Below are 144,179 nucleotides of genomic sequence, written 5' to 3' on the forward strand. Positions count from 1 at the left end.
GTGACGCGCGACGGCAGTGCGACAAGTGTTGATCTTTTCCGTACGCTCCAAATTGAAGAAAATATGGTGAAATCTGTTATGTTGGATTTAATTTTCGAAATGAACTAAATTTTTGAATTCTAGGAAAACTATGTAGCCAGTTTCAAACTATGCTTGCTCTTTGATGCTAATCTGAAGTAGTTTTCATTAATGTTTATTTGAGTTATTATGTGCCTAATACTTTTAATTAACTGGCCATTAATTAAATGATTTTAGTCTTGTGATTTGCTATCGAAATGGGGGATTATAGGATAGATCTTGGATAATTCAGCGTAGGTAAATATAGAGATTGAAAGACTTGTATGAACCTACGTAGCATTAAAAATCGAGGGTCTTACTGCGTTCTTGCGTTATTAATTTGCATACTCTTATGTTAAATAATAAACAAGAATAAGTTCTGATTGACTATCGAAAGAGGCTTTTGGAAAAATTGGTGATTTGCTAACAAATAAAGAAAACGAAGTTAAATTAGCTAAATGAGTAAAGCATAGTGAGAAACTAGGTGAAATCGGTTTCCTAGAAGTTTTCACCATCATCAATTTGACACGCGGTATCCAGTTTTAAATTCTCCTGAATAGATTATTTAAAGTAGCTTTGTTTAAATTTTGCAGTCTAAAATTGTTAATTTTTCTAAATAAAATCAAGGTTAGTAAAATTTTGGTACTTGGTAAAATTAAGACATCAATCCCTGAGGACAATACTTTACACATCACTATATTATAAAACTACGATACTGTGCACTTGCAGTTTGCACCGGTCACATATTTACCAGCGAAAGTTCTTGAGGATAGGGAAGATTACATGCCCATACATGTACCTTCCCTCTGCTCTGATACCGTTTGTAACTTTCCCCTTTTTATTGAGGTGAGGCTACAATTGATACTTATCAGATCACTCACCTTTCTTAGTAAGCCCTCGTGCGGAGAGTTTTACTTTGCCCTAGTTATTTAAGCATTTAAATCTAGGTACATAAGCTCACACACAATCAACACTAACATATCCCAGAATCTACATATACAATGCCACAACACATCCACACAGGATACCACAAATTCACACAGGATACTACACACTTCATTCACACCCACACAAAATCCATATCCACAAAGGATTCAGACCACACAAGTTGCTACACACTTCATTCACACCCACACAGGGTCCGTATCCACATTGGATTCTCAACCACACATGTTACCATTCCACACGCGCACAACTCTATTCATAGCAAATCGGTAAAACAAATTCCTCATTCCACTGCCAACGTTTTACCCCCTTCATATAAATGACCATATAATAACCTCCTCATATCACTGCCAACGTTATATGGTAATTTATATTAGGTACGATATAACGACCTCCTCATACCACTACCAACACTATATCGCAATTTACATGAACCACAATACACATCAATGACATAATCAATCATCTAGGAACATCAACACATTCATCACAGTATTCACAACCAACCAAGTAGTGTTCTCAATCAAGCAGTATCCACAAACAAGCAGTATTCACAAACAAATAGTTTTCATAAGCAGACAGTATTCCCAACTGAACAGTGTTCATAATCATTTAATTATAAGGGTTATTCTCATGCCACACACTTTTTCCAAATATAAATTATATTCAAAACCATCATTTTTCAAATGCCTAAACCGTTCAAATATCATACTTACATATATACGGCTTTTATACTCGAAACTAATTAGTTCAAAATTAATAAAAACTTATATAACTTACTCCCCTTACCTATTTTTCTAAAAATGACCTGAAAGGAATGGAAAAATTGAAACCCTAGCCCCTCAAATTTGCCGAGGATTGATGACCTACGCGCCGAGAAGAGGAAGAATGGGACGTGGAGCACCCGGGAGCTACCAAGAGGCTTAAAGGAGAGAGTGAGATTTGAGGCTGAGAGAGAGAAATAAATTTCCTAAAAAAATTACCTAAGATCTATTTATAAGTAGGTTGTTCTTGCAGAAAACCGTCGATGATTTTTCTGGCTACCCTGAAACTGTCAACAAAAAACTTGAGCTACAGAATCCCGAGAGCCTTTTTGGAGGAAACCGTCGACGGTTTTGTCTTGTCCTTCACTGATTTTTTTTTCATTTCCTTTATTTATTTCCCTTTTCTTTTACTTATTTTTCTTTTATTTTTTGGATTTGGGTTATTACATTCTCCCCTTCGTACAAAATTTTGTCCTTGAAATTTGCTAACAAATATACTCTAACATGTGAACATTTTCATCACTTAAAATCAAATGAAACTTATTATTTATTCCAAACATAAACACGTTACCTGTGCCTCTAGCAATGTTTGTCTTAGCTCAGGCAAGCGTGTAGACACGCTCCAGTCCGCCGCGAGGCACTGGATTGTTCCTCTGGGTCTGATCTGGAGTGGGTGCGTTGTTTGGCGGTCCCCAAAACTCCTAGGCTATATGGTCGTATCTACTGCACCTATTGCACACAACACCTCTACCCCGGCATTCACCCCAATGCCTCTGATTGCACCAAGGACAATAGGGGCATGAAAAATAGCCCTGACATCCTTGTTCTTCCCTATCTAGCCTCTGACTTGCAGTATCTATATCTCCCCTCCAGAAATCATGTCTGATATATGTATGGAAACTAGGAGGCATAGGTCTTTTCCTCTGCTCTGATGTTTCTACACCTCTCCGTAGGCTCAACTCCTCTACGGTGGCTTTACCCACCAACTCTGAGTAGTCATGTATCTGCAAAACTACTACATGCTCTTGGAACCTCTGGTTCAAACCCCTTTCAAACCTTCTCGCCTTTTGATATTCATCTGGAACCATGAAAGGAACGAAGCGAGAAAGCTCCATGAATCTAGCAGCATTTGTACTCTGACGTGTCCCTAAGTCAGGTTGAAAAATTCATCCGCCTTCGCATTCCTAGTGGTGGCGGGGAAATACTGGTCATAGAAGACCTCCTTGAAACGTCCCCAGGTCATTACCATGGGTACTACTCACTACTCTTCTAGTAGCTTCACCGCTTGCCACCATCGCTCTGCCTCTCCTGTCAACTTGAAGGTGGAGAAGAGAACCTTCTACTCATCAATGCAATTTAGCATTTCTAGTATTTTGTCCATCTCCTGCACCCATGTCTCGACCATGATTGGGTCATTGTGACCCGAAAAAGCAGAGGGTTTCAAGAGGGTGAATTGATCGATCGAACAGCCCTAGTTCACAGGTGGGTAGTTTGATCCTTCAGGGTCCCACCTTATCTCTTCCTGTCAAGCTATACCTCGCAGTGGTCTGGAGGTCTCAATCTCATCTCTGCTAGAAGCCTCTAACTCGTTCTCCCCTCCAATATCTACACCTTTACCTCGGGGATCCATCCTGAAGATATAACAAAGGCAAGTTTAAAATCTCCACATTTTAACATAACTGGCATAGTTATAAAACAAGAAACCAGATTAATATTCAAATCCTTAATTAAACATCCCACACCCAATTAACCACAATCATCAAATTACAACACTTTAATTATCAAAATTCCCTTTTAGAGGCTTATCCTCATAAATCAACCCTCCTAACCTTCAAGTTCTAATTTCAATTTCCAGTCTCTCCGCTTGGAAACATCACCGTCGATGGATTTACCGTAGTTTTCTAAAGCCAGCAACTGCTTCAGAAAAACACAAAAGACCATTAAGAGATTTCTGCCCCCAAGCTTACGAAACAAAGACTCGAAAGTCCTAACATTATCCAGATCTACCCGTTCCTATCCTCATCTTAACTCAAACCTATACTCTGGTATTAATCCATCCTAGAGTATGCGAAATCTATAACATAAATCTCTAATACCACCTTGTCACGCCCCGAACCTACCAAGTGGGGCCTGGGGTGTGATGAGACCATTCATCCGTCTCTGATACCATTCATGCAGTGGAAAATAATAACCAACATCAAATAAAATACCAGAATACTATATACAACCCAAAAAGGAGTATAACAAATTCTGCATATTACATCACCAGAGAAATATAAAAACATAAATTGTACATATGACTGTTCTTACAACCACCCAAAATTTCCAAAGTTCTCAACCTTACCCTAGAGCTTTCTAAGCTCGATCACCTGAAGAAATTGAAAAGTTTAATAATAGATCGGGGTGAGACACCTCTCAATAAGGAAGAAGTAAACTATAATAGTGTGTGGCAGATGAGTTTTTAGTAAACATAAAATACAATCATTTATTAATCAACTGCAACTAACAACAGACATGTAGACTGTATATAAGATATAGTTTAATCCACCACAATAGAGAATACACATGCATATCCACGCATACAAACATAAATATTTATCGACAAAAGTTCCCAAGGATAGGGAAGATTACATGCCCATACATGTACCTTCCCTCTGCTCTGATACCATTTGTAACTTTTCCCTTTTTATTGAGGTGAGGATAAAATTGATACTTATCAAAGCACTCACCTTTCTCAGTAAGCCCTCGAGCAGAGAGTGTTACTTGGCCCTAATTATTTAAGCATTTAAATTCAGGTACATAAGCTCACACACAATCAACACTAACATATCCCAGAATCTACATATATAATGCCACAACACATTCACATAGGATAACACATATCCACACAGGATATGACACATTTCATTCATACCCACATAGGATCCATATCCACAAAGGATTCATGACGACACAAGTTTCCACACACATCATTCACACCCACACAGGGTCCATATCCACATAGGATTCACAACCACACAGGTTACTACACAAGCTTCACAACCACACAAGATACCATTCCACACACACAACCCTGTTCATAGTAAATCGGTAAAACGAACTCTTCATTCCACTGCTAACGTTTTAACCCCTTTATATAAATGACCATATAACGGCCTCCTCATGCCACTGCCAATGTTATATGGTAATTTATATTAGGTACGATATAATGACCTCCCCATACCACTGCCAATGTTATATCACAATTGTCGCGACATGTTGCCGGGGATGGAAAGGATGAGGGAGATGGCTGCTGCGGCTGCTACTTGTGGAGCTGGAGATGTCTCGTGGTTGTTGTGGATGCTGGCCATGATAGAGGGAGGCTGGAAATAGGTGGCCAGAGGTAAGGCCGTAAGGGGGCTGCCGGGGCTGTGCAGAGAAGCAGCAGCGCTACGTCAAGGAGAAGGAAGGTGATGGAGATAAGAGAAGCTGGGGAGATAGAAAAGAAAGAGAGATTGTTGACCTTATAGGTCACGTCTGGTTTTGATAATAACAAATATTCATGTATTTAATGAATATCTAGTTCATGTGCAGGTCTATATTAGCAGATACATTGACGACACGTGAAAGCTTAAGGCTAGAAGACCAGTTCATGATTTTCAGTTGTAATATATTCAGTGGTGAATTTGGTCTGTAATAGTAATTAGGATATTTGGTTGGTAATAAGCACACCCAACACATGCATGGTTTATTATGTAAGCTCAAACCAAATACAAACTAAAAATGACCGTAGAAAGACCTTAGGGTCTACCCTTCGGTCGACCGACACTGGACTTTTTCAGTGTCTTCATATTTGAACATAAATGTTAGCTTTACCGTGATCCCAAGAGGGGGGGGTGAATTGGTATTTTAAAATTTTACCTTCTAAGTATTCCTCCTAGCAGCAGTATGTTCACAAGCCTAGGGTCAATTTAGTGCAAATGATGTAAATGTGCCAGAGATCAGATGAAGCAGTTTAAACAATCACACAAGTATCAGAAAGCAGTAAAGAGAAGATGACACGCGGATATGTTATCGAGGTTCGGCCAACCGCCTACGTCCCCGCCTTGGCTAACCAGCACAAGGATTATCACAATACCTTGCTCACTTAAACGGGTGGAGCGTCACCTATACAAACCAGGTCAAATTACCACAGGGCTTACCTCAACCTTAACCAGGTCAATTAGCGGGGCTGACCTCAACCTTTACACCAATCCTTACCGGGCTGGATTACCGCCCCCTCAGGCCACGCCTGGAATCTCTCAGATATACAATCAAAGGTACAATACAATTGTGCTTTCAAGTAAAGCAGATATGTACCACAAATGCGCACAAACACAAACACCACAAGTGATTTAAAATGTAAGCTCTGTGTGGTCTAAAATGTCACTCTCTCAACTATGTTTTCTATCAGTGTAACACGTACGTGAGAGTGTGAATAATAATCTGTGCACTTCAAAATATTCAGTCAAAAGTGTTCACACAGAATACCAAGCAAGCCTCAATATTATCAATCAATAGAATGCGTATGTGCTTGTATTGCAAAGTAGATAATCTTTGTTTTCGGTAAATGATATATATTTATAAGACTTGTACAAACAATACCACAAAGATTTATATATCACACACACACGAATATCCTTTCCCAAATATATCAATATGAACACCACAAGATATTCAAATATGTTTGAAAGTATTTTTGCAATCTCCAAACAAAAATGAACTTCCTAAGATATTGCAACTAGAGTGCAATACTTGGGATGTCACAAAGAGTCTTTCTTAGGGCAGGCTTATTGGCAAAGCCTCCTAAGAAAACTTAGGTTATGCTCTCAAAAATCGATTCAAATACACAGCAATATGAAGAGCTAACCAAAAATAAAAGACTCAATACACTTACAAATGATTTGGATAGATGAAGAGTGTAAGCTTGAGTAGGTTTTCAAAGTAATGTAAGTAGTAGGAGGCAAATATGAGTATTTGGCTTGAGAGAAAATTTTTCTTAATTTATTTGCTAATCCGTGCTTAATCCACCAAATGAAGGAGTATATATAGACATACCAAGAATTTTTGACCGTTGGGGACTTATTAGGAATTTTCAGAAAAGATTAATGACACTTAAGAAAATTTAACCCTGTTTAAAAAATTTAATCGCGGTAAAAAAATCAGGGCAACCCGAGAGGTCCGGTCGACCAAAAGTAGCTCGGTCGACCGGGACTCAAGTAGCTCGGTCGACCGAGGGCATTTTGAACTAAGGGGTCGGTCGACCGGGTAAGGGCGATTTTTGAAATCTCCGAGTTTCGGTCGACCGAGGCCTTTTTGAACTGCACGGCTCGGTCGACCGAGTTGTTGGGAATTCTCCCGAGGCGCTTCGGTCGACCGAGTTGTTGGAGTACAAAAGTGGTCGGTCGACCGGGGGGTCAAATTGTTGACTCCCAGGTGGTTCGGTCGACCAAGGTCAAATGACCTGTAAGGGGTCGGTCGACCGGGACCGGGTCAAATAGTTGACCCGGACCGGTTTCGGTCAACCGGGCCAATTTGAACTGTTTGGCTCGGTCGACCGAAAGTGCACCAAGTGTGCATTTCGGTCCCTTCTTGCAACATAAAAACCTTATTCAAGTGCCTATTACATACAAGTGCAAAGGTGAGTGTCCTAAGGTCACTTGGGGTCCAATTTCGGTCGGTCGACCGAAGGTACATCCTAAGGTCTTTCTATGGTTCGGTTTGAGCTTACAAAGTAAATCATTCATGTGATGTGTGTGAGCTTATTACAAACCAGTACCCTAATTACTATTACAGACAGCCTAATTACTATTACAGACAAAATTCACTTAGAGATATTACAATTGGGAATATGAAATTGTCTTCAAGCTTTCACGTGCCCTTGAATGTATGTTAGTATAAACCTGCACATGAACTGGATATTTATTAAATACAATTGAGTTTGTCATTATCAAAACCAGGGTGTGACCTATAAGGTCAACAATAAATAACCCTAGGACACACACATTTGCACCTATGTTTGATTGGCACTTGATTAGGGTTTGTGTGATGCATAACAGGACCGAAATGCAAACATTGTGCACTTTTGGTCGACCGACCAAGGCAGTTCATTTTGCCTTGCTTGAACGAAACAGGCCTGGGTTAACAGTTGACCAAGGCCCTGGTCGACCGAACCAATGCAGTTCAAAACCCCCCGATCGATTGAAACACCCTGAGGTCAACATATTGACCATTTGGTCGACCGAACAAAAATTGTACTCCAACTACCTAGTCGACCGAGGGTCCTCGGGAAAAATCCCAGCGATTTGGTCGACCGAACAACCCAGTTCAAAATGGCCCGGTCGACCGAATCTCGGTAAATTGGAAAATTGCCTTTAGAAAGCCACTTTCGGTCGACCAACCATTCAGTTCAAAAATGCCCTGGTCGACCGAACAATATGAGAACTGGTCGACCGAAACCTTTTTGGTCGACCGGACCTCTTGGGCTGCCCCTCATTTTTTACCGCAGTTAATATTTTTAAACAAGGTTAAAATGTTTAAAATGTCATTAAACTTTTCTAATAATTCCTAATAGGTCCCCAACGGTTAAAAATCATAGGGTGTATACCCCTTCATTTGGGAAAATTAGTAAATTGATTAGCAAAAACAAAAATCCAAATTTCTCTCTCAAGCAAAATATTTCCCATTGCTTATACTCTTTCCAAATCCACTCAAACTTACCTTCTTCACTTCTTTGTATCATTTGTAAGTGTTTGAGTGTTTTTATTTAGAGGTTTGCTCTCTCATTTCGTGAGTGATTGAATCGATTTTTACGAGAGCATAACCTAAGTATTCTTAGGAGGCTTTTCTGATAAGCCTTTCCTAAGAAGACTTGTGTTGAACTTCCGAGTGTTGCATTCTCATTGCAATATCTTAGGAAGTTTGTATTTGTTTTTGGCTTGCAAAAATATTTTCAAACTTACTCAAATATATTGTGGAATTCATATTGACATTTTTGTGGAAAGATATTTGTGTTTGATATACTAATCTTTGTAGCAATATTTATTCAAGTTTATATTATTTGCTGAATACAAAGATTGCATATCCTTTGCAAACCAAGCATATACACTAGTTGAAGTGATTGATATATTCTACTATTTGAAATATTTGAAACTTGTATGATATCTTTGTTTGAGCATCTTGATTGAGAACATATTGAAATACAAAGATTGCTTGTTGACACTCTCACGTACGCATTACACTGATAGAAAATACCTTTGAGAGTTGAACTATCTAGACCACACTGAGCTTACATTTTGAATCATCTGTGGTGTATGTGATTGAACGTATTTGAGTACAAATCTGCTTTACATGAAAGCACTTTTATATTGTACCATTTGATTGTATATCTGAGTGATTCCAAGCGTAGCCTGAGGGGGCGGTAATGCAGCCCGATAAGGATTGGTGTAAATGTTGAGGTCAGCCCTGTGATAATTGACCTGGTTTGTATAGATGTCCACTCCACCCGTTTAAGTGAGCAAGTTATTCTGGTAATCCTTGTGCTGGTTTGCCAAGGTGAGGACGTAGGCAGTTGGCCGAACCTCGATAACATATCTGCGTGTCACCCTCTTTTATTACTTTCTGGTGCTTGTGTGATTGATTAAACTGCTTGATTTAATTTCTGATATATTTATATTATTTGCGCTAGATTGACCATAGGGTTGTGAACATACTGCTATTAGGAGGAATACCTAGGGGTTAAACATTAAAAATACCAATTCACCCCCCCCCCCCCTCTTGGGATCACGGTAAAGCTAACAGAGATGGTGGGATGTGCATGCAAGGTTAGGTTTTTTTTTTTTTTTCTTTGAATCTGCTTCCACCCCCCTTGTGTGCTCGCCCCCCTCTCCTTTTATAAAAATATTTCAAAACCCTAGCATGTGCTGCCCCCTTTTTATTTTTATTTTGCACTTTTTTTGTAATAATAATAATAATAATAATAATAATAATAATAATAATAATAATAATAATAATAATAATGTAATATTTAAAAACAATGATAATACTAGTAATAGAAATAGAAGAAATAATAATAGTAAAGTAATAATAATATAAAAATGATAAAGATGATAAAAATAATAAAAATAATAATAGTAAAGTAATAATAATATAGAAATAATAAAAATGATAAAAATAATAAAAATAATAATAGTAAAGTAATAATAATAATAATAATAATAACAATAATGATGATGATGATGATGATGATGATGATGATGATAATAATAAAAATTCTAAAAATAATAATAATGATAAAGGAATAATAATAATAATAATAATAATAATAATAATAATAATAATAACAATAATAATAATAATAATAATAATCTTATTTGGCTCGAGCAAAAATAGGGTGTCTACAACTGCTCCTCTTTATAGGCTTCGTTGCTTCAAGGTAATAGTAGAAGCTCTTCTACGTTACCTTTGGCAACAAGCCTATAAAGATAAAAGACATATTTTAGCTAGGCCACACAATTGCCTAGGGCTTTTCAATCAGGTACTGTTCACTTCTACCAAGCATGAATAACAAAGCAATCTAGGAATGTTTAGCGTGATTCTCTGGAAGATAACTTCTTGAACGAACAAGGTAATCCAACTGATATTTTTTAAAAGGTCAATAGAAACTAAAGAGGATGAATTGCATCAGGTTTGAGAACCCAAATGCCGAAGTATATGATGATGACTTGCACTGGGTGTGAGAACCCGAGTGCCAAAGTATATAATGATGACATGCACCGGGTGTGAGAACCCAAGTGCCAAAGTATATGATTATGACTTGCACCGGGTGTGAGAATCTGAGTGCTGAAGTATATGATGATGACTTGCACCGAGTGTGAGAACCCGAGTGCCGAATTATATGATGATGACTTGCACCGGGTGTGAGAACTCGAGTGCCAAAGTACATGAGAATAACTTGCACTGGGTTTGAGAACCCAAGTGCCAGAGCACACAATAATGACTTGCACTAGGTTTGAGAACCTGAGAGCCAAAGTACATGAGAATAACTTGCGCTGGGTTTGAAAACCTAGGCACTGAAGCATACGAGAATGACTTGCACTGGGTGTGAGAACCCAAGCACCTGAGTGCCGAAGTACATGAGAATAATTAGCACTGGATTTGAGAACCCGAGCGCCGAAATACATAAGAATAACTTGCACTGGGTTTGAGAACCCGAGCGCCAAAGCACACGGAAATGACTTGCACTGGGTGTGAGAACCCAAGCATTGAAACACATAAATAATGACTTGCACCAGGTTTGAGGACCCAAGCGCCGAAGTAAACGATAATGAATTGTACTGGGTTTGAGAACCCAAGTACCAAAGCACACAATAATGACTTGCACCATGTTTGAGAACCTAAGCACCAAAGTATATGAGAATAACTTGCACTAGATTTGATAACCCAAGCGCCGAAGCACACGAGAATGACTTGCACTGGGTGTGAGAACCCCAAGCGCCGTAGCACATGAGAACGACTTGCACCAAGTTTGAGAAATTGAGCACCAAAGCATATGAGAATGACTTGCACCAAGTTTGAGAACTCGAGCGCCAAAGCATATGAAAATAACTTGCACTGGGTTTGAGAACCTGAGCACTGAAGCACACAACAATGACTGGACTTGGATTCAGGCCATTTGCCCCAATATTCAAACATTAGTGAAACCAGTTGCTGGGACAATGATAAAAGGAGATGTACAGCAAGAAAAGTATGAATGAATGATGTTATATGATGCATGAATGTTGCTATCGTTGATGCTAGAATTCTAAGGTGCATGCATGTTGTTTGATATGATACCAGAACACGGGGATATGTATGCATGTTGCATGATATGACATGTATGCAATTTTTATTTTTTATTTTTTACTTTCTATTTTTTATTTTTATTTTTGTTATTATTATTATTATTTTTTTGTGCAATGCATGAAATGCATGATGATGCATGAACTTCCTTTTTCTAATGCCTATAATTAACAACTCAATCTCTAATCTTGGCTATGTTGTCTCTGAATTGGTTCCCCTGAAATTTAACCCAAAACCTGCCCCAACTGAATGGATCTATAACTGATATTGGCCCAATTTTCTTAATGGAGGTGGTCGACTTGGCTCAAATGAAACTTAATCACAAAATCTGCCCTAATTGAATGGATCTATAACTGATCTCGGCCCTGCTTTCATATTCCAATCTGATAAGAAGGTGTTTGAATGGGTCCCACTAAAACTCAACTCAGAATTTTCCCCAGTTGAATTTATCTACCATTGATCTCGACCTTGTTGTTAGATTCTTCTTGAATAAGCAGATCTCTGAAACCTGACATGACATTTGCCCCAGTCAGACTACTATTTCTCTACAGGAAACCACCTTTGACTATCCATCCTCCTTTAAAGGATTGAAGGGCAAGGAGTCCTTTTTTTTTTTTCTTTCTGGAAATGATGAATGATTATGCAATTATGACATCAACTTACTAAATCAAAAGGTCACCTACACAAGATAAATGTTTTACCATGTTCCAATGCTATTACAAGGAAAATTCATATCAGTATTCAAAATTCATATGATGTTGATGTTAATGTATCGAACTGAATGACTGATTCTTTCCCCTTACCCACTGCCCCAGTTTTATCAAGGTCCACTTCTCCTCTTTTGTTTTATTCTGCCGTGAAACCACTGGATATCTCTTCAGTTTAGTGAAGTTCAGTCGATGTTTTGATCTCAAAATGGTCTTTAAGACTCGGGGCAAAACATAGGCTTAAGGATATAGGTTTTCATAAGAAAAGGGAAACTAAGGCTAAAAAAAACTCACCCCATAATAACATTATCTGCCCCAGTTTGAGTTAAGACACTTTGCAAGATATCGACCGAACTTGTTATCTGAACAAGCTGCCTGCGTACCTTTTCGAGATCAAGTCATTACGTAGTTCAGACTCAACATTGAGTCTGACAAATCATTTGAGACAACAATATATACCAATCTGGTCAGGACTTTTATTTGGACCGTAATGTAGGCTAGGGGGTATAGGTTAAAGAAGAAAAGGGTTAAATAAGGCTCAAAATTATTGATCTTATCAAGGGTAAATTGGCTAAAGATCACATATGAAGTATGTCCCTTGTTTCTTTCTTTATTTTTCCTTCTTTTTCTCTCCTTTTTTCTATATCTTCCGCTTTTACTGCACTTTCTTCTTTTCCTTTCATGATACTTTTTTAGCATTTTATTTAGACCTCATTTGGGACTGACCTTTTTAAAACTGCCCCAGTGTGGGGTGTGATTCTTTGACTAATTAATCAAGAATTTGAAAAATTTTCCTTTTTTAGACTCAAAATGGCTTGCAAGGGATTTCTTCTTTGCCTTTCTTTTGGATAGAAAAAAAAAATGGCCTGCCATCATTTTGGTAGTAACCATTACCTCAAATGACTTGTCAAACACTAGGAGACCCAAACCCAAGTTGAATTTCTAATGAACTAACTTTTAATAAAAAACTTATTTAACATTCAGGCTCAACTTGGTTAACAAATGGTAAATCAATATTTGGTTCTTTTTAGAGATATTGGTCGACCAAGGATGGTCATCTATCATTTGATCAAAATATGAGTAACAAATTAACATGAAATTCTTAGCACAACATAAATATTTTACTGAATTTCTTCGAGATTCTTTACTTCTTCGCAACATCTGAATTCATAGGGCGAGGGAAATTATTTCATCTTCCTCTACTTCCACCTCCCATGTTTGGTTTTCAAAATTAACATCACTTTCTGGCTCATGAATATTGGTGTTATCATTTTCTTTATCTTTGCACAAAACATCAGCAAACAAATTTTTGGAAACTGAACTCATGACACAAGTGATGTGAGGAAATGCATAATTCATTTTATTGATGAAAGGGAAATTGTCCGAGACAATAGTGTCGACAGACTAAGGGAAGAAAGGGAATTAAAATGACGCCATTACATAAAATAAACTAGATAATCAAAAGCTTGCCCCTTGTGTACTTTTTTGCTCCTACTGTCAAAGAGCAAATCTATCCGTTCAAACTTCTTACTAGAACTCCACGATCCATAACTGATATACTCTTTTTCTTGGCCTTCGCTCCCACATCTTCTTACAACATACTAACCATTTCCTTCCCGGTGATTAGGTAAAGGATCACTCTGGATCCCTGATTGCTTATCATCGAACGCTAACCAACCTGCATCCCTCAATGATTGTACCTTGTGTTTAAACGCCCAGCATCGGTCAACGGTATGACCTGGGGAATTGGCATGATATGCGCACCTAACATTTGGGTCATACCATTGCAGGAGAGGGGTTGGGACAGAAACCCCTTGGATGGTTGAAACCATCATTCTTTCAAGCAATTGAGGGAATAACTCTGAGTACGACATAGGGATAGGATCTATTCTCCTAAAATTCCTTTGGCTACTTCTTTCTTGTGCCTTAGCATTCGGCTAAGCGAACATAGGACCAGGGTGAAGAATCTGGGGCCTTGTGCCTGCGTGTGCTATCTAATGAACAAGGGGTTCAAAATTTCCACTAGGCCCTTGATTTCGACCTCTCTAATAGTAACACCTCTGAATCATTTGGGCTTCTTTCTCCTTCTTCCTATTGGTCTACTTTTTCCCCGGACCAGTTTCTGTGCCACCATCCCTGACCAGACCCACATTGATGTCAGCTTCAATTCTCTCTCCTGCAGCCACAATATCCATGAAATCGTGGGGAGTTGCTTCTCGAAGATGCGTGTGGTAGGGCTCTTTTAGTGTGCTCACGAACAAAGAAATGGCCTCTCAGTCATTTACCGGGGGGTCCACCTAGATTGACATATCCCTCCAACTATAAGCATATTCTCTGAACGTTTTAGTGGATTTTTTCTCCATTTCTTGCAAAGTCATTCGATCAGGTGCCATCTTCATCACATGGCGGTAGTGAGTGACAAAGGCATTGGCCAAGTCCTTACAAGTGCAGACCCGAGCCTTATCTTGCTGAATGTACCAACGGATAGCAGAACCAATCAAACTGCTTTGAAAGCAGTGCATCATTAGCTTTTTGTCATCTGAGTAAGCTATCATCGCTTGACAATACATCACTAAGTGGGTTCAAGGACACTGGGCGTCGAACTTTTCAAAGTCCAGCATCTTGAATTTTTGCGGCAGAGTGACCTTTGGCACCAGGCAAAGATCATTAGGATTAACGGAGTCGAAAGTATTAGACCCTTCCATTGCTTTTAAGCGCTCTTCCAATACGTCACAGAGACGCTCAGCCTCAAAATTGTTTATCCCCATATCAAAAGCTACTAACGGGGAAGTTCCTGCCACTGGGAACCCCTGTGCTGGCATAGTAGGGATGAATGGAGATATATTTGGCATGGGACCCCCCATGACGCCAAGTAGTGGAGTTAATGTTTGTCCATGAACCGGGGTGAACCCCAGAGGATGAGTGGGGTCTACTTCTGTATCAGGATAAACCTACACTGTTTTTCCTTTGTTCATTAGCAGCTCTAGAACCTTACTTATTTTATCATTTATTTCCTCTTGTCCCTGTTCCAGACCCATAACTCTATTTTCCAGTTGTTCGCTCATTTCTCTTGCCTTTCTCCTAGTGTTGTACAGATGCGTAGTGGTCTCAATATTGATTTTGATTACTCAAGAAGCTTCTTTCCTTAAGAGAGCTGCAGATGAAAACTTCCTTTTTTAGAACCACGAATGCATGATTATGTAATGCATGAATGCGTGAGTATTCAATGCATGACCATGGGATGCAATGAGTGTTTATGCATGGATGTAACTAGTGCAAACATACATACAAACAGAGATATGAACATGCATGCGGCCTATCGTGCATGTCTATGCGTGAAATTATGCATGAAGTGCATGAATGCAATGCTACCTAGATAACCACTTTGTCAGAATTCTAGAAAAAAATCCACTAATGAAAGATTTCAATATTAAGACGATCATTGATGGACCACTATTTCAATTTAATTCCTCCCTCAACCATTCCTTTCCTTGATGATGGTCCATGTACCTTAGATCCTACGAAGGGTCAAATTATGATCTGAGTTTGGGCTTGACCCAGGCTAGTCTGTAACGACCTTCTAATTTTTATATATATATATATATATATATATATATATATATATTAAGTTAAACTGCGCTGATAACTCCTCATGGAATAAAACATCAACCTAAGCAGCAAGAAGCTGAAGTCAAGTATCCATAACCATATACATATACAATACAATACCAGAGTGCTAAATACTCCCAAAGTATACATACCTAACTGAGCTAGGGCTACACAAAAATACCTTCTTTTCCAGAAACACTCACCCTACTCGCAGGGTAGCACTATTGCCCCTCTACCTACGAGCTTGATCTACTCGCCTAACTCGATCACCTAAAAAATATCAATTAAATGGGATGAGGCGATGCTCAGTAAGAAGAAACATGCTATTACTAGGGTGTAGCAAGTGAGTCATATACTTGGAAAAAAAAAACTGATTTAAAGCAAGATACTATATATAACAAAACTGAGAAAAACCTGAATACCTATTATCACATAAAACATGCTTATGTAGCATAACATAAACTGATTATTAAGAATGTTCTATTCATAATACGAATAATACTTATAAGTATAACTGTCGTCTGTAAATTTGATCATAATATATATAAATAATAACTGTGAAAAATTCCTTAGATGGATAACTGAAGTCATGAATTAACCCCTCATGATAGAGTTATGTGGCCTGAAGGCGAGACCTAACCTGGCTGGCCGACCAGGGTAAGTCAACGAAACTCCGATAGTCAGATTAGCCCCTCAACCTATATCTGATGGGGAGCCTATCCACAACATAGGCACGATCGACTTCTGAATACCACCTATTATCTGAATAGGGGTTGCACTCTGAACTGAATATAGCTACGGTATCGTGCTCTGCTACTGAATATGGTCCATCAGGGTCTGATACTATATACGTAATTGATATTTCTAAAGTACTGTTTTTACCATGATTATGTAACATTTGAGATAATCATAATATCATATAAATTGCTGAGTAAACTGTAATAATTGAGTTTCTGAGATATCTACTTAACCGCATAACTGAAATTTATGATTTATTTGTATGAACTGAATGTTATGGTTTTGAAATAGATATATCATAATATACTGAAAATACTACAAAATACAAGTTTCTGCACATATGCTGAAAATCATGGTATTCTAAAAATTATGAAAACCTTTTACTGAGCTAATACTAACTCATGCCACATAATTAAATATCAACATTATCAGGCTCTGAAACTACATAAATAATTTGAATAATAATTTTCTAAAAACCTATAATTTATACTAAATCATAATAGGTTTGTCTAGCATAGCATATTTTCCTTGCCTAATTCCTGCTAAAATCCCCTACTGTGACGGGTCCTGCACCCGCAAGGCTCCCCACTCAACACCATGAAAATCATATATCCCAGAACAAAATATCATTATTTCCTCGCATACTACATTTCCTACAACTACTGGAAAGCCAAACTTTGACAAAAGTCCTTACCCTGAATCTGGGATGAAATCTAACTTCGTCCTACCGACAATCCGCTCTAGTAGACTTAGGGAGAACTTCCCCAAGAGTGTCGTGGTGGCCTCAGATCATTGATCTGGGGGTCGACAAAGCTGAAATCGAGGAAAAAGGAAAGAAGAACCATAGCGTAGAGGAGAGAGAGGATTCCAGTAAATTTTCTACATTAAAACTGAGTTTCACACTATTTATAATGCGGCCTTCGTCGATGAGCCAGGTCACCTCGTCGACGAAGTCAAGAAGACAACTCTTCAACGAACTTTCCCCCCTCATTGACGAAATTCAGAGTTACCCAGATATACTCTTGGTATCTACTTATTGACGAGCCTAAAGTTCAATGTTAAATACCATTATTCTTCGAGTCATTACATAGTCAACCCATTGGATTTGTTCAATGCATGCTTGTGGACTTTAATGTGCACTTGGACCTCGAGTATTTCAAAATATGGGCTTCAAGCTATTTTATGATGGGATTGGACCTCAGTTTAAAAAGAGTTGGGCTTGGATTGCTTAAAAAATGTTGGCCTGTATTTTTAGGGAATAGGGTCGAGGCCCACTTATGAAATCTGGGTTTGACCCTTTTTGAAAATCAAGTCTGCGCCAAGTTTTTGCTTAGAAAAAGGTCTGGCCTAGGTTTGTTTTTTTTTTTTTTTAAAAAAATAGGGCCTGAGTTATTTGAAAAGGGTTGGGCCGACCCATATTTAAAATGCCTAAGCCAAGTGTTTTATTTTTTTTTTTAAAGGATGGACCATGGTCTCATTATTGGGCTTTTTCAGAATAATGGCTAAGTAGTATGTATGTCTAAAATGGATGCAAGAGGCATAACACAACATAAAACATATATACAAAAGATACGGATTAAGTCACATGGAGAAGGATGTGGCTCCTATCCCGACCTAGGGTAGGTATGTATATATGGGGTTCTTCAGGGCTCTATCCTATGGAGGGAATCTTAGAGGTGATCATGTGTGGTTAGGCTCAAACCCTATTGACAAAAGGTTCTCAACCTAAACCCTATCTTCACCCAAAGGGTTTGGACAGAGCTCAAATTGAGCGGAGTGGTTCGCAGGTTCCATCAAGTTCTACCACGAAGGGACTGATGCTATTACACTCCTATCTAATCTTAGCAGAGAAGGCTCGGGTATAGAGCGTAAAAGTGTGTGAATCCAGGTTTAGCCTAATCCCGCTACCCCACATGCATGTCATATGCTTATTCACAATTAATCACATGTTTGTTCAAACAATAAAGGAAATACAGTGTTTACAATCAATCACATGCTTATTCAAAATATGGAAACAAGATATTTACAATTAACACACTTATTCTAAAAAGTTGGAAATAAAATAATTACAAGTAATATTTTTATCTAAAAAATTTTGAAAAAAGATATTTACAATTAGTATTCTTATCTAAAAATTTGGAAAAAAAAATATTTACAATCAGTATTCTTATTTAAAAATTTTGGAAAGAAAATATTTACAATTAATATTCTTATCTAAAAAATTTGGAAAGAAAATATTTACAATCAATATTCTTATCTAAAAAATTTTGGAAAGAAAATATTTTCAATTACTATTCTTATCTAAAAAATTTGGAAAGAAAATATTTACTATTAATATTCTTATCTAAAAAATTTGGAAAGAAAATATTTACAATTACTATTCTTATCTAAAAAATTTGGAAAGAAAATATTTACAATTAATATTCTTATCTAAAAATTTTGGAAAGAAAATATTTACAATTACTATTCTTATCTAAAAATTTGGAAAGAAAATATTTGTAAAAAAAATTTTGGAAATAAAATATTTACAATCAATATGCTTATCAAAAAAAAATTGGAAAGAAAATATTTACAATTAATATTCACAAATGAGGAGCAACTAAAAGATTTATTAAATTTGAACTCGAGATAATTTCTAATTAATTACTAGATCGACTCTCTATAGTCCTCAGTGAAGTTGCCAAGCCTTCGCGACGTGTTGCTAGGGATGGAAAGGATGAGAGAGACGGCTACTGTGGCTGCTGCTTGTGGAGCTGGAGGTGTCTCGTGGTTGTTGTGAATGTTGGTTATGATGGAGGGAGGCTGGAAACAGGTGGCCGGAGGTAAGACTGTGAGGGGGCTACCGGGGCTGTGCAAAGAAGCAGCAGTGCTGCGTCGGGGAGAAGGAAGGTGATGGAGATAAGAGAAGCTGGGGAGACAAAAATGAGAGAGAGAGAGAGAGATGGTCGGCCCTGCGTGCAAGGTTAGGTTTTTTTTTCCTTTGAATCTGCCTCTGGCCCCCTTGTGTACGAGCCTCCCTCTCCTTTTATAAAAATATTTCAAAACCATAGCATGTGCCGCCTCCTTTTTATTTTTATTTTGCACTTTTTTTTTGTAAAAAAATAATAATAATGTAATATTTAAAAACAATGATAATACTAATAATAGAAATAGTAGAAATAATAATAGTAAAGTAATAATAATATAGAAATAATAAAGATGATAAAAATAATAAAGATAATAAAAATAATAATAGTAAAGTAATAATAATATAGAAATAATAAAAATGATAAAAATAATAAAAATAATAATAGTAAAGTAATAATAATAATAATAATAATAATAATAATAATAATAATAATAATCTTATTTGGCCCGGGCAAAAATAGGGTGTCTAAAGCAATTTACATGAACCACAATACACATCAATGATATAACCAATCATCTAGGCACATCAACGCATTCATCACAATATTTACAACCAACCAGATAGTGTTCTCAAACAAGCAGTATCCACAAACAAGCAGTATTCACAAACAAACAGCTCTCATAAGTAAATAGTATTCCCAACAGAATAGTATTCGCAATCATTTAATTATAAAGGGTTATTCTCCTGCCACACCATTTTTCCCAAATATAAATTATATTCAAAGCTATCATTTTTCAAATGCCTAAACTGTTCAAAAGTCATGCTTACGTATAAACGACTTTTATACTCAAAACTAATTGGTTCAAAATTAATAAAAACTTATATAACTTACTCCTCTTACCTGTTTTTCCGAAAATGACCTGGAACGAACAAAAAAACTGAAACCCTTGCCGCTTAAATCTATCGAGGATTGACAACCTATGCGCCGGGAAGAGGAAGAATGGATCGTGGAGCACCCGAGAGCTACCAAGAGGCTTCAAGGAGAGAGAGAAATGAGGGAGATTTAGGGCTGAGAGAGAGAGAGAATATATTTCCTAAAAAAAATGACCTAAGATCTATTTATAATTAGGTTGTCCCCGCAGAAAATCATTGACGATTTTTCTGGCCACCTTGAAACCGTCGACGGAAAACCTAGGCTACAAAATCCCTAGAGCCTTTCTATAGGAAATAGGAAATGGTTTTGTTTGGGGTTCCCCAAACCGTCGATGGTTTTGTCTTGTCCTTCACCGATTTTTTTTTTTTTCCTTTCCTTTATTTATTTCCCTTTTCTTTTATTTATTTTTATTTTATTATCTCGGTTTGGGTTATTACATTAATGTTGTACATTTCTACTTGCATTTATATGTACAAAAATGTTTCATGTTTCGGTTGGGTTTAGCCTATTAATTGAACTGGAGAGTCTCAACCCGGTAAGTGAGATCGGTTGGGTTCAACCCGGTAATTGAACTAGAGAGTCTCCGCCCCGTAAAGGAAACTAGTTGGGCTCAACCTGGTAATTGAGTTAGGTTACCTTGCCCCGTCAGGAGAGGTTGTAATGGCTTCTGTTTCGCCCGTTTAAGTGAGTAAGGATAGTGTAATCCTTGGGGGGTATGCCCAAGGCGGGGACGTAGGCAGTATTGGCCGAATTTTGATAACAAATCTGTGTGTCACTCTCTCTCTATCTTATTTAAATTCATATACTTTAATTTCAACATGTGTATGAATGTTTATTTAATGTTATAATTATTTGCATACACACATTTGATTTAAATAAGATATACTGCACACATGTATGTTTGTTTTCTTTATTAAAATTATTTTACATAAACGTGTGTACATTGAATGAGATATGACTTGTGGTGAATCAGCAAGATGTTTAATTTAGCCAAATATATTAAAATTTCAATTCATCCCCCCTCCCCCCTCTTGGGATTACACCAATTCCAACAATTGGTATCAGAGCCTAATTGCAATAAGGTTAATCGTTATTTGCATAAAGATTGCAACAACTCATATTTCGGTGTGACCCTGATTTGAGGGTAAACCATTAGCAAATCCTCCATTGTTTTCATCACATAGATTTTACTATGTAAAATTTGAAAATGTTTTTGTAAAATCAAATGATTGGAAGATTTGGAAAGTGTTTGTCAAAACTTATCATATCCTATTGAAAATAATGTTAAAAATGCATGTTTCCCAAACCTGAAAATAATTTGAATAGTATGATATAGCTTTAATGCATATCATTTGAGTGTCATGCACATGTTTTTATTGTGTGTTAGTTACTAATGCTTTTAAAATATCATGTTTAGTATTAGTATTAAGGTTCTTGGGAAAATTTGAAAAGTATGGAAAATTTGAGAGAGAGGAGAATGCAACTTCAAGCCTAAACAACTAAGAAGGATTAAAACTTAAAGGTATATCTATCCTTTTTCTAATTTATTGAATAATTCACTTTATGATTCACATGATATGTTTTGTTTTAACTTTTTGTTGTGAATCATATAATAAACCTAGTAAGTATTGCATACCATCTTATGAGATGCTACATAGGAATATTTTATACACTCATAAGATTTTAGGAAATAACATAAAAGGGGTTATAATACTTTAAAATGCTTAAATAGTGTTTTATGTTTAAAATTTTAAATTTTAGTATACACTATTGTTTTATAGAAATGCATGTCAATGTGAGAATTTTAGTGAAATATCCAATCCAAGCTTAATATATATACACATTTTTATGATTGGTAAATATATGGACATATTGGCTATCCCCTGCAAATGGGCAATGATTTTAAATTGTGAAATAATGTTTTATATATGCTGATGTATAAATATCTTAAATATAGCATGATTTGTCCATCACACAAATTTGGGGGTTTTAGGAAATTAATATTCTATATATTTTATTTTCCTAAACTCATCATTGAGCTTAAACGATAAATCATTTTCAAATGATAAATTAAAGGAACTTTTAAACTCTTCCCCATATTTGAAAATATTTGTTATCCTAATTACTATTAATTGAACATATATTTCTTTGGCTACATAATTGAGGGGGAGTAGCAATTTTAAAATTCATCCAATAAGCAATAAATTATATTATACTTATCTTATCATGTTTATGACTTGAATGATAAATGTATATATATCCATCCTCCGCTTAAAGTTCAACTATATTTGATGGACAATTTATTTGAGTTGAATGTCAGTATCCATTGCTTGTAAAAGTGAATATATTGTTTAATGGATAGTTTATTTTTATAAACTATTATTTGAACTACTGAATGCATGTTTGTATTGAATGTCTCCTGCATTACTAATGTAATGATGTGGACTGCATACTGGTCGTGGATATAGGTTCTTGCATGCTTAAACTAAATGGTATATGCATGATGCAGATTATTTTGTATTGTTTTCTTGAACCAATCAGGTATTAGGTACATGGTAAAAAATGGGGAAAATGTTCAATTTACAGACAACATGCTACCGAAATTTCGTTAGAATTTTATTAAAAATTTTCAAAATTTATAAGTCGTGTACTAGAACAAATTATGATAAAATGCATGCTATGTGAAATTTATGATTATTTGTATAATGCATGCAAAATAATTAGATAGTTAACTGGTGCATGTTGAATCTTAAATAATATGAGCTAAACTGAAAAGCATGCACAGTCTTCATAATCGTTTCTTAGGATGCTAGATAACTAAATAGTCTTGTACATGTCAAATCCAAAATGCTACATAAATTAAAAGCATGTACACATTTTATTATCCTAAGAGAGACTAGTTCATGGACACCATTTGGTTCCAATTGTTGGATTGTGAGCTTCATGTAGGACCCAAATAGTCAATAATCATGTTATAAAAATTTAAGTCCATATAAACAGGTCATTTGCATGACTTAGGGGGAGTTTTCATTTCACTCACACTCATTGTGAATTTTGAGTTGTGTCACCTTTTTGGACCCCTATTACATTACCTTTGAGTATAGTCTTGATTGGCTATAGTGTGTTCAATCGAATGCAATATATCATGTCATGTGCTAAATGCTTATTATTTGCTGCATACTAAAATTCTTTGATAGGATGAATATATAAAGAATGGTTTTTAATGACTATCATCCTTGAACTTAATGCAAGTATGTATACATGCAAATATATAGGGAGAGTTTAAGCCCTACTTTTAGGAAAAATAAATAAAATTTTAACGTCTATAATCTCTTGCATACTGAGTTTTGTTATAAAGAATGAACATATGTTGAATGTATTTAAACGAAATTCATCCTTGAACATTAATGCACTTGTGTATGTCTAAGACTATACCGGAGAGTTTATGCCCCATCCTTGAGAAAAGTATTAAAGTCACCTGACCTGTAGACTCACATTATTATTGTTTTTACGTTTTGAGTCTGATGTTTCCTGAAGTACCCTGAACATCGTATCCTACATTTATTGAATCAATATTTGATATGGATTGTTCTTGGGGCATATGAACACCATGAATGACTTAGTGTTTGACTTTTAATGCATGTGTGTTTAGAAATGGTTTTATTGGTGAAATCAAATGGTTTAACTTATATCCAGTAAATTTTTTTTAAGAATGAAAAATTGTACTTATACTGCTTTCTTTCTAAATGACTGTTTTACAATTAAAATCAATATAAGTAGTTGACTAAATCTAAGCTCGAACTCAAATTGATTGGGGGAGCATCTAAAATTAATTGCCCATCTTGTTATGCTCACCAACATTGTAGGCTTAGATCTGTTCTAAATTTTTTTTGTGGCATGTGCTTAAATGTGATGTTTATATTGAATTTTTTTTAATTAAATTCTTGCTTAGCCACAGTTCTTTGTTTTGCCATATGTTCCATAATTTTAAATTTATTTAATATCTCTGGATCTATTTGGTTGAATTTTTCTGGTAATATTATGAATTCTGCACAAATGCTTAACCAAGAAAGTGAGGCTTGCTTGAACTTCATATTAAAGTTTCTTTTTCAGGAAGCATTGCCCATAGTATTTATTGAAAATCATAAGGGGATATATATTTTTATACATACATACATATATATACATACATACATATATATATATATATATATATATATATATACATATTTAAAAGCAAGAATTGAATTTATATAGAATATACTTTATCTCTTGCTTATGTGCGTGTAAGTCTTCATGACTATGCTAGTATTGTATTGAAATATTTATGTCATGAAATTTATTTTTCTTAAGGGTGTTGCTCATTTGGTTCATTGATCTTAAATGACTAGTTAAACTGTTTTGTGTGCGATATTGCCAATTTTTTAAACAGTTTTAAAAAAATTTTTATGCCCAAATCTTATGCCAAAAAGAGAGAATTTTCTAATAAAAATAAATTTAAAAAAAAAAATTGGGGGGGGGGGGGGCGGGGGAGTTCTTTTTGCTAACTATGTTTTAAATACTCATAATACTTTTTGCTTAGTTTAGCCCTTTTTGTTGATGCCAAAAGGGGGAGAATGTTTATGAGCAAAATGATGACCAAAAAGAAAATTTTATAGGCAAATATTATGAGAACTAATATCTTAGCGTATGCTTTAATGCAAAACTAAATGCATAATTTTATTTATTATGTCTTCTTTCATAAATATACTTGAGCTATTATGTTTACTTTTACATTATGCATATTCTTAGGGGAAGCGCTTTCAAGTTGTACTCATTTTGCTCTTGGGTGTTTGTCATTATCAAAAAGAGGGATATTATTGGTTTTTTGAATCCGATCCATGTTTTGATGCTGACAAACCACCAATATTTTATGTGTGCATTTCGTGTGTGAACAAATTTTCATTTCAACATGAACATAAGATACTAGAAATGGAAGCCAATAGAGACATAAAGTTCACACACTCCTGGTGAATTCCATGGAAAATAAAGAGCAAAAGAAGAAGACATTTTGATTGTGGTTGTATTGCATTTAAATTTTATATTTTTAGTCTATAATAATGCATGCATCTGTATGATATGTTTGAAAGCTCAAAACGACCTTAAGCTGACCATAGGGGACCCAACACTTGCACCAAAAACCTTTTTCTAAAAAGTCTAAAATCTTACAAAGTTTTTGGAATAACTTTAGGGTCAAATTAGGGCTTAAACTGAGGAAGTTACTAAGCTCAGTCGATTGACTAGTTTCAGTATTAATCAGCTCACTTGACCGAACCTTGGAAGAGTCAACAGTTTGACTTGCCTTGGTCGACTGACCTATTATGAACTAATCTTCCTTGGTTGACCGATCCATTAAAATTTACTTTTCTAACTACTTAGTCGACCGACCTTATAGTTCAAAATTGCCTCGATCGACTGAACTAACAGGAGTGGTCAACTGACCTTTTACCTTAGTCAACCGAACCCACAAAGGGTTCAGAATCGCCTTGAGATGGTCAACCATCGATCTTCTCTAGTCAACCAAGCTGTTAGAAAAAAATCAAAGTTTACACAGGTTGGTCAATCGGCCTTTGCCCTTGGTTGACCAAACCTATCGGGTTGCCAAATTTTTACGGAGGTTAATTTTAATTAAATTTCATTAATCTTTTTTCAAAATTCCTCCTATGTCCCCAACGGTCATAATTTTCAGAAAATCTATAAATACCCTCTCATAACCTCATATTAGCAACTTTGATTAACTCCAAATTTTTCTCTAATCTTTTGTTAATCAAAGTTCTTCCAAACCAATTTTTATTACTAAAATTACTCTTTTGGGGCAAAATATTTTAAAAAAATTTCTCCAACTCTCTTCTATTTTTTTATTTCAAAAATTTTGTTCAAGAGAGTATATTTATTTTTAGGCATTCATATTGTTAATCTATAGCTTTTACTCTCACATAACTTTTATCTTGAAAATTATTTTTGAGAGTATTGCTTGAGTTTCTCTCGATTATTTTCTTAATAAATATTTTTTGGGAGATATTATTTATTGCATAAATATTTTTCTTGAGCTTAAACTCCAAATTCTCCAAACATTTTTGTCTACAAAAATCTTTGTTGGAGAATATATCTTTATACACACACATGTATTAGTTGTGCAAAAATTATTTGATAAGCACCCTTACTTTACTGAGCATATTTCATATCATCAAAGAGCGTATTTTTAGAGCTTTAATGTTATACATTTCTGCTTGTATTCAGAAGCATATTTATATGTACAAAAATGTTTGAATGTTTCAATTGGGTTTAGCCCATTAATTAAACTGGGGAATCTCAGCCCCGTAAGTGGGACCAGTTAGGTTCAGGCCAATAATTGAAATGGAGTCTTCGCCCCTAAGGGAGACCAGTTGGGCTCAGTTTAGAAATTGAGTTGGGGTTTATCTTGTCCCATAAGGAGAGATTGTAATGGCTTATGCTCCGCCTATTTAAGTGAGCAGGGATAGTGTAATCCTTGGGAAGTATGCCCAAGGCGGAGACGTAGGCAGTATTGGCCGAACCTCGATAACAAATCTGTGTGTCGTTCTCTCTATATCTTATTTAAATTCCTGTACTTTAATTTCAACATGTATATGAATGTTTAATATAAATAAGATATACTGCACTAGTGAATGCTTGCTTTCATTGTTAAAATTATTTTATATACACGTGTGTACATAATGGGATATGACTTGTGGTGAATCGGTAAGATGTTTAATTTAGCTAAATATTTTAAAATTCCAATTCACCCTCTCCTCTCTTAGGATTACACTAATTCTAACAAATCCTCACAGCGTGTTGCTTGGGGCAAGGACGTAGGCTTCTAGCCAAACCTTGAAAAAAATTTGGTCTTCAGCTTTTTTTCCCTAATCTCCTTACTTTATTGAAAGGTTTTAATTTGTGTGTATGTTTATTGAGAACTTGCTGTATATTGGAAATTGTTGAAAAACTAATTTTGATTGTTGCTTGAAATCAAGGAACATATTGGCTATCATTGGTTGGTTTAACAAGTTCAAAATAAATTTGAGTACTTAATTTTTTTAATATCACAACTAAAGTTGATTTTGTTAAATTAATTATTTTATTGAAAGAAAGTTACAAGCTTTATAAAATCAACCTTCTGAAATTATTTTGAAATTGTCACTATTTATTGTTCAAGAAAATTTTGATTCTGAATATTAAACTTCTGAGATTTTTTATCAAGCTGATCTTTAATATCATTCATTCATAAAAGATTGAATTTGGATTGTTTAAAAGATTGTTGACTGAACTTGTAAGGAACGTTGATCAATATTATAGTGTTTTGTGTGATTGTTAAAAATCAATTTGCTGGGTTAATACTTAAACTAAGGAATTTGTGAAACAAAGTTATAAAGAAATTTTAAAAACCCAATTCACCCCCCCCCCCCCTCTTGGGAGTATACATAAATTCTCAACATTCATGACGTGTGCTATTACCATTACACAAATTTGTTATGTCATGAAGTTTATATATATTAAATTTTTTTTTTTGAGTTTTGCATAACTGGTTCATTAATTATATATGAAATGCAGGCGAACTAATTAGATTGGTCTTATGATCAAACCTACACTTGCTGTCATGTGTCGTATGTTTTAAACTCAAATCTTTTACGGGACTTATGTAATGTTTAAATTGTAATGGTTTGAAGATATCTCTGGTCTGACCATGTTTAACATGCCTTTTTAATCTTGTAATGAGCAGTAATAATGTTTTTGTGTGCAAAATTATATGCCTAGTATTTGTATTAAAAAGAGAGTTTTTATAGCTAAGACTTTATTTATACTCAAAAGGTTTTCTACTTAGCTTAACCTTTTTTGCTGATGCCAAAAGGGAGAAAATTTTATAAGCAAAATGATAAATGATTTTATGCCAAAAAGGGGGAATTTTTTTAATAGCCAAAAGGGGAAATTTTTTAATAAGGCAAATAATTTTATATGGGAAAATATCTAAGTTGCGAGCATATGTGCTCCATTAAAAAAATTTTAATGCATGATTTATTTGAAATGTCTTCTGTCTTCTGATATGCCTAAGCTATATTACTTATTTTAAAATTATGCACATTCTTGGGAGGAGCCTTTTTTAGACTTAACCCATTTTGCTTTTATGTATTTGTCATCATCTAAAAGGAGAAAATTATTGACTTTTTGAGTCTGATCCCTATTCTGATGCTAACAAAGCACAAGTATCGTATGTGTGTTTTTAAGTGCTTGAACAGGTTTACATTTCATCACAAACATAAAGGAAAGGAAATGGAAGCCATGAAGGACTTCAAGATTATACACTTGGCGTATTCCATGGAAGTGAAGAGAAAAAGGAAAAGAAGACATGTTTTTTTTTACTTGTAATGCATTTATTTTAGGTTTTAAATTTGTAATAATGCATACCATGCATAATGGGATGGATGCTCAAACAAAGTCAATAGACTGACCTTAGGGAACCCAAAATTTCATGAAAAACCCTTCACTTAAAATGTCTTACTAATACACATAGGGTTAGAATTTTTTAAGGTCAAACTCAGGGCAAAAACTTGGGTTTTCACTGACCTTGATTGACTGAACCTTTCATGCCTAAAATATCCGACCGACTATGCCTTATGGGAAAAACTGTAACTTTGTTCAAGGTCAGTCGACCGGCCCAAAAATGAACATAAATGGATAGTCGACCGACCATATATTTCTCGTAAAATCTAAAGCTCAGTCGACCGGGCTAAATGAACTAAAGTTAGCCTCAACCGATCAACCCTCATGCCCAGCCGACCATTCATAAGGCTCAGTCAACCGAACTATCGTAGCTTTGGAAATCGCCTAGGTCAGTCGACCGGCTACTTACTCAGTTGACCGAAGCCTCAAGCAAATTCAAATTTTTCCCTAGGACAATCAACTGATGCATGCCTCAATCAACCAACCCTCTCGGGTTACCTAATACTTGTGCTAACCGTTATTATTTTTTCAAATAATCTTTTCTAAAATGATGAGCGTGTCCTCAACGGTTATAATTTTTGGGAACTCTATATATAGGCCATTCCAAAGCATGATTAGTGTTGACTTTATAAGTCCTATCCTATTTTCATTATGACAAATCCAAGGTATCTCACTTGTGCACCTAGTACTTGAACAAGTATTTCTCTTAGATGGCACGAAGAGTGGAGGTACTGTCAAAGCCATGGGGAGCTAAAAGACTACTTCATTAAGGATATAGCTTGGCATCATAAAGAGCAAAAAATGAAGAAATTTTATTTGTATTGTAAAATGCATTTATTTGGGTGTGTAATAATGTATTCATGCATCATGGGAATGACAGCTCAAAGATGACCTTTGACTGACCTAAGGTCCCCAAACACTTCATTAATAATCCCTTAAACTAAAATGCTATACTTATACAATCAAGGATAAACTTATAAGGTCATTAATAAGGCATACCTTGATGTTTCAAGGGCTTTGGTCGACCGACCTCTCAGCGTTATAAACATATCAGTCGATCGACCTTTAATAGTTGGGCCGATTAAAAACCCTCGGCCAACCGACCCTAAAATTAACATATTTTCCTCGGTCAACCGACCATTAGGTTTTACCTTTTCAATGTACTCAGCTGATCGACAAAAAATGACTTAAGAATAGCCCCAATCAACAGAACCTACAAAGGTTTGGAAATCGCCTTTGGCTCAGCCGACCGGCCCTTATCTCAGTCGACTGAGCCTCATACATGTTTGAAAATCATAAAGGGCTTAGTCGATCGGTCTTATCCTTGGTTAACCGAACATATTAGGTTTGCACTAATTTTTTGCATGGTCAGCCGACCGACCCTTCGGTTAGTCAACCGACCCTCTTGGGTGGCTGAATTTTTACCATGCTAATCAGGGTTAATTTTCAATTAAATATTTTCTAAAATTCCCTCCGTGTCCCCAACATTTATATTTCTTGGGAATTCTATATATACCCCATCATTACTCTATATTAGCAACTTGATTAGCCAGAAAGATCCTCTAAAAATATTTAATGCTAATCTTCATATACTCTCACATGCAAGTAATTTCATACTCTTTCTCATATTTCGTTGCAAAATTGTTTTAGAACGAGTACATTAGAGTTCATCTTCTTCATTTGCAAAGTCATTGCAACTTGAAGTTAGAGTAAATACTTATTGTTGTAAGCATCATCATTCATATTTGAAAATACATCCTTTAGAGAGTAAGCTTGAGTTTTCTCCCATACAATTTCATTGATAAATACACTTGGGAAAACTCTATTCAGCTTATAAATCTTTGCATCATCATTGCAAGACTCAAAGGTTTATATTGTGTTTATTAGAAAAATACTTTTGGGTAGCAAAACCCTAATATCTACTATGCTTGATGTTTGAAAAATATTTTTGAGATATTTGTTTAGGGTTTCAAAGATTCTTTGATAAAAACATTTAAAGAATATATTATATTGACATCAAAGATCTTACTCTCACACTCATATCCACATATTGTTGAGAGTTGACATATTGTTGACCAACATCTCATTGAGCTTAATCTCCTATCATTTATGAGTGTATTTGTGCTTATTGGTATACATCATTAGCTTTTCATAGAAGCATCATATTTGTACACAAATATTTATTATCGTTGTATTCCCGATGTGTGGTCAGAAGAGGATTGCACTGGTCTGTAAGATGCACCGGATAGTTCAGACCCAGTTAGGAGAACTAGGAGCATCTTTCTAAGGTGCAGTTGTTAAGGTTGGAGTTAGCCTTGTGAATGTGACTTGGGGTATTCCTTGCCTAGTAAGGAAATAACATTGTATTCGATATCGCTCCATCCGTTAAGAGAGCATTAGTGAATCCTCTTGCTTGTGAACTTGAGGTAGGGACGTAGGCATTGTTGGCCAAACCTTGATAACATATTCCGTGTCACCTTTTCTCTGCACTTTTACTTTACAGTATTTGATTGCTTATCTTTACTGTTGACATTATTGCTTAAGAATTTGAATATTAAATTGTGCTTGGTCGGGAATACTGGAACTATATTTACTTGTGCAAATTACCTTACTGAATTCATACTTGTCTAGACAAACCCTAAGTTGCGAAATAATACTGTTATCTGATTTAACCTAGGAAGAAATTTTAAAATCTCCAATTCACCCCCCTTACTAGGATTATACCAATTACATCAATTAGTAACCTAATTAGTTAGAAATTCTCTCTAAAATTTTTGTACTATATTTTTATATACTCTCACATATTCAAACATATATTCAATCTCTTTCTCATATCTACTTGTTTTTATCATTATAGAAAGAGAGCATTTAGTTCATCTTCTTCACTTGCAAAGTCATTGCAACTTGAAGTTAGATTGAATACTCTTCATTGTGAGCATCATATATTTCATTTCTTAATGCTTATACTCTTTCATTCATTCATATTTGTAAATCATTTTTCGGAGAGTGGGCTTGAGTTTTCCCATTCTATTTCATTGATAAATATTGTTGGGAAAACTCTCTATAGCTTACGAATCTTTGCGCACTCATTGTAAGATTCAAAGCTAGTCTTTATTCTTATTGTAAAATAATTTTGAAAAGCTAATCATCATTATCTCCTACAATTTATTGTTGAAAAATATTTTTGGAGATATTATTTGAATCTTAGATCTTTAAAATACACTTAGTGAATATTACATATTTGAATCAAAGATCATTTTTATTATCATCTCTCACATTATTTCACAAAATCATTTTTAAGAGATATTTCATAAACTCTATCGAGCTTAAACTCCCATTATACAGAGTGCGATGAATTTATTGAATGTACACATCCGCTTATTTGAGAAGCATATCTTTGTACGCAAATTTTATCATATCTTTGTATTCTAGGCATGATCTAAAGAGGAATACACCGTCCTATAAGGTATACCGGTTTGACTCTAACCTGGTTAGGTGAGCTGAGAAAACTTCGCCTCGTAAGGAGATTTGGTGTGGTTCCACCCGATAAGTGAACTGAGGAGACTCCCCCTCGTAAGGAGAAACCAGTTTGGCTCAGCCTGGTGAATTGAGCTAAGGTGACTCTGCCTCATAAGGAGAACTGGTTGTAGCTCAGTCCCGTAATTGAGCTGAGGAGATTCCACCTCGTAAGGAGTATTGTAAATGACGTCACTCTACCCAGTTAAGTGAGCAAATCATGGACTCCTCTTGCTGGTTAGCTTGAGGCGAGGACGTAGGCTGGATTGGCCGAATCTCAATAAAAATAACTGTGTTTTTCTTTTTCCTATACTTTTTACTTTCCAACACTTAAATGTCTATATTTAAACTACTGTGTATGATTTAAATATTCGCATATCTCAATATCTGCGGAATTGGTAATTGCTTAGATAGACCCTAGGTTGCGATATACTAATTGTGGGTTTTGATATTTGGGAAAAAGTGACCTAAAATTTTTAAATACCCAATTCACCCCCTACTAGGAATACACCATTCCTTTCAAAAATCATTGTCAGATCTTTACTTACCATTTCGAATTGCTCTGAATCACCCAATATAACTAGATTTGGCAGAAAGAAGGTAGAAAAGCTTGAATGACCCCTATGTTGTCAAGTCACTTGAAACGAAAAAAAATGTTAATGAGGACACTACCCATCTCAAACCAATTTGAGGAAAAGGTGCTTGACGAGAGGGATTGCATGACCCCCTATGTTGTCAAGTCACTTGAAACGAAGAACTGTCCATGGGGACACTACCCATTTCAGACTAGTTTAAGGAAAAAACGCTTAATGAGGGGGGGGGGGGTTGTATGAGCCCTGTGTTGTCAAGTCACTTGGAACAAAGAATTGTCAATGAAGAAACTACCCATCTAGAACCAGTTTAAGGAAGAGTGCTAAACGAGGTGATTGTATAACCCCTATGTTGTTAAGTCACTTGAGGATTGATACAAGGATTGAGTACTCAGAGAAAGCTATTTTGAAAATGAATAGGGCTTACGAGCATCTTGCATGTTGTGGATTGATTAAAAGAATTAAGACTTACATAAACTCGCACGACTTGGAATAATTGATAGGGGACAAGACTTACGTGCATTTTGCACAGCATGGATCAATTGGAGGAAGCAGGATTTACGTGCATCTTGCACACCCTGGATTAATTGTGGACACTACTCATATGCACTTTGCATAGCCTAGATTGTTTGAAAGGAACAGGACTTATGTGAACTTTCATTGCCTGGAACAATTGATAGGAGATAGGACTTACATGTGTTGCATTGGATGGATGATTGAAAGGAGACAGGACTTATGTGCACTTTGCACAGGTTGGGGTGGTTGGAGGGAATAGCACTTACGTGCACCTTGCATAGCTTGGAATAATTGAGAAGGGATAGGACTTACATGCATCTTGCACAGCTTGGAATAATTAAGAGGGGACAGGACTTACGTGCATCTTGTACGGCCTAGATTAATTAAGAGATTTGGCAGCAAGCGAGCAAAAATGCCCAGAATGACAGAGATTTTGTCTTGATTTGTGTGCACAAGGTTAAAATTGATGTCGAACCCCACTTTAATGTTCTAAACTATGCCAAATCACCCTGGATAGTCAAAAAATTTTGGAGGGGGAGGGGGGAGGCAAAAAACACAAGGAAAAAAGCTAGAAAAAGCAAAAGAATTGCCAACCTCTATTTTGGGCATTTGGTTAAAATGTTAATCAACATAAGGGAAGCATTACAACTCTAACATGTTACCAAGTGATTGTGAGGTGGAACAATATTTAAAGAAAAGATAACATAATTTAGCAAAGGTTCAAAGACTAGTCTTAATTAATGTTTAAACAGCCTGAACTTATCATGGTACCATTCGAAAGGATGGATGTGTAGGGGGTTATATTACCTTCCCCTCACATAGCCGAACTCCTGAACACAACTTTAGAATGTAAAATAGAGACTACTAGTTCCTTGGACTGTACGATTAGTTAAAAACCAATTAATCAATAGTAATTAGGTGAACTTAACCACACATAGACAAAAAATGCTAGTGGCAACTTCATGAACCTACAATTGTAAGATAAAGGGCATTTAACACATTTTGGATAGTCATCCTCATCGAGGCATCGGATCCCAGTCTACACATGTTGACCAAAAGAATCTGATATATTTTGCTCAAATGTATCTAGGTTAAGGAGGACTAAGGATAACTATATCAATCATTTTCTCAAGTAGTTTTCTTAGTAGGCATGAAGAATGTCTTGCTGGTAGAATGAATAAGAATCTTCTTTCTCGTTTTAAACTTTTGCACAGACCACCCTTGTGGGCTTCCGACTTAGAAAGTTGCATTCTTATCTTTTCTTTCATAAATTTTCATCATGACTAGGATTGTGACCTTAAGGTGGACTTTTAGACACAAACATAACACATAGGCTTTGGTTAGATAAATAAAGAGAAGAGAAACTAGGCTCAAAATCTTAGTGAGTACCTTTTTACCTGTAGCATGGTTATATCTTTATGATCAATCAAATGTGACTTCAAACCGGGCTTGTTTTAGAACAAGCTACCTACATATCCTTAGTTATCCATCACTAGGGTTCTACATACATATGAAATTTTGATAAAAAGGACAATAAGAACTGCAGAATTATAAACAACGCATACAAGTGCAAATTAGTGGAGTTCAACCTATTATTTTGAAATCACCTTTATCTTTTTTGAAAATTTTGAGTCTTTTTTAGGTTTTTGATAGAATGACAAAGACATCCAAAGAGTAATAATAAACACCTAATGAAATAAAAACATTTTTTTTGGAGGATTTTGTCCTATTAGAAACAATAATCACAATAACAATCACAACAACAACAAGAACAATAATCACAATAATTGTGCATCTACAAATATTTAAATACACATACATATATATATTTGTATTCGTATTCGTATTCGCATTCTTATTCATGCAAACTCACACACACATATGTGCCCACATATGCACATATATATATATATATATATATATATATATATATGCATATTACATATACTCAAGCATGCATAACTATTCTTATTCATGCAAATACACAAATGTTCACACATGGATACATGTTCATACTTATACACATGCTCTTGTATCCATATTCTCGTATGCATATAAAAACACTTATGCATATGGACACACACCTACATACATACACATCATGCACATATAAACTTACAAATGTTTATGCATGCATCTATGTTCATACATACATGCATGCATGTGTCAAACTATTTTTTTAATTCAATAATGAAACCACAATTGTGTTCTCTAACCTCTTCGTAATGCAATCAAGTCAACAAGTGTCTTAAGTATTCATATTATGAAATCCACAAGATTGAAGATTTGTATGTGGTCATAGCATCTCATCATTAATCCAATGGTTTTAACGTTGTGTAACATAACCAAGGAGATTATTCCTTATGTCTAGGTAGAATACCAAATATATGATTAAGAATGCCTTTGATCATTTGTAAAATTTCCTCTTCTTTGCATGCGGTTATGAAGTTCACTGCAAAAAAGAATAAAAGAGAAACCACTCATTACTACATAGTATACTTGTAGAACTCAAATATTAGAGCTACTCAAATCACCAATAAAACTTGCCAATGAATTGCAAATAGTGATTTTGATCTTTGGAGAATGAACAACTCCTAAGTCTTGACATTTGATCTATATATTAAATTGTAACTCTAAATTAGAGCAGAAATGATTAATGTGTAAAATATTGTGTTCACCGACTATTAATTTTTTGTAGCAAAATATCCTTACATGGATATATTCTTTGTATGATATTAAATTAACTTTATGTTTGAACAAGCTAGTAATAATAAAATTAGAATGTGGTTTTCTTTACTTTAATTTACATGATTCCATACATGGTTAGAGATTGATTAGATGGTGTTGCTAGAGTAGACATAAGTGCTATCTTTATCCTTTATATCATTTCACCCATCTTGATATTGTGATAAGCTTGGACTCACCACGATCAAACATGTAGTCTACAAGTTTGAACCCCTTTGTAGCCTTTTGCCCACCCATTTGTTATTTGGGAATTTGGCTAGATACGGCCAAATCAATTCCATAAATGCCCCGCTTTAGGACCCAAAAGCCTCTTTGGGATTACTAAAATGCCATTATTGTAAGCAAGCCTCCAAGTTAGGGCAAATGTGCTCTCAAGCCCTAAACTTTGGCAAAATAACAGTCCATTTTGCAGACAAATACAATTTTGAACTGGGGAGGGGGGCAACAAGGTGTCTACTCATCTATAATGGTTAAAAAACATATCTTACCCATTAGCTATAGTTCCTACCATCCCTAAGACAATAAACTCACATGATAATGCTGGTCATGTCAAGTAGTGGCTTGTTATGAACTATCCAGCCTATATCATGATATCTTTAATGACAAAGTTTTTGTTACATGCAACTCCAATTTAAGCAATTTAAGCAATTCTATAGTATTTTAACCTGGTAATTTTTTGCAATTACAAGATTTGCCAAATTCATTTATGGCTTCACATAATATAAGTATGTTTTTACTAAGCAGTTACTTTACAAGACTGCATATTAGGCACATATGATTGTTCTTTCCCATTTTAAATTTTGTTCTTTGCACAGATTGTCACAATATGAAAATTAAAAGAAAAGGCAAATGGAATTTCGCTAATCTATAAAGGGATATCGAGTAAGAAAACTTTTAACCACTTCACCTAAATACCTGCCACCATAAAGGTAATAAACTCATATTCCATAATGGAGTGAGCTTTAATAATGTCAAGTTTCCAAGAAATTACACCCTAACCAACATTAAACATAACCACTAGAATAGTTCATCTCATTTGAACAAATCATCCAATTTACATCACTGCATCTCTCTAGCATATAGTTAGAAATCCACTATAAATTATACTAAAATTGAGTCTACTGTCATATATAGTCCTCGTTTCCATATTCTCTCTATCTTTGAAACCTAGTTAGAGTCGTTCATTGAAAAAGCTCCAAAGACCAAAAGTAGCCCATTCATACATACAAGTGAACTTCTTGCCACAGAATTTTAAAAGTGAATGTATAAAAAACCAAATTGAAATAAATCTAATGTGGTGGTTCATTTTTTTTTTTTTTAATCTTTGCTTGATCAGCGTTATCAAAGATTGTATCACTGAAAGAAAATATTTAATAAGACCCTCCCCTATTGGATGTCACAATCAAACCAACAAAATATGAAGTCTAAAGGAGGCTTCCCATGTAATGCGAGGGAAGTGAAAATACAAATAATAGAGCTTAAGAATAAAGTACAAAGAATGTCATAATAAAGAAGAAGAAGAAGAAGAAGAAGAAGATAGAAAACAAGTGTTCAAGACTTTTAATAAACATTAGGAATCACTTAAATTTACAACCAAAGGTTGGGGTCCATCAGCAGAAATGATAACCCTGCTGACCCCCTTGAGTTTGATTCAATAAAGATAAACACTAGAAAAGGACGCACAACACATGAAATAGGCAGCGAGGCGGAGTGAGCACTAGACTCCACCAGTGCCGCCCTAATTCCTACCCCACACTACGTCCGCATAATTGTTTTTTGTTTTTCTTTGTTTAATGGTGGCATTCATGATTTTGAAGGCTCTTAATACAGTCGCCGTATTCCTGCACTAGCTGGTGGTAACAAAACTCCAAAGAAAACCTAAAACAAAGTCATCCTAAAAGAAAATTTTAAAATTATCAAATCAGGAGTGATTGAGTTGGGGGGAGAGGATGAATCTAGACAGCTCACATAAGGACAACTTATTGGGTCAATTGGGTATATAAGAATATTCTATTTCCCCCACCTCAACCTTCATAAATAAATAAATAAATAAATCACAAGTGATGTTTTTAAAACTTATTAAATGTTAAAAAATTAATTAATTCAAATAAATAAAAAATTTTTTTTTCCTTTTTTAGTAAAAGAGAGCGGCACCTCCTAACTTTATTAGAAAATCCCTCACTTATGGCGGAGGAAAATCATGATTACAATTTTGAGACTTTGGGACAACAAAAGCAAATTTTAAAACCCTAAAACTAACTTAACCAACATAAACCAAACACCAGCAACCAAAAAACTAAGAAACTAAAATAACACAAAACATCATGAACGCAAAGAAGGAAAACCCAACAAGTCCAATCGAATCATTCCCCTGACTTGCTGAGGAAGATCATCTTGACAACTATATGATGAAAAAATATCAGATTCACCCTGTTTGGTAAAGAAATCTGCACTTTTATTTGCCTCCCTGTAAACATGTTCCACTTTGAACTATATGCCTCTTAATGCTAATATAAGTTCTTCCCACAATTCCCATAAGTTCCAAACCGAGCACTTCCCAAAATTTATCCACTAAACCAACAAAGCAGAGTCACATGCAATCTCCACTTGATCAAATCCGAGATCTTTGCACAGATTAATCCCTAAAATAATCGTTTTCAATTCAGCCATGTTATTTGTTCCATAACCCAATAATGAGGAAAAAACTGCTTTAAATAAACCCTTTTCATCTCTTATCACGCCTCCACCACCACAATTCCCTGAGTTACCTCTACAGCTCCCATCCACATTCAACTTAACACAACCTATCCCAGGTATACACCATCTGACTACACGAGGAAGACGAACCCCCACATTTTTTACTTGAATATCCAAAGCACGAATGACTACAATATCCGTGCAAGAAGCAGGTGCACATTTATTTAACTTGTTTGAAATGGATCTCAGCCAATATTTAATATCAAGCCACACAGTTCTCACCGAATCATGAATTGATTTCATCCTGACTCTACATCTACGAGTCCAGAGTCTCCAAATGATGAGATTAGGTATAAGACCTACCAAAATGCCTAACTGTGAGGCTCGTCTTGCACAACTAAACCAGACATTAACTCTGCCTTTTCAAGTACTCGTTGTCATACAACTAACAACCAACGCCATTGCTGCTTTTTTCCATACCTCTTGAGTAAAAGATCCAGTGCAAAACACATGGTCTAGAGATTCAATCTTGGCATTTGAACAACAATCACATCGAGAGGTCATCTGGACACCTACTTCTTTAATACAAGTATCAACCGAAAGACAAGCGAACCAAGACTTCCACATACAAATTGACACCCTTTTTGGCAACATAGGATGTCAGATCCATTTTACAACTGAGAATTCCTCTTTATGCTCCCTTATAATTTTTCAAACACTTGCTGTGGTAAATTTCCCATCTATTGAAGGTTTCCAAATTACTGTATTTAGACGCTCCTTACAAGAAATAGCAGAGTTCATTACTTCCTCAGTTTGATCTTCACCCAACAGATCCACTAATAAATCAACATTCCACTCATCTCTATCCCAACAATCTTGAGTTCGAAGCTTATGATTACTGATTTTTTGAACCTTAGCACAAAGGGGGCTGGGGGCTAACCAATGATCAAACTAGAAAGAAGTCGACCCTTTTTTAATTCGAACACGGACATGTTCTAAAACTTCAGGAATCACACGAATAATCTATTTCCAAAATCTGGTTCCTTTCAAATAATGGGATTTGACATCACTTTCTAGTATATATATATATATATGGCTAGAGAGTGATAGATATATAAATTTATGCCCTTTTTTTTTTTTATATTCTCCTATTATTATGTGAATTTGTAATGTTATGAATTCGTGATAAAAGATACTTTCTTCCTCTTAAAAATAAAAAATTACTACATATATAGCAATGATGTGTCCATCACTCAACTTCTAACTTTTCTTAAATAAGTAAATTCCTCTCATACAAGTAAGAAACTTAAATAATTATTTAAACATAAAAATAAACTATATTTTATAATTAATTACAAAGTCAAGTTGAATCAAAACGGATTCCAATTGGTCAAACTTAGCTAGCTTTTTTTATACGCGGTTGTAGTTTGAATAAAAGAGGATTTTAGGTTGGGTAAGCCTATGTGCAACCCTATAGAACATAATATATTATTTATTTATACATTGCACCTTTTCCTAGGCGCAATGTACTGTATCAGTCCACGTGAAATGGTAAAAGATAATTCAACTAGCCAATCCTATGTGATGTGACTTACAACATTACTAGTTAATTAGTATATTAAAAATGGACCTCTTGTCCATCCAAGCGAGTCAAACATAGGAAATGAGGGGGAAAAAGAATAAAAGCTTCCTACCAATTGAGAAATTTTTTTATGAGGGCAGATAAATGAAATTTGCAAATACTTGAAAGGATAAATATTATGTCCCTTGTAAAACTCGCAAAACAATATAAAAAGAAAACAAATTAAGAAATTAAAATCTTTATATTTGTGAGAAAAATAAAATAAAATACATATTTAATTAATATTAATTTTTTTTAATTTTTAATTATATTAAAATTAATTTTCGTTTTTAATAAAACAATTTATTAGAAGCACAAGATAGTCAATCAAAAATGTCACGAAATCTTTGGTCGTTTGGGGATTTTTCCTTAGGGCCGAGGAACATGCATTAGGGTGTATGTGCGCCTTGTTCAGATTATAGTATGGGATAAAAGAAAGGAAGCAATTTTCTAATATTAATGATCGGTATTACTATAGAAGAAAATATAAAATAAAAAATAAATTTTCCCTTTATTTTTCTTTTCCTTCAAATAAAATCCTTAATCTAACCAGATGCTATAAGTACTTAACCTATTTTATATTTTCATAAAGGTATAATTAGTTTAAATCACTTTATATTTTTTATAAGACATTCCAATGTTTAAGATGTGACAAGGAATAAGATATGGGAAATGGACAAGTTCTAGTACAAACTCTTTACAAGTCTCTAATGATCCCAAAAAGTAAATAAAATATTTTTAAAAATAATAAATTTAGATTAAACTCTGATAAAATTCTAATATCATTATATAAATAGTAAGCTTAAAATTTTAAAAAATAACATCTTTTTTTATTATGAAATCATAGACCTCAAAGAAGCTTTCAGATTTAAAAGACTTAAATTTGTTTTTAAATTAGAAAAAACTCACTAATTAATAATTAATTGAACAAAAATAATCATAATTGTAAACTAATTGGCGATTTAGCATTTAGTAAATCACAGTGTGACCCGAAAAAGACAGAAATAATTCTTTTATAAAAGCATACCTTTAACATTTTTGGAAATAATTTATTCTTTCTTCTCACATAACACCAACGTGCACACCCACCCACCCACCCTAATATGATGACCCAAGTCAAACCAAACTCCAACAACACCGTCTAGTTAAAAGGTTCAATGTTCCTTAAAAACTATTCTACTTTCAGTTAGAAAGTCATGTAAGGTCCAATTTCTTGAGTCGAGGACTGGCAGTTCAATCCTTTACCATACGCAGAAAGAAAAATAAAACGTAATACAGATGGACATCTATGGCTAGGCTAAGTTGGTTATTGAGCTTGCAGAAGAATTGACCATTCTTCTGTATTTACTTAATAATTTGTTTAATAAAAAGCAAATAGAATCAAATTGACTTTGTAATATAATTTTTAATTCTATACCAGCATACCATATACTGGGTTAATGTTGTGTTAGAAAATGTGAAGTTCAAGCCTCATGATTAAAACTGCACGAGTTAGATGAAAAAGAAGACAAATTTTGCATCGCGCTAGACTAAATTTCATACGATATAAAATCTAAATTTGGGTTGATAGCGAGTTAGGAACAAATTGGCCAAATGTTGATGCCTAAATCAGTCTCCCCTACGACCCCCTCTATTATTTAAGTGATGATCAACACGGTCGGCTAGTTCTCCACTTCATTTTCCATTCCAAGACACTGAGCACATCAAATTCTCTTTGAAATCAGGAAAAAAAAAAAACCAAATCCAATTGATTCTTAACTCCAAAAAACTCTTTAACTTATAATCCCCAATCCCACGTATTCTTAAATGTTTTTCTCCCTCCCCGTTAATGATGCTTAGAACTAACTTCCTTTAAACTTTCTTCTTCATTTACAATATCATCTTGCCTTCCATGAGAACCCAAAATTCATCCCGTAGAATATTTCCTCTATAAAAAATAAACCCTTCTTACGACCATACAAGTGCTAATTTCATGCCTTGAAATAATTTTTCTGATGTTGCAACTTTTCCATCTCCACCAATCAAATCTTGTACTCCATATTATACAATAGTGAAAAGTCCTTGCTCCTTTGCGCTCTTCCAATTTCGTGTTGAACCTTACCTCGTCCTCTAGCCATCCTCCCAATCCAACCTTCAACTATCTTTCAACCATCATTGTTGACAAGAAATTTCCAGTGTCATTCATATGTAATTGGAGGGTAAAAAGACGGTTTTTCGATTGCTCAGGAGGGCAAGCATTAGACCACCATGATTGATCTACTACCAAATGACATATATGATGCTAGTCCATACCAAGGAAATTGGTTTCATCACTTCCACATGTGATTAGCCATCACTTCAAGGATAATTAGCTTCAGAAATGGTATTATTTAGTTTAAGGAACTATCCCACAAAACATGAATTTAAAATTCAGACAATTCAAACAAGGAAAACAAAATTTAAGTAAAAAATTCCTATGGACTCATAATTATTAACATCAGTTATTCAGTCAGAAACTTAAATTAGGGCGTTGGATAATAGCATCATCTTTTTTAACCTCTTAGAAATCAGGAGGTAAAAATATCTACACCCATATGGCCTAATTCTTCAATGTGGAAAGAGATGGATGCCACAGCTCCCATGTGCATGAGGGAACTACGGAATGGCTGGAATTGCAATGAAGTACATTGTACCCGTGCCAATTTTGACAATTCAATGAACAAGTATAATACAAATTGTATCAGGCTGTTGGTAGCTCAGAAATACTGAAATTTGTTGGGGGTTGGACAAATTTACAAGCTATTAATTTACAATATTGCTACTTGACCTAAATGAGTTAAGCTGATAGATTGTGGACCAACAATGTCTATCGAGTCTTAACAGTCTTCTGCACGTGTGCTTCAATTGCTCGTGAAGAGGTAAGCAAGCAATTAAAAACACGGTGGAGAACATGATAATTTTTAATGTTCACCTTTAGCATAATTAATAAATAAATTCCTTCAGCCTTAAAACATACACTGTTATTGTTGATCTAAGGGAAGTTCTTGCCAGCAGCGCAGGTCTACAGTAGAAGTAGTAGCACGAGCAATATTAATGTTGAATCTAATTCACAAGGTAATTTTCTTTGAATATATATCTCATCCTCTTGACTATAGTAGAGTTTTGTTTAATGAAATAATTTTTAACCAATAAAGAAATGAGTTGCATATTAACATTGTGATTTTATAATCAAAATTGGCGTGCATATTTGATTAGTTCCTAGGCTACATACATACAATAATGTAATAAGTATGTGTCAATGATAGTTTAGAATTTCTGAAATTTGGCAGTAATTTGGGGAAAAAATTTGGCATGTTTATAGATATATAAAATGTGCTGCCTAATTCATGTTGGTCATATCAGAATGCTCTAAGTGAAATAGATCCCTACAAATGTAGGAAAATATATATCTAGAAAGCACTCTCAGTAGGCACCTGAAACAGAGATTTCTGAGAAAGAAACTACTGAGAATGATGCACAAAATTCTCCACTAAGAGAAAATAAAAAGGACCTGTTTCATCACATTAACCAAAACGTTTGATTAATGTTCCACTGTATCAAGTGGAAATAGACCTAGACTTGGACAATCAATAAAAGTTATCATAGTATCCCTAGGAGAAAAATTCAATTTATTGGACGGATGTTTATGAACTAGAGAAAAACACCTTCCATAAGACCAAAAGGACACCTTTGCCATTGAAGAACTTTTGGCTTTAGCCCTAGCCTTCCAAAAGAGGATAACTTTTATCAAGCGATATTATAGGCGCACCATCAAAAGTAGAGGGGTATTGGTGTTGTTATGCAGGACAACAAGTGGGACTTAAGGAAATCGATATAGGGTTAGGGCTACAAAGGAACTTGACGAATATATAGAATTAAGGCAAGAAGATTAGGGAGTCAAATCTAGTTTGAGGCCAATTAATTAGAATACTAAAGCTACGAAGAGACATACCTACTAGCCTCAAGCTAATAGGTTCTAGGAACCAATCCTAAGAAGATGAAAACCTTAGACTTTCTCAGGTTTAAAGCAATCAATTTGCAGCAGCATAATAATAATACTTCTTTCAAATTCAGAAGAAAGGTTATACAAACTAGACCACTCTTCCAACTTTAACCTTAATAACATCCTTTTTTATAGAAAAAAAAAAAACAAATGATACTAGAAGAGATAAAGAAGAATAAATGTACATAGAGCGAGGTTACTAAAACCAGGATCCTATTTGCTAGGATGCTTTGCAGGATCGGATCGTAGGACCGGATCAAGGATCATAATATTTTACTAAATACATAAATAAATATGAAAAATGCATTTGTATGTTGTTTTTTTCATGAACTTCTATAATATAAAACCTACAAAATTGGCTAATAAGTGTTGAAGACTCAAATAATTACAAGTATCTATAGTAGGGCCCTCATATTACAAAAAGAAGCAAAAATGAAGAGTTCAAATTGTTGCATTCCTAACTTAGTCAAATCAGCTTACAAATCAGTCAACATAAAACCATACAACAAAAATATCCATTTTTTCCTTTTTCAGAAAAAAGCCATAAACAAACAAAAGCTAAACTATCAAGCTAGCTTCTACCTTAAATGTTAGCATCCAAGCCACCGTTTATCTCATTGGTATCACTACGACTATCATCAAGACTTAATCAAGGCCAGAATTTAAAATCATCACTATCATTATCATTATGCATCAATGTGTTATTTTCCTATCTTCAATCTTAATTTTAAAGTTTGCACCACTTAATAATCACCAATGAACCAAAAAGTAAATGTTTCAGTCATAATTTCGTCAATGTAAAATAAACTAAATCATTTTCTAAGTTGTCCATTCATGTATAGGTTATAAAACAAATGCGCAGCCTATATGAAAAGTATTTTAGTAAAGATTTTAAAAATATGAAAGAATGTAGTGTAATCAGAATGAATGATTCCTGCATTTCTTTAATTAATTATGTACAACCAAAACTCTTTATAAATAATACAAACTGTGTATCAACAAGGAAAGAATTGCCTAAAATAAGAGCATGAAATCTGCCCAAGTATTAGGCTAGAAATCCCCATACAATCTCTAGTATCATTGACCCATTATTATGGGATTTCTAATAATCCTCGAGATTTCTACGCTCCGCTCTAGTTGGATCATAAATGTTGACCATATGCAACTTGTATGTGAAATCATCAAAACCTTGTCGAGGTAGTCCTTTGGCGAAGATGTCGGCTGTTTGCTCTTTGGTAGGAACATAAGTCATGCAAATGGTTCCTTCTTCAACCTTTTCCTTAATAAAGTGTCTGTCCACTTCTACAAGTTTGGTCCTGTCTTGCTAGATTGGATTGAGAGAGATGTTAATGGCTGCTTTGTTATCATAGTAGAGTTTGATAGGGAACTTTACCGTGACATGTAACTCCTCCAAGAGTTTCTGTAACCATAGTCCTTCACATATCCCTTGCGCCACTACTCTAAACTCTGCTTCAGCACTACTTCTGACCACAACGTTCTATTTTTTGCTTCTCCAAGTCACCAAGTTTCCCCATACAAAGGTGCAATACCCAGAAGTAGACCTTCTATCTTCTGCTGATCCTACCCAATCAGCATTTGTGAAGACTTCTATTTCTTTGCTTTCACATTTTGTGAAGAATAGTCCTTTGCCTGGAGATCCCTTGATATATCTAAAAATCATGTACACTACTTCTAGGTGACTTTCCCTTGGTGAATGCATGTGTTGACTCACTACACTTACTGCAAATGCGATGTTGGGCCTAGTGTGTGATAAGTTAATTAGTTTGCCAACATTCTGATACCTTGCTCGTTCAATAGGTTTTCCGATGTCTTCTCTTCTTTTTCCTGCTTCAACGGGGGTATCGCTTGGTTTGCACCTCAGCATGCCAGTTTCAGTTAGAAGGTCTAGGACATACTTCCTCTAAGACACACCAATTCCCTTCTTTGATCTAGCAACTTCTATCCCCAAAAAATACAGCATTTGTCCCAAATCTTTTACCTCAAACTCAGTGGCCAAGACTTTTTTCAACCTATCCATCTCTACTATGTTGTCTCCAATTAGGATGATGTCATCGACATATACAATCAAAATTGCTTTCTTCCCATCTTCAGACTGCCAAAAGAACATAGTATGGTCTGATTGTCCTTGCCGATATCCTTGGTTTCTATTCACCTTTGTAAATTTATCGAACCAAGCTCTTGGAGACTGTTTGAGTCCATATAGGGACTTTTTGAGTTTGCATACTCTGTTTTCTTCACCCCTTTTACAAAGTCTGGTGGTATCGTCACGAAGACTTCTTCTTCTAATTCGCCATTCAGAAAAGCATTCCTGATGTCAAGTTGTTGGAGTGGCCAATCTAGGTTGGCTGCCAAGGCTGGAAGAACTTGGACGGTATTCAGTTTTTCCACGGGTGCAAAAGTCTTTGTGTAGTCAATGCGATAGGTTTGAGTAAACCCTTTTGCAACAAGGCGGGCTTTGTACCATTCCACTATCCCATCAACTTTGTATTTCACAGTAAACACCCATTTGCAGCCCACTGGTTTCTTCCCCCTCAGTAGTATCATCACATGCCACGTTCCATTTTTTTCCAAGGCCCGCATTTCCTCCATAACTGCCTCTCTCCATTCAAGGATCTCAAAGGCTTCCTGAATATTCTTTGGAATTTTTGTCCTGTCAAGATTAGAGGTAAAAGCACGTCATCCTTTAGACAATGTATTGTAAAACATGAATTTGGAAATGGGATGGAGAGTACATAACCGAGTTTGTTTTCTGAGAGCAATTGGTAAATTGAGATCAGCCTGTGCAGGTTTATCAAAGGAGGACTCAAGATTACTTGAAGACATTACCTGATCAAGAGTGGATGAAGACTCATGGTTGCTTGGATCTATCATCGGTTCCTACTCTTTTGGTGCCTCAGGTATGAGATTCTATGTGTCCTTTAATTTTTGGCTTTCTTGAGTAGACAAGTATCTCCTTGTTATATTGTTTTCTTGCAACTCCTCTCGAATTCAAGTTTTCTTCCGTATTTGGCAAATTAGAAGCACTTTTCAAGACAAGCTCAGTGTTTGGGATAGGTTTAGTGTTTGGGACATGCTCCGGTCCAGTAATAAAGGTATTGAAGTCCAAAATTTGAGCTTCTTTACTACTCAAAGTCTCCCCCTGAAGCAAGGGCTTTTGGAAGTAAGGAGTAGTTTCAAAGAAAGTAACATCAAGATTAACCAATACCTTTTTGTGGTAGGATAATAACATTTGTACCCTTTTTGGGTAGGAGAATAGCCAAGAAAGACACACTTGAGGGCACATGGATCCAGTTTATGTCGATGATGTATATGGACAAAAGCAGTACAACCAAACACTTTGAGAGAGAGAGATTTGATCTAAGACGAGAGTTTGGAAAAAATGCCTGGAATTTTTGAAGAGGTGAGGCAAAAGAGAGAACTCGACTAGGCATTCTATTAATGAGATATATAGCTGTGAGAATGGCATCACCCCCAAAACATTTTTGGCATATTGGTAGTAAACAACAATGCACGAGCTACTTCAAGGATATGTCTGTTTTTTCGTTCGGAAACCTCATTTTGTTGGGCGGTGTCGACACAGGAACTTTGATGAATTATTCCATGTTCTTGGAGATAATTTCCCAAAATACGATTAAAATATTCCATGCAATTATCTGTTCGCATAATTTGAATTTTTGTGTGAAATTGTGTTTGAATCATGGATCAATTTTGTCTTTCAACAAGTATACCCAACAAATATGAGTGTGGTTATCAATAAAAGTAACAAACCATTTTGTGCGAGTATGATTGAGAGTGCTAAATGGGCCCCATACATCACTATGAATCATAGTAAACGGTGAGGTTGGTTTGTATTTGGACTTTGGGAAAGAAGTAAATTGATGTTTTGCAATTTCACAAATCTCACATTGAAAATCAAATGATGTTTTATTCGAACAAATGGAAGGAAATAATTGTCTCAAATACTGGAAATTGGGATGACCCATTCTAAAATGCCATAACAACATATCACTATCCTTAGGAACAGCTGCAAAATCACAAATAGCAATTTGACGGTGTTCACTCACATTAGCCTCCTCAAAGTAATAGAGTCTCTCACACTCCCTAGCACTGCCAATCGTCTTCCCTGATGATAGGTCTTGAAAAACACAATGGGAGGAAAGAAATTTAGTAGAACAATTGGATTTCTTAGTTAACTGGCTAATGGATAGTAAGTTGCAGGATAAATTAGGAACATGAAGAACGGACTCCAATGTGATGGAGTCAGAGTCAGATATTCCCTTTGCATGCAACAGATGAAAGTGATCCATTTGCAATTTTAACTTTCAAATTTCCAGCACAAGGTGAATATGATGAGAAAAGATGATAGGCATCGGTCATGTGGTCAAAGGCACCAGAATCAATAATCCAAGGAGTTTTGGATCTAGAGGTTGTACACAAGGCTTGCAAAAAATTACCTCTTTGGGCTAAAGAACCCAAAGAAATATTTGTGGAAGATTGACCCAAGGTCTAAAAGGTAGAGAACATCTTGTAGAGTTGTTCCAACTGCTCAGAGTTAAATGCAACACTTGAATTGGAACTATTACTGCTTTTCTTCCCTTGAGGTCTCTCGGCTTGATTATTAATCGTGGCTTGGTAGCCCCGATTTTTTTTGCCTTGACGTGGCTTCAAGTTAGCCGGCTTCCCCTGTATCTCCCAACACGTCTCCTTAGTGTGGCCATTTTTTCAACAATGTTCACACTAGGGGCGTCCCTTCTGTTGTCTTGAACTAGATCCTGGAAGAGTCCCTCGAGACACCAAGGTAGACATTTCTAGTCTAGTATGGTCAGTAGAGATCGTCTCCATCAGCATCACCTTACGCCTACTTTCTTCTTGACTCACTTCTAAGAAAACTTCACATGTTGATGGTAAAGGACGACGACCCAGAATTCTTCCATGGACATCATCAAGGGCCTGATTTAATCCAACAAGAAACTCAAACACCCATTCATTTTCGAGGCGTTTTTTATATCAGACACTATCCCCCGAGCATTCCCACTTTTCTTCAAAACTCAGATCATGTTCTTGCCAAACAGCAATCATCTCCATAGAGTCATCCATAACATCCCTTTCTCCCTGCTTCATCTACCATAGTCGCATCTTAAGCTCGAAGATTTGGGAGGAGTTCTCGGTGTTGGAGAAGGTCTCGTGGACGGCATCCCAAACTTCCTTTTCCAATTGCAAGAAGAGATAAGTCCTCTCGATTGACGGCTTCATGGAGTTCACTAGCCACATCGTGACCATGGAGTTCTCCAATTTCCATTTCTGAAGGGCAGCAGTTTCGGTTGGGGCAGATCTCCATGTCTCGCCGATAAGAAATCCTAACTTTCACTTGTCATCGATCACAAGTTTGATTGATTATGCCCATTCTCAGAAATTCTTGCCATTCATCTTATCCACCGTGAGCTAGAAGGACAAGTTGTCGAGTCCTGTTGAGCCCATGGTGGAGATAGCTTCATTCTCACCCTCGTGGGATTCAGAGGTCACCAAACCTCTGCTTTGGCCGGCGGTTTCTGCCATTGATAGCTAGGTTTAATCTCCTAGCTCTGATACCATGTAATCAGAATGAATGATTTCTGTATTTCTATAATTAATTCTATACAACCACAACTTTATATAAATAATACAAGCCGTGTATCAACAAGGAAAGAATTGCCTAAAATAAGAGCATGAAATCTGCCCAAGTATTAGGCTAGAAATCCCAATACAATCTCTAGTATCATTGACCCATTATTCTCGAGATTTCTAATAATCCTCGGAATTCTACATGTAGGGTTTTACAATGCTACCACAATCCTACTCCGATCCTACTATGATCCTACTAATTTGCAATACTAGGTAGGATCAGGATCGCTTTAGTAAAGCAGGATTGTAGGGCTGTAGGATTGTACGATCCTACAACATGGATCATGATTTTTACAACCATGACATAGAAAAGGATAAGACATAAATAAATAACACAATCAAGTTAATGAAGCCTGCCAATCTCAATTTGAAAAGCATGTTCCCTTAAAGCACCTTGCTATAAAAGCTTAAAAAGAAGACGTATACCATATCCAGTCCCAAAGCAAATATAAATTCAACCCATATCCAATAAAAATATACACATTATATTCCAACATTATTCCTCACAAAACAGCAAAAACCACACATCTCCACGAATAACCAGCATCTCTACTCCTCCCAAAAGCTCTAAAAGATATATGCTAAAGATGTGCCATCACCTCAGAAAAAACCAAATTCTCTCCAAATAATCCAAACAACCTATATACACACCCCAAGTAAACAAACAATGTACAAAAAGATAAGAAGCAGCCTCTTAACTGTTAAAGCACAAAGTACAATCATCTGAGAGCAATGCCTTAGGTCTCTTACTCTGCAACAAATTGTTGGTGTTAACTCTATTATGACCAACCAAATGAACACTTCGATCTTAGATAGACTTTCGCTTTCCAAATACTATGATGAATTAGAAAAGACAGGATTTAGATATAATCAGCTGATGAGGGAAAGATTTACAAGAAAAAAACTCCTGATATATCTAAATCCCAAACCCGAACATCCGTCCTATTTGAAGGGCAACAAACCTCTTTAAAAGTGAAAACAAAGAAGAGAGTTCCTCCACCTCCCTAACATTTATTTTTTCATTTTTTTACTTTTATTTTTTGAAAATGAAATCTCTAGTGGAAGTACTACAAACAGTGATCAAAAAGGAAAAAAAAAAATGACAGCATTATGGAACATAGAAAGGCAATAAAATGAGGAAAAATAATAGATAAGGTGGAATTGACCAACCAAATATCTTCACAAAACAAATATAAGAGCCACTGCCCAATTTATATTTAGTAAAAAGGATCAATAAATATAATTTGTGAAATAGACTTCCAAGGACTCCCAAAAGAACATCTAATACCCAAATTTGCATCCCAATAACTCACTTGCAAGCCAAGCTTACTTCTTATAACTCAGTGCCACAAGAAGTTCACTTCTGAAGGCAAACTGCCAAAACCATTTACCTGATAGAGTTGTGGATTTAGCCACCAAGTTTCCATTATTAACCCTAATAATAATTAATCTCAACCAACAAAACTAAGCTAGCCATGACCTACGGTAACTCATCAAACAAAATAAAACAAATACTCAAATTCTTAGAGCACTTGCACTATACTTTGTATAGTGTTGTTACTGTCCTACATAGAGTACTTGAACTAAACATTCAAGTCAACTTTGAGGTCAATCATCCACCATCATCGTACCAAAACAAATACTTTGGTTGAAAAATTCACCCTTTCTATTCAATTCCTTTGGTTGCTAAATTTGCTTTGATACCCAATTGATGCTCATAGTATGCCCTAGAAGCCAATCAGTTGGCTAGAACATTTTAATACTTTTCCATATTACAATTAATAAAAGTACGTTTACCATTTATGTCACATAAATATTGTCTTTATTACATGATTAATTTCATAGAATGAGATAAGTTCTTAAGAAGGTTAAAAAGATGAGACTTAATACTTCTTAATGCTTAATTCTTAAACGTGCCTAGTCATAAAACTGTGAATTGTGCACTAACAATTAGAACAGAGTGGCCTATACTGGGTTAGCACTAGCAGGGCACCTAATCTCCTGTCTTTGGCATCGAGACAGAAGACAAATATAGCGGTGCATACTGCGGGTTAAATACAAAGTACACTGAGCATGACCATCTTATGAGTATCTGAATGTAGTTTTACAAGTGACAACCTGCGAATTCAATATTCTCAGTTACAATTATGTGAACTGGCCCTAGAATTAATGCTTGATAGTTGTCATGTAATTGAACTTCAAAACTTTGACCATGCAATGTATTTATACTCACAAAGAAGCATAACATGCATCAATTGGGTTTAATAATTTTTTTCTAGAGACAAATGAGAACATGACATAGCATCTATCACTCTCAGCGAAAAAAAAAAAAAAAGGAATGCCCTATTTGACTTGTTGAGATAGTCCTTGGTCAAGGTGACCATTTAAGGAGCCATATCGCATTGCAATTATACATACATATGACCTAGGAGCTCAACAATAATTCAATATATTATTGGTTTAATTGAGGGATAGTTGTTGGTCGAGGGATCTATGATGTTGGTAGCTGAAGTGCAATATGTTCTCTTCCAATATCTAATTTCGATAGCCATGATATACTACTAGGTGTCACTCAAAAATAATGGAAGTCCTGATATCTAGTTCAATTTAATTAGAAGCTTTAATTGTGACAATAATAGAGACTAATGTCATTATACCCATAACCAAATTAAAATGAACCCAAAGGGTCGTCAAACACAAAAATACAAAGTGATATTAAGATTTATGAATAGAAAGGTTAAATGCATGAGATGCATATAGAGGAATGAAATTGTAATAAAGAGAATATGCAAAACCCTAATTAGGATCAGGATTCAAATAGGGGCCATGAGATGCCCACCCCTGTCAACTCTTAGATTAATCCTCTGCCATCATCCCACCAAACCATCTTAAATCAACATCCATTCCATGATTGTAGGATTTATCCTCAAGTTATAAATTGCACTAGAATTAAGTTTCTTGATTTCTTAGATTGTAGGATTACCACATGATGATAGTGCCAGTTTTGATACCACTACATTCATGTGGGAGGTAGGAATTATTATGCAGCCACTTTACCCAAAATTTTAAGCTACTACATTGTGAGCCAACAATGTATATCAAGCATTAACACTACCCTGCATGTGGAGGTATATATAAACAATGAATAACACCCATTTCTATACACAAAAACAATTTATTAACAAACTTACAATAAACATTGGCAATGAGACTAGAACCCAGGGCCTCCTGACAACCATGGCTCTGATACCATGTTAGATTACCATTTCACCCAAAAGCTTAAGTTGTTAGGTTGTGAACCAACACTGTATACCAAGCCTTAACAGTAACAGTAACACTGAAAAGTGCTTGTCAACTATGCCATGAAACTAGTTGGGGATTACAAAATCAATAGTTGAAATTTGACTATTAGGGACCATTTTCATTATAAGCTGCAAATCATGAACAGTAGCAATAAGTTGATGGACTTTGCTTTCTTGAAATCTTTCAATGACAAAATTATCTTCGGTTGCTCTGGCCTTTTCCTAATCTAGGACAATAAATGTGGCTGGTTTATGAATATATGGCAGAGTATGACCTTGTTAATCATCAAAATTGCTGATTCATTTTTCCCCAACAGTGTACTTAACTTCAGTTTTCTACAGTCGACCGATTGATTTTTTACGAGCACTTCAATATTTTTCTTGAGAGAAACAAATTCTTTTGACTTCAAACTGTTAAGAATCAGTGCCTGGTACAGATGATACAGTGAGCAGTCAACAATCTTCTCATTGATATTTTTCTCACTTCTTAGACATTCCTGCGTGCTGTTTTATTGGCTCTGGCATCCCAACTTGCAGGTTTTGCAACACTATCCTGTCTAGGCTTTTCAACTTGCTGCTTTGCCCCTTCAGGTTGTGTTGGCAGTTGTTCTGGCTGTTTGTGGCTACCAAAAGGTGTTTTATTTTCACCCTATTTCATGAATATTAGGATCGTGGCTACCAAAAGGTGGTTTATTTTCACCCTATTTCATGAATATTTGGAATTTATCTGACAAGACAGCCACTTCAGTAGCATCTTGCAACTCAACTAATTGTGCCTGAGCCATCTACTTTTGAATTTCATATCTGACGCCAAATAAAATCTAGCTATAGTCATTCATTTATCCCCCATTACTCCATGTTTGACAATTAATTCTCAAACTTTTGAGCAAAACCTGTTAGAATACCATTTTACCTAAAAGCTTAAGCTGTTAAATTGGGGGCCAACAATGTATATCAAGCGTTAACATTCCCAAGCATGTGCAGCCTGACAGCACGTGGAGAGAAAAACAAGCAAGAAAGAATGCCCATTATAGGAAATAAGATAATTATTAACAAACAAACAATAAATGTGGGAAACAAGACTAGAATCCAGGACCTGCTAGTAACCAACTTTGATGCCATGTTAGAATACCACTTTACCTAAAAGCTTAAGCCATTAGGTGGTGGACCAACAATGTATATCAAGCCTTAACAAAGTCAATCAATGTTGACTTATGCTCAAAACTGATAGTGTTACCATGCATTAAGTGGTATTATAAATACAGGGGGAGGACTAATCATACTGTAGGTTCTCTAGTGATCAGAAATCCCTTTTCCTATTTTTCTTCTTCAACATGGTGTTAGAGTAACAATTTGAAACCTAAAACCCTAAAAGGCCACCACCACCAAGCTGTCACCAAACCAAATACTTGGAAACAAAAATAGAAAAAAGATGATTACTTGTTAAAAGAACCAAAATATTAATTACAATCATGTTAGTCCATTTATTTTCAACTATATAGGCATAAGGGTGCTCCCTAAAGCTGGAATCTAAATGTAGGAACAAGGACATTTTGGCATTACGGCAGTTTCTAGGGTGGTCTACCAACTTCCTTTTTTAAGCTGAAGTAATAACATTAGAAAGATGCATTAAGAAAAATTATTAATGGAAAATCATTGTGTATAAGATCTTACCCCAAAGAAGAATAGGAAACTCGCACTTCTGTTTAGGCACTGTTATAACGTATGCAACAATCTGCAAAAAGTTGGAATTTTTATGAAGAAAACGAAGTAAAAGAATTTGCCACCCAATATGGAGTCAAAGAGAGGAGGAGGAGGGAAGAAAGAAACAACATGCCAGAATGGATGCAGCAAGAGAACAAGGAGAACAATAAAGAATTGATGTCTCCTCCTTTTCATAAAGAAGATCCATGATGTCCATGCATGCTTCAAATTTCACAAGTTCCCCAACTCTCACAACTTCCCTAAAATCAGAGAGGAAAAAAAAATAAAGATGAAATTAGTTGTCCATAGGAAAAAAAAATTTTATTTTAAATCATCTCTAAATTACCATTCAATGAAGAAACCTATGATCCTAATCCAGTCAAAGAAAGTTACCTAAACTGTGCCAGAAGCTCTTCAAGGAATGTGTAAGCAATGTCTGATGTGCCGATCTCAAAATTCAATACCTTTAAAAAATTCATCCCAATTGAACCAGAATGGTGTGAAAGATCTCTATCAGTGAATTTTTTATCCACAGCAGTTCTATGAAATGTACCTGCATAAAGACCACCTCCTGCAAAATATCCTCACCAACCAGTGTGGAAATGAGAAACTTAAGCTAAAACCCATTTAGTAAACCATTGTAAAGGTTAGCTATCCTACTGCTTCAAGGAAATCTCGAGTTGTAAAATGCTGTTCCTTAATCATTTTGTCACCTAGAGACTTCAAACTCTTAACCGACACTGGAGGAGAATCATGGATCTTCAAAACAACAATATAGTTAGAAACAAGCAAAAGAATGAGAATTATATGGAAAGAACATGATACTTAAGCATGTGGACCCACCTTGCTTGAGATCCATATGGAAACAATGGAAAATAGCTGCAAACTGCTCTCCCTTATTGGTTCCAAAAGCCAATGTCTTGTGTCATTTCCGTTAGTGAACCTTTACAAGTACAAGGTAAACTGGTAATAAGATGCATCTCACTGACACCAATAATTTGAATGAAAAATCAATATTCCATAAACTTATATGTAATTTTGTAGACAGCATGTTCAATCCTAATTAAGAGTCGGAAACCTAATACAAGACTGGTCAATTGTTACATAATTCACCATAGTTTATTTTAATGCTCAAAAACATTGATAAATAATAACAATAATGCCAAAGAGAAACTCAACACAAATCCAAGAAAAGAAGGAAAAACAATAAGGATTTACGTAAACTTTGGAGCATAGGATGGCAATTGACAATTCATTAAAAGCAGTGGTCAAAAAGATGAAAATTTTTTCATAATGTGATAGTTAATTGTAACCGCTGTGTTTAATGCTGCAGCATGCAAGCAAAAGAAAAATTATTTTGCAATTTTTATTGTATATGCTTTTCATTATTTAAAGTATTTTTTATTGGGAAACTATATTCCAAATTCTAGCTTATTACTATTTAGGAAAGCAGAATTTTAATATATTTAGAATTCTAGAATTGTTGCTTTGTTCTCCAAGCATTGTAAGCCTATAAAATAAAAAAATAATAAAAAAATAATACTAAAAAAAGGACCCTACTCAAAGTAGAATAAAAATTGAATATATTGGACATTGATCCCTTCTAAAAGAGCTCAAGACTCGATCAAGTTGAATTATTTTGTAATTAGCAACATTAGTCATTAGTTGCCTAAGTGGAATTTCTCCCAAGCTTGTTGCAATACCTTAAAGCCATACAAGCAACATGTGGTGCCGATAGCATGATTCCCAGGTGCTTTACCAATAAGCAGATCATTGCAAGCTTCTCTAGGCAAGGAAATGAACATTATCCCAGCCCAAACTTAGTGAAACAAGGGAGAAGGAAAACCAGTGGGTCCGCAACAAAAGAAAAATGAAGTTAAGCAGTGAAATAGGAAACACCTCGATGAGTTGAATAGTGAAGCTTCTGAAATAAATAATCAATTAAGTTAAAAATTGTCCTACATCAATTTGGGATTGTGCTTGACGTGGATGTATGAGGTTAAGGTTGAATAAGAAGAAATTATTTGAACTTAAGCTTTTAGCTTGGTTACTAAGCACTCACAAGAAATTCATGGCCTATTTACCACTTCTGCAGCAAAACAAGTCATTAGTTAAGAGTGGAAGTGTACAGTAAGAGAGTAAATGCATGAATACATTATACATGTTTTTGTGCTTAGAAAATCATGCCATACTTGGTGCATTTGAGATGTTATTATGTTAGAAGAGCACCAGGCTAGGTTTCATGATAAAAGCTAAATTGGCAGGTTTTTCTTCACTTGCTTGAGATGATTGAACTTAAAAGTAAGCTTTAAGCTCGGTTGTTGAATAGGTTAGGATTCCCAAATCAACTAGGATTTCTAATTAATGTTATGACTTCCGAATCAATTGGGATTCTATTTAAAGTTATGATTCCTAAATCAATTGGGATTTTAATTTAATGTGTCAGGATTCCCAAATCAATTGGAATTGAGTCCATTAAGGACTTGGATTGGTATATATTACCTTCCTAATGGTAGAGTTCCCCACGCTCTATATATGTAACCCTAAGGGGTTTTTTTATTCAAGCAATAACATAACTCATAGCCTTTGGCTGATTTGGAGGCAAATTCCCTTGAAGTGATCAACCCTATTTTCCCATTCTATTTTTCATTCTTTCAATTTCCCTAATTTCTCTACGATAAAACCACAGGGTCTTATCGATTGGTATCATAGTCCGTGTTCTTGTGGATGTTGTTAACCAGCCGACAAAAGCAAGATCTTGGAATTCTTGATCTTCACTCATATGCAATGGCCTCATAAAATTCAATAGAAGCCCATATGGAAGCTAGGCTAAAGGTTGAACTCAGCAATATGTTTAAGCCTCAATTTGAAGCGATCCAGACATTGCTTTCTAAACTACTCATTACATCTTCCCTAAAAGAAAGAAGATGATGCCTCTAAATCAGCTAATTATAAGGAGCAGTCATACGTGTGCGAAGGAGGTTACCAAGGAGAGCATGATCATGGTCCTTCTTGTATGAAGGTGGAATTTCCTCAATGGGACAATGATGACCCTACTGGTTGGGTTTCTAGGGCTCAAAAATACTCTTTCACTGCACTCAAGAAACATCAAAAGTTGAGATTGCTACTATTAGTCTAGATAGCAATGTTATTCAATGGTATGATGGTTTTGAAGCTTATTATGAAATGCTTTCATGGGAAAAATTTGTTTCGGGATTATTTTATCAATTTGAGAGAATATTGATGGAGAGCTTTCCAAAATACGCCAAAGTAGCATTGTCTTGGAGGTAATACACAATTTGAGCAGCTATCAAACAGGACTAAAGATTGGAATGAAAGCCAACTTGTTGGTACCTTTACTAAAGGTATCCTACCTGGCATTTGGCGTGATGTCAAAGTGCATCGGCCACGAACTATGACCGCTGCAACTTCTTTTGCACAATTAGAAGAAAAGAAGTCTGGAGAAGAATGACGTCACTCCAACAAGACCATTAACAAGCTAGATGTCAGCAGCACTATCACACCGTCTACTCCTCACAATCCTCCTACCAAACAAATGACTCAGGAGGAACTTAAAGAGCAAACGAAAAAGGGTTTGTGCAGGCATTGTGATGAGAAGTGGCATAGAGGGCATTGTCACAAAAAGGGACGACTCTTGATGATTGAACTAGTGGAGGATCCAAAAAAGGTTGAGGATGATTGTGCTGATTCAGATCAAGAAGGTATGGAATCTGATGATTATAATGAATCTATCTGATACAGAACCCCAAGAATGAACGTCCGAAGACCCCAAATCAGATTTATCAAAACCCCAAACCCAAAATAAGATTCAACATGGCAGTGGATCCTTGACCTATTGCTTGACGTGAAGCACAAACCAAGAATATCAAATTAATGGATGAACGCCACAAAGGTAACACCATTGATAAGTTCGGTGAAAGTTCAATGAAGAACTTGAAGAGAAATAAACCTCACTTGTAATTGTATTCAGCCAAAAATAATCATCCTTTAATACAATAGAGAGTTGGCTACTTATAGAAAATAAAAGAAACCCATGACATTAGTTCGGCCAATAAAAATAGGCTATGACATCAATCTGGCCAATAAAATAGCCCCACCTAACCTTAAGCATGCCATGTCATTTAATGAAACATGTGCAAGTCACATGCCATGTGTCATGTCATTTAATGAAACATGTGCAAGTCACATGTCATGCTTAATTGACACAATTGGCCCACTATTTAGTCCATAAAAATTCCGCAAACAGCCCTTATTGGCTTAAGGTTCTAGCTCCACACGTCTTTAGACAATTTACCATCTTAGGCTCTTCAAGAAAGTCCTTTTCTTTAGTGTCCATGGCCCTCATTGACCCTTGCTCAAGCAACTTCTTGATTAGTCCTTGCATAGCCTCCTTGACCTTCTTGACTCTAGCTCTTGTGATAGGTCCGCTTGGCATGTGCAGATCATCGCATGCAATTGGAGCTTGTGGGTTCAATCATTCCCCCTCTCTTCAAAAAGATTCGTCCTCGAATCATCACCTACATCAAAAAAGGATAAATCAGAAACGTTGAAAGTTGCATTGACCTTATACTCACTCGGTAGATCCAACTTCTATGCATTATCGTTGATCTTTTCTACCACTTGAAAAGGTCCATCACCCCTCGTGTGTAGCTTTGTTTTCCTTTTAGTAGGAAACCTCTCTTTTCTCATATGCACCATACCCAATCTCCCGGTTCAAAAGTAACGAACTTGCGCCCCTTATTAGCTTGAGATGAATATTGTCGGTTCTTCTTTTCGATGTGCTGTCATGCTTGTTCATGGATCCTCTTCACCAAGTCAGCCTTGTGTCGTCCGTCTAAGCTAGCTATCTCATTCACAGGTAGCAGCATCAAATCCAATGGAGTCAAAGGATTAAAACCATAAAAAATTTCAAATGGAGAAAAATTAGTAGAAGCGTGCACAGTTCTATTATAAGCAAACTCAATAAGTGGTATGCATTCTTCCCATGATTTTAAATTCCCTTGAATGACTGCACGCAATAAGGTAGCTAAAGTCCAATTAACTACTTCAGTTTGACCATCGGTTTGAGGATTACAAGTAGTAGAAAACAATAGCTTAGTTCCTAACTTTCCCCACAAAACCTTCCAAAAGTAGCTAAGGAATTTAACATCCCTATCACTCAAAATTGTCCTAGGAATGCCATGCAATCGCACAATGTCCCTAAAAAATAAATTGGCTATATTTTTGGCATCATCAGTTTTATGGCAAGGAATAAAATGTGCCATTTTAGAAAATCTATCAACCACCACAAAAATAGAGTCCATACCCCCTTTGGACCAAGGCAAACCTAATATGAAATTCATTGAAATGTCTACCCAAGGTTCACGAGGTACAGGCAAAGGAGGCCATGAGGTACGACGTTTAGACTTAGCTTGTTTACATGCATCTAGAACACACTCTCTCTACATCTCTACGCATGTGGCCAAAAGAAGTGTTCATGCAGAATATCTAAAGTCTTTTGTACCCCAAAATGTCCCATCAAACCCCCGCTATGTGACTCTCGCACAAGCAATTCTCTTAAGGAGTAGTTAGGCACACAAAGTCTATTCTCCCTAAACAAATATCCATCATTCCTATAGAATTTATGAAACGCAACTTTATCACATGCCTCATACGCATTAGCAAAATCAGAATCTTTAGCACATAAATCCTTTATGTACTCAAAACCCAATAGCTTAGTGCTAAGTGTAGTAATTAAGGCATACCTGCGAGAAAGCGCATCAGCCACGACATTTTCTTTCCCCTGCTTGTACTGAATGACATATGGGAAGGTTTCAATGAACTCTACCCATTTGGCGTGGCTGCGATTTAGCTTACCTTGCCCCTTCAAATGCTTTAATGATACATGATCAGAGTGGATCATGAATTCTTTAGGCCACAAGTAGTGTTGCCACGTCTCCAATGCCCTCACCAAGGCATACAGTTCTTTATCATACGTGGAGTAGTTCAATGCTGCCCCATTGAGCTTTTCACTAAAATATGCAATGGGACGCTTATCCTGCATCAAAACAGCTCCAATACCAATCTCGAAGGCATCACATTCAATCTCAAAAGTTTTAGTGAAATCAGGTAAAAGCAACAATGGAGCAGAACATAACCCATCTTTAAGCATTTTAAATGAATGTTCTTGTGCATTACCCCATTTAAACCCCATGTTCTTTTTTATCACTTTAGTTAAAGGTGCAGCAATGGTGCTAAAATCTCTCACAAACCGTCTATAAAAACTAGCCAACCTATGAAAACTACGTACATCAGTCACAGATTTAGGTGTTAGCCAATCTTTTATTGCTTTCACCTTTTCCTCATCCATTTCTACGCCTATAGCACTCACCATATAACCCAAGAAAATAACCTTTTCCATGCAAAAATTACATTTCTTTAGGTTAGCAAACAATTTTTCTTTTTTAAGAACATCCAGTACACCTTTCAAGTGATCCAAGTGATCATCAAGATTCTTGCTATACACTAGGATGTTGTCAAAGTAGACAACAACAAATCTGCCTATAAATGCACGCAACACATGATTCATCAAGCGCATGAAAGTACTAGGTGCATTAGTCAAACCAAAGGGCATAACCATCCATTCATACAAACCGTACTTTGTCTTAAACGCAGTTTTCCATTCATCACCCGGTTTCATTCTTATTTGATGGTAGCCACTTTTTAAATCAATTTTAGAAAAGATGCAAGAGCCATGCAGTTCATCTAACATGTCATCTAGTCTAGGGATAGGATGGCGATACTTTACAGTGATTTTATTGATGGCTCTACACTTGACACACAACCTCCATGATCCATCTTTCTTCGGTACCAGTAGCACAGGTACCGCACACGGACTCATGCTCTCCCTTACATGCCCCTTGGCAAGCAGCTCCTCAACTTGTCTTTGAAGTTCCTTAGTCTTCTCGAGGCTGCTCCTATAGGCTGGACGGTTGGGAATCGTAGCCCCAGGGATGAATTCAATCTGATGCTCAATTCCTCTAATTGGTGGCAAACCATTGGGCACGTCCATAGGAAAGACATCCTTGTATTCCTGCAGCAAAGAAACAACAGCACTAGGCAAGGAAGAGGTGAGTTCGTTAGTGCTCAAATATGCCTCCCTGTACATGAGTACAACTAGAGGTCTTTGTGCATAAAAAGCTTTCATACACTCTTTTTCTTTTGCAAACAAACTCACTTTTTCCTCTCTCGTTGTTTTTCCCTCATTTTTACCACTTTTTTTTTCTAATTTCAATGCTCTATGCCTCTCCTTTTGTTTTATTCACAGCCTCTTTTTTGTTTTTCTCATCATTTGCTCTTTTCAATCTCACTTGATCTTCATACCTTTGCTTAGGAGTCAATGGTACAAGGGTCATACTCCTCCCATCTTTTATAAAGGAATACCTATTCTTGAACCCATCATGAGTGACACGTCGATCATATTGTCATGGCCTGCCCAATAAGATGTGACTAGCATGCATAGGGACCACATCATAAAGAATCTTGTCAGAATATTTTCCAATTGAAAATAGAATCAACACTTGCTTATTCACCCTAACCTCCCCACACTCATTCAACCATTGAAGTTTGTAAGGCCTAGGATGTTTTATGCATTGCAACCCCAACTTCTCTACTAATGTGGTACTAGCTACGTTAGTGCAGCACCCTCCATCGATGATCATGCTACACACCTTATCATGGATGTAACATCGAGTATGAAATATATTCTCACGTTGCTCCTCATTTTCATCTTTCTCCACATGCATGTTTAAAGCTCTCCTAGTTACTAATGCCTCGCCATGGACAGCATACTCAACATCACTAGAATCTTCTAGTGAAGGCAAGGACTCATGATCACTCTCTTCATCATCGGTCTCAATAGTACCATCATCTCTCATAATCATTGCTCTTTTATTTGGGCATTGTGATATAATATGGCCAGTTCCCAAACACCTAAAACACTTGGTATTTCTGTACCTACTACGTTGAGAAGAAGTTATACATTTTTCATGGCCGCCCATTTTGTCTTTGCCTTTCTCCTTCTCTTCCTTGGATTTGGAAACAACCATTTCTTCTTTTGATTTCCCCCAATTCGGTTTCCATGTTGAATGGGAAGCCAAAGTTGTTGTAGCATGCTTGTTTCCACCCTTGTGTTTGAGTTGCCTCTCTACTTTCATTGTCATATGCACCATGTCCTCTAACTCCACATAGTGCTGCAGCTCCACTATGTTAGCAATTTTCCGGTTCAACCCACATAAGAATTGTGCCATTGTAGCTTCTCTATCTTCCTCAATAGTTGCCCGAATCATAGCCATCTCCATCTCCTTGTGGTAGTCCTCCACACTTTTGGTACCTTGGGTAAGGCTTTGAAGACGTTGGTGTAAGTCTCGATAGTAGTGGTTTGGTACAAATCGCTTCCTCATCACCGTCTTCATTTCAGCCCACGTCTCAATAGGTCTTGCCATGTTTCTATGCCTACTAAGAAGAATTTGATCCCACCATACCAGTGCGTAGTCAGTGAACTCCACAGCTGCCAATTTCACCTTCTTTTCTTCGGAGTAGTTATGACACTCAAAAATGAGCTCAACCTTCCTCTCCCATTCAAGGTATACATCCGGGTTATTTTTCCCTTGAAAAGGAGGAATCTTCATTTTGATGCTTCCGATGTTTCTATCGATGTTATCTCGACCCCTTGGCTCCCATCGAGGTTGTCGCTCTTGCCTAGCACCTCGATAAGCAAATCTACCCATACCGTCATGTTCATCATCACTTGCTTCATTGCTACCTATATCATGTTCAAATTCAGCAATCGGAGGAGTATGTGGCCTTCGCCGCCTTTCATTGATTGCCCTCTTCTCAGCCCATCAATTGCAGCGTCTTATCTATCCAATCTATCTTTGAACTCCCCAAAAACCGTATTGAGTCTTTCAAACTTCTGTTGAATGGCTTGCAAGGTGAAGAATGAAACTTGTGGAGGGTTCTCATTCTCGCTACCTTTGCTGGAAGTTTCAGCGCCAACCACCTTTCTACTCATAATTTCAAACCTACAAAAAGGATATTCGAGAGAAAAAAAAAATTCCTCACTCACTCCCTTACTTGTTTACCCTCCAAACAATGACACTCAACGCTCGTGTTTTTGACACAATTTTTTTTTTTTTTTTTGGCTTTTTCCCTCCGATACGCTCACACACTCGTGCCTCTTATCACTCAGGATTTCTCTTTTAGTTCTTTAATAAACTAAACCCAAACAAATCAAACACAACTAAATCAATGAAAACAACTAAATCAAGACACGAAACAACGAAGGAAAGACAAAAAGAAGTCAAGAAAACAATAATGACGCAAACGAAATAAAAAGAAATTCAATGGAACAAAATAACCAACTTGACCAAGGATATATTCAAACACAAATCAAAATAATAAGCTGCCACCTCCTCTTTTTTTTTTTCTTTTTTTTTTTCTTTTTGAATGCAAAATACTGCCTTTTCTCTTTCCTTTTTTTTTTTTGAATGCACAAAATGTTTTTTTTTTTTAATGTGCTATAATCGGCCTTGCTGTATTTCTTGCAATTTCCAGCCACAAAAGATTCAATCTTGATGATGGACGATATTAAAGAGATGGAAAATTTCGAAAACAAGAAAACAAGATAGGTAGATCGGATGATAGAAGAATATAAAATAAGGATAAATGATTATAAGATAAAAGAATTTTCGAAAGCAAACAAGAAAAATAAGATAGATAAAACCTGATTTGAACCAAAGCTCTAATACCCAATGATACGGAACCCCAAGAATGAACGTCTGAAGACCCCAAATCAGATTTATCAAAACCCTAAACCCAAAATAAGATTCAACATGGCAGTGGATCCTTGACCTATTGCTTGACGTGAAGCACAAACCAAGAATATCAAATTAATGGATGAACGCCACAAAGGTAACACCTTTAATAAGTTCGGTGAAAGTTCAATGAAGAACTTGAAGAGAAATAAACCTCACTTGTAATTGTATTCAGCCAAAAATAATCATCCTTTAATACAATAGAGAGTTGGCTACTTATAGAAAATAAAAGAAACCCATGACATCAGTTCGGCCAATAAAAATAGGCTATGACATCAATCTGGCCAATAAAATAGCCCCACCTAACCTTAAGCATGCCATGTCATTTAATGAAACATGTGCAAGTCACATGCCATGTGTCATGTCATTTAATGAAACATGTGCAAATCACATGTCATGCTTAATTGACACAATTGGCCCACTATTTAGTCCATAAAAATTCCGCATACAGCTCTTATTGGCTTAAGGTTCCAGCTTCACACGTCTTTAGACAATTTACCATCTTAGGCTCTGCAAGAAAGTCCTTTTCTTTAGTGTCCATGGCCTTCATTGACTCTTGGTCAAGCAACTTCTTGATTAGTCCTTGCATAGCCTCCTTCACCTTCTTGACTCTAGCTCTTGTGATGGGTCCACTTGGCATGTGCAAATCATCCTGTGCAATTGGAGCTTGTGGGTTCATATCACTATCACTTCTTCAATTAATTCTTTAGTTAAGTATGCTAATTCTCAAACCATGAAAATTAATGGCTTCCTAAAACACCAACCTATTACCACTAATAATTTCATGGACACTAGAATTGCTAAACAGCTAGCCTATCCTATGGAGCAATGTGAAAGCTTTGATATGAAGGTTGCAAATGGAAACCTTGAAATGTCAAAGCAAGTGTTCAAAGGTTAGACTTACTATGCAGAATCATGGGTTATATGTTGATTTCTTTTTGCTACCACTAGAAGACTATGAAGTGGTTTTGGGTATTGAATGGTTAAGGACTTTAGGTGAAATAGCTTGGAATTTTTTCAAACTAGTTATGAAGTTCAATGTGAACAAGCAAAGAGTGACTCTCAAATGCAAACATTGTGTTAATGTCAATATAGTTTCAAGCCATTGTGTGGAGAAGCTCTTTAAAAAGGATCGAATGGCTGCTTGGTTCAACTTCGAGCACCATGCGAGTTACAACTTACAACATCAATCTAGCCAAGATGAAGGGCTAGAATCTCTTCTTTCAAAAATATTCTAACCTATTTGTGAGCCACAAGGATTGCCACCACAGCGGACACATGATCACTGCATTCCTCTATTGCCAAGTCGTGGCTCTACTAATGTCCATCCTTATTGCTATCCTCATCTTTAAAAAGAAAAAATAGAGAAGATAATGAAAGAAATGTTAGATGTTAGGATAATTACACTAAGTGTTAGTCCATATTCTTCCCATATCTTATTGGTGAAGAAGGATGGCTCTTGGTAGATGTATGTTGATTATCGAGCATTGAACAAGAACAATGTGAAAGATAAATATCCTATCCATATTGTGTATGTGTTGTTAGATGAGTTGGTAGGTTCCAAGCACTTCATCAAGACTTGAGAAGAAGCTATCATCATATTCAAGTACATGAGGATGACATTTAGAACACAACATTAAAACTCATGATGGGCATTACGAGTTCTTGGTTATGCCTTTTGGATTAACGAATGTGCCTTCAACCTTCCAAAGCCTCATGAACGACATTTTCTCACCTTATTTACGTAAGTTTGTTCTCATATTTTTTTATGATAGCCCTGATATACAATTCATTTCTTTAAGATTATTTATGTAATTTGAGAACTATACTCACCACTCTTCATGAGCATCATTTGTCTGTCAAGAAATCTAAATACAACTTTGCTCGACTGCATGTGGAATACCTTGGGCATATTGTTTCCCAAGAAGGTTTTTAAGTTGATCCTTCTAAAATACAAGAAATTACATACTAGCCTATTCCACAAGAATTCAAAATGTTGCAACAATTTTTGGGGTTGACTAGTTACTACTGCAAGCTTGTCAAGGATAATGGAAACATTAGCGCTTAACTGACCACTCTACTGAAAAAGGATGCATTCAAATGGAATGAGGAAGCTGAGCAAGCCTTTGTCAAGCTTAAGCACGCAGTGTCTACCACAACAGTTCTAGCCTTGCCAGATTTCAATGAGATGTTCATCATTGAATTTGATGCATTATGAGTTGGCACTGGTGCAATTTTAATGCAAGGCGGATGCCCCATTGCTTTTACCAGTCTCTCTCCGTACTGCATTAGCATGCAAGTTCATGACAAAGAAATGCTAGCCATTGTGTATACAGCTACAAAGTGGAAACCATATTGAATAGATCGGCATTTCCAAATCCGAATTGATCACAAAAGGCTGAAGTATTTTTTAACGAATCTCTTCCATGGAACAAAAGAAGTGTGTCACTAAGTTGTTGGGCCATAACTATGAGATTATTTACAAAAAGGGGCCGAGAATGTGGTGGCAAATGCAATCTTACAACTTCCTAAACAAGTTGAACTTGTAGCGATTTCTATACCTACATATGCTACTCTTGAACAGATCAAGAAGGAATGGTGGCAAAATTCAAAGACTAGAAGTATTATCCAAAAGCTACAAGAAGAGCCAACTTCAGTCCCTCATCACTTTTGGGACTCTTTAAACTTACTATATAAGGGAAGTATATTATTAGTCTCTAATTCAGCCCACAAGCAAACTATACTGCAAGAATTACACGTATCACCGGCTATAGGTCACTCTAGTTTTCTTAGAACGTATGAGCGCATCTTTTAGGAATTTTACTGGAAGGGAATGAAGAGTGAAATCAAAAATTTTGTGGCATAATTTGATGTTTGTCAACAATAGAAAGGGGAGACAGTGGCAAGTCCAGGCCTTCTACAACCTCTTCCTCTTCTAAAAGAAGCTTGGACTAATATCTCCATGGATTTCAATAAGGGACCACCATCTTATTATGGTAAATCTATTAGTTTTGTTGTTGTGAACCATCCCACAAAACATGATCAATTTTGTGCTATAACTCAACCTTATTTTGGTAAGTGTTGCTCGTACTTTTGTTGAGAACATTGTCAAGTTGCATGGAATTCCTCAATCTATTGTCAATGATCATGACAAAGTCTATACTAGCAACTTTTGGAAGGAGCTTTCCCATTTGCAAGAAACACACTTGAATATGAGCACTATATATCATCCATGATCAGAAGGGCAAACTGTAGTTGTTAACAAGTGCTTGGAGCCTTATCTTCTTTGCTTTGCTAGCAACAAGGTGCAATGGCTACAATGGGCTGAATGGTAGTACAATACCACTTATCAATCCTCCATCAAGTTGACTCCATTCAAGGTTGTTTATGGTCAAGCTCCTCCTCTTCTCGCTAGGTATTCAGTTAGATCATCTAGAACTGATCAAGTTGACAAGGAATTACATGATCAAGACAAAGTGTTTCAACTCCATAAGGAAAATCCTGCTACAACTCAAGCTCGTATGAAACAGCAAACTGATAAGCACTATGATGAAAGGGAGTTCTCAATGAGAGATTGGATATTTCTCAAGCTACAATTGTATAGATAGGTATCTATGACTGTTCGTTATTAAAAGTTGTCTCCTCATTTTTGTCGGCCTTATAAGATCCTGGAACATATAGGTCATGTTACTTATCGTCTTGGCTTACAAACATGTTCTAAGGTACATCTAGTTTCATGCCTCTTACCTAAAAAAGAAGATAAGGGAGCAAGTTACTATGCAATGCCACTTGCGCAATATTGCACCTACTGGTGAGGTTCATGCACAACACAAGTAGTTCTAGATTGCCAAGTTATCAAAAATAGAAGTTGAGATATCACAGAAGTTTTGGTTCACTAGTCTCACTTACTAGTTCGAGAGGTAACTTGGGAAACTTATCAATCCTTGGAAGAGAGGTTCCCAGAGTTAATTGTTGCTTGGCCTTGAGGACAAGAATAATTTGGAGGTGGGAATTTTAGGATTCCCAAATCAATTGGAATTTCTAATTAGTGTGTTAGGATTCCCAAATCAATTAGGATTTATAATGAATGTAATGATTCCCAAAACAATTAGGATTTTTAATTAAAATGTATATCAATTGGGATTCTAGTTAATGTTACGATTCCCAAATCAATTGGGATTTTAATTTCATATTTTCAGGATTCCCAGATCAATTGGGATTGAGTCCATTAAGGAATTGGATTGGGATATTTTACATTCCTAATAGGAGCAGGGTTCCATACCCTATATATATGTAACCCTATGGGGCTTTTACGTTCAAGCAATAACATAATTCATAGCCTTTGACTAATTTGGAGGCACATCCCCTTGAAGTGATCAACCTTATTTTCCTTATCTATTTTCTATCCTTTCAATTTCCCCAATTTATTTACAATAAAACCCTAAGGTATTATCAAAACATTCACAAATAAGCAAGTTAAAGCTTATTCAAAATTTTTGTGGTGCAACGAGTCATTAAAGTTGGGTGTTAGTGCCAAATCCCTCCAATGGTTCAAAGACAATCCTAGTTAGAAGCTATTATGACTGTGGAACCCCGACGTCAAACAATCGAACACCAAGTGATTCATCACAAGAACATTGCCAAATAAAGAGTGACGTTCTAAGCAAAAAGAGGCCTATGGAAAGGCTATGTAAGTGTTGCTAACCCAAATGAAATTAAACAATAGAAAAAGAAACTAGTAGATCCATAATACAAGGAAAAAAATAACATAGTGAATGGAAAAACAAGGAAGCACATTAACAATGCGCTAAAATGTATAGTCAAGCATGTGGAAAATAGTCTAGCATTGATGTCACAATATGCTTGGCATAGGTATATGTCAGCCCCTTGATTACTCAACATGGCCGAGGCATATGGACCATTAGGCCATACGCCAAGGCATCATCAAGAGATGGCATGCCATAGGCTATCTCATGGGTTTAGGATTTTAAACTATGTTGCTTAAGAGGGACGGTATATTTGATTCAGTAATTGTAAGCTAGTTTTGGTTATGTTGTCAGACATGGGGCGATTAATCCAATTGTTCAAACAAATCAAATGTTGTGTGGCTATAAGCTCATGTGTGGGAGGTAACATGATTAAAGGGAATCCATGCACAACACAGAGATTTGACCTATAGACTATGTGCTTAAAATCAAAGATGCAAGTAGTTTGGTGGCATATTAACCGATAGTTAATAGGCAGTTTTATCTAATACATGACTTGCATTCCTTTGTCCAGGGGAGTTTCATGGGTGTTCAACATCTTGTCGTTCTAGCCATAAAATACAATTAGAGGGGGTTTGTGCCAAGTTGACACATGCTGGTTGCATCCAACACATCCTAAGCATGGTCTAAAAATGTCCATTAAATAGTTGAAATTTCTATCGAAATTTCCAATTTCCATTATGCTCAAAATCAAAATGGTAGCTGATTTCTATTTCACATAATTTCCATTGAAATTTAAATGAAACATCCGAAATTTATTAACATCTCAAAATTTTAGCAAAACTTGTCTAAATTTTAACTATAGAATGAAAATTCCTTGAAATTCAAATAAAAAATTTAGAAGCAAAGTGGAATTTCTCTCTTAGTTTATTTAATTTTTTTATTGAAATAAAAATATTATTACTAGGGCTTTTGAATTATATTAAAGATAAACTAACAACAACATTTTATGATTTTATCTAACCATTCATGTCAAAATTATCATTATTTGTATAATAAATGATATTAAAATGGTTTAGGAATTTCATTTGTATTAACTAAATATGTTTAGTGCACATTATGTTACAAATATGTTTGAGAAACATATTATACTACAACTTTTCCACCTTATACACAACATGGATGTATTTAACTTGTAATATATTAGTCCTAAACCTTATATTTTTACGTCTATTAACCATTTCTAAAGTTTCATAAACGAATTCCATGTTTCACTATTGATTTCCATTATTTTTTTAAATCGAAATTGACACTAAAATCAAAATTTTGGTCTAAACTTCGGTACTTTTGGAGCTTTCAAAAATTGAGTCAAAATTGAAATTTAAGACCTTCACCCTATGTTGGGGTTGTCAACTATAATACCTTTGACAGTTGAGGGTGTTAATTGCATTAAATGGACATGTTGCATGCCTGAAACACCAAAGAGTTCATGTGTGGGCATTCCTATATGTTGTAGAGTGTATTTTCTTTGTCTAAATGAAAGATTAAAGATTGCACGGTGTTGCTCCCATAAACTATGTGCCTGTGTCCAAGTTGTTTTGTCTATCTATTTTTTACAGGATAATAAGCCAATGAATTTGATCGTCAAAAAATTGGCTGAACCAAGTGGGACTTGGTGCCATCACAGTGGGGAAATTTCATGGGCAATTTAAACACTGTAGAAGTACATTAAATTAAGGTTAAACGTTGGATTAACCGCCTATGTAGCACTAAATGCCCTAACTATCACTACACAAAGTCAGTCCCGACCCAAATAAAGGAGGGTTACATTAGGCAGCGGACAATCAAGATAAAATTTTCCAGATCTTATAATATGAATCCTTACCAAACGTTCACTGAGGAATCCCCTACAAGCGACATGTTGCACTTATACCACTTAAGTGTAGCAAAAAATGGACAAGGATGAGCTAGGCCAAGCCATTCTAGATGGAAGAGGATCAAAAAGGTAGTATAGGAAACAAGGGTTAGGTTAGTAACTTGGAACATAGGAACCTTTATAGGGAAAAGCCTGGAGTTAGTTGTTACAATGATTAGAAGAAAAGTTAACGTAATATTCCTCCAAGAGATTAAGTGTGTAGAGGAGCAATCTATAGAAATTGGAAAATCGGGATTTAACTTTGGCACACTAGAAAATAAAAACATAAAAAAGGGGTGGGAATCATTGTAGATGAAGACCTAAAAAATTATGTCATAGATGTTAAAAAAATAGGGCATATGATCATAAAAATCAAGATAGCTTTAGCCAAGAGATAATAGAAGTTACTAATGTGTATGCTCCCCAACTAGCCTTAACAAAAAACCTGAAAAGACAAGTTTGGGAAGATATTGATAGCATTATGCAAGGGATACTAGGGATGAAAAAACATTCATAGGAGCTTATTTGAATGGACACATTGGAAAGGATAATATAGGTTATAAGAGGACACACGGAGTCTATGGATATGAAGATAAAAATGAGCCCGATGATTTGATTATAAATTTTCCCATGTCACACAATCTTGTTATAAGGAATACATGCTTTGAGAAAAGAGAATAACACCTACTAACCTTCAAGAGTAGAAAAAGTAAAAGAAAAATAAATTTTTTCTTAACTAGGAAGGGAGATTGTTTATCTTGTAAGGATTCTAAAGTTATCTTAGGAGAAAGCTTTACTACGCAACATAGAGTTTTAGCAATTAGATATTTGCACAAAGAACTAAAAGAAAAAGAGCAACATGAATCAATGCAAGAGGATTAGGTGGTGGAGTCTAGAAGGAGAAAATATAATAAAATTTGAAGAAAAAATAATCAAAGAGGGTGATTCGAGAATAGAGGATAAAGTATATGTTAACACTCTGTGGAAAGGAATGGCTAACTCTATTTAAACAATCTAGAGGTAGAGAAAGAAAGTGCAAAGATTTAGGTAATGTAAAATGTATAAAGGATGAGAAAGATAATGTCTTGGTAAAAAAAAGAAGACATAAAAGATATGAGGTGAAATACTTTAATAAGTTGTTTAATAAAAACCAAATTGAAAGCTTAAACCTAGAAGTGACAAATGAAAAAAAGACAAACTCTGAAATTTATTTGCAAAATTAGAGTAAATGAAGTTAAGATGGCTTTAAAAATAGTGAAAAGTGGGAAATCTAGAGGACCTGAAAGCATTCCAATTGAAGTCTAGAAATGTCTAGGAGATAAAGGAAGTATATGGTTAACTAATCTATTCAAACTATTATAAAAATTAAGAAAATGTTGGAGGAATGGAGTAACAGCACATTAATACCTATATATAAAAACAAAGGTGATATTCAAAATAGTAATAATTATCGCAAAATTAAACTTATACGATGAAACTATGCGAAAGGATAATTGAACAAAAATAAGAAACAAAACGAGGGTCTCAAATAATCAATTTGGATTTATGCATAGGAGATTGATAACAGAAACTATTTATCTTCAAAAAATATTAAGGAAAATTTTAGAGAAAAGAAGAAGGCCTTGCATGTGGTTTTTATTGGCTTGTAGAAAACATATAATAGAGTACCTAGGGAAGTTCTACGGTGGGTTTTAGAAAAGAAGGGATTATGCTATAGATATGCTGATGTTATCAAGGATACGTATAATAAAGTAACAACTAGCATTAAGATTGCAGGAGCAGAGTAAATAATTTCTAATCACAATAGGTATACATCAAGGTTCTACTTTAAGCCCTTATTTGTTTGGTTTAGTGATTAATGAACTCGCTAAGAATATCCAGAATGAGATCCCATGGTGTATGTTGTTTACAGATGATACTATTTTAATTGATGAAAGTAGGGTTGGGTAGAATCTAAGTTAGAACTATGGACAACAACTTTATAGTCTAGAAAGTTTAGGATAACTAGAAATGAGACAAAATATATTAAATGATAGAATATATGAAATGTAATTGCAACGATTTCAAGAGGAATATTGAAGATAAAATTAAACTTGTAAAACACGAAATCAACACCATTAGTGGATTTCAATATCTTGGATTTATTATGTTGACAGAAGGAGAAATTGAAAAGGATGTGGTACATAGAGTTAAAAGCAGGTTGGGTGAAATAGAGGAGTGCTTCGTGTGTGTTGTGTGATCATAATACCACTAAAACTAAAAGGAAAGTTCTATGGGGCAGCTATAAGACCGACCATGCTATATGGATTAGAATGTTGGGCAACTAAGAAACAACATATTCAAAAAGTAAAAGTTTCCGATAATTGAATCTTAAGGTAAACGAGTTGTAAACATTAAAGGATAAATTAAGGAATGAATTTATTCGCAATTAATTATGCATAGCCCTAATAGAAGATAAGATAATGAAGGGGCAACTTAGATGGTTCGGGCATTTCAAATGCAAGCCAAGTAGTGCACCTATAAGGAGGAGCTAGCTAGGTATTGTTAATGGTACTAGAAGAGGTAAGGATAGACCTAAAATGATTTGGAATGTGATAGGCAAGAGAGATTTAACAGCTGTTAAGTTAGTTGAGGAAAATGCCCTTGATTAAGCAAAGTGGCAGAAAAATGATTCATATAATCGACCCCACATAGTGGGACTTAAGGCTTCTTCTTGTTGTTGTTGTTGTTAAAAGTTGAATTAAGTTGAGCTTAAGCTATTACCTCTACCATTGAATAGATGTGAGCAAGCTATGGCTTTTTCAGCACTTCTGGGGCGAGGTGAGTCCTTACACCTATTATGCAATAACATGGTATCAATGCAAGTTATGTTGTTGGATCACTGACTTCAGCTGTTTGGCCGAAGCCCATTTTAGTTTGTATAATCAAAGCCCCAACCCCTTCATAACCTCCATGCAGCGCCACGATAACTATACAATCCTCCCCTACTACCTCTTTGAAGCTCCACAACTACACACCAAAGCCCACTGCCTGTCATCACATCCAAAGCAATCAAACAGCTCTCAAACTTTGTCGTCACTGTCGATTGACACAAATAAAAGAAATCATTGTAAACAACTTCATTTCTTTGTTATGTTTTCATCACTACAATTACTTGATCATCATTGTCATTGGAGCCATCACCATTTTATTAACCTTCACCAAAGCAGCCAATCCATTGTAGTTTGCAAAGGTACATATGAAGCTCCTGGCTCCTTTGTCAATTCGCTGCAATGTTGTCATGGTGATATAGGACAAGAAGCCAAACCAGAGGTTCACCCTTATTGGAGATTAATGGAGAAGAGTAGGACAAGGGTTGTTTTGTTTAGTTAATTAGTTAATTATGTGTATTTAGCTTTATTAGTATAGAATTATGTGTATTTGAGTGCAAAATTCCCTTTCCCCAACATTTTAAAAATTGAAATGGAGGCAAATTTCCATCATACAAATTTTTCTATGAAATTTCCACAAATTATCTGAAATTTATCAAAATATTAAAATTTAATAAAAAAAAATCTAGCTATGGAACAAAATTTTCTTGAAAATGAAACTTGAATTTCATAACTCTTCCACATTAGTTCTAATGTAACACCATTTTAAAAAAAAGTATATAAATAAATAAAAGAAAATTTTAGGGATTTGATAATTTTTAAGGAAATTTCAACAAATTCAAGAATTTCATTAAATAAAAATCTCAAGTTAGATGGAATTTTAGATGTTGAACTTTGAACAAAGCAATAAGTATTTGAAAAGACATCCCTGAAAAATGAAGGCCTTTCTTTAAGTTCCAGGTTCTTTGAAGCTTTACGTATTCATTTAAATTACCAATATTGAGTTGTAACTCCATCTATTAATTTGTGCATATATATTTTTTTCAATCTTTGTTCATAATTCTTTCAACGAATAGATTTTTGTTTAGTCTTCTGTTTATTGAAATATTTATAATACTCCTAACCAAAATTATTAACAAAATTGGTAGCAATCTAATCTAAATGGTCGTTGGACTAGGGAAACACTATATAGGAAGAAATTTATGATTATTGCTGTCAACGGAACAGCAAACAGTAAAAGATTTCTTTCCTTATTTCAGCCCACAATTATTTCCTTATTTCTCCATTCATTATTTTGTACAGTTAGCATATATTTAGTTTACATGTATAGGGCTTGACAGATTATAGTTTACATGTATTGGACTAGAATCATGCTAGAACTTATTTACTTTCCATGAATAGCTTTCTTGTAAAGTCTATATATAATATACAGAACTCAAGGCCAAACAATTCGGCCATTCACACAATACATTGACATGGTATCAGAGCCTGCTGACAGCTAATTACTTTTCCCTTCAAATTTTGTTTTTTTTTTGGTTCTGTCTTTCGGTATTTCTGTGGCTGAGTGGCTGTCAGAACAGCTTTCTGTTGCTGTTCTGGTGCTTCTCTGTCCTTGTAATTATTGGAACAGCAGGTTTCTCGGGTTGCAATTTATTTTTAGCGCAGGCAGGTCAATCAGAACAGCTTTTTGTTGCTGTTTCTGGTGCTTCTCTGTCCTTGTGATTCTCCGCACAGCAGGTTTCTTGGTTCAATATTTATTTTTTAGTGCAGGAAGGTTGATCTTGGTTCTTTCTATTGCTGTTTCTGGTGCTTCTCTGTCCTTGTGATTCTCGGCACAGCAGGTTTCTTGGTTCAAGATTTATTTTTTAGTGCAGGCAGGTTGATCTTGGTTTTCTTTGTACCTGCGCTGATTTATTTTTGGGCTTCTCGATTTTCTGGTAGTACTTTTATTTCGGCAGTCTGTTTTTTTTGGGCTTCTCGATTTTTTCCTTTATTTAGCATGGACTCCGCACCTATGTGTGCCAAGGTTATGGGCAACAATTATTCTACGTGGGCTTTTCAATTTGAACTTTTCCTAAAGGGAAAAGATCTTTGGGGTCATATTGATGACACGGATTGTGCACCCAATCCTGATAAATCCAAGGAATCAGCAGCTTGTCCTTTATGGGCTGTGCTTGATGCCAAGGATTTAGCAGCTTGTCCTTCATGGGCTGTGCTTGATGCTCAGATTATGTCTTGGCTTCTTGGCCCAGTTAAGCCACATATTGTCCCCAACTTGTGACCTTATCGCACCGCTCAATCCATGTGGTCGTATTTAAAAATAGTATATCATCAAGATAACGGCGCCCATCGTTTTCAGTTAGAGCATGCGATTGCCATGTTTTAACATGAAAATCATTCCATCCAAAACTATTATTCGGCATTTCTGCCTCTTTGGAACGAATATTCTGATCTAGTTACCGCGGATGTTCCTATTGCCTCCTTTCCCATTATTCAATGTCTTCACAAGACTAATTGTCAAGATCAGTTTCTTATGAAACTCCACCCCGACTATAAATTTGTTCGCTCTTCTCTGCTGAATCTCTCTCCGGTTCCTTCTCTTGATGTTTGTTTTGGTGAGTTACTTCGTGAAGAACAACATCTTAGTACTCAAGTTACCCAGGCACAATCTCATGGTAGTTCAAGGTCTGTCCCTATGGCTTATGCTGCTCAACGACGAGGACTGCCAACGCATTTTAGCGCCTTGCAGTGTTTTTGCTGCAAAGAATTTGGGCATATCGCTGCTAATTGTTCCAAGAAATACTGCTATTATTGCAAGAAGGGTCACATTATCAAATACTGTCGTATCCGCCCGCAAAATTGTTAGGCCTAAGCATTATGGACTTCTGTTATTGTACCCCCTACAATGACTTTTGCGGCCCTTAGCTCTTCTTCGGGTGACTCCTCTGTTCCTGCACCTCCTACAGCGAATTACTGCACACCCAAAATGGTGCAATAGATGCTAATTTCAGCATTATCAACAATGGGGCTCCAAGCTAACAATTCTACTAAACTCTGATATGTGGACTCAGGCGCCTCTAATCACATGACGAATAATCCCACTACTCTGTGTCATGTTTGGCCCTACGCTGGTCAATCTGCTATTCAGACTGGCAATGGCAGTTCTTTGCCAATAGCTGCTGTCGGAGATGCCTCTTCTAAGTTCACTGATGTGTTTCTTGCTCCTCAGCTTTCCACGAATCTTATTTCTGTTGGTCAATTAGTTGATAACAATTGTGCTGTTAATTTTTCTAGTGATGGTTGTGTTGTGCAGAACCATGTAACAATGGAGCCAATCACGAAGGGACCTAAAGTGGGGTGCTTGTTTCCACTATTTTTACCTGTTCCAACACTTTCTCCAATTTCTTCTATTAAGTCTTTTTCTTGTAATGTTTTAGATCTTAGTATGGTGTGGCATTGTTGTTTAGGTCATCCCAATACTCAGATCTTATCTCATGTATTGAACTCTAGTTTACTTGGTAGTAAAGAACGTTCTTCTTTATCTCTTGAGTGTGCTTCTTGCAAACTTGGTAAAAGCAAAACTCATTCCTTCCCTTTGCATGCTAGTATAGCTTCTCAGTGCTTTGATCTTATCCATAGTGATGTTTGGGAACCTTCCTCGGTTACTTCACATGAAAAATTTCAATACTATGTGACTTTCATTGATGATCATAGCAAATTTTCTTGGGTCTACTTTCTTCGCTCTAAATCTGAGGTTTTTCGTACTTTCATTAAGCTTTCAGCATATGTTGACAATCAATTTTCTGCTTCTATTAAGACACTATGCACAGATTCCGGTGGTGAATATTTGTCTACTGAGTTTCAGGCATTTTTGGCTTATAAAGGTATTATTCATCAACGTTCATGTCCCGCTACTCCCCAACAGAATGGAGTAGCAGAATGCAAAAATCATCATCTCCTAGATGTGGTACGTGCTCTCTTGCTGGAATCCTCTGTTCCATCCTTGTTCTAGGTTGAGGCTCTAAAAACTACTACTTGATTAATCGTTTACCTTATCAAGTCCTACTCATGGAGTCTCCCTATTTTAGCTTATTTGCTAAGTAACCTAGTTAAGATAACCTCCGTACCTTTGGTTGTGTATGTTTTGTTCATTTACCTCCTCATGAGCGACATAAATTATCTGCTCAATATGTTCGATGTGCATTCTTGGGATATAATGTGTCAAAAGGGATTTGTTTGCTACGATCCTACATTACATTGTACATGCATTTCTAAGAATGTTATTTTCTTTGAAAATCATCATTTCATTCCTGTGTCTTCTGTACCCTCCTCTTCTATTGTGATTCTCCTCTCCAAGAGCAGTTCTCGGATCCTCATCAAGTCAGTTCTCGTTTTAAACCAAGTACTGTGTATAAGCGATGCTCCTACCCACAGTCTCTTCTGGTGGTTCATCTGATATCTAATTCTACCACGCTCCAGATTCAGTCAGTTGCAGCACCTCTAGAGCCTTTGGTACGTTGCTTTTCTCGAGTTTCTGTACCCCCGAATAGGTATGGGTTTCTCTCTTCCAGTTCTGGCAATTCTATTTCAGCTCTTACTACTACATTGTCCAATTTAGATATTCCCACATCCTACTCACACGCTGCCAAGCATGATTGTTGGTGACAAGCTTGCAGGAAGAAATTGCCGCTCTAAAGGCCAATCACACCTAGGACATTGAGCCTTGTCCTCCCACCATTGTTCCTCTAGGTTGTAAATGGGTTTACTCAGTCAAGGTCCGATCTGATGGAAATCTAGATTGTTACAAAGCTCGCCTTGTTGCACTTGGGAATAATCAGGAATATGGTGTCAATTATGAAGAGAACTTTGCTCTTGTGGCTAAGATGACTACTGTTCGTACGATTCTGGCTATTGCTACTTCCAGTGATTGGCCACTATATCAATTGAATGTCAAGAATGCTTTTCTTCACATGGATCTTAAAAAGTGTATTTATATGAAGCCACCCCCAGGCTTGTTTTCCTTTCCGACTTCACAAGTGTGTAAGCTTTGCCGCTTTCTTTATGGTCTCAAGCAAGCTCCGAGGGCCTGGTTTGATAAATTCCGCACCACTTTATTACAATTTTCATTCAAGCAGAGCAAGTATGACACTTCATTGTTTCTTCCGAAATCAGACATGGGTATTGTTGTTCTTTTGGTTTATGTTGATGACATTGTGATTGCTGGTTCCAATTCTGCTTTACTTGCTCAGCTCAAGACTCATCTCTCAGAGTCCTTTCATGTGAAAGATCTTGGGTCTATGATATATTTTCTTGGTCTTGAGGTGAATCGTAGTCCCTCTGGTATTTCACTCAATCAACATAAGTATGCTAATGACATGGTGGCTACAGCTAGCCTTCAGGAGGGTACTTCTGTTGATACTCCTAGGGAATTAAATGTCAAGCTTTGCAAAGAGGAGGGTGACTTACTCGCTGATCCCAGTTTATACCGGAAGTTGGTGGGTAGTCTTGTCTATCTCACCATTACTAGACCGGATATTTCTTTTTTTGTACAACAAGTCAGCCAATTTCGTCAGACCTCTCGTCATCTTCATTTGGCTACTGTATGTAGGATCATACGCTATGTTCAGGGCACTTTTGCCCATGGTTCTTCCCTGTAGGCAATTCTACTCCCTTCGCTGCTTATAGCGATGCTGATTGGGCTGGTTGTGCGGATACACGTCGCTCCATCACTGGTTGGTGTGTGTTCTTAGGTGATGCATTGATCTCTTGGAAAAGTAAGAAGCAAGACAGAGTTTCTAAGTCATCAATGAAATCTGAATACGGGGCAATGTCTCTTGCTTGTTATGAAATTATTTGGCTTCGAGGTTTGCTTGCTAAGCTAGATTTTTCTGATACCGACGCTACACCTCTACATGTCGATAATATGAGTGCCATCCAAATCACGGCCAATCATGTCTATCATGAGCACACGAAGTATATTGAAGTCGATTGTCACTCTATCTGTGAAGCATTTGAAGCTCTTGTTATCACTCTTCCACTGAATTAGAAATTGTTGATATCTTCACCAAGGCTCTCACTCGTCATCGACATTGCTTCCTAAGTAGCAAATTGATGCTTGTTGATTAACACGGATCAAATTGAGCGGGGCTGTCAACGGAACAGCAAACGGCAAAAGATTTCTTTCCTTATTTCAGCCCACAATTATTTCCTTATTTCTCTATTCATTATTTTGTACAGTTAGCATATATTTAGTTTACATGTATAGGGCTTGATAGATTATAGTTTACATGTATAGGGCTAGAATCATGCTAGAACTTATTTACTTTCCATGCATAGCATTCTTGTAAAGTCTATATATAATATACAGAACTCAAGGCCAAACAATTGGGCCATTCACACAATACTTTGACAATTTCGAATGGTCATTTAGCATTATTAGTATGTGTTAGTGTGAGTTAGTAAGGGTATTTTAGTCATTGGCATGTATTTGACATATATTTATAAATAGAGGGAGAGACCTATCATTGTGATGAGGTCTTCCATTTTACTCAATAATTCAACATGGTATCAGAGCAAGATCCAACCGAAACTTGGATTGCATAACCACCGTTAAATGAAACCCTAAACATCATAATACCATGCAAGCCTGCTACTGTAGAAGGATCATCAGCATCACAGGAGTCCGGGAGCAGGTTCAAGAGTTGCCAAAAAAAACTGCAGTCTCAAGAAAAATCTTGGATTCTACTGTCCTTTTCGAAACCTCAAGAAATACCTCATATTTTTCAAAACTAACGACAAAGCAAGCCACAGAACCAGATGATCTGCCAAGCTGCAACATTTCATAGTTAGAGAAGCCTCCACGTGCTACCACGTGCCAGCTGAAAGCCAGCAGTGCTGATCTCACATGCCACGAGCATGAGAGTCTTTTGAGCAGCCAGTTTGCTCCAATTTACTCCCAAAGGTCTTGACTCCTTCCCTACACCATAATACCATGTTGTCTATCTTTTTTGTCCAAAAGTATCATCTTTTTAGTTGCTCATGTGCAGCATTCCAGGAATTTGTTAGCTAATGCTCAAAACTGTCAGTCAATGTTTATTGCATTCATCGAGGCCTAAAACAGTCAGTGGTATAGTTGTGTTCTTGATTCGTGTTTTATCTTGTTCATTGTGTACTTGTGGTTTGCTCTGGTTGTCAAACATTGTGTGTTGGGATGGAGTTCATGAATTCAAGGAGGATGTTGTTCACTGTATATTTTCGATTCGCTACTATATAGAGGTTGTGTGTTATGGGACGGAGTTCCCAAATCCCAAAAGTATGTTTTCCCTGTCAAGCACTTGTTTGAGTGAACATCATAAAATAACAATTTCAGAGGACGAGTATTCAAGGTTTTTGCAGTACTAGGCATCCCAACAAGCATCTCATCACATTGCATTGTTTTCTCAGAAAAGTCATCCTACAGTTTCAGTATCTCTCCCACTAGTCCATAGGTCATTGACTCTTGCACCACTGACCTTATGACAGGTGTATCCAACTTATTTTATGTCCTCCCATATTATGAAAATTTACCTCAAGTTACCCTTGCTGATGGGTCCACCACTCCAATCAAAGGGATACAATTAGTAAATCCTACTCCCACTATCTCTCTTTCTTTTGTTTTATATATTCCTCAATCTCTTTTCAATCTCATGTTTGCTAGTAAGCTTACAAAGTCACAAAATTGTTCTGTGACTTTCTTTCCTAATTTTGTGGTTATTCAAGATTTGAAAACAAGGAAGACAATTGGCACAGGACATGAGGCTTGTGGACTTCACTACTTTGAGTCGTGCTCTCTTCCTTTTGCTTGCACAATAACTACCACACCAATTCAAATCCAGTGTCACCTTGGTCATCCATCCTCGGACAAGTTCAAATAGCTAATTCCTACTTCAAGTTCTGTGTCTAATCTTGAGTGAGAGTCTTGTCAATGAGTAAAACATCATTGTGTTCCCATTGCTTCCCAAGTCAATAAACAAGTTGTCAATCCTTTCATGTTAGTCCATTGACTCCATTCAGATGTCAAGGGTCCTACTAGTGTCACATCAACATTGGGGTTTCAATGCTTTATTACGTTTGGTGATGACTACTCCAGGATGACTTGGTTGTATTTAATGAAAGATCATTCAAAATTGTTTAATATATTTTGTGCCTTCTGTTCTCAAATTAGGACTTAGTTTTTGATATGCCAATTAGGATACATTGTAGTGATAATGCTAAGGAGTACTTCAGTGACCAATTTACTACCTATATGGCTAATTTTTGTATGATCCATTAGTCGTCTTGTGCCTATACCCCATAACAAAATGGAGTTGCATAGCGGGAAAACAAGCATATTCTTGAAGTTACTTGTACCCTTTTGCATCAAATGAATGTCCCTAAAGTTTTTTGGAGTGATGTCATGCTCACTGATACTGATTCTTCTCTCATTAATAAAATACCGTCCTCTATCCTTGGTGGTAAATTCCCATTTCATTTATCTTCCCTAATGCTCCTTTGTTCCCACTTCCTCCTCGTATATTCAGCTGTGTGTCCTCTGTCCATCAATTAAGCTCAAGAATGGACAAGTTGGATCCTCAAGATATCAAATGTATTTCTCTAGAAATTCATATACTCAGAAGGTTTATCAATGTTATAGGCATACACCACATACATTACATCAATTATTTGTTTCAAGTGATATGGCCTTTTTTAAGTCTACACCTTATAATTATGAGTCCTTGAGTTCTCTCGACCTTGATGAGTCTCTTCCTCTGCCTAGTCTTCCAGATCCTAACCTATTAACTATACTCAATCCTCCTATATCTTCATCCAATTTGAGTCCTTCTCTTTGCTTGGATCATCCCAATTTGTAGGTATACACATGGCAACTCAAGGGAAGAGAGCCTCCTCTAGCTTCTACTTTTGCACCTCGAGTCCCCACACCAAATGATCTTATTGCCCAAAATTTTGATCCTATTATAAACGTTTGGAAAGGTATATGCACTTGACCTAACATCGAATCTCCAACTTTTTTTGCTACAATTTCTTGTTGCTCTTCCAAAATCTATTTCTCAAGCTCTATCCCATTCTAGGTGGACTCCAATGGTTGAAGAGATGTGTGAGCTACATAATAATGATACTTGGGATTTGGTGCCTCTTCCTCCTAATAAGTCTATTGTTAGTTGTCATTGGGTGTATGTCAACACCGAGTTCAGAGAACCCGTTTTACTTGCCAACTTTTGGTGACTTAAATAGACCAAAGTAAGTAAAATGAACCATATTTTGGTTCTTTTACCATTCCTTCTTATTTAAAAAACAGAGTCGTCACTTTATTTTAGTTTTTTAAAAAGATCCCGTTTGGGAGTACCATTTTGAATAGGGAAGGTAGATTTTTAAATCTCTCTAATTTGAGATTTAAAAAGTCTAGCACCCTAAAGCACTCATTTGAAGAATGGTTGCAACACTTACCCTATGTGAGTGTGTGTGTGTGTGTGTGCACCACTTAAAAATTTAAAAATTTGAAAAAAAGTTTTAAAACAGCCCAAAATTAGGCTTGTAGAGGCGGTCAACCGCCCGTAGAGAGTGGGTCGACCGCCTCCTACCAAGTTTTTGCTTTGTTTGTTAGTAGAATTTCAAACTTCCTACCATCCTCCCCATTTGAAAAGGTTTTCACAAAACTCATACAGAAACTTATACCTTATGAGAATCCCACTACTTAAAAGCATCAACAAATTCCTCAAACAAATCATAAAAAAACAAAGAGAAAATAAGAGAAAACAAAGAAAATACCAAGGGTTTTTAGTTGTACCTGAATCTATGAAGGTAGATTGCCTACATATCCTCCAATGGAGGAATCAAGCCACTTTTAGTTCCAAAACATTTACAAAAAGCGCAGTTTTAGAAAACATTTTGGTGATTGTTTTAAGAAAACCCTAGAAAAAATTTGAAAATCCTTGAAAACACTTTAAGTCATGTTGAAAAATCATTATTTCTTGATTAAAAAACTGTTTTTTCAATGAAAAACTCTGCAAAACAAAGATTAAAATCAAGTTAAAACATTGAGAAAATTCCCTTTTTCCACCCGCAAGCCACTTCATGGATGATTTGAAAAAATGGTTTTTCATTGATTATATTGGAAAAAGTTGTGAATTTTTGGTGGAAAAACCACAAACACACCTTGAAATCTATATTTGAGAACTTGGGAAGCATCCAAAAGCCGCTTCATGGATTACGACTCCTAGATAGTTTTGAAAACTTTGCAAAAAGTTGAAAACTTGCTATAAACTTGTATGAATTTGTATTTGAAATGAGAATTTTGATTTTTTATTGAAAAACTATGAACTCAAACCAAATAACAAACACACTCAACCAACTACACTTCAAGTGTAGAGACTCAAAAACACTAGGAATCCTAGAGGAAAACATAATAAAGTGCCAAAATATGTACTCTTGAAATTTGGCAATCAACCATTTGCAGAGAGACGATCGTCCGCCCAACGACTACTTTTACAAAATGGGGGGGTGATCGACCGCATAAATGGACCGGTCAACCACCTATAGACTAATTTCATGAAAACAATGTATTTTTTTATTTTTGAAACATGTTCTTCACACGAAATGGAAGTAAAAAAATCCTAACACCACTAACATGCAAATATTAACATGAAATGATAACAAAAACATACATATTTAATCATAAACATTCAAAAACCTTCATACACCTTGCATGCAACAACTTATGAAAATGAATTAAAACTAATGAAAGATAAGGGTTAGGCCCTGACTTTAATCAAGAATTTACATCTATAGATCAAGTGGAGGCCCCCCTTTTTAAATCACTGCCCAAGTACTCCAAAGTCAAAGATGAATTGTAAGCACCTCTCTTTATTTTCTTCAAACAATCTCCTAATGTAATTCCCTTTAGAACTCTTTAAAAACATCTTTCTTTGGCCCCACTTGGATGTGCCCATTTCTCTCCCCCACATGGTCCTTTTATAGACCTCCAATGGAAGGGAGGTGATGAGTGGCATAAATTGGAATAATTTATCACTTCTTAACTTTAGACTTTGGCCTAATTTTATTTAATTGTTGCCGATTTTAGGTCTCACTACGGTCATTTAATTTTATTGAAGATTTGAAGAAAAGAAAGAAAATTTTTGGAAATTAAATCCGGAATTTAAATATTGGAGAAGTCGTGCACTACACAAGGAGACATCACATGCACTACACGGGTCGTAAGCATAAAGAGGTGCCATGTACATGAGCTGGAATCTGAATCAAGTGTCATGCACGCTCATGTAGGAGAAGCCGTGTACAAGCCATGCATGAAATACAAATGGAGAGTCGTGAACTGTTAAATAATCGCGAGCTTGTGTGTGGTTTTAAAAGAAGAAAACAAATTATAATAATAGTAATAATAAGTCATGAGATTCACATGGGCTGAGCATGCATTACGTGTGGTCCCTTGGAGCAGACCCGTACGTGAGCTGGGCCTGAGGAGAACGAAATTGGAGAGAGTGGCTTTAGGTAGATGGCCTGTGTGTAGGCTTGGAGCAAAATTGAAAACAAAAAAAAGAAAGATAGTCGGGTCTTGATGTGACCTGGCCATGCAAGGCAACAAGAGGGCATTGAGCGTGCATGAGGACAGAGGGCATTTTTGGGACGGAATGGGGGTTGCTTCCTGGGAGCTTTAGGTTTTTTAAAAGGCATTATTTTTATCACAGAGGAGGTCTTCTTTTGGGGAGACAAGCACAGAAGGCCGCACAGGTGGGATTTCTGGGGGTGTGCACTGGGTTGGAAAAGGAGGGAGGAAGGTTTTCTTTTTGGCTTTGGGAGGTGGCAGGATTTCTTTTTGGTGGCTGGTGCGTGTGCGCAGAAGGGAGAAAAAAAAAAGGCTTTCTTTTTGGCTTCAAGGGGCAGCAATTCTGGGTGTTTTCCTTGAAGCACGAACGCAGCACCCGACGACTGGGCTGTGTGTTATTCCTTCTTCCATTCCCATGAGAAAAGAAAATATGGTGAATTCGTTTATGTGGGATTTTATTTTCAGCATGAACTAAATTTCGTATTTCTAGGAAAACAATGTAATCTGATTTCAAACTATGATTGCTTTTCTATGCTAATTTGAGTACTTTTCTTCTAGTTTGTCTGGTTTATTCTGAGCTTATTGCTTTTGATTAACTAACCATTAATTAAATGATTTCAATCCAGTGAATTGCTATCTAAAGAAGGAATTATAGGATAGATCTTGGATATTTCGACATAGGTTAATAAAGAGATTGAGAGACTTGTATGAACCTATGTAGTATTAAAATTGTGGGTCTTATTGCATTCTTACTTTATTAATTTGCATACTCTTGTATTGAATGATAATCAAGAATAGATTCCAATTGACTATCGAAGGAGGCTTTTGGAAGAATTTGAGATTTGCTAACAAACAGAGAAAGTAAATTCATATTAGCTAGATTAGTAAAGCATAATGAGAAACTAGGTGAAATCGATTTCCTAGAAGTTTTCCTTCTCATTCATTTGATACTTGAGCAACCAGTTTTATTTTCCTTTGAATAGTTTCTTTAAAGAGATTTTATTTCAATTGCACTCACAAAAATCTTAATTTCTTTTCTAAATAAAGTCAAGATTAGTATAACTTTGGTACTTGGCAAAAGTAAGTCACCAATCCCTGAGGATGATACTCTTCTCATCACTTTACTATAAAACTACAATACTGTGCACTTGCAATGTTGCACCAATCAGGCGGGAAAACTCCTTTTGAATTTTAATCTTGAAAATTAAAATTCAAAATTAACTACCATTAACTACTAAGCAACAACTGCCAATGTCATTGAGTTTTTTTTATTTTCCTTTTTGCATTTTTGACCGAATTTTTCATATGTTTGGCTCGGTTTATGTCTTATTGAGTAAAAAATGACTACCGACAATGCATAATGTCAAAGTCAATCTAGATGGTTCTATGGCTCAGTTGAAGGTTGCTTTATTGCTAAGGGATATACTCAAGTGTACGGCTTAAATTATTCAAACACATTCTCTCCGATCACCAAACTTGCCTCAATACATTTGCTCATCTCCTTAGCCCCCACTTATCACTAGTCTCTACATCAGTTTGATGTAAAGAACGCTTTGGGTTTGTTGCTCAGGGGGAATAAATTGAGTTTATCAACTCAAGAAATCATTATATCGTTTAAAACAATCTCTCAAAGCATGGTTTGGTCACTTTACTATTGTAGTAAGTAAGTTTGATCTCCAATAGTGTGCAATACATGACTTTGTATTTTATCGTCATACTCCATCTGGCAGGATTCTCCATATTGTGTATGTAAATGATATTGTTATTACCAACAATGATGATCAAGGTATCCAAGGCCTAAATAATTTTATATAGACTAAGTTTAAGAACAAAGATTTGGGTCCATTAAAACCATTAAAGTAATTCTTAGGTATAGAAGTCTCTAATCCCGAATGGGAACCGTTTTGTCGTAGAGGAAATGTGTTCTTGATCTTCTAGATAAGACCAGATTGTTAGGATCCAAGTCTGTTGACGCACCCATGGATCCTAACAATAAGTTAGTGCCAAATATGGTTGATTTGTTGCCTGACCTAGGACGATATCAGAGACTTGTTGGAAAGTTGAATTATCTCACAGTCACTTGACCAAATATATCTTTCGCAATAAGTGTTGTGAGTCAATTTCTTGATTCTCCGAGAACAAGTCATTGGATTGCAGCAATTTGCATCTTAAGATATCTCAAAAGTGCACCAGGAAGAGGTCTCTTATATAAGGATCAAGGTCACACTTATGTCTAGGGATGTATAGATGTAGATTGAACTAGGTCACCTTTTATTCCAAATATTTGTTGGGGGTAATTTGGTTTCTTGGAAGAGTGAAACAAACTGCAATGGCTAGGTCAAGTGTTGAATCAAAGTATAGGGTCATGGCTTACCCTACATGTGAAATTGTTTGGTTAAAGAACATGTTGGAATACTAGGTTTTCGACATTCTCGGCCTATGGAATTGATATGTGATAACCAAGTTGATATTCATATTGCCTCCAACCCAATCTTCCGTGAGCAGACAAAACACATTAAAGTTGATTGTCACCTTGTTCAGGAGAAACTTGTGCAGAACCTTATTATAGCCACTCATGCGTGGTTTGATTTACAGCTAGTGCTAAATTCATTTATAACAAGGTAGGGGCATATGATATCTATGCTCCAACTTGAGGGGGAGTTTTAATGGTCATTTAGCATTATTAGTATGTGTTATTTTTATGCTAGTAAGTGTGAGTGAGTAAGGGTATTTTCGTCATTGACATGTACTCGACATATATTTATAAATTGAGGGAGAGATTGTGATGAGGTCTTCCATTTATTCAACAATTTAACAACTATATCCCACCTTGGTTACACTAACTATGGGGCATTGTCTTATGGATGAAAAGGAGAAGTTAGAACTTGATCAAATTCCTCTACAGGTAAGATTTTACTATATTCTCCCTTTGTACTAGACTCCTATTGGGTTTTGTTATATTGGTACTGTAACGCCCCGAACCCTTAAACCCAGTCTGATGCGTTATTCCTGATTAAATCCTAATATTCCATAAATAAATATATACGCAGCGGAAAACATAACTATGATTCTCATTCATACAAATATATCCGAGTTTACTAATTCTATCTGTATTCCATAATAGCCATTCATCACCTGTATTCCCATATATCCACATATCCCCAAAAATATACAATATTCGCAAACACCAGTATGTTCCACAACCATCCATACCTTAGAAAACTTTAAAACATAAAACATAACTTATTTACATCCCAAATATCAACCTCGAGCTTCTCTAAGCTCATTTACGTGGTGGTCCTGAAAAAGATAAACTCGCAATCGGGTGAGACACATCTCAGTAAAGGAAGAAACTATATATATTAAAACAGCGTGTGGTCAACATGAGAATACAATCAACATTTTAATATCATTTGCAAACCATTAACATGAATTCTTAAAACCATTTTCTAATCCTATTCAAACACATGCAAAGTATTTACCCACGAGACTACCCAAGGATAGGGGTGATTACCTGCCCATACAAATAGCACCCCTTCTACCCTGATACATTAGGCAACCCAAAGATCACAACTGAAGCATACCAGGGCACTCACCTTACTCAGTAAGCCCTCAAGTGATAAATTAATCTCGTACTCACACAATTCATACAAAGTTTACCAGCAAAGGCCCCCAAGAATAAGGAAATCTACCCGCCCATACAAGTAGTTTCCCTCTGCCCTAGTATGTTATGCAGCCTACTGCTACATCTGATACTACTAGCGTACTCGCCTTTCTCAGCAAGCCCTCAAGCGAAGAGTGACATGTTCTACTAGCATAATTACTGATAATACCATAATACATTATTCCGTTTGTCGTTATTCAACCATCCATAACTGTTTATATTCATAACTTTAGCATTTCACTTTACGTAACCTTTCACTTTTTACATCGTTCACATTTCATATTTCATATCCATTTCATCACATTTCCATTTCATTCGTACTACAGCTCCTTTTAGCTATACATCAATTAGTCCACATAGATATGCGCTAGAATCTGCTAACACAACTCCTTTCAACTGTCATCAGTTAGTCTACAGCTCCTTATAGCTGTCATTGTATACATGGTTGCATTATCAAACACAAGCAACATGGTCTTTATAACATTTCATTAACAATGCATTTCTTACATAGTCTGCATCTCATACATATAACATATGTTCAAACAGTATTACTTTCCACTCATGCCACACATTTTAGCAGTAAAATCCATATATTGCCTGTAAAATAAGCCAACCTACATTTAACGTTTATATACTGAAAATACCTTTCATTTTTTACATAATTATCCTGAAAATATTTTCCACTTTCATTAGTTCATTTTCATATATACATAGCTAAATAAGCTGACCTAAGCTCAGAAAACATAATTTACATGGTGGGCATTTTATACCCACATGAAAACATATATACATATATACAACATATTCCATTTCATTTAATTCATGAAAATCTGATTTAATATATAAATTTCCCCCTTACGTGAATCCTTAAACTACACCAACAGGTATCCTAAACCGATGCCTGTGATGCTCACCCAGTCCCTGGTTCAAAAACCCTAATTTAATTAAATAAACCCCAAATAAACTACTATTTCTGCATTTTCTCAACTTAATAACCTTAAATAAACTTTTAAAAGCTTAAAACTGAAAACCCTAACCCTTACCTCAACTTAGAAGCGTTTCCCAAAAAACCCAGTTTAGAAAACTGACCCGCTAAATGTGTAGAGAATCTTCTCTAGAACACCATAGCAACTTCCGATCGTCGATTCAGGCTGGTTCCAGGCCGAATTCTTAGAAAGAAGGGAGAGAGACGCGTTTGGAGAGAGAGAGCTAAAGGAAAAATGTTTTCCTTCGCAAGAAAGTAACCTTAGATTTTTATATACTCGTCCTTGCCACGTGGACTCATCGATGAGAAGATAGGACTCGTCGACGAACCACTAAAGAACACTTGTCGACAAGGCCGTGAGCTCGTCAACGAGTTTCAAAACAGCCAAAACCCTCTCGGTTAATCCTCGCCGACGAGACATACTTACTCGGTGATGGGGCTCACAACATCACTCGTCGACGAGAAAATCCTGCTTGTCGACGAGCACTTGCTTATTATCCCTTTTTAAATTTTTTTTCCCTTTTTCTTCTAAACTTTTCTTTTCCCCTCTTTTCCTTTATTCCTTATTTATCTTTTTCATCTATTATTTTTCCTAATTATTTTATCATTAAAATTTTCCAAGTCATTACAGGTACTTCAGTTGTACTCATTTATATATGGATTCTCATATACGAAGCAAATATAAAACCTATCTTGTGCAAGAAACTGGGTGGAGATGAACATGAATTGATACTGTCCTGATCAAATTGAAGAACTTTTGAAAGAGATTTCATTATGGCATATGTAGAGTTTGCTTTGGAGCATGCAAAATAATCCAAGTTTAAGTGTTTCATGTTTGGCCACTTGTAGTGCAAGAGTAAGAAACTATGGCAAGAAAAAAGGATATCTGTAAAGGATTGTACTATGTCTGAGAAAGAAAAGGTTCAGAATCCTACTATGCCATCTCTAATTCATTTAATATGTTGATTAATGATGATGATGATGATGGAGAGGCAGATAAGGACAGCTTGATGGAAGTTTAGGAGGACAATGTCGTTAAAATGGATTATACTATGAAGGAGAAGTTCAATTCTAATGGGTCGCTCGCAGCTGTTAATTTAGATATTAATGTTGATATAGATTGAACAATTCTAAACAATGTTATGCCTAATGCATTGGCTAAGCATGTTGTTCCTGCCACAGCCCTAATTATGGATTTGCCTAATCCGGCTCTCCTACTGATGATTGTAATGCTTCTAGCCATAAAAATTTACTTGTAAGTCCTAATTCATGTCCTAGCAGAAGACCCACAACTAGAATTGCAAGTTATTCAATGCCCAAAGATGATGATGTCTTAAGCAAATCAGATGTTGTATTGTGGAGGTAAGGAGAAGAAGGGAAAGCCTCCAAAAGTCCAAGTTGAGCTTGAAGAGAATAAAAATTCTACTAATTCCTCAATGATGCAGATGAACATTGAGAATTAGAGCATTAGAGTGCTTAATGCTGCAAGCTAAAAGAGATGAGTAATCTAATCAAATCTAAGGCTCTTAGCATGTTGAGTTTACGTGAAATGAAGGTTAAACAAGAAAGTTCGCAAAAATTACTTCTACTATCAATAAAATTCGGGTTTTCCTTCACAACTACAATATTCGTGCTCCTTATGGAAGAATATGGGTTGGTTATGATCCTTTGCTTTGTAATATCCTAAAGGTATTAACAATTTCTCATTTTATCACTTTAAAAGTGAAGTCAGGTCGTTTTTGTCACAAGAAAAAATCACAAGTGATGTGACATCACATGATTCATTACAATTTATTGAATGAGAAAAAAGTTAATTAATTCTATCTAATAATTAGATGCCTCATCATTATTTTTTCTTGTGATGATTTTCTTGTAATGAATAGCCAAAGTCTTTTCTCACCTATTGGATTACTTTTGTCTATGCCTCAAACCAAGTCAAAGACAAGAAAAGCCTGTGGAAAGGTCTATATACGTTTTGCAAGAAGAATTGAAAGTTATCCTTGGCTTCTTTGGGATTTTTACACAGTAGAGGATATTAAGGCAAGCTCTACTACTATTTCTACTCCAAGCATGGTTGGGATTGAAGATTTCAAAGAGTTTCTCTTTGAAATTGGTTTGGGAGATTCCCCTTTTATTGGCCATTTTTATTCTTGGACTAATAAAAGAGCTGAAGGTTTTACTTTAAGAAAATTAGACAGGGTGTTGATATCCCACACTTCTACTCAGTTTTTCCCTCATCTAGTGGTGGAGTTCATCTCCCCTGGTGTTTCTAGTCACTGACCAGTTCCAGCTTCTTTTGGTTTTGAAATGTTTAAAGGTGGAAATAATCTCCCATTTTTAGAGCTGAATCTTGATCCTCCCCGTTGCGACCAATATATCACCACTATCCAACACTGCCAGCGCCAATCATTAGTCCAGTCATACAACACCAAACCAGCAGATCTTCCCTGCTAGACAACTCGCAAATCATATACCAAAATCTCCTTTCCCTTCAATTGTGGGCCACAACCAGAGCACCATTGTTGTCTAAGCATCACCAGTTATAGTCGCAGCACCACAAGCTGCCTGCTTCGCATTCCCAACATTGCATACTCATGGCTTTTCCGTCTTCCATTTGCATGTGCTATTGAATGCAAGAACTTCCCAAATTCCTAACCCAAAGCCTTGTTTCAATACTTGATGTAGTCATCGTCACCCCACCATCACTCATTCATTCATCATCCTCCATGCCAAATCCTTGCAAATAACCATGAAACCAAGGACCAATGGGAGCCCAAACAGTGAGATGTGATTGAATTTTTTTTTCTTTTTTTGAAATAAGAAAACCTTCATTAAATTACTAAGCTCTTCCCATAGGATGAGCTCCAAAAGCGTTGTCTTAGCATAACAGTAAAGCAAAGGGAGGATCCCTGATGAAGTCACTACTATAGAATTTTGCACATTGGACAATATAATGCACCAACTCATTGCACTCCCTTAAACAGTGCATGAAAAAAAATATAGCTAAACATATTTTCCAGACTTTAGTGTATTCCATGATGGGATTGATTTCCTAATCAAGAGAAACACTAGTCTACAACAACAACCAACCAACCAAGCCCTAAGTCCCACTAGGTGGGGTCGACTACATGAATCCTTGTCCACCAATCTATGCGATCATGGACAATTTCCTTCGGCAAATTCAGGGCTATAAATCCTTACTTACTATCTCATTTCAAGTTATTTTGGGTCTACCCCTACCCTTTTTACTGCCTCTCACAATAAATAACCCACTCTTCCTCACTGTCACACTATGTGGCCTACGTTGCAAGTGCCTAAACCATCTGAGTCGTTCCTCCTTTATCTTATCTTCTGCAAGAGTTACGCCTAACTTTCCACAAATATGTTCATTTCTTAATTTATATTCTAGCATTATACCACTCATCCATGTTAGTATTCTCATCTCTGCAACTTTTTCTTTTTGGATATGCTATTTCTTAGTTGCCCAACATTTGGATCCATATAGCATAGCTAGTCTTACAACCATCTTATAAAACTTCTCTTTTTAATTTTACGGGTATTCTACGATTACCAAACACACTCGAAGCACTTCTCCATTTTATCCAATCAACTTTAACTCTATACATTACATCTTCTTCAATTTCTCCTTCAGCTTGCATAGTAGATCCACGGTATCAAAACCAACTAGTGCTATTGATTTCTTCATCATCAAGTTTAAATTTGCCTCCAATTTCCTCCTAATATGATTGAAATTACATTTCATATATGTTGTATTATTTCTACTTATCCTAAAACTTCTAGATTCTAAAGCTTCTCTCTATAATTCTATCTTAGATTCTACTCCACCCCTAATTTCATCAATGAAGACAATATCATCTGCAAACAACATACACCATGGAACCTCATTTTGGATACTCCTAGTGAGTTCATCCATCACTAAAGCAAAAAGATAAGGGCTCAAAGTAGATCCTTAACGTACACTTATTGTGATTGGAAATTCTCTAGTCTATCTACCTATAATCCTAACACTAGTCATTACTCCATCTTATATATCCTTAATGACATCACTATACCTACTGCATACACCCCTTTTTTCCTAAAACCCACCATAGAACTTCCCTAGGTACATGTTTTCTCTAAGTCAATAAATGTCATATGCAAGATATATAGCTTTTGTTTTAGATCTCCCAAGAATAAAACAAATTGATTTTCTAAGACCTTCATTTCTAGCCTTAATCTTTATTCAACTACCCTTTCCCACAGTTTCATCGTATAACTCATAAGTTTAATTCCACGATAGTTATTAGAATTTTGAATATCTCATTTATTTTTGCATATCGGTATTAAAATGCTTTTCCTCCATTCATCTGACATTTTCTTAGTTTTTATAATTGTGATAAATAAATTAGTTAGCCATATAATTCCGTTATCACCTAGGCATTTCTAAACTTCAATTGGGATGTCATCCGGTCCTATAGCTTTTCCATTATTCATCTTTTTTAGGGCAAACTTATCTTCATTAACTCTATTTTTGCGAATCAATCTTATATTTTTAGCCTTTTCCTCATTTTTCAATTCTAAGTTTAAGCCTTCTACTTGGTTTTCATTTAATAGCTTAACTAAATAACTTTGTCATCTTTCTTTGTAACTTTGTCATCTTTCTTTTATGTCTTCTTCCTAGTTTTCATTGAATACCTTACTAAAGTAACTTCGTCATCTTTCTTTTATGTCTTCTTCCTTAACCAAGACAATATCATCCTCACTTTTTATACATTTTACATTACCTAAGTCCTTACTCTTTCTTTCTCTAACTCTAGCAAATTTAAATATCTCTCTTTCTCCTTCTTTTATATCTAATTTAGCATACAAATTATTAAATGTTCTATGTTTACCTAATGACCTTTTTACATCTTTTCTTGCCTCTTTATACTATTCAAAGTTTCCATGTTTCTAAAATTTTGCCATGTTTTATACCAAATTTTTTTTGTCTTTAAAGCTTTGTGGACATCTTAATCCCACCACCAACTTCTTTCGCTATTCGAGAATCGTCCTCTTGATTCACCCAAAATCTCTTTTTCTATCTTTTTAATAAAGCTAGTTATCTTACTCCAAAATGAAGAGCTCGAACAAGACATTCCATGACAGCCCAAAAAGGACAAATTGGATCTACAATATTACTAGAAGGTAGATATCCATGTCCTTGTAGAAAGGAAAAATATATATCAACAATATTACTAGAAGGAAATCATGGGCGTGAACAATGAACTAACAAAAGTAATGGCCCATTTAGATCTGTGGATAAAAACAGGCTGTAGTTATGACCAAGCAAACTGCTTTATAGTTACTGAACTAAGAAATCAACCAATATTGTTAAAGCTCACAATAAGGTTGACTTAAAAGTGTTTATTGTTCAATGATAAATTAGCCTTCAATGACTTTCTCCATTTGTATTCATACTTACTTTTTGAAACTTATGAATTATATCATTATTTCCAATTTTGCGTCATTTGTCCGTTCATCGCCCTTCAAATATTTCAAATTCTTGGGGCAATTTTTTTCCAAGCTGAGGAGAATGATGGGAAACATCAAGAGGTCACATATGAGCAGGATATAAGCATTTGGAAATGTTCGTGTTTACTGCATGTGTAGGCATAATTTAAAATATCTGGATTTAGTTATGTCATTTTCAGCATTTAGACATTTTCTATTATACTTCATTAATTAGAAATCTGCAATTACTTTCCAAATTATGTTTCCTTAATTATGGATTTGCTATTATTTCTTAAGTATTGTTTCTTTATGGGATTTGATATTATTTCTAGAGATTGTTTCCTTATTTTATATTAGGAAAAAGCCTATCTGAAGGCTTGATGTGTAATTGTGAGAGGCAGATCTGAATATTAAGAACTAAGCCCTAAACTGAGTCTTGCTTTAATTTTCCGTTTTCTCTTTATTTTTTCCCATTTAATTTCAGTTACATTCTTCTTTTCTTCTCCTAATTTCTCATTTTCTTTGCTGATTCTTGCCAATTGAGCCTACATCAATTTGATATCAAAGCCTCTTCTCAATCCCCCTCATTACCATCATCAAACCACCAACTACCTCTGCCAACCTAGCCATCAGACAACCATTAGTCTAATACATAAACCAAAATACATTCAAATCTTTGGGAACCAATACAATACAAGCCCAAGCCCAACCAGTGGGCCCTTATATTAAAACCTAGGCCAAACCTTCTTTCTTCCATAAACTAGTTCATTTTTTTTTTAGGGAAGCCAAATATTTTTTGCAGCCCAACTCAGGTTGTACCCGAACATGATCACTCCAGCCTTGGCATAGTTGCGCCTATTCAGTTTTCGTAAGAGAGAGAGAGAGAGAGAGAGAGAGAGAGAGAGAGAGCACTAAACAACTATCATGATTGTAGAACAATTGTTCAACAAGAAGTGCTTGAATTCAAGGTCTGGAGAAATACCTGTGTCCTTCTAGAACAGATTAATCTAGCTTTACAATGGTGCAATAAGGATGTTGCAGACATGCCCGCTTAGATAAGTTGATAGAAATGAAAAATGAACATGGTACTGGCCCAACAATAGTTACCACCAAGTGAGCTACTTGGTTCATTATCAACCTAAGCAAACAACCAGCTGACAACTGGTTAGATCGAAACAAGGTTAAAGTCTATGGAAATATCTAGGGCATCTGTTTCAAAAGCTGAGTGTTTCCCTATTAGCAACAGGATCTAAGGGGTAAGGGCATAAGGGATGTGCCAAAGTTGACATAAAAGCACAAAGACTCCACAAAGGAGCTTAAGGAGGAAACTGCAAAGATTAAGCCATTTGAGGAAGGTATGTCTATTGAATTCAAGGCTGGATATACAAGTGAGATTGCACAATTAGGTTAAAGCTCAACATTCCCATGTTGTCTGTTGGTTGGCAGTCTTGAACAGATTATCAACTCTTGACAGACTGCAACTCTGGATAAGAGTCAGCACTAATGTATTTTTTGCCAAAGCTATATGGAGGAAAGAGATCATTGTTCTTTGGCTGTGTTGTTGCTAGAACACTCTATGAGAGTCAATGCTGCCTTCAATCCCCCTGCACATTTCACTGATTGGGAAGAACAAATCCTTTGAATCTCCTCATTGAAAAATAATCCTATCGAACCTAATGAAATACTTCATTGTATTTTCTTTGATGTAAAAGGAAGATGCGTTGGTATTGGAAAGTATAGGTACTTTACAACCTAACAACATTTGCTAGCTTCTCTCTATATTTGGTCTTCCCTTTTGTTCTGATTCATTCATTCTTACCTTTTTCCAGGAAAAAAAAAAATTAATGAGGCATTTTTCATTAGGACATATTTAAAATAAATAAATAAAAAACATTCATGGTCCAGGATTATATGAACCATTTAGGTACATCTAACCAGCCAAGAGGAACTTCTGCCCACCAACACTTCAGAACCCAAACAAGGTCAGGTTAGCTCTATATTACTTTTCTAACAACTTAAGTACCACCACATAAGCGTTCAACTATTGATAAGCTTTCAAAAATTTCACATATATAACTGATCTCAAGACAGTTCAAAACTGAGATCTTAAATAGTAGGCGCAATAAACTCACTTTTAAAACTCCTTATTTATTTTTCTTCATTAATCTTTCAACGGAAGTTAACAGCAATAAGGAGATTCAAAATCTATGATGGTCTCCTTGGTGAATAATCTTTATGATGAATAGTAAACAGTACCACATCTGAATCGAATAGAATACTAAAAAATATTCAAATCTATCTGCAATAGTTCACTCAATAAAACTGAGATATTTGATTCTGAAGACGAAAGCAAAAAATGTTGCAAAGACAGATTGCTACCTGGAGAAAGAAGGGTAGAATCGATCGGCGAAGAGGGCTAACGCAGAATACTTGACGATCGGTAAAACTTCAAGTTTCTGTACAGTAAAACCCAAATTAATTGAGCGAGCAAGGGAAAGAAAGAGATCATGAATCGGGGAGAATTGAACCAAAAAGTGATTAAGGAGCGAGTGGTGTTTATTCTTTGTTTTTCAATTTGGATGGAAATGCACCCAGAAATGACTTACACGAGCAGATTGAATGAGGAACTCTAACGCTTGAAGTCGCATATCGCTGGAGCACTTCTCTGCTCTCTATAGAAAACGAACTTTCTCGCGGGAATTTTGAAACGAACACGGGGCCCCTCTTTGACTCTCCGAACTCGAGTTTATATCTATAACTGAAAAAGAAAAAGTTAAGATATTTTTGAGATACAAAATTATATAGTCTCTCTCATCTCTCTCGTGGATCTCTCTCTCTCTCTATGTTTGGAGAGGATTTGAATTTAGATTTGTATTAAAATTGAATAAAATAGAATATAAAATTGTATTAAAATTTGTCCAAATTCACTCAAATCTAAATTCAAAGTCTGAAATCTATACCCGCAAACGTCATGGATTTTGCAAAATCCATAATCAAATCCGCCCTTACCCAAAGAACCCTAAAATAAAATACTCAGGCCCCCCTCTTATTTCCATCTTCATTCCAAAATTTGTCCAAATCCTCCTCCACCTTCCAAACACATGCAAAAAACCCTAAACACAATCGGCATTTGTGGCCACTTACCCCTTCCTCTTCCCCGATTTTCTTCATAAATCATAAAAGCCCACAATGTGACGACCCGAAAATTCTACTATATATATATATATATATATATATTGCATAAAACTTTGATACCATATATATACCACCTGACCCCCAAGTGGGTAACCAGATACAACGGTCCATAAGTTATACTACAACACAGTGGAAGCATAATATACATACATCACATATACAATACCAAAGTACTACCATCTTTGAAATACATCCACAAATCCCAAAACATAATACATCCATAATCCATTCCCAAAAACACAGAATACATCCTTACGCACCTCGGGGTCACACTAGAACTCACCTTGGGCAACACAGTCTATCCCTTCCTTGGGGCACTCAATTCTGGTTTCCTGGATTCCCTAAAATGTTGGAATTTATAGGAGTAAGACACCTCTCAATAAGGAAATAAATTATTATCAGTGTGTGACAAATGAGTTTTAGGGTTCTAGAAACACATTCATTAAATAAATAAATTTAACTAAGAAATCATAATAACTGTGCTCATATCCATATACATATATATACATTTGCAACCATATATTTTTCTCAAAAATATATACTTGTTCAATACGTTTTCCTGGGTTTGAAACCCAACATGTCTGTAAACATAGATTTATCATGTCTGTAATGAGAAACCATCCTGAGGACAAACATACATCACTGTCATGTAATCACCCCACATTACCTGATTGTGCGGCTTGAAAGTAGGACTTAAACAATGGCATGCCTATCAGGCTAAGTTAAAACAATTCTCATTTGTAGTATGATTGGTCCACCGCAGCCTGGTCCGAATCCAGGGGCGGTCAACATCTCTCCGCAGACCCAATCAACTGCCAATACAAACACTCTCCTTGATAACTGTGGTTGCACTGACTCATATCCTAGTAACGGTATCGTGCTTTCATATACATCACTAGTCCATCAGAGTTCTCATTTCCACCATTCCATAATAATTTCATTATAACCATTATCATTTCTGTCATTTATTCCTTAGTATCAAAAATCATGTCTGTATATATATCACATTTCTTAGTATCAAATTATCATATCTATATAAATCACATTTCCAGTATTAAAATATCATATCTGTATTTTCAATATTTCCATAGACTAGTATATATATCACATTTCATCATAAACTAGAATAAATTACATTTTTCATGCCACATAAATTTTAAAAGATATTTTATAAAATAATATTTGCCCTAATAAATACATGATAATTCAACCAGTATTTTCAAATGCCTGATATGTCAGAAAACTATATATACACTATTTTTCATATTCTCATAATTTCAATTAATTGAGTTAATTTTCAAAGTACCTGACATAGTTTATTCCTCTTACGTGATTCCTAAAGATATGCCTACAAGGATCCTAAACAGTGCATGTGGCGTTCGCATAAAATCATGTATCCATATACCCTAATTTAATCAAATCAACCCCAGAATAATAATATCCATTAAATATTTCCTAAGCCCACACACTCTTAACAATTGATTAAACTTTAAAACATCTTACTTACCTTGGTTTTGAAGTGGTGCCTGGGAAGCCTAACTCACAAAATCGCTCTAGTTAAATTGCAGAGAAATGTCACCAGGATCCCAATGTGACTTTTTTCCTTAGATTCGAACTTAAACCAAGCGAAAAATCGAGGACACAGAGAGAGACTACTACAACTAGAGAGAAGGAGAGAGGGGAAGAAGAATAAGTTTCAACCTAAAAAAATGAATTGAAACATATTTATAGGTTTTGGACCTAGGGCAATTTTTAACTAAACCAATTTTTAATGTTTTACCCTTACCAGGCTACGTTAACTCAAAATTGTCGATAGTTGTCTAAGCTCACCCAAAACCATCGATGATTTGACATGTGCCAAACCAAATTCTCCTTTTTCTTACTTTTTTTTTTATTATTATTTTTCAGGTCTCTACATTCTCTCCTCCTTATAAAAATTTCTTCATCAAAATTTGTTACTCATCATTTATAGCACCAAGTGAAAAACAAACCACTGAATCTTTATTAATTACCCTCACTTATGGCGAAGGAATATGTGGTTACATCCAAGGCTTTTGGGAGATTACAATCAATCGCATAAAAAGAAAATTCTCCCAAAAACCATTTATAACCTAAAATCAAAAACACTAAATTATAATCAACTGCCCTATACTATACACATCAAAAATCAAAAACAATTATTTACCTTACCTTTACTAGTTCAATGTTGGATCTCGCTGAGAAGGTGTGGATACCTCTAAGGCATCTTCTCCTTTAACTCCCATGAAACTTCCTCAACTGCGTGGTTGTGTCAGAGTACTTATTGACCTTATGGGTCATATTCCATTTTAATTCTGACAAATACTTTAGTATTTAATGTTTGTCAAGTTTGTGTGCAGGATCATGTTGGGAAAATCATATGGCGACACATATTGACTTGAAGAAAAAGAAGACTCAAAGTGTTTAATTTCTTTGTATTTTTAATTCGGGTCTATAATATTATTTAAATTCCAATGGTCTGCAATAATTGATGCATATCATGTATGTGGGAACTTATAAGCTCAAGACCATTAAATGACCTTACGTTCGGTCGACTGATACCGGACTTTTGGGTTTAGGTAAAAAGACCTTAGAAAGATCCTGGGACCTTGAATAGCCACTTAGAATAAGTCCCCACTATCATGTATGCAATCAAGGGTACAAATTTAACTTAGGTCTTAAAATGATAAATGATTTGGGCGACCGAACCTTGGCGTTGAAAACGCCTCGATTGACTGAACCATTGGAAAGTCAAAATATTGACCTGACTTCGGGCGACCAAACTAAAAAGAACTGACCATTCTTGGTTGACCGAATATATTATTCTGACTTTTCCAACAACTCGGACACCGGAACTCCGCGGTCATTTTGACCTCAGACGACTGAACATGCAAGTTCGGTAGACTGAACTTAAGTCCGAGCGACCGAATCTCAGACATTTTGAAAATCGCCTAATTTATCCTCCCAAACCATTTTTGAGACACCCGAACTTCAAAAATTCCTTTTCTTCATGTCTCTGTTTGGGTGACTGAACCTATGGCTTGGTCAACCAAAACTCTCGGGTTGACCAATTTCTACCACAGATAATTAAGGGTAAAACTAGATTATTTTTCTTAAACATGTTTAAAATTTTTTTAATAATTACCCTTGTGTCCCAACGATAATTTTTTGAGTGTGCCTACATATATATGTGTAACGACCCAAAAAATAGTTCATTTTCATAATATTATTTAAATATCCCTGCTATAGATTCTAGGCCTCAAATAGGCACTGCAGTATTTCTGTAGATAGTGGGCATGTCTATGTAGCGAAAAAACATAAATCACATAACCACATATATACATACCATACTAGAATCCAGTAATTTTCCATATTATATTTACATATACTAGTATTCACCTCCCCAAAACTCACACCTCCCTGTATCAACTTACCTTAAGTACAGAGCAACCAAGGGACTCTCTATCCGCAAGCGTGATCTACTCACCTAATTGGCTCACCTGAAAAATGTTAAAATAATGGGATGAGTTGACGCTCAGTAAGTGGAAATATGTTATTACTAGTGTGTGGCGACCAAGTTGCATGTCAATAACAATAACATAGAAACTGTAAAGCTGGCAAATCAGTAAAAATATCTTTTATGTTTATTGTAACTTAAAATATAACTGCATCATTTGATATTTCTATTCTTCATACTGCTATTATCACATTATATACATCAAATGTTGTAAAAATTGTACATACATACATATATATATATATATATATATATATCTATGCTTTTTCCCTGGAAATCTGTATGTCATGATTTGACCCCTCATGATGGGGTTGTGCGGCTCATAGGCGGGACTTTTATATATATATATATATATATATATATATATATGCTTTTCCCTGGAAATCTGTATGTCATGATTTAACCCCTCATGATAGGGTTGTGCGGCTCATAGGTGGGACTTAATGTTCGTCGACCCTCCAGGTAAGTCACTATACTCTACACTACCTCATTCCGGCCAAACTACATCCACTCCTAAGCATGGAACTGGAACTGCTACCTCGTCAAACCGGCCCCCTCAACCCAACTGGGGAGCATCATCCTCTCTAAGCATGGTTTGATGGTACCCACACACTATCTGAGATATGTGGTTGCACTCTATTCTGTATATAACAACGGTACCGTGCTCTGTAGACTGTATATGTTTGTAATATCTCATTAGGGATTTGATACTATATAAATATATATACTATAATTATCTTTGTTGTTTTTATCATGTTTCCAAAATAACCATAACATTATAATTCTGTACTATAAATATTGTAATATCTAAACAACATGTTTGTAGCATCTTGATGCTATAACTATATATTCTGTCTGTATAAACTATCTGTATAAACTAAGTGTTATGGCATTAGGAAAACATGACATTCTGTAAATACTGTATATACTAATCTAAGTAAACATCTGTGTACATATATATATATTTGTCTATGTAAATATTTGAGTATATACTGATATGAATAAAACTGTAGATGTACAGATGCTCGTATATACTATATAACATGATATTCTGAGAAAAATTGCATAAGATTCTATATAAGATAATATCTACTCAGGCCACACATTCTTTAATACTCTTATTCTATAAAACTGCATAATAACTGGTATACATGCATATAAAATCCCTAATAATATAAGTAAAATCTCCTAGCATAGCATATTTCCCTTACCTAGTTTCTGAAAAGCCTTCACTGAACTCTAACCCTACACCCGTAGGGTTCTTTACTCAACACCCTGAAAGCGACATCCCCCAAAACAAAACATCAGTATTTTCTTACATACAAAATTTCCTATAACCGTAGGGAAAGCAGATTCTGAATAAAACATCTTACCCTGAATTTGGAATGAATTCCAAACTAACTCCACCAACGATCAGCTCCAGCAATCTTGCAGAGAACTTCACCAGGAGCGTCGTGGTGGCCTTGGATTTTTTATCCGGCAAGAAACGGACCCAAAATCGAAGAGAGAAGGGGTGGAAGACGTATTAGAGAGAGAGAGAGAGAGAGAGAGAGAGAGAGAGAGAGGTTTTTTTGTGCTGGAATTCTGTTAAAAATCCGTGTTTTCACTATTTATAGAACCAAATTCGTCGACGAGACACGTCATCTCGTTGACAAGTCTTTAAGGAATTTTGTCAATGAACTTCCTCCTTCATTGACGAATTTCAGACTGCCCCAAAACCTTTCTCGGTATTTTCTCATCGACGAGACATGGTTTCGTCGACGAGGCCTCCTTATGCACTCGTCGACAAACTCCCATGTCTCGTCGACGAGGTCTCCTTATGTGCTCGTCGACGAACTCCCTGTGTTCGTCGACGAGACCCTGTGTAAATCTTCTAAGTTATTACATCCAAGAGTTCATCGATGACGTCTGCTACCTCCTTCTGTTTCTGTTTCCATTTCCCTTCCTATTTATTATTTAAATACCATTATTCTTCGGGTCATTACAATGTGTGTTCATTTTCACAAATTAAGCTATGATTAGGGATTTGATTAGCCAAAATTTCCTCTGAATTTTTGAGAGCCCCTCTTCATACCCAAAGCCAAAAACACTCATCCATTGTCATTCCTTTTGCTAAATCAAAGTATCTTTGAGTGATTTTAAATTGTCCCACTTGCTAAAACTCCCATTGTGTTGATTGTGTATTTGATTTATGATTGAGAGTTTAGCCAAAGTTTTTCCCCCCGGTCTAATTAATAAATCCTTGTGTGGGAAAAACTTTTAGTTAGTGAGTCTTTGTATCGTTATTGCAAGACTCATTAAACTTGTGCTTTGATTGTGCAAAAATTATTTTGACAAGCTTATACTACAAATATCTCTTGTGCTAGATTTTTGAGAAAACCATTTTTGAGATATTTTGATTACACTTGTTGGATATCTTTGAAACCATACTTGTGATTGAGATACTTTGATATATTGTTTCAAAGATAGTTTGAAAATACACTTTTGCAATTAATTGCATGTTGAGATTAGATTGAGTGTTATTACACATCGTTGCACTGAGCTTATAGTCCTTCTCTGTTTGAGGTGCATTGATTATTGCATGTGTGTATTGGTACATATTTGCTTAGTGTAAGAAGAGAGGAAGAGAATGAGAGAGAGAGAAAGAGAAAACAGAGGAAGGGTTTGAGGGAGGAAAGAGATAAGGGAACAAGGGAAAAGAAGAAAAGAGAGCTGAGAGCAGGGAATGGTGCGCAGGGCACAAGAAGCAGGGGAAGAAAAGAAAGGATTATATAAGAGTAAGTACAGAGGCTTGCCCTAGACCCAGATCCAGTTAAGTGACCCGACCCGACTGCATGGGCGGGTCGCATCATAATTTAACTTTATATTTTTTTTTTCTTTTTTTTTTCTTCATTTTTGCTTTCCGCGTTCACAGCCAACTTTGACCTTCCTAGAGCCCGTTTCTCATGAAACTTAAAACACAAAAGTTGTAGATAATCCTTTCCCCTTTCTCCAAAAATTTTAATCGGCTCCATTAGAACTCGGACAAAAAAGTTATGTGCGAATTACAAACAGGTTCCAGTTTTGGTTACTAGGAATTTTTCTGCGATAAAAAAATACCAAAAATTCATAAATCATGCAATAAAACTCAAAAATGATAAATATGGCACTATATTAAAATATGGGACGTAATTGACATTTAATTAAAAATATAAGCCGTAAAGCCCGAGTTAAGGTATCCAATTATGCAGTTTTGGTGTGTAATCAAATACGTCATGGATCATAGATAGTATCGGAGGTAGAGCTAACCTGTATTCAATTGGACCAACTCTTTCCAATATCTCAAATGGTCCAATATACATAGGGTTTAGCTTACTCTTTTTCCTAATCTCATAATTCCTTTCATCGGTGCAACTCTCAAAAACATTTGATCCACTTCATCAAACACCAGCTCTCTCCAGCGTGCGTCTACATAGCTTTTATGTCAACTTTGAGCGGTCTTGATTCTATCGTAGATGAGTCGGATTTTCTTAAAGGTTGTTGTATTATTTTCGGCCCCAAAATCTTCTTTTCACCAATTTCATCCCAATATAATGGGGATCGACACCTCTGACCATATAAGGCCTCATATGGTGCCATCCCAATACTGGTCTAGTAACTGTTATTATATGCAAACTCAACCAGTATATAGGATCCAACTACCACCAAAATCTAATACACAGGTCCGCAACATATCTCCCACTATATGTATAGTCCTCTTTGTCTCTTCATTGATCTAAGGATGAAATGTTGTACTGAATGTCAGCTGAGAACCTAAGGATCCTTGTAAACTCTTTTAGAATTGAGATGTGAATTATGGGTCTTGATAAGAAATGATGGACACTGGCACGCCATGCTGTCTGACTATCTTTTGTATGTACATCTCTGCCAATCTACTCATGGAATAGTTAACTCTACTAGGAAGAAAATGGGCAGTCTTCGTCAGTCGGTCAATGACTACCTAGATGGCGTCCTATCCATGAAGTGACGGTGGTAATCTTGTGACAAAATCCGTAGAGATATGCTCCCATTTCCATTTAGGGATGTGAAGTGGTTGCAATGGTCCCACCGGTCTTTGATGCTTAGCCTTCACCTGCTGGAATGTCAAACACTGCTCTACTTATTTAGCAATTTATTTCTTCATATTGCTCCACTAGAAGGATACCTACAAATCCCTGTACATTTTTGTGCTTCTTGGATGTACTATATGTAGGGAACGATGCGCCTCTTCCAAGATAGTCCTTTTAATTTCAGCATCATCGAATACACACAACCTGCTACAAAACCTCAAAGCTTCGTCATCTTAAATATTAAAATTTGTCTCCAGCCTACTCTAAGCTTTATCTGCAATCTTCACCAATTCTACATCTTTCATCTGAGCAATTTTAATTCTTTCCTGTAAAGTGGTCTGAATTATCAAATTGGCGATAAGTGCCTGGTGATTTCCCTTTACTAACTCCACACCCAACTTCTTTAAATCCATCTTGATCTGATGTGCAGTTACTATTGCTGATACGGATGCGCACCCTGACTTACTGCTTAAGGCATAAACTACTACATTAGCCTCCCCTTGGTGGTAACTGATGGTACAATCGTAATCTTTAATCAACTCGAGCCACCTCCTCTGCCTCATATTAAGCTCCTTCTACATGAAGAAATACTTTAAACTTTTGTGATCGATAATTATCTCACACTTTCTACCATACAAATAATGTCTCCAAATCTTCAATGCATATACCACTGCTGCTAATTCCAGATCATGTGTTGGGTAATTCTTCTCGTACTCCTTGAGCTGTCGAGAAGCATAGGCTACAACTTTCCCCTATTGCATTAGCACACATTTGAACCCCTTCTGAGTTGCATCACTATAGATTACAAAATCCCCTTCTCCCGAAGGGACTATCAGTACCGGTGCAATGATGAGTTTCTGCTTTAATTCCTGGAAGCTTTGTTCACACTTATTTATCCATTTATATATTATATTCTTTCTAGTCAATCTCGTCAAAGGGCGTGACAATTTAGAAAATCCCTCTACAAAGCTACGATAGCATCTTGTTAATCCCAAGACACTCCTAATATCGTGGACATTTTTTTATCTTATCCAGTCCACTACCCTTTATCTTGGTCGGATCCACATAAATACCACCCCTGGATACCCCGTTCTTGAGGAATTTGACCCGTTCTAACCAGAATTCACATTTCTTAAATCTGGCATACAACTTCCTTTATCTAAGCACCTGAAGAACTATTCTTAAGTGATCCTTATGTTCTTCGGGGCTCCTTAAATACACCAGTATGTCATCAATAAATACCATAATGAACTGATCTAGATATTGGTGGAAGATCCTATTCATAAGATCCATGAATGTAGTAGGAGCATTCGTCAGTCTAAACGGCATAACCAAGAACTCATAATGGCCATATCGAGTTTAGAACGCTATTTTTTGGAACATCCTCTGCCTTGACCTTCACTTGATGGTACCCGGATCGAAGATTAATTTTAGAGAAAACTTGTGTTCCCTAGAGCTGGTCAAACAAATCATCAATATAGGGAAAAGGAAACTTATTCTTAATCGTTACTTTATTTATCTCCCTGTAATCAATACACGTCCTCATCGACCCATATTTCTTTTTCACAAAGAGTACTGGTGCTCCCTAGGGTGACACACTAGGCCTAATAAATCCACTATCCAACAAATCTTGTGGCTGTTCTTTTAGTTCTTTCAACTCTGCCGGAGCCATTCTATATGGAGCGTTAGAGATCGGCGCCGTCCTTGGAGGTAGATCTATAGTAAATTCAACTTCACAATCAAGAGGCAACCTCAGAAAATCCTCCAAAAACACATTAGAAAAATTTCTTACTACCAAGATATCTTCCAACTTTAATTCCTTTTTTGGTGTTTCTTTTACACATGTTCGGTACTCCTGGCATCCCTTTGGAAGCAATCTCCTTGCCTGAATAGCGGTTAACATCGGCGGTGAGGGTTGCACACACGTCCCAACATATCGGTACTCCTACTCCCCTGGAGGTCTGAAGACTACCCTTCTTTTATAGAAGTCTATATAGGCATAGTTGGTAGCCAACTAGTCCATTTCCAAGATCACCTCAAACCCATGCATGTCAAGAACTACTAAATTAGCAGGCAGTAGCCTCCCCTAAATATTGATTGGTCAGTCCCTAAATATTCTCTTGCACACCACTATGGCTCCTGTCAGTGTAGCCACTAACAAACCGACATTGATCGGTGCAAAACTGTAAGTGTACAGTATCGTAGTTTTATAATATAATGATGTGTAGAGTATCATCCTTAGGGATTGATGTCTTAATTTTACGAAGTACCGAAATTATAATAACCTTGATTTTATTTAGAAAAATTAATAATTTTAGACTACAAAATTTAAACAAAGCTACTTTAAATAAACTATTGAAGAAAATTTAAAACTGAATTCTGCGTATCAAATTACTGATGGTGAAAACTTCTAGGAAACTGATTTCACCTAATTTCTCACTATGCTTTACTCATTTAGCTAATTCGACTTCATTTTCTCTGTTTGTTAGCAAATCGCCAATTTTTCCAAAAGCCTCTTTCGATAGTCAATCAGAACCTATTCTTGTTTATTATTTAACATAAGAGTATGCAAATTAATAACGCAAGAATGCAATAAGCCCTCAATTTTTTAATGTTACGTAGGTTTATACAAGTCTTTCGATCTCTATATTTACCTATGATGAATTAACCAAGATCTATCCTATAATCCCACCTTTCGGTAGCAAATCACAAGACTAATATCATTTAATTAATGGCTAGTTAATTAAAAGCATTAAGTACAGAATAACTCAGACAAACATAAATGAAAACTACTTCAGATTAGCATCAAAGAGCAAGCATAGTTCGAAACTGGCTACATCGTTTTCCTAGAATACAAAAATTAGTTCATTCCAAAAATTAAATTCAACATAATAGATTTCACCATATTTTCTTCTATTTGGAGTGTACGGGAAAAATCAACACTCGTCGTACTGCTGTCGCGCGTCGCGAACACCTCGAGCACCGCTGTTGTTTGTCGCCTTCCGATTTTGAAAAGATTTTAATTTGCTGCATGCCGCCCCCCTCCTTTGCTGATCGTGTGTGTGTCTATGCTCACCCCCAAAAGAAATCCACCAGCTGGGAAGCTTTTTGATTGCTCCAAGTGAGAGAGATGATCAGCAACTAAATTTTCGTTCCCTTTCTTATTGTGAACCTCCAAGTCAAATTCTTGCAGAAGCGGGATCCAACGAATCAACCTAGGCTTGGTATCCTTCTTGTCAAACAAATAGAGAAGTGCTTCTCAGTTGTTGTATAATTTAATTGAGCTTCATTCAATGTCCGACTTGCATAATATATGGCCCTAAATAGTTTGTCTTGCCTTTGTCCTAGCACTGCTTCAATTGCAAAGTCATTGGCATCACACATGACTTCAAAAGGTTGACTCCAATCAAGTGCAGTCATAACTGGTGCTGAAATTAGTTTCTCCTTGATTAAGTTAAAGGCCTACAAACAAACATCATTAAAGTCAAATGCAAATTTTTTTTGAAGAAGATTACATAAAGGTTTAGAGAGTTTAGAAAAATCCTTTATAAACCGTCTATAAAATCCCGCATGTCCTAGAAAACTTCTGATTCCCTTCACATTCTTTGGAGGTGGTAGTTTTTTTATGATTGCAATTTTGGCTTCAATCAACTTCAATTCCTTTAGATGACACTCAATGGCCAAGCACGATCCCTTCTTGAACCATGAAATGACACTTCTCCCAGTTTAGGACTAGATTTTTATCTTCACATCTCTACAAAAAAAGGGTTAAATTATGCAAACAATGATCAAAAGATGTACCAAAAACTAAAAAATCATCCATGAAAATTTCCATTATCTCTTCCACCATATCAGAAAAGATAGCCATCATGCAACGTTGAAATGTTGTCGGGGTATTGCACAATCCGAAAGGCATCCTCCTAAAAGCAAATGTTCCATAAAGGCACGTGAATGTTGTTTTCTCCTGATCCTCGGGGGCTATGGCAATCTAATTATACCCCAAACAACCATCTAAGAAGCAATAATAGGAATATTCGGCCAATCTATCCAGCATTTGATCAATGAAGGGAAGTGGAAAATGATCCTTCCTTGTTGCTTTATTCAACTTGCGGTAATCCATACATACATGCCACCTCGTGACTGCTTTTGTAGGAATAAACTCATTGTTGTCATTTTTCACCACCATCATTCGACCTTTCTTTGACACAACCTGCACTGGACTTACCCATGAGCTCTCTGAAATAGCATAAATAATTCCAGCATCGAGGAGTTTTAAAATTTTAGCTCTTACAACTTCCTTCATTGCTGGATTTAATCGTCTTTGGTGCTCAATTGACAGTTTGTAAAGTTCCTCCATTAAAATCTTGTGCATGCAAATTGAAGGACTTATACCTTTTATGTTAGAAATAGTCCATCCCAAGGCTGTCCTATGCTCCCTCAACACACGCAGCAGCTTTTCCTCTTCTTCTGATGTGAGTGATGCAGCAAAAATCACTAGAAAGGTGTCATTATTCCCTAAAAATGCATAGTGAAGATACTTAATTAATTGCTTCAGCTTTGGAGTTGTGGTTTGCTGCATATTTTCTTTAAAAATTCCACAATCCGTCTTTGCCACCATAGGTTCTATCCTCCCCACTTCATTGCTAATTGTTGTAACCTGCTGCAAAGCTCCCACAACAAATACATAGTATAGAAATTCCTTACTAGCACAAGGTAAATCAGATTCGCAAACAGCAGAATTTTTAAAATCATAAGCATTAGATGAAGTAGTGATACACCGTTCTAGATGATTGGCTGGTACAACTTCTTGAAAGGCTTCTTCTATACTTTGCTGCATGACATCTACCCGAAAGCAAGTGTTTGAATCTTCTGGGAATCTCATGGCTTGGTAGATGTTGAACATGACCTCTTCCTTGTTTACTCTCAATGTGAGCTCACCTTTTTGAACATCAATTAACGCCCTTCCAATGGCCAAGAATGGTTGGCCAAGAATTAGTGGAACTTCTTGGTCTTCCTCCACATCTAACACCACAAAATCAGCAAGAAAAAATAAATTTATCCACCTTTACCAATATGTCTTCTATGATTCCATGTCGATACTTGATGGATCGGTCTACTAGTTGCAAAGAAATGATTGTTTGTTTCATCTCTCCAAGTCCCAATTTCCTACAAATAGAAAGTGGCATAAGATTAATTCTAACACTAAGATCACATAAAACTTTATCAAAAAATGACTTTCGAATAGTGCAAGGCAAAGTAAAACTCCCTGGATCTTTTAATTTTTGAGGCAATTTCTTTTGGAGAATAGTACTACTCTCCTCGGTAAGCTTCACTGTTTCAAACTCCTCCAACCTTCTTTTCTTTAAAATGATGTCCTTCAAGAATTTGGAATTTGTTCCAAGGCATCTGCAAAAGGAATATTTATGTAAATTTTCTTAAAAATATCCAAAAACTTAGAAAATTGCTTATCTAATTTTTTTTTTTTTTGAAAGCATTGAGGATAAGGAAGTGGAGTAGAGAGAATAAGAGGATTGTCAAGAAATAAAATTGCTGGTGATATGTCACTCTCTCGTAGTGTGTCATTCACCATCTCGTCTTCTTCCACTTTATTCTTGCCTTGGCCATTATTTTTAGCTGTAGGTGTGGACATTATTTCCTTTGATGGTGACTTCTCAATTTCTCTTCCACTCCTAAGTGTGATGGTCTTGCATTGTTCCTTAGGATTCACTTCTATGTTACTAGGAAAAGTTCCTCTTTGTTGGGAATTTATAGTCGTGGCCGGTTGCCCAATTTTCATTTCAAGATTCTTCATAGTGGCTTCCATATTGTTGCAATGAGTCTCGATGTTGTCCAACTGTGAATTAGTCTTTTTAAACCTTGCTTTTGTCTCTTCAAAAAATGCTATCATGGCATCCTCAAGTGACATATTCTTCTCACCTTGATGACTATCAAGTCCTGGAGAAGGTTGCAGCACATTCCTTGTATTTCCATAAGACAAATTCTCATGATTTCAAAACCCTAGATGGTAATATTGTGGCACCGGATTACCCCTATAGTTGTAGTTCCGATTGTTGATGTATTGAACCTGTTCATGACTCGCTTCATTGCTTGGATCTGTCATACTTGTAGCTGCCGCATATTTTGCACCTTGTGGTATCCTCTGGGTGGTTAAAGCTGAAATCTGATGCGACAGAGAAGCAGCTTGACTGAAAGTGCAGAAAACGACTCCAATTCATAAATTCCAACAACTTTCTTAGCCACAGTTCTTTCAGTTGGCCATTGATAGTTATTTGAGGCCATTTATTCAAAAAGAGTAGTAGCACCCTCAGGTGTCTTTGACATCAAAGTTCCCCTAGATGTAGCATCAACTAAAGTCTGCATTTGCCATTTAATCCATTATAGAACATCTGAATTTGCACCCAATCCGGGAATCCATGTTGTGGGCTGCGTCGAATCAAATCCTTATACCTTTCCTATGCTTCATAGAGTGATTGAAAATCATGTTGCTTGAATTGACCAATCTCACTCCTGAGTTGAGCTATTTTTGTAGGTAGGAAGAATTTGGCTAGAAATTTTTTTGCCATGTCCTGCCAACTCGTGATACTCCCTGGTTGTAAAGACTGTAGCCAACCTCTAGCTTTGTCCCTAAAAGAAAAAGGGAATAATCTCAGTCTAATGGTGTCTTCAGTAACACCATTGATCTTCACTGTAATGACTCGAAAAATAATAGTATTTAAATAATAAAGAGAGAGGGAAATGGAAACAGGGATAGAAGGAGGCAGTAGGCTTCATCGACGAACGCGACATTGCACTTTGAAGATAATAACTCAGAAGATTTTTCCATAGGGCTCGTCGACGAACATAGGGAGTTCGTCGACGAGTGCATAAGGGGACCTTGTTGACGAGTGCATAAGGGGACCTCGTTGACGAAGTCATGACTCATCAACGAGAAGATACCGAGAAGGGTTTTTTGGGACAGTCTAAAATTCGTTGACGAGGGAGAAAGTTCGTCGTCGAAATTATTAAAGGACTCGTCGACGAGGTGACGTGTCTCGTCAACGAATCCGGCTCTATAAATAGTGAAAACCCAAATTTTTTATGAAAAATGAGCACAAGAAATTCCTTCTCTCTCTTTCTAAAACATCTTCCACCCCTTCTCTCTTCAATTTCGGGCCCGTTTTACGCCGGATTGATGATTTGAAGCCACCACAACGCTCTTGGTGAAGTTCTCTACAAGTCTGCTGGAGCTGATCGTTAGCGGAGTTGGGTTGGATTTCGTCCCAATCTCAGGGTAAGGTATTTTATTCAGTATTTGTCTTTCCCTCAGTTATAAGAAATACAATATACGAAGAAATACTGATGTTTTGTTTTGGGGGATTTGATTTTCAGGGTGTTGAGTGGAGAACTCTGCGGGTATAGGGCCAGAATTTAGTGGCGGCTTTTTAGAGCTAAGGTAAGGGAAATATGTTAAGTTAGGAATTTTTATAATGTTATCAGAGATTTTATACATATGTATATACCAATTTATTACCCAGTTTTATAGAGTATAAGTTTTAAATGCTTGTGTGGCCTCCGTAGATATTAACGTGATGAAGAACTAATATAGTTTTTACAGTATATCATACTATACTGATTACACAGATATAGACAGAATATTATAGATATTTTATCCATAACAGTATATTACAATTTTACTTAGATCAACATGTTATAGTTTTATACAGATCAGTATATCACAGATATTTATCTAGAATAATATATTACAGTTTTACTCAGATCAGTATATATTATAGCTTTATATAGAACAGTATATACAATATTTATAATTTACCATGTTTCCTATTACCATAACATATAGAGCATGCAGACAGAGCATATAGATAGAGTATACAGACAAACATATAGAGATAACATCAAGATGCTATAGATACAGTATACAGAGATTATAGTATTTACAGTATAAAAAGATAACGTTATGGTAATTTTGGAAACATGAAGAAAACAGTAAAAGAGTATATATGTATATATATGGTATCAGATCCTTGAGGAAAGATTACAGACAGATACAGTATAGATACAGAATACAGAGCACGATATCGTTGTTAGATACAGATAGAGTGCAACCACATATCTCAGATAGTGTGTGTGTATTATCGACTGTGCTTGGAGAGTATGTAGCTCCCTAGTTCGTTGGGTGGAGGGGGCCGGTTTGACAAGGTAGCAGCCAATCTCGAGCTTAGGAGTGGATGCAGTTTGGTTGAGCTGAGGTAATGTAGAGCATATTGACTTATCTGGAGGGCCGACCAGATTAAGTCCCGCTTACAGGCCACACAACCTTGTCATGAGGGGTTAAATCATGACATACAAAATTCCAGGGATAAAGCACAGTTATGTATATGTATACAGTTTTATAATATATGATGAGTATAGTATGATATTAGCAGTATGAAAAGTAGAAAATACAGATGATACAATTATATTTTAAATTGTGAAAAGGAAGATATGCTTTACAGATTTACTATTGTGTTATAGTTCAGTTGCTATTTAAATAGTATTCCTAACTTAGTTGCCACTCACTAGTAATAACATATTTCTACTTACTGAACGTAGACTCACCCCATGACTTTAACATTTTTCAGGTGAGCCAGCTGGGCGAACAGATCAGGCTTGTTGATAGAGAGTATTTTGATTACCCTAGTTATAGGGTGAGTTTTGACAGAGTTTTGTATTTTTGGGGTAGATGATGCTGGAGGGACTTGTTTTGTATGGCTATAGTCGGTATGTATTGGATTCTGGTATTGTATAGTATATACATTTATATATATATATATATATATATATATATGGTTATGTGATTTGTGTTCCGCTGCTTAGGTATGGATATATATATATATAAGAAATGGAGAAATGTTGAGGGTGTTACATTCATAGTATCACAAACCTCCAGAAACATCGCCAGATAGATATTGGGATCATCAAGTGGTGATCCACTGAATTGGGCCTGCTGCACCATGCTAATTAATGCGGGTTTGAGCTCAAAATTGTTGACATTAATGGGTTGGCATCTGATACTTGAATAGTTGTCATTCACAACTGGTCGTACATAATCCTTCAAGGAGCGTGACTGTGCATTATCTTTTCCATTCTCCATGGCTAGTACCCTCTTTTTCCTTAGTACTCTAAGCATTCTTTTAATCTTTAGATCGAAAGGAATAATGGCTCATGTTCTAGCACTGCACATCCAATATAAAAAACACACCAAAAATACAGAAAAAAAATAATAAATAAAATAAAAATAAAATAGAAAGAAATAAATAAAAATATAAAAATAAATTCTAAATTAAAACCAAGATTACTTTGTATCGATATTGGCAAAAATAAGAAAAACTCAATCCCTGGCAATGGCACCAAAAACTTGATCGGTGCAAAACTGCAAGTGCACAGTATCGTAGTTTTATAATATAATGATGTGTAAAGTATCATCCTCAAGGATTGATGTCTTAATTTTACCAAGTACCTAAATTATAATAACCTTGATTTATTTTAGAAAAATTAATAATTTTAGACTGCAAAATTTAAACAAAACTACTTTAAATAAACTATTCAAGAGAATTTAAAATTGGATGTCGCGTTTCAAATTACTAATGGTAAAAACTTCTAGGAAAAGTTTTCACCTAGTTTCTCACTATGCTTTACTCATTTAGCTAATTCGACTTCGCTTTCTCTGTTTGTTAGCAAATCACCAATTTTTCCAAAAGCCTCTTTCGATAGTCAATCAGAACCTATTCTTGTTTATTATTTAACATAAGAGTATGCAAATTAATAACGCAAAAACGCAATAAGATCCTCAATTTTTTAATGCTACGTAGGTTCATACAAGTCTTTCGATCTCTATATTTACCTACGTTGAATTATCTAAGATCTATCTTATAATCCCTTCTTTCGGTAGAAAATCACAAGACTAGTATCATTTAATTAATGGCTAGTTAATTAAAAGCATTAAGCGCAAAATAAATCAGGCAAACATAAATGAAAACTACTTCATATTAGAATCAAAGAGCAAGCATAGTTCGAAACTGGCTACATCATTTTCCTAGAATACAAAAATTTAGTTCATTCCCAAAATTAAATTCAACATAACAGATTTCACCATATTTTCTTCTATTTGGAGCATACGGGAAAAATCAACACTTGTCGTACTGCCATCGCACGTTGCGAACACCCCAAGCACCGCTGTTGTTCGCCGCCTTCCGATTCCGAAAAGATTTTAATTTGCTGCACGTCACCACCTCTCCTTTGCTGAATGTGTGTGTGTCTGCGCTCACCCCCAAAAGAAATCCACAAGATGGGAAGCTTTTTGATTGCGGCCTCTTCTCCGGCGTCCCCTCCTTTCTCTCCAGAAAAATGGTGCGGCCTCCCCTCCTTTCTCTGTTGTTCATGTTGTTTTTCAATGCAACGCAACCTCTCTAAGAATCCAAGAAAGACACCGAGAAAGTCTCCTGCTCACCGCTACCTCTGTGCCTCCCAAAAAAATAATTTTTCAAAAAAAAGTTGTGTGTGGTGCGGCCTCCAATCCTATTTTTTCAACGCATGCTAAAACCATATTTATATCTTTACAAGTAACCCTAAAGTCTCCCTTTACTGCCGCATTGCACTCACACATGCACACCCCACGAAACCCAATTCTCATGCTGCATTTACACGACCTAGCCTCTTTGGTTTTCTTCTTGGATTCTCTCTTTAGTTCCCAACTCACACACACACACAAGTAGGCCACTACCCAAGAAGCCCAGCTCACCTTCACACATGGACGTGCATGCGCACATCCTATCAAGCCCAATGCATGACTTCTTTAATGAAGCCCAGCTTACACTTTAATTCAATGCCCAACTCCAATATTTCATGCATGCACGTCCACTCTCCTTCCAATTCATACACATATAGTTCACAACCCAAGCCCATACATGCCCTTCACGACCAGCTTCATGCGCCCTAGCTTTAGCTTCTTCACGAGTCCAAGCATATTTGAGTCCTCTCTCTTTTCTTTTTAGGTTCCATGCAAACACACAGGTCCTCTTCTAATGTCCACAGACACATGCCCATCTTCACGTGCTTGCATAGCCTGCAATATTAAAATACACATGTCCATGAATTTTTCGACAAAATAGAATAATTATTTCAAAATTATCAAAAGAGCTCACGAATTAAACTATTGGACATGTTCGGGCATTTTAATTAAAAAATTGACCTCTAATGCATGAATTTAAATGGATAATAATGCAACTGTGATGCGTAATCATCCATTGGCTGAGCTTTTATCCCCCATATTTTGACAAACTCCCAAGCTATAAACAAATGGGTCACCCCTAAATCAAACAAAATAACAAATTTATATGACTGAATGGAAATGATACCTATCACCACATTGCCTGTCACCTCTGCGTCTCTTGGTGTTAATGCATACACTTGCGCTGGGGCGGTGTTCCTCTACTAATCACCTCGAGGTGCTTGGTTGTTCCCTTGGTATGGTCTAGGAGTAGGCGCATTGTTCAAATGCACATGATAGTCTCGTGCCACATGGTTGGGACTATTGCATCGATAACAAACCACCGATCTCGCCTGATGTTCCCCTGAATGTCTCTTGTAGCATCAAGGGAAAATAGGGGGCACTAGATTACCTTGAGGAACTCAATGTCCCTCTACCTACCTACGACCCACATTGTATCTCCTCCACTACCCCTAGCTGGGACTTGCCTGAAATCCAAGAGGTGTGGGCCTCTTCCTTTGACTCTATCCTCCTATACCCCTTTGCCGACTGATCTCTGCCACAGTGGCCTTATCCACCAGTTCTAAAAAGTCCCATATTTTCATAACTGCCACCTGCTCTTATATTTCCTGCCTTAGCCCTTTCTCAAACCTTTGCGCCTTTCTAAACTCATCAGAAATCATGAATAGGGAGAATCGAGATAGTTCCATGAACTTTGTGGCATACTGTGGCACTGTCAGATCACCCTGAGTTAGACTCAAAAATTCCTCCATCTTAGCATCTCTAACGGAGGCGGGAAAGTAGTAATAAAAAAAGATCTCTTTAAAGCATTCCCAGGTCAGTGCTGCTGGTACTGGCCTTTGCTCCTCAAAGAGCTTCACCACTGACCACCATCGCCGAGCCTCTCCTGTCAGCTTAAATGTGGCATACTGAACTTTTTGCTCATTAGTGCAATGTAGTACATTCATAATTTTCTCAATCTCTTGCATCCAATGACACTTCCTAGAAAATTTGAGGGTTTCATCCGGGTGAACTACTCTATAGTGCAGCCTTGATCTACTTATGGACAACCTTAATCCCTAGAACTCCATGCTATCTTTGCCATCACCCTCTAATCCACACTATGTAGGACTTGATTTGAGTCATTGGAACCCAAGCTGGAAGCCCCCACATGACTACTACCTCTCGCGTTATTATTTCCGAGGTCCATCCTGAAAATAGAACTGAACAAACTTATAATTTCATTATCTTATTATGACGGGTACTATTATCTAATTAAGAAAACAATTTAACATTTCACACCCTCTATATAAACCTTAATACACAAATCAAATACAAAACCATTGACGGTTTCCACTCGCCTCACAAAACCATCGACAATTTGGCCCCGAAATCCCTCTTATATCCTTTTCTTATTTATTTATATATTCTTAACCATTTCAAGGGAGAAACCTCTAATCCACAAAATTCTAAACTATCCAACCAACTAACATCTTAAATTCTAGTCTCTCTGCTTAGAAACAAAAACCGTCAATGGTTTTCTGAAACTTTCCTAAGACCGTTGTCGCAAGAAAATCGCAGAAGACCGTCCATGGATTCCTGCTTCCAAGCTTCGAAACTAAGACTCAAGATTTTATCTAGCCTCCAATCATGACTTGATAGTTTCCTAATCTACCCATGTTCTACCCTCATCAAAATCCACTCATATACTCTAGTATTACTATCTACTGAAGTCTGCAGAACCTAACAACTTAGGCTCTAATACCAAACTGTAATGACCCAAAAATTCTATATATGTGTATATATATTACATAAAACCCTGATACTATACATATACCACTCAACCTCCAAGTGGGTAACTGGATACAACAGTCCATAAGTTATACCACAACACAACGGAAGCATAATATACATACATCCTATATACAATACCAGAGGACTACCATCTCCGAAATACATACACAAATCCCAAAACATAATACACCCATAATCCATTCCCAAAAACATAGAATACATCCTTGCACACCCTAAGGTCACACTAGAACTCACCCTGGGCAACACAGTCTATCCCTTCCCTAGGGCGCCTAAGTTTAGCTCCCTGGATTCCCTAAAATGTTGGAATTTATAGGGGTGAGATACCTCTCAGTGAGGGAATAAATTATTATCAGTGTGTGGCAAATGAGTTTTAGGGTTCTAGAAACACATTCATTAAATAAATAAATTTAACTGAGAAATCATAATAATTGTGCTCATATCCATATACATATATATACATTTGCAACCATATATTTTTCTAAAAAATATGTACTTGTTCAATACGTTTTCTTGGGTCCAAAACCCAATATGTCTATAAACGTAGATTTATCATGTCTATAATGAGAAACCATCGTTAAGGCAAACATACATCACCGTCATGTAATCACTCCACATGACTGGGTTGTGCGGCCCAAAGGCAAAACTTAAACCATGGTAGGCCTATTATGCTAAGTAAAAAAAATTCTCGTCTATAGTACGATTGGCCCACCGGAGCCTGGTTCGAACCCAGGGGTGGTCAACATCTCTCTGCAAGCCCAATCGACTGCCAATACCAACACTCTCCTCGATAAGTGTGGTTGTATTGACTCATATCCTAGCAATGGTATCGTACTCTTATATACATCACTAGTCCATCAGGGTTCTCATTTCCATAATTCCACAGTAATTTCATTATAACCATTATCATTTATGTCATTTCATTCCTCAATATCAAAAATCACGTCTGTATGTGTATATATATATATATATATATATAGATATATCACATTTCTCAATATCAAATTATTATATCTATATAAATCACATTTCCAGTATGAAAATATCATATCTGTATTTTCAATGTTTCCATAGACCAGTATATATATCACATTTCATCATAAACCAGCATAAATTACATTTATCATGCCATATATTTTTTAAATGATATTTCATAAAATAATATTTGCCCAGTTAAATACATGACAATTCAACCAGTATTTTCAAATGCCTGATATGTCAGAAAACTATATATACACTATTTTTCATATTCTCATACTTTCAATTAATTGAGTTAATTTTCAAAGTACCTGACATAATTTATTTCTCTTACCTGATTCCTGGAGATATGCCTGCAGCGATCCTAAACAGTGCCTGCGGCATTCACACAAAATTTTGTATCCATATACTGTAATTTAATGAACTCAACCCTAGAATAATAATAACTATTAAATATTTCCTAAGCCCACACACTCTCAATAACTAATTAAACTTTAAAACATCTTACTTACCCTAGTTTTGGAGTGGTGCCTAAGAAGCCCAACTCACAAAATCGTTCCTGTTAAATTGCAGAGAAATGTCACTAGGATCCCTTTATGATGTTTCTCCTTCGATTCGGGCTTAAACCGAGCGAAAAATCGAGGAGAGGGAGAGAGACTACCGCAACTAGAGAGAGAGAGAGAGAGAGAGAGAGAGAGGGGAAGAGGAATAAGTTTTAACCTAAAAAAATGAATTGAAACCTATTTATAGGTTTTGGACCTAGGGCAAAATAGTCGACGATTTCTTGAAATCGTTGACGATTTGGTTTTTAACCAAATCAATTTTTACTGTTTTACCCTTAACAAGTTGCGGTAACTCAAAACCGTCGACGGTTCATTGAGCTCACCCAAAACCGTCGACAGTTTGGCCTGTGCAAAACCAAATTCTCCTTTTTTTACTTATTATTATTATTATTATTATTATTATTATTATTTTATTTTTATTATTATTATTATTTTTTTTTTTGGGTCTATACACACAATGTATCATCTTATGTTGATACACAAACTTGAATGTGTTGAATGTATGCACAATATATAGGGGAGCTCGTTGCTCATCTTAGCATATATTGAGGGGGAGTATAATGTCAAGTTTTGTCATTATCAAAAAAGAAGAGAATGTTGGAACTATATTTTGATCAATGAAAAAGCTTATATAGGTTTATGTGTGAATTGGGATAAGTATATGATTCAAGATCAAAACAAAGGTTGAGACAAATGTATTATTAGATGGAATTGTAAATGCATATATAGATGCAAGTATAGATGCAAATATTAGATACATAGAAAAATGTACTTGTAGATGCATATACAGATGCATGCAGATCCATATACAAATGTAATTACAAAAGCAGTAAAAAAAAATATGATTGCAAATGCTTTCACAGTCACTAAAATAGAGATATTTGAGTAATTTGTTTATTATATTTTGATGATCTTTTTATCATGAGAAAATCCTAGATTCTATAATTGCTTAACATATAATGGTTGGGTATCAAATTAATCAAATTGTTAGCTCAATGCCAAATTTGAATTTAATAATATTTTGAAAAGTACAGCCAGGTGCACAAAGCACATGCGCATGCCCGATTGGAATTATAAGCTACTATTGTCAAAATTGTATGGTGGGAACATTCTACAATAGGAAAAATGGGCATTTTTCATTAAATGTTGATTAGTAGAGGTTGGATGCTAGTAGCCATGGAACAAACATGCAAAGTAGTAAGCTCCATATATTGAAGTGTTTGTCATCTAAGCTTGGAGAATTAGTCAAAATACATACATCTAACAAAGATCCTTTATTGAATATCTCATCTAAACAACTATCTTATATAAGATAACTAGAGGTTCATTTTTTACTACGTCTATAACCTAGGATATATTCCCAAAGGGTATTGGGTTTTGAAGTGCTGGTGCACTAATCCTTGGCTAAGTGCAAAGAAGGTAAGCCAAGAAGGCTTGAAGTAGGATGGTTGTCCAAAAGGTGAGCCAAGTGGGCTTGGGGTGAGTATAGGGTGAGATATCCTAGAAGAATAAGCCAAGGAGGTGTGAGAGAGCAAAGGGCAATGATACTTTAAAAGTGACCTGAGATAGCTCGAGGGGCAGTTTTCCTTAAAAGAGTGATTCTCTTGTATAAAAAAAAAAAAATTATACTCTACTAAAAAAAGCTCAAGCTAGCTCGCTTAGGGAGTGAATGTAGCTTTAGTGATCGACGATTGTAAATCTAGTGTCATTATCTCTCTCTCTCTCTCTCTCTCTCTCTCTCTCTCTCTCTCTCTCTCTCTCTCTCTCTCTCTCTCTCTTAACTATGCATTATTGATTATCAAGAGATAACAATGTAGGTATATGCAATCTATAAAATATCAACTAGTTGCTCTACTTGAATGGCTTATACTCAATTTCAAAAAAATCCTTATATGTGTTTCAAATCACTAGTTTAAAATTAAAACAAATACTCAAGTTTTTTTAAACTCCCAATTCTCCTTTTATTTTATTTTATTTTAAATTATTTATCAAACCAACATAAAGGAACCTTTGGGCTTAGGAATTGTTCATTTATATAATGAATGATCCTGAAAAAGCTTTTACCAAGCCAAAGCTCTCGAGCGGCTTATTAGTTTGTAACCCTAATTACTAGTGACAACCTTAGGGCATCATCCTAGGGTGTTTTAATACCCTTCATACCTCCTTCCATGAAGGTGATGGCTTCCTCCATCCACATTTCCTTCTATAAGCTTTGTCCTTTCTATAGTCTTAGGGACTAGAACACCTATAATGTATACATCTTGTGAGTGGTGGCCTTGTAACCACCATTAGTTGGTTATTTAAAAATTAGAGAAATTTGTTCTACAAATGGCTCCTTCATTAATGTTGTCTTTGGGCTTCAATTTCTTCTTATAGGATATCTTCCTTCCTCAATCACAAATCTAGGAGATGACCTCCATACCAGTGCTTTAATCGCCATTCTTTAGATGTATGCATTCATCTTTATTATGTTTATGGTCTTTGTGGTACTAACAATATTTTTGTTGTATTATGCTTATGGGAAGGGGCCATCATAGGCCCTAGAAAAATTACATAACTCTTTTTTTCCTTTATCTACATAAGCACACTAATACAAAGAAGCATTCAAGGGTGCATAATGTTGATACCTTGGAGCTAACCTTGCCTATTGATCCAAATTGGACTGCTTGTGTCTATCCCTTCTCTTACCTTCTTATATGAGATTTCTACTGGGTCTTTGGCTTCCTTCCTTTATAGCTTCATTCTTATCTTTGAGTATTCATTACCTTATCATGGTTTATATAATAATCTAGTAAGCAAGTCATCAATTCTCCAAAGTGTTGAGAGAAGGCCTATTCCCAAAGGACACAAGGAATGCCCATGGACGTAAGGCTACTATCAAGGCTATGACTACCACTCCATGGTCTAGGCTTCTACGTCAAGGGTCATATTGACAAAGTGTTGCATAAAGTACTTGAGTCATTCCTTTTCTCATTGTACTAAGTTCATGATGTGAGTTGATCTTTTCACTATATGACAAAATATCGAACAAATTGTCAGTTTTCAAACTTCTTGAAGTAGCTAATGGGTCAAGGCTTTAAACCTTATACAAAGACCATGCTGATCATCATAGAGCGGATATAAAGGCTTTCCATATGATTTTTTCAAGGCCTCATGCAGTTACATAGAGTTCTAGTCTACTAGATTTATAGTGTTGTTATACTTGTCAATGCTAGGCATCTTGAAATCTATTGGCAAGGGCTCCTTTATTACCTCCCAGTAAATGAAGATTCATGGAGTTGAAAAGATGCCCCCCCCCCCCCCCCCACATGTTTCCTAATCTTGTGCCTCATTTATCATTTAATCGAGTTGTTTGTCATTCTTTTTAAACTTCTCTTCATAAGTTGTTGAGTTCGTAGTGCTAAAAAGGTCTTCTTTTACCTTGATCTTTTTTTTTTTTTTTTTGAAATTTGAAGTGTCATTGGACTTTCTTTGTGCTTCACAATAAAATCTACCTCCTTCCCCTTACTTAAATAAATTGGAGGTGTTGCTTGATTTTGGCTCGTTTGGGAAGTCTCTATTGTTATATATCAAAAACTGGCCCAATCCATCCTTAGAAAGCTAGAAACTACTGCATGGATACTATTTCTCTAAAGGGTGGTTCATTGATTTATAAATAATGTATTGTCAATATAGAGTTAGTCCTTTTTATTTGATTATGACATGTTCACTTATAGGAGGTTGACATGGTCTAAAATGGTGTACAAAAAATATCCTTCTTCCTTACTTGGCATGTCAATCTATTGTCACCAAACTCCACTAGACCAAATGGCAATTTGAAAGACAAATAAAAGAAATGGAAGACCTAGGGTGGACTTTGGGGGATCTCGTTAGCACTTTAAGTTAAGGAATGATAAGTAAAGATAGATAGATTGCAATGAAAATCGTAATCGGAGAAAGTGTGTCCCTTAACGTCCCCCTAACACCCTTTATGTAGGTAAGCTTCCCCTAGCTTAAATGCCCTTGTTGATTTGGGAATTATCGTCTTTTATATGGAGGTTAACCCTTCATTATCCCTAACTCTTTTGGGGATACGTAATAGGTGTTTTATTCCAAGGCAACCTAATGAATTTGTTGGCCTTAGAGTCAAGTCTAGACGGGGGTGAATAGACTCTTTTTTATGTATTTTTGGTTTTCTCTACCAAATATAAAATCTTTACAAGATACAAATGATTATATCACAATATATGGAATATAAATCATACACAAGATGTAAATTAAAGAGTAAGGAAAAAAGCTTGACAAACAATTTTAACGTGGTTTAGCCCTTTGCCTATGTCCATGCCTTAAGACACACTTAAGGATTCTTAATCCACTATTTGATCTCCTTCAAGGATTGAGAAGCCTTTACACATAGGAAAAAAATATCTTCACCAAGGTTACAGAGCCTTTCACCAAGGTTCACCAAGAATCCTTGCAATTAGGTTCACCAAGAACCCTTACACTTTGGTTCACCAAGAACCCGTTGAACTAGGTTCACCAAGCACCCTTATACTTTGGTTCACTAAGAACCCATTGAACTAGGTTCACCAAGAACCCTTACACAACAAGAGGGTGAATATGATTTACAAATACAATGCTCCTTGAATGAGCTGATATTTGATTCAATGAAAACTTCACATAACTCTCTCAAAGTAATGAATCATAACAAGATTAAAAAGCAAGAGAGATGTTGAGCACAAAAATGATAGACTAAAATGTAGTGTGCTTGGAAATGATATGTAAATTACTAAATCAATTTTGTAAACAATTCTTTGGCCTTGTATTTATAGGCAAATTGAACTACTAGCCGTTTTATGGTTGTTAAGCTTATAAATTAATTAAATATTCTGAAAACTAGCCGTTTATAGCAGTTGGGTTCAGAATCTCGATGCAAACCGTCGACAAATTCCCCAAATCGTTGACGTTTTCTCCCCAAACCATGGAAAATTTCATCTAAGCCAAAGTCCATTTATCTCTCTGCTAGAAACCGTCGAAGCACCTAGGCCAAACAATTGATGGTTTGCCTAGTTTCTTCATGAGTTTGATATTTAGGTGCATAAATGAGGTTATAAACCAACTAGGACCAAGTCTATAAAATATTATAACACTAAGATCATTTAAAACTTTTCCCTTATGAAAACATAGTTACACTTTGCTAGTCCTCAAGCAAAGCAAAATTGTTGACTTTGGTGAATTCCTAAGAGGGGAGGGGGGGGGGGGGGGTGAATTGGGTATTTAAAATTTGTCTCCTAGATTCAACCAAATCAGCAGTATTACACAACCTAGGGTCTTTCTATACAATTATAAACTCAATCATTCATAATATAAATTACAAACATTCAAGTCCTGAAATTTAAATTACGAAAATTAAAAGCAGGCATAAGAAATGTTATCAGGGTTCAGCCAATACTGCATAAGTCCCCACCTTAGCTCGCAAGCTCGAGGATTACCACTATTGCTCACTTAATGGGTGGAGTGACACCGTTTACAACTAGGTCAATTTCCCAAGGCTGATCTCAACCTTTACAAACTCTCCTTACGGGTTAGATTAACACCCCCTCAGGTCACGCCTGGAATACAATCAGACAATATAAAATTTGTGTACAATCAAGATGCTTCTTACACTAAGCAGATATGTACCAATATGCACATGCAATAATCAATGCACCTTAAATAGATAAGAACTATAAGCTTATTGCAACGATGTGTAATAGCACTCAATCTAATGTCAATAAGCAATCAATTACAAGAGTGTATCTTCAAACAATCTTTGAAACAAAATATCAAAGTATCTCAGTCACAAGTATGGTTTCAAAAATATCCAACAAGTGTAATCAAAATATCTCAAAAATGATTTTCTCAAAAATCTAGCAAAAGGGATATCTGTTGTAACGACCTACTAATTATTTTCCAAATTTTTTTTTTACATATATACTATAAAATTTATAATGCTCTAATACCTACTAGATTAAACCTATCCATCAACCTAAGCAGCAAGAAGTGGAATTCATATAAACACAATCAAGAAAATATACAATACCAGAGTGCTAAAAGGTTCCCCAAAATATACATATATGACTACTTCCCAAAATACTCCCAACTGGGCTAGGGCTATACATAAATACTCTAAAAAATACTCACTTTACTGGCAGGGCAATACTGAAGCCCCTCTATCTATGAGCTTGATCTGCTCGCCTATCTGGATCACCTAAAAAATGTTAATGTAATGGGATGAGACGATGCTCAGTAAGACGAAATATGCTATTGCTAGTGTGTGGCAAATGAGTTACAATTCTATAAAAGTTTGTTTCTATATAATCATGTATAACTGAATATGAGAATACAAGTACAAATAACATAAAAAACCACCACCCGTACCCATGTTGCTTAACATATTTGTTTTTATAGGTTTTCCATTCATAATACTTCTAATATACATAAGTACGTCCTTTGTTACTGTAAAACTGTATATATATATATATATATATATATATATATATATAATAACTGAAAACTTCACTCGATGGCTGTATGTCATGATTTAACCCCTCATGACAGGGTTGTGCGGCCTGAAGGCAGGATCTACTCTGGCTAGCCGACTAGGATAAACCACTATACTCCTTTAGTTTGATCTGCCCTCCTCAACCCATATCTGATGGGGAGCCTATCCATTCCTGGGCATTTGATCGACCTACTTACCACATATTATCTGAATAGGTGGTTACACTCTATACTGAATATCTGTATATAGTAACGGTACCGTGCTCTGCTAAATCTGATCCATTATGGTCTGATACTAAATAATACATTACTATATACAATCTATTTGTTTTACCGTGATTCTATAATATCTGTATTAACCATGGCGCTGTAATAAATTGTATCTGTATCAACTATATTTCTGAAATGAATTGTAAAACTGTATATCATGGTACTGAAAACTGTATAATCATGGTATTTTGAAAATACTATAAAACATATTCCCTGTCTGTATAATCTGTAAAACATAATCTTGAAAATACTGCAAAAACATGTTTCTGTACTATATCCATATTCTCGTGCCACAGTAATTTAAAACATTTTAAACGTATTTGATAAACTTTATAAATTCCTGCTGTGAAATAATAATCTGCTAAAAACATATAATTCATACTTAAATCATACTAGTATTACCTAGCATAATATTTCCTTTACCTGTTTTTTGCTAAAAATCCCCTATTATGACGGGTCCTACACCCGCAGGGTTCTCCACTCAACACCTTGAAAATCATATATCCTAAAACGAAACATCATTATTTCTACATCTACTACATTTCCTACAACTGTTGGAAAGCCAAATTTTGAATAAAAGACCTTACCCTCAATCTGGGATGTAATCCAACATCGTTCCATCGACAATCCGCTCTAGTAGGCTGAGGGAGAACTTCCCCAGGAGCATTGTGGTGGGCTCAGATCATCGATCCAGTGAACAATGGGGCTGAAATCAAAGAGAGATGGAGGTGGATCCATAGGACAAAGAGAGAGAGAGAGAGAGAGAGAGAGAGAGAGAGAGAGAATTTTGCTGAAAAATTATGCATTTAACCTGGGTTTAGGCTATTTATACTGTGGGATTCATCAACGAGCCATGTCGCCTCATCAACGAGTCTTGTAGAAAGTTTGTTGATGAATCTGTACCCTCGTCGACAAATTTTAGACTTCCCAAAAATCATCTCTCGGTATCTTCTCGTCGATGAAACGGGACCTCGTCGACGAGATCCTGAAGAACCCTCGTCGACGAAACCCTTGTGTTCGTCGATGAGGCTTGGAAAATTTCTTTGGATTATCATATCCAAAATGTAACGTTGTTAACTAACGTGAAGCATTCATCGACGAAGTCGGCTGCCTCCTTCTGTTCCTGTTTCCATTTCTCTCCTTCTTTATTATTTAAATACCATTATTCTTCGAGTCGTTACATTTGTAGTATAAGCTTGTCAAAATAGTTTTTGCACAATCAAAACACAAGCTTAATGAGTCTTGCAATAATAATGTAAAAATGCACTAGCTGAAAGTTTTCCCCACACAAGGATTTATTAATTAAACCAGGGGAAAAACTTTGGCTAAACTCTCAATCATAAATCAAACACACAATCAACACAATGAGAGTTTTAGCAAGTGGGACACTTTAAAATCACTCAAAGATACTTTGATTTAGAAAAAGGAATGGCAAAGGATGAGTGTTTTTGGCTTTGGGTATGAAGAGGCGCTCTCAAAAATTTAGAGAAAATTTTGGCTAATCAAATCTCTAATGATATCTTAATTTTACAAATGAGCATATATTTATAGATATACCCAAAATTATGACTCTTGGTGACATCAAGGGAGTTATTAAAATTATTTGAAATGAGTTTAATAAAAATAACCCTGATTTACCCTAATTAACCCGCTATAAATTTTATCCAACCCGAGAGTTTAGGTCGACAGAACCTCAGTTCGGTCGCCCGAATAGACATAAAAGGAAAAGTGTATTTTGAGGTTCGAGTGCCTGTAAAATAGTTCGGTTGGCTGAAAAAGGAGATTCTCCAATGTGCTTGAGGATCAATCACCTAGGCGTAAGTTTGGTTTGCCGAACTTGCACATTTGGTCGCCCGAGGACAAAATGACCATGAAGTTCGGGCACTCGGGTTGTTGGAAGAGTCCTCAATATAAGTTCGGTTGACTGAGAATGCTCAGTTCTTTTTGGTTCGGTCACCAAAGTCAGGTCAATATTTTGAATTTCCAATGGTTTGGTTGACTGAGGCGTTTTCAATGCCAAGGTTCGGTCGCCCAAATCCTTTATCATTTTAGGACCTAAGTTAAATTTGTACCCCTGATTGTATAGATGATAGTGGCGACTTATTCTAAGTGTCTGTGCAAGGTTCCAGGGTCTTTCTAAGGTCTTTTTACCTAGACTCAAAATTTTGATGTCGATCGACCGAAGGGTGATCTCTAAGGTCATTCATCAGTCTTGAGCTTATAGGTTCCTACGTGCATGATATGCAGAAATTATAATAGACTGTTGGAATTTAAATAATATTACAGACCCAAATGAAAAATACAAAGAAATTAAACACTTTGGGTCTTCTTTTTCTTCAAGTCAATATGTGCCGCCATATGATTTCGTCAATATGATCCTGCATATAAACTTGGAAAACATTAAATACCAAAGTATTTGTCATAATAAAAACGAAATATAACCTATAAGGTCAATAAAAATCTAAGAAAACTACCAAATCCTACCTACATCCTCTTTTGCAGGAACACGATTGCATTTACCGTATGCAATAAGGCTTTAAACCCCTAGGTTGATCCTAGTGGATGAGTTCTAGTCTCGTGAGGGTTTCCAAGGTGATACCCACAAACACCAATTTGGTAAATAAAAGATGAGAACACATGCAGCATAATCATACCATTTTACATAAAGAGATACACCTTATTACATACAAATTAATTTATACAAGACTTCATTATACACACACACCGCTAGGCTGATTTTATCCAAAATTAGTGTCAAAATCTGAATCAAAAGAAAACATCAATGCTTTGGCCAATGTTGTGTCACACGTTGGTGTCATTTCTCATAGGTAATGAAGCTGGCAGGGAGAAAGTCGAGGTCACAAATGATGTGGCTGGAGAACCTGGAGTAGCCTCTGCTGGTCATACATAGTAATTGGTGGGAGGGACTAATATGATGGTAAGGGATAAGACAATTGTTGTAGGTCAAGCCTGGGTGTCGAAAGCCCTCTAGTGGGATTATAAGTGACCTTCAACGGAGGAATATACGACATGATAGGCCAAAATCTTTGGAATGGAAGTGGGTGGAGAAACCATACGTCGTGAAGCTCGAAGAAGAGTCGTGGGGATTGTGCAATAGATGAAGACATAAAAGAAGGGGACAGCCGCTTTATTGAGTCCTCATTCGGTGTCCATGGCATTCTCAGGGATTGTGCCAAGCTGCTTTGCCATGGGACCGACCCCCTTCGAGATAGTTGGAGTAACCATCTACGTGGTGTTCTCACCATGTATGTAACCTCACTAAGCATCCTTGAGTATGGTCGGCTTGTCAATGAGGAACCTCGTCTTGGCAGGGCACGAAGCCGTGGTCATTGAGCAGGGGGCTGAGATGAAGCTTGGGATGAGTTTGGTGAAGAGTTTGGGGAGGAACTATGCCTTGGGGTTAGTGGGGAAGACATTGTGACAAGGTCAAAGGATTGCAAAGAAGACATGAGAAAAAGGGTCGGGTGTGGAATAAGTTTTAAAAGATTTCTTGGTGTTTTCAACCTGGGCGCACCTATCTTAGTGCTGATTGCAGACATGGTCGACCCTCTCAGTATTTTTCCCATCTCAGTATAGTGCAAGGACTGGTCCAGGTTGCCCACACATGTGATGGCCGCCCCGTTAGTTGCACCCCCGACTTATCCTAAGACCTACTCTAAGGACTCTGCACTCTAGTTAGTTTATCCTAAACAACTTTAGGACTCAAAAAGGAAAGAAAAACTATCGGGTTGCCTCCTGGAAGTGCTAAGTTTACTGTCTTCAGCAGACGCATTGAAGCTCAATCCAAACTCATCCTGGTTCAAAATTAAAAGTTGTCTCCCCCTTCTCTTCCTCACACATACAGTTGTATACCCTCAACTTGTTCTCAAAATTGGGGACCCAATCATGATTTGTTGTAAATTGCTCAGAAGGGTCCTCCAATTCAGAAGTGGTGGGGTTTTCAAGCTGAAGTGCACTATCTAGAGGGTCTCTCCATAGTATTGAAGGAGCTGTTTCCTTAATGAATTTGTCAATCACGTCTTCGTCCACAACTTGGATGGCTTTAAGTGGATGTTTGGAGGCATTAAATATGTTCAGCCTAAGTTGCTTATGGCCCTATGAAATTTCCATAATCCTCATCCTACATTGAATGTAAACATTGGTTGTGACTAGAAATGGCCATCTTTGAAGGACAGAGATTAGATTGGTGGAAGACTCCATATCTAAAATGATGAAATCGACTGGATAATGGAAATCTCACACCTTCACCACCACATCTTCCACCACACCCTAGGATTACTTAATAGATCGATCAGCAAGGCTCACTATTATCGGGGTGGGCTTCATCTTCCCAAGGTCAAGTTGTTGATAGGCCAAGTATGAAAGGATGTTCATGCTCGCCCCTAAATCTAGAAGAGCCCTATCAACGGTGTAATCACCAATTACACACGAAATAGTGGGGGAGCCGGGCTCTTTCAGTTTAGGAACAAAGTACCTTAGTATCAAGAAGCTCATATGCTCGGCTTGCTTCACTAAACCATCCATGTGTAGCCTTGACTCTCGCTCTTATGTTGATAGGTCCTTAACAAACTCTATGAACACAGGCGATTGCTTAATGCTTTTTAGGAGAGGCTTGTCAATTCTCACTTGTTTAAACATATCCCAGATAGACAGAGTTAAGGCCTCTTTCCTAAATATAGAAGGTGCAAAAGTGGTTGCAGAATGTGCCACTGAGGGGTCATGAAAAGATTTATGGGGGGCAAAGTGAGGGTTGGTCTTTCTAATTGCAGGTGTGGGAATCAAGGGTTTGTGTACCCAACTAGAGGAGGATAGGGTGTAAGAATCAGGGTTGGGCACTACCCTCTTTTCATCTTCATTTTCTCCCTTGCTTGGTTGCTCCTTGCCTTATTTATCTATCATCCTATCTCTTTGGAGGATGGTTACTGCATGGGCTTGCTCAAGATATGATGAGGGACTAGCGTTTGATTCACATTCCACCCTATATTGTCCCTTAGGATTCACTATGGGCTAACTTGGCAACTTGCCCTTGTCTCTCCTACTTAAGGTCGCAGCTAGTTGCCCCAAGGTGGTTTATAGATTTGCGATTGATTGGGAGTGAGAGTGAAGGAGTTGCCAATCCGCTTGGTGATCAGTCTCAATGTTCTTAAGGGTTCTTAGTACCGTCTCTTGAAATGTGTCATATTTAGGTGGAGGCGGTTGTTAAACAATTGAAGATCAAGGGGCTGAATCAGAATGATTTTGGAAGTTTTGGTATAGGTGTGGAGGCAAAGCATTAGGGTTTATGGAGGTCTTTGGGATTGAAAACCCGAAGCTTGCGACCTCTAGGATAAATTGGAATGTTATTTCCACTCGGGGTTGTAGGTATTCGAATAAGGGTCAGTGGATGGCTTATCATTCCAATTGTGGGTGGCTTTCACTTCCCTTTGCATAAGCTCAGGCTGGGAATGCACGTGGGAGCAATTATAACATGTATGGAAAGGTTTATAACAGATTGCACAAACCTATGCACATGCCACTGTTTGCGGTCCTAAGGACAAGCACTGATCTAATTTTTTGGATATGGCATACAGGGTAGGTGCTAGGTCCTGGTTTGTAGCTAGCTCATAAGCTCCCTTAGGTTTAGAGGTTGATGGATTGGGTAGTCTACGAGTGGCAGCCATGTGCTGCTGAGAATTTTCAGCCAAATTTTCAAAGAGAACCCAAGCCTCATTCTCGTGCTTTGTGAGAAAAGTACCTCCGCATGATGCATCCACCATGGGCCTATCTCTCTCAGTTAACCCTTCGTAAAAAGTTTGAACTAATTGCCACTTGGGGACCTAATGATGTCGGCATTTATAGAGTAGGTCCTCAAAATGCTCCCAGGTCTAAAAGAAAAGTTCCCCATCCATTCGTGTGAAACTTGGGATTGTCCTTTGTAGCTAGTTAGTCTTCCCTATTGGGAAGAACATTTTCAGAAATTCATGCTACATGGTGGTCCAGTTGGTCACTGAGTTTGTCTATAAGGATGTCAACCAATATTTGGCCTTATCCTTAAGAGAGAATGGAAAAAACCTAAGATGAAGGGCGTCATCACTAAAATTAGGTATACAGATGGTGGAGTAAATCTTCAAGAACTCATCTAGATGTTGATAAGGATTTTCGGTGGAATTCCCATGAAAGTTGGGTAGCATCGAGATGATTGAAGTCTTAATCTCAAATTATGCCACCTAAACATTTGGGAACTAGATGCAGAACGGTGTTGTGTATGCGTTAGGTACAAAGTAGTCCCTAAGAAGTCGAAGGGGTTGCTCTCCTACCATAGGTAGGTAGGGAGCTTGGGGTTTGGGGATTTTCTCAATGAGAATTGGTGGGTTATTTTTGGCCATGGCTTTCAGTTTTGATGACTCAGCCTTCTCCGGATTAGAGATAGGCTTCCTTAGGGACATACGAGATTTTTCAATCTTATGATCTATGGGAAGTATCTCGGGTTCCAAAGAATGCAAACCAAACATACGCACTTTTCAGCACAAAGATTCAAACTTCAGAAATAGTAAACAAAAAAACAAAGAAAAATAAAAATAATAAAGAAAGTGAAAATAAAAGGAGAGCAAATCAAAAGAATAAGGCAACAATACCCTAATTTAGAAGTTTGTTCATAATCATAGCCAAGTCCCTGGCAACGACGCCAAGATTTGGTAGGCTCGCCAAAGCTTGGGTCTTTAACTACTAAAGATAAAATTTATTCTACCTAACTATCCTTAGTTTTGTAGAAAGTGGGTAAGTTGAGTGTCGATCCATGGAGACTTAAAGCGCAATTATGAAACCTCTTCCAAACTAGTTTACTAAAGTCTTGTTATGAAAAGAAGTAAAAAGATGAGATTTTTGGTGATGTTTTCTATCCAACTACTAAAAAGCATTTAAATTAAAGCATATAAATTAACAACTACTAGAAAGCAAGTAAATTTCTATATTGCCCTACTCCTACAAAGCGATGTTGATAGCTGAATTAGGTGCTGGATGCCATGCCTCTGACTATGCTCTTTTAGGCTTCGATAGAAGTACTAACCCAAGAATCTCAGGCAAAAACAGAAGAGGGACATACGAGGGCATAGGGTAGCAAGGGTGCACCAACCGTCCGGAGCACGGTTGAGAATCGGTGTATACCCTGTCTCAACGATCACATACACTTTCGGGGAATCCGTAGCCAACCATTTCCCCCATGACAGAAATGTAGTAGTGCTTATCCTTATCTTCAACCTTTCATCACACACACAATAGTAAATCGAAAGCAAGTAAAGAAAGTAGTAAATTGAAAGCAAGTAAAAAGATCATTCCTTTGCTTTCATCATGTCTATCACTAACGCTAGGAAGTACAAAAGAAGACTATGTAATATACATTGGAAAACACACTAACGCCACTGGTTATCACAGGCCATCGGACAGTTCATGCACAACCTATAAATCTACACTATTCCTAATCTAACTTGGCTCTCAATGACATCCTAGGTCTGTCATTAACCTAAGAGATGTCAAAGAGGAACCCAGAGCTTGTGCTTGTAGTGAATACTTATAAGCTCTAGGGTTTACAAGGTTTGTTTTACAAGTTAGGAAAGTTTGTAGTAAATCTCGCGTAGAAGATTGTTGTTGTCAACCAAGTTGCCCTCCATCATTCTTGTGCACACCATAGTCAAGACTCGCGGGAAATTAGGAATTTGAATCTTCAATGTCTTTGACTTCATCACGCCTCAGGGTCTTGCTGATTGAGATGATGGTTGAGACTTGCAGGATCTAGATCTTCAGGAACTCGACATGGTTGCCCTGGAGAGTCACTTGGTTGAGCACTTCGTCGAGACTCTCCGTATTTTTGTTCTTAGTTTTGTCTCAGTAGCTCAACGTGGTCACCCTGGAGAGTCACTTGATTGAGCACTTGGTCGAACCTTACTGCATTCTGATCTCAGTCTGAACCTTTGAGTCTGCAGTGGAAGACTAAGTCGCCCCTGTGTGTTGCTGGTCGCGCCACATAGTTGAGCATCATCTTCTTGTCCACTGATGATCTGAAGCTTCAGAAGCTTGGCTGAGCATCTGATTTTGAGCTTTAAGTCTTCCAAATCCTCCTTGGCTTCTCGTAATGCCTAACTCCACGGTTTTAACCTGTTTTTCCTAAAAAGACAAACAAACCTTGCATAGATCTGAACAATGATAATTCTGGGCAAATACATAATAAAATGAGGATAAAAAAAGATAAATGAGGGTCTAAAATCATGTATTTCAGGGACTCATCACATAGTAAGTATATATATATATATCCTATACTTATATATATAACTCTTTGTTTTGTTCATTGAAAACTCATAAGTTTAGAACTTATGTTGTGGTGATATCCTAAATACTTTATAAACTAATATGCAATGCATTTGCTCAACTCTTTGCTCAACGAATTTGCATGAAACAATACCGTTAGAGTTGCAGTAGTTCCTACCTCAAACACTCCCTATTACATTATGACTTTGTTGGATGTGCTTGAGTTTTTTTGAGTGAGTGTTTACTTTGATCTTTCCTACTTGAATGTTCACTCAATCTTTGCATTTGATCCTATACGTTCATGTCTTTATTACATGTACTTGTACTAACTTGATCTGCAAAGATAGGTTAACTTGGAACTACAAAATAGGTTGATATCATCAAAATACATCAAATATGATTATGTAGCCGCTAAGGCTAAGAATCTCCCCCTTTTTGATGATGTTAAACCCATTGAGTGTTTACTTGATCTTTGCATTTGAATTTGTACCTGTAATAGCTTGATATGCAAAGATTAGTTTACCTAGAACCACTAATGGGTTGTTATCTTCAAAATATGACAATTAGGATCAAGTAGCCACTAAGGCAAACAATCTCCCCTTTTTTGATTATGGTAAACCATTGGTATTATTACAGGATATAATTGAAAGATCCACCTTAATTTATGCATATTATTGAATGAGATGAAATTTTACTCCCCCTTACTATATTCGTAGAAGGCATAATTCATTCAGCTCCATATTTCATATTAATTGGAGTTATAACATGCAATTATTAGAAAGTTCACTTAATATAAAACAGCAAGCAACAAATCTAAACATTTACTGAACTTTCATTAAGAACAAGTTTATGCAACAAACCTGAGTTTTCATTTATAACAATGTAGGCAAAACATTAAGGATTTGTACCTGAATATATCACTACACCACTACCAATTATACTATCTTATCCAGATACATAATAACAATGCACTAATAACAACACCAAATACCAAAAACCTTCTCCCCCTTTGATCATCATAAAAAAGAAAGATACTAAGTATCATACCTAAACATATCAAACAGCCTATCGAGACTAGATTCTATGTCGTCAAAGCGACGTTCTAGAGAATTGAAACACGAATCCATCCTTTGTTCCAATGAATCGATGCATGCATTGATCCCATCAAGGCACTGCCTAATATAGGCATTAGATGGTCTAATAGCCTCAGGTGCTCATGTATCTTCATTAGGAATACCTGTCTATCTTGCTTCTATGGCCTCCTTTTCCATGGTTTCTTCTACTTTGTCAATTGGAGCCATTGCTGGTTGGTCCTGCTTCAGCTAGATCAATGATCTTTCATCTTGGACAAAATGCATCTGGTGCAGGGTGAACTCGGAATATACATCATCAGATTTTGGACATACTTCCTTAGCACCTATGAATAGTACATCATGGTGGGAGAATATGGATGTAAGTAGTCGGCTAAATGGTAGGCACCTGTTCTTCTTCCGCAGATTGTCCTACATAATTTGCACAATAATGGAGGGCAGATCAATCCTGTGACTGTGCCATATGCAATACATGGTGAAGATATCTCTATGCGTCATCGTCTCATGTCAACCATGTCTTGGTGAGACATTATAGCTGATCATATGATGTAGTACACGTAATTCAACAATAAGATCTTTGGCCTTCAGTTTAGCTACTTCTGGTATGTGTGGGTTTCCTGTTACCAGTTTGAGTGCCTTATGGGGATTAAACCAATCCCTGCATATAGGCCAACCCTTGCTAAGGAGACTTGTTACGTTGTATATTTTGCACATCATAATGTCATTCAAAGTGTGAGCATCCAGATATATAACCTCAACCCTAACCATGGAATGTGTTGGTTCCCTAGGAATAGAAGGTATGAAGTTTGCATAGAATTCTTTAACCAACTCAGGATAAGCTGGGACATTATGAGTCATTATGAACTCCCAGCCTATAACGCTGAATTTGCCTATGAACATTGGAAAATTATTTTCAAGAAATTTTAAGGGCACAATTTTACTACTTACCACGTTCCTTTTGGATATATCAATTTTGAATTGAGCGTAGGCTTCCTTAGACACGAATATGCTAGCCCATTCCTCATAAAATTTTCTCCTTCTTTCTTTAGATCAAGGAGGAGTAGAATCCCAAAGTGGTGCCTTGTTGAGGATCTTCCCTCACCTCCTTTGTTCTTGGGAGCCATTAGAATGGAAGTTTTCTAGGATATGTTTTCGATTTGGGAGGGTTAAGAGATGAAAAGACAAGAGCAAAAGGGTTAGGTCTTTGTAAAAAATGGGTTTCTGTGAGTTTTTAAATTGATCTCCTGGCTGAAACCGTCGATGGTTTCCCTAAAACCCTCGACGATTTGGGATAGAACCAAAAAAATAACCCTCTCAAATAAATTCTGTTGATGGTTTTAATTAAAACTGTTGATGGTTTAATTAAAACTGTTGATGTTTTGGTATTGAACTAAACCATCTTGGCAAAATACTCTTATACAAATAACTTAATAATGAAAAACTAATAGTATATGGAGGGAACCCAATATTGCTTTGAGATATAGATAAGATGAACCTCCCGTTGATTCAATGTTGGCATAAATGAGTATAATGATCTAAAAAGGTGTCCTTTCATGTTTGCTTCTCAAAGCGACACTTAACCTAATTCAAGTGAGTTAAGGATAAGATCTAGTTAGTTCGTCACTTGGAAATCAGAGCCTTTCATCACTTCCACTACAGAGGACAAATTTTCCTCCAAAGGTAAGAGACGTTGCTTTATGTGGCAAGTTAGCGGTTCTAGAACATGTCTATGTAAGCATAATAGAATTGAATGTATATTGAATTTTCTTGGGCATTCTGTTGAGTGTTTAATGCTTTTGTTTGAGCAATCTCATATAAGAGGAAAAATAATCTTATGTTAAAATAACATTTCTCATAATTACTTTGGTATTCCTTTCCTGATTAACATCCAAATGATTATATGGGATGCTTTTTATATTGAGTGTATAGCCCGAGAGCCATTTTTCAGTTTAGTTCATAATTCCAAAGTTAATCATAAGTGGACATTTTCCATAAAAGTCTCATACTTGTGATTTTAAGCATGATAAGTATGTCCTTACTATTTGGCAATGAACATTTAGAAGTATATGGGGCCTTATTGAACAAAGCTCTTGGTGATATATTCTCCCGATTGGCCACTAATGGGGAAGTACTTAAGAATATGCTCACAATTTTGAGCAAGAATATGACATTAATAATTTATTTACCAAATTGATCTTGATTTGGTAAATCTTTGCTTATGGAAGTGAATACTTTTTGTATTAACAATGTTTGAAGAATTTTCTTGTAGGTTAAGCATAGAGGGCATACTCTATCTTGAGTCAGTATATATTAAACTAAGAATTCCTAGTAGATACCTTTAATTGATCATGATGGGATATCTTTTGTTGAGCACTAGTAGATTATTGCTAGAGAGTTTTCACTAGTAGGGGCTTGCCACATTATTTGTGATGAATGAAATTTGCATTTTTGAATACCCTTTAATTTTTGATCAAGCATTCAATGTTAATGTTCCAAGAAGAGTTTAGGGTTGGATGGTACGCAATGCTTATGATGTTATGAATGATTCCCTAAAACTCAATTTTGTGCATGGGATAAGTTATGCTATACTTTAGATATACTAGCTATGCATATTTAACAAATTTAAGCTTGCATAAAATAAATCATCAAGAATTGTATAACTAAAGAGGACACCTTTGAGAAGTGAATTTTTGAGACTTTGAGTAAATGATTTTGGTTATTTATCTAAAAAATACAAGGTTCTCAAAAGATTTCCATTGTAACCTCAAATAGGTTAGTTAAGCCCTTAAACTTTACTTTGGAATGATATCTTATGGATTCATGTGGAGATTAACATCTCACTAAAGCAATTGCAATTTCATTCCTTCCTAGTCCTAAAGAACAAGTCTAAGTATAGAGCTTGTGAGGGTGTGCATCCTATTTTATCCCATAAGCTATAACCAATACTTTTAAAAGAAATAAACCAATGAACAAGGATATATACAGTTAAGAGATCATATTGGATTTATCATTTGAACTCATCATATTGGCTTAATTTTCTAATGTCCCCAGCATGGTGATCAAGCAGTTATCATGTGTAAATTGGGATTTAATACCTTAAGCGCTATTATGATAAGTGTCTTTTATTTTGCAATATATAAACTTACTCAGTCATTACAATCCCTTTTTTACCTAGGCATGGTTAAATCTACTTAAATCCTATTTACTGATCCTAGGTTCTAAGGAAGCAATGATTTAACAAGATTAGGTAATTTGTTTAGGTACCCATTCTTCCTTGGGTTCCAAGGGGTTGGTTTTCTTAACTACCCATTCCAACTTCCTTTTTTTGCCTCTAGCACCTCTAAAAAGGCAAGAATAACAAATGTGACCGTTTCTTTCACAATATAAGCAAGTTTTGTTTGCATGTGAAGGTCTTGTCTTATTAACCCTATTTTACTTGATGAGACATAACCATGTGATTTATCAGAGGAACCAAATTAAATTCCTTTTGTAAAGACTACTTCTTTTTACTCCTAAGAATTTATTGGAGTTTTCTTTTCCTCTTGTGAGTTTGTCAATAGTTTTACCATGATCTTCATCTTTCTTTTTCAAGAGAATATTCTATTTTAAAATAGTTTCAATTTTGATTTTTCAAATTTCCTACTTCTACTTGAAAAGTTTCATCGTCTTTTTGAGCATTTGAAGTAAGCTCCTCAATTTTAATTTCAAGGGAGATATTTTCTTCTTTTAAGGTGAAACAAAGACAAGGTTTCATTTATTTACATTTTGACAGTTTTTCTTCAAGATTTTTGTTCCTTCTTTTGACTAAAACTAATTGATCAAATAATTTAGTGCATTTAGTTACTAATTCATCATAAGTATAATCATCATAATCATCAAAACTTACCCCCTCTTGTTTGTTAGCCATGAAACAAGAATGTGCTTCTTTCTCTAATTCATTATCGATGGATAATCCATCGATTTCATCCCAAGTAGCAACATTCATGACATTAAAATCCCCATTTTGAAAATTACCTTGGTTATGGTTTAGAGGGCAAGTTATCATTTTGTGCCCAATCTTGTTGTAATCATAGCTTTCAATGCTATCATTATTGCTTTACTTTTCTCTTCCAATTTGCTTACCTAGCTGCCTTCTCTTATTTAAGAGTTTCTTAAGTTTCCTTGTGAATAATGCTACATCATCCTCAATATCTTCATCTTCTTCTACTATATCTAAGTGAGTAGCACTAGATGATTTTAAAGCAATACCTATTTCTTTATTAGGCTTCTCTAGATCTTTTGTTTCTTCAATGGTTATTGATGACTTGGTTAAAGTTTGGAGAACTTTTTGTACATAATCTTTCAATGAATAAGTTCCACTGAGTGCTTTTAAGTTGTTTATGATGTGTGTGAATCGAGTGATCATGGATGTAATTGTTTCACCATCATTTATCTTAAACATCCCATATTCTTTAACTAGCATGCATATTTTTGATTATTTATCTTGAGATGGACCTTCATATGTGTTTTGAAGCATATCCCATATTTCTTTTGTAGTTTCACGTCCACTAATACGATTATATTCATCATCACTCAAAGCACAGTTAAGACAATGTTTTGCTTTTAGATTAAGTTGCACTAACCTCTTTTCCCTCATTGATAGTTCCGTTCTTGTATTCCAAATATCTTCATTCTTGTCATTTTTCTTTGTATAGGAGAAGTCTCCATTTGAGATGATCTCGCACATATCCAAATCGTATGATTGAATGAACACGGTCATTCGATTTTTCCACGAGGGGTAGTTGGTGCCGTTGAACTCCAATGCTATGTTCACGGATTGTCCTAGGGAATAAAATGGGTTCACCATATACATTATTAATATTTTCACTCTAGAAGTTATTCTGATAATGTAAGCACCTTGCTCTGATACCACTTGTTAGCTGTTGGAATTGGTGTATTCCCAAGAAGGGGGAGGGGGGTGAATTGGGTATTTAAAAATTTATACCTAGGTTCAACTAATCCAACAATAGTATACCACAACCTAGGGTCTGTCTAAATATTTTCCAATCATTCACAATATTTAAATCATGCACACATTCATAATTAATTAAATCTAAGCATATATGTTCAGAAAATTAAAGTGCACGAATTTAAGAGCAGACACAAGAAATGTTATCAGGGTTCGGCCAATACTGCCCGCGTCCCTGCCTTAAGCTAACAAGTAAGAGGATTCCACTAAGTTGCCCACTTGTGGGTGGAGTGACGCCGTTTACAATACCTTACTAGGATGGTGCACCTAGTTCTCTTAACCGGGTCTGAACCAATTCGGTGCTCTCTTAACTGGGTCTGAGCAAGTCTGAGACTATTCATAGGGGTAGTATCCCTCTTCCGACCACATGTTGGGAATACAACAAATATAACAATTTGAGTAAAATCAATGTGTACAAATACAGTGCTTCTATGCAAAGCAGATATGTATTGAAGCACTCAAACAATAACCAATGCACTCAAAGATAATGGTGTTTATGTTCAGGTGAGATTGGTCAAGTGAAATATCAACACACAACAATTTGCATATATCAATATACATGTGAGTAAGACCTTTGATTCAAGATATTATAATTAACAAATAATCAAAGGAACTTGGGAAACCTAATCAAATTTCTCAACAAATATTTTTCAATATAATGCCCAATAAAGATTAGGATAAAAACTTGCAAAAATATGATATATATATATATATGTGTGTATATATATATATATATCAATAAAAATATGCAAGCTTTAGATACTTGCAATGAAAATGCAAGACCTTAAGCAAATCTAGAGTTTTCCCACTAAATATTTATCAATATAAAATCCTAAGGGAAAAACTCTTTAAGCTAACTCTCAAAAATAATTTTCAAAAGATTATGCAAGATGAGACTTGTATGCTTGAAAATGGATGGAAATATGCACAATACTCAAAAGTTCAAACTCCCTTTCAAGTTGAAATCTATTTGCAAAACAAGGAGTATGAAGAAATGATTCTCCTCAAGAATAGTTTTTCAAAACAAAGACTGAGGAGAGTAAGCAAATATATTTTGAAAGATTGAAAGAATATGTTCAAAATGAGTAGTATGAGAAAA

General features: G+C 36.1%; 1 protein-coding gene and 1 non-coding gene across 3 annotated transcripts; one reads left to right on the plus strand and one right to left on the minus strand.

Moving 5' to 3' along the window:
- Positions 1-35,780: 35,780 nt before the first annotated feature.
- LOC131153383 (cyclin-J18) lies at positions 35,781-99,437 on the minus strand. Of its 2 annotated transcripts, XM_058105655.1 has the most exons (10): positions 99,412-99,437; positions 99,058-99,209; positions 98,831-98,907; positions 56,194-56,293; positions 56,011-56,109; positions 55,904-55,921; positions 55,744-55,814; positions 55,484-55,610; positions 55,321-55,381; positions 35,781-36,030 (listed from the first exon to the last, which is right to left on the minus strand). In XM_058105655.1, the coding sequence occupies exons 2-10, from the start codon at positions 99,097-99,099 to the stop codon at positions 35,933-35,935; spliced, it is 693 nt and encodes a 230-aa protein (XP_057961638.1). In that variant the 5' UTR covers positions 99,100-99,209; positions 99,412-99,437; the 3' UTR covers positions 35,781-35,932. The 2 variants fall into 2 exon arrangements, with proteins under 2 accessions (XP_057961638.1, XP_057961639.1); XM_058105656.1 differs by lacking the exon at positions 99,412-99,437 and having other exon boundaries at positions 99,058-99,262.
- Positions 99,438-113,698: 14,261 nt separating this feature from the next.
- Positions 113,699-113,805, plus strand: LOC131154648 (small nucleolar RNA R71). The gene has a single exon (XR_009136564.1). It is a non-coding gene; the product is annotated as a small nucleolar RNA R71 (small nucleolar RNA).
- The last annotated feature ends 30,374 nt before the right edge of the window (positions 113,806-144,179 follow it).

Source organism: Malania oleifera, chromosome 4 (assembly GCF_029873635.1).
Source record: "Malania oleifera isolate guangnan ecotype guangnan chromosome 4, ASM2987363v1, whole genome shotgun sequence".
Taxonomy (NCBI): domain Eukaryota; kingdom Viridiplantae; phylum Streptophyta; class Magnoliopsida; order Santalales; family Ximeniaceae; genus Malania; species Malania oleifera.

What these genes read in the sequence shown, in the direction of transcription:
- LOC131153383 (XM_058105655.1), bottom strand. Translation starts at nt 99,099, where the DNA reads ATGCGACTTCAAGCGTTAGAGTTCCTCATTCAATCTGCTCGT. An exon ending in CTCTTGCTGCATCCATTCTG is followed by an intron (nt 55,382 to 55,483) that starts GCATGTTGTTTC and finishes AACTTTTTGCAG; the next exon opens with ATTGTTGCATACGTTATAAC. An exon ending in GTTTCCTATTCTTCTTTGGG is followed by an intron (nt 36,031 to 55,320) that starts GTAAGATCTTAT and finishes TCTTTTTTGCAG; the next exon opens with TGAACTTCATAACCGCATGC.